We start from the raw sequence: 119,905 nt of genomic DNA on the forward strand, positions 1-119,905 counted from the left end.
TAAATGGCTGTGGAAACAGAAATAAACACAAATATATCCAGAAATATGGAGCAGAAAATAGTGATCTGGAGACATTTAGAGATGCCATTCAAGATAGAAGATGTTGGTGATAAAAAGTAAGACATGACTACAAACTGGTATACTTCAAAAAAACGAGACTTAAATTTATTGTTGGCCTGAAAACCTTACTGCTGCAGACCACCTCTGGACAATCTGCTTGTCTTTTCTCTCATCACAGCAAGCTCATGCTCATCATTCTCGCTTTCTCCACCCAGACCCTGGCCAGTGTGCTGACATGTTTAATCCTGCCTATTCAGGAACTCTAGAAGAACATGCACTTACAGACTCTCAGTGGCTCAGTGTTTCCCTATACTAACAGCTGCACACATTCAACACATCCTTTCTCCTGGAAGCATTGGTATTCTTTGAGTAAGTCGTTTAGACACAAGAAACAACCCCTTGCCCTAAATGTTTATGAACACACACTGTGATGGAACTCTATGAATTACTTAAAGAAACAGCTCAATAAATAAACACCTTGTAGCAAGAATATAGTTATATGTTATACAGTACACTTACATGTATAGTTTCCTATACCAATATCGTACAATAGCAATATAATGTACTATACTGTACAGTACAATTGTGTGTATAGTATACTATTACAATATAGTACAATAATTATAATAATAAGATTAATATGATGTACTATACAAAATGTACTAAATAAATAAACAAATAAATCACATTTAAATTGTACTTGTTCATATGTGGGTGAAAGATCAAACTTGAGCAGGATACTTGTAAAACAGGATAGTTTAGTGTAGTTACATGAGATATTACAGTAATGTTAATTACAATAAATAATCCACACAACTACAGTGGAGGTGATGCTTCACCACTTTGCAATTTATTCATGTAACTACAGACTGTGGGCAGAGACATCAATCGAAGGTAGCATTTAGCTTTTAAACAGGCTGCATAGGTGCCAAAGGAAATGTCTGGTGGGACTCACCTACACTTCCTGTGCAGGCTTGCCTCAACAGAAAACAACACAAACCCCAAACAGCTATCAAAATTTAGATATGCCTTCTTCTACACATCTCAGCACTAGAGGAAAAAAATCTTACATAAGAGAGTACCCCCCATTATGCATCAGAATCTACTCCATACTTTATGATTTTAGATGGAGTTGCTTGTTTGTCAAACAAAAAGAACTACCAAAAACAGTCATATTTAGAAACAGTCCTCTTAGGCATAACTCGTATTAATTATATAGTACTATACCATAAGGTAATGGCAATAAATTGCGACAATCTGCGATTAAGATTGTAAATTTCTGTAATGTGAAAAAAATCATGTCAGATATTTTTACACATTTATTGTGATATAGCACCAAATTTCATGTGAAAAACAAATAGGAATGTTTGTTTTATAAATAAATAGCTTGCAGAAAAAGTGTGGATATTATAATGAATATGTGACTGTGCTCAGATGTAACATTCAAGCACATGTTCACAAATAAACATCACACACCTGTCATCAATAACATTCTTATGCGTAATTCATAATAAAGACCGGCTGGATTTTCTTGACACCTTCTTGGTTTCATCTGACTGCAGAAGCCAAGTTCTGCAAAGATCTTACAAAACATATGGGATATCACTGTGGAAAGACATCAGACAAAACTGACTCAGAGAGAGATACAAAAGAATGTCCTAAATACTAGATAAAACATGGAATAAGGTATAAGGAATCGAATAAGGCCATCATCAACAAATGGAGAAAATGGGGCAACATAGTTCCATTAGATAAAACAGGACATCTATCCAAAATTGACAAAATGGCAAGATGAAAATATATGAGGAACTTACCATTGAGAGCTATGCCAACAGTAAAGGAGGTGGAGAAATATCTGGCAAGTACTAGTCACTTCTTAACAGTAATAACTCACACGTCTAAGCTACTGGGGTAGGGTGGGTAGACAGAAGCCCTTTCTTAACCTGATGAAAACATATTGGGCATAATAAAAAATAAAAATAAAGATTTTGTACAAAAAAACACACAGCCAAAGAACCCCCTAGTCACAGTAAAACACAATTCCAAGTCAATACAGAATTTTCTTGAAAAGATCATTTTGAACATTTTGAAATTACCCAGTCAGATCCAGGATATAAATCCTATTGAACATCTGTGGAATAACTTGAAGTGGAATGTGCACAGGAGCTTTGTTCACAGGAACTTGCTAAACTTGAAACATTTTGGCAAAAAAATAAATAAATAGGTCAAATTAAATGTAATAGGTGATTTAACAAAGTATCACATAAAAGGTATGCCACTCAAAGTCCCCCCCCACCTCTAATTATTTGTTTTTTGAACTTTTGTTGTTTGCTGTATAATATTAAAGATAGAAAAAGATTATGGAAATATTTTTATTCTTAGTTTTTATTTATTTTTTACCGTTACAAATATGTATCTAGACTTTTTATATATACAGTATTTTCAGAGAATTGCTTATGCATACTGATCGACTGTAGGACACTTACAGTAAAAAGAGCTTTCCACAGTCATTGTCTCCTTCATTGTCCCCTCTTAGCCTTAAATACAGAGTTTCCCAAAAGCCACACAGAACTCTAAATATGTATTTCTGCTGTTCTAATTAGAGACTGCCTCTCCCTGTTGGGCATCAGAGCTCAACAGCAGGAAGAGCTAAATATAAGAAAACAAAACAAATGAAAATTATGAAAAAGGGCCTATAACAGACAGGATAAAGCAAAGCAGAAGAAAAAAAAAAACAAGATTTAAAAAGACAGTGCTTAAAGCTTTTTTGTACCATATAAACGTATAAATCTTGAGATCAAATAAATGCTTTATTTGGACAAACTCATTTAACAGTACACTATTACAGAATAGTTCAAACGCCAAACAGATTTTATCATCACAGAGAAATTGTTCATAAATATTGTGATGGTTTGTGTATTTTCCTAGGATGAGTTACTCATAGAGCACCGATGTCTTTGGGAGGAAGGATATGTTGAAAATGTACAGCTGTTAGTGTAGAGAACTTCTGTGCCACTAAAAGACCACTGGTGCACGTTCCCCACATGTATCAATATGTATAACAGATGGGCTGCAACACAGCACAACCTAAATGAATATTCTTCATAGACATGAAGCTCCTACTGTGCCCATATGCCTGGGCTTGTCCTGGTCTTCAGTGTTTGTGAATGTGAGTCAGTACTCAAGGAAAGAAGCAAGCTCTTCACACCATTCCCTCAATGACCTCAAATGATTCATCCCTTCACACAGATTCCTTAGTACATCCTTCAGCACAACTGCAGCCAGGTTTTACAGAGGAGCTGCTCAAACGGGGCTTAAGTACTCAGTATAGAGTTTACAAAAAAATTAAAAATGTGAATGATACAAAGGTAGGTTGGGTGCACTAGCTCATGCATGGACTAAGCAAGGCTAAGAAAACACATCTGCTTGAGTGATAAATGCAAGAAATGTTATAGATTTATGCAGTATAAAAACCACAAACAATTGGTAATGACATAAAACACTCTCTAAAATAACTGGAGAGGCAAGGCCAATTTATTTGATTTTGCATACACTTGAGACGTTTGGGTTTAAAATAAAAAAAATTATGAATAGGAAACAAGAAATAAAAATTTTAACTTTCATTTTCTCACAGATATACACTGATCAGGCATACCTTCCCGTCCAGACATATGATCAGACATAACATTATGACCACCTGCCTAATATTGTGTTTATTCCGCTTTTGCTGCCAAAACCGCTCTGACCTGTCGAGCATTAACTGCAAAAACTTTTCCAGCATTTTGAGCTACAAAAGGTTGTTTGTTGGATTAGACCACACAGGTCAACCTTCAGACCCCACATGCATCAGTGAGCCTTGGCCGCCTATGACCCTGTCGCCGGTTCCTTCCTTGGACAAATTTTGATAGATACTGACCACTGCAGACCGGGAACATCCAACAAGAGCTGCAGTTTTGGAGATGCTCTGACCCAGTTGTCCATCACATCACAATTGGCCCGTACCCCTTTTTCCTGCTTCTAACACATCAACGTTGAGGACAAAATGTTTACTTTCTGCCTAATATATTCCACCCACTAACAGGTACCATGATGAAAAGATAATCAGTGTTATTCACTTCACCTGTCAGTGGTCATAATGTTATGCCTGATTGGTGTGTTACCCATCTAGATGTGAAAAAGGCACCTCTAGTTTAAACAAACTTATTTTCCAAGTGAACAAAAATATTGGAGTAGTTAACTGACAGACATTTTGTGACGCTTAAATGTGATGCCCTGTTCGATTGACTGATTAAATATTTAATAACTTTAAAGACTATTTGTTGTAAAAGCTGATAAATAAAAATAAGAAAGCTGCCTTTTAGAAAAGGAAAGCAATTTTAACATGTGAAATGAGGGAAAAATCTAACAGAGCCATTGCAGAAATATTTGGAATGTACTGTATGAGAAACCATTGCATCCTAAAAGAAAGAGTAAATGAGGTCAGCCAAAGAAAACAAATGCAGTTTGTTAGAGCTGCAAAGAACAAAAAAAAAGAAAAAACAGTCAACAACATCATTAACAATCTCCAAAAGGCAGGTGAAAGTAGCACAAAACAGTGTTTCAGAGTAGAAATATAGAGATCATATATATTCAGAGAAATATAGAAATAAGACACAATAGTCTCTTGCCTGATTCTAGCTTGTCATTGGAAGCCTAGAACTCTTACATGCTTAAGAGATACTTGCTTACATGGTTATATAATGGATGTACTTTTTTGGATGTATATTTAATCCTTGTCAGTCTTTTATCCTTTTAAAATTTTAAGTACTTGAAAAATGCAAAAAAAACATAGCAATAATGTCACAAATAATGTCACTCCTATATATATATATATATATATATATATATATATATATATATATATATATATATATATATATATATATATAGACCTCAAAAGCAATGTCTTCGTAGTTTAACGAAAACAAATGTCCTTGTCATTCCGAAACATTTGGAGGGGACTGTAAAAGATACTTTAGATTAATGCAGAGGTATCTGGGTGCACTTTTAACCTTTCGCTCGTCACACATCGTCTTCTGTCTGAATACCAGCTTTCTTTAATTAATTCAATACTTGACACATGTGATTCATTACTAAAGACTGCCTAAATAGCGAAAGATATAAGTCCATCATTCCATCACATGAGAGTCTTAAAAATGATCTGTAACTGAAATGTGTTACAGGTTTTCATAATTAATGCTACATTCACATGTGTGCATCAGAAAGATTTGCAAACAGCTTTTTAACATTTTTACTAATATGATCCATAATGTGATACCATTCCTTCTCTGAAAGTGTCTTGATCACAGTAAACTAAATGTCCTAAGATCTATTTTTAATTAATACTCCACGCCTTACATTTGAGAGGTGATGATCTAATTAAACTTTCATTTTTATTGTTTCACTGTAGCCAACTGCTACAGAAAGATGATGAAGCTCATGTGGACAACATAACCAGAATAAACTTCTTTCATCTCAGAAATATTGCAAAAATAAGAAATATGATGTTATATGATGCAGAAAAACTAGATGCTTTTGTAATATTTAGATTTTACCTTTTTAATGCCTTACTGTTTGGCTGTTATAGTAAACTCATAAGTATAAGCTTTAATTAGTCCACTCCTGTCTATTTCAATCTCTATTGGCTAGTCTATATTGGCTCGCAATTACAACTTTCATTGCATATAAAATACAACTGCTGATGTTTAAAGCACTGGATGGTCATACACCGCAGTATCTAAACAAACTTTTGTTCCATTATAAATGCTTACTTTTTTTGAAAGGTGCAGGATATTTGTTTGTACCTTAAACAATGAAGACTGCAGTGGAAAGCGCCATTGTTGAAAAAATAGCATGTGCAGAATCTGCAAAAATTTGCCAATCAACAGATACATTGGTCTAAATAGAAATAGCATTGTAATAGTAATATTGTTTTTTCAGGTCTAGTGGTCATTAACAATACCCATAAATATCAGAAATGCCCCTGAAAATATCAAAAATATATCAGGTAATTTCAACAAGACAACGACCCTAAACATACAAGTAAGCAAGCAACATTTTGGTTCCAGACAAAAAGGATTGAAGTAATGGAGTGGCTAACTCAATCCTCTGACCTCAACCCCATTGAAAACCTGCAGGGGAGACTTTCAGGGCTTTGGGTTCAGTACTGAACTCGTGTACTGAATGCAATCCTTTTTATGTGCAGAACAATCTGAGTTTCCTCAGGAACGTAATAAGTGATGGACCGCAGTTCATTTTTTAAAAATATTGTTAAACTTACACAAAAACATACACAACAATGCCAGGGGAATCTATGGATTATTTTTTTTATGTCCAGCTTCAAGAATTTCTCTTTAAAAGGAAAAATCCCAACAATTCTGCATATTGAGGGAGTAAATGAATGAAGGATGAAAGGAATGAAGACATATTGTTAAAGTATGCTGAAATAAGTAGAACATTTAAGTAGATCATATCTTTTTTAATGGTTAAATGTTAAACACACACACACACACACACACACACACACACACACACACACACACGCACACACTTACAAACACATCTGTATTACCTAAATGGGGTCTAACAAATATAAACTTAAGTTCTGTCGGTCTTTAAAACTTTAAAACTCAGCATTGTTGCGACTGTTGTCACGAACTGCATCTTGAATTGAAAACGCTGACCTTACAATCAAAAGTATTTACAATTCTAGTAAATCCAGAAGATTGGTACACATGACAGACTTTTTACTAGGTCCAAAAGCTACACCAAATGTTGTTTTTTTTTTTTTTAAATGAAAACACTAAAAACTGGTTAGCGTTTGTACTTTAAAAACATATTATAAAATATGCTATTTAAGACACAGCCAAAGTATGTATCAGGGAAATTTGTCTACATTTCTACATTTAGTGCAGAGTGCCAGTATAGAGAAAACGATGAAAAAAAAGCACTTGCTCTAGTGAGTTAATTGTGGTTTGATAAATGGAATAAAGATTTTAAAAACCCTAGCTTTAGAAACCATAGCCTAAGGCTTTCAGGCAGTACTGTATATTAAAGATAATGTACTAATAGAGGTGAAACAACATCGTCATTCATTGCTTTCCTCAAAATGCATGCGCTGTCTTGTTTTTTCCTCTTACATATCAGACTGCACAAAACTCTGAATATTCTGGGAAATGGAAAATGCCTTTGGGCATAGCTGCATGGCCAGTAGCCAGCATGCAAGAACTATAAGCATGACATGTCTTGTTTTCTATTAGCTAAATGGTGAAGTATTACATGAAATACTTCTTAAACTAAAGGTGGGAATTATTTTTGTTGCATAGACAATTATTAGGGCCATTGACCTCAGGTGGGACAGAGCTGCCCTCTCTCCAACAATATGGCATTTTTACATAAATATCTGTTCAGCTAAATCAGCTGGTCTGACAAGTATATTTAAAAATATTTTAATGAATGAGAAACCATTAGCTAGCATTGTTGCTTGTTTCACACAAATATCATAATTTGTATGTCATTCATCAAGCAGCAATTAAGAGTAAAGAAAAATCAGTTCACATATACTTTTGGTGAAATCTCCTAAACATAACATTGTGTAAATCCTGTGTTGTAAATTAATTATTACAAAATTCCATGTAGTAATTCATCTACTCCAACATGGGAAATCCAACATGCTAGGCAAAATCTATAGCTCAGAATCTGTTTTCTCATCCTCCTACCCAATTTTTAGATGAATAAATGTGTAAAATATTGGACTTCACATGAAATGTGAATGTCAACACACCACAGAAAATCAATTGAGAAAAAAATGTTTACCACATGAATGCCCTTGAAACAGACTTTAAGAAGAACAAGAATATAATTGCTCCAATTTAATCATGGTGGCAATTACCAGCATTCCAGCATTCAGCACGAGAATAAATGTGGCTGCACTAACATAGTTTGTACTTCACTGAAATCACACACATTCACTTTGTCAATACTTATATTATCAGAGGTGGCAAAAGTACACACATCCTTTAAGTATTACTACAGATACTCATGTTTTAAACTACTCGAGTAAAAGTATTGACTACTTTTTTACTCAAGTTTAAGTAAAGAAATTTGGCCTTTGACATGTACTTAAGTAAAAAGTAGTCATTAATACTACCTGTTTTAGTGTCACGCTGGCAACTGGACCTCACGTCATATTAATATTACGGCTGTCAATCGATTCAAATATTTCATCACAAATAATCGCATGATTTCATGAGTTAACTCACGATCAATCACAATTTAATCGTAACGAATGTACCTTAAATTAATACTTTCCAATTTTTTAATACTCCAATCAACATGGGCATGGACAAATATTGATGCTTTATGCAAATGTATGTTTATTATTCGTGGACCCAAACTCAACCTAGGGCATTAGGACAAAATATTCTTGTAAACGTTTTAAAGTAATAATGGTGTTTTAAATTGCGTAAATTATCAGGACACCAAACGGAACCTTTGCTATGTTTCCACACGCATGGTTAACGAGTTGATACCAGATAAACTGTACCTCATACCTTTCATACGGATTACATAATCAGAGAATATTTGTATTCAATGTGAATTGGTTTATTTAAAAGTTTTTGAGCTTTCTATACATATATTATTATGTCTTTGAGATCACTGAGATTCAGGTTGTTTTATTTATGTCTGTGAAGAGAGAAGACGAAGACGGCAGAGAGCACACACTGCCTGTTTGCTTTATTTTACAGAAGCACAGCGTTTTGTTGTTATTATGAGTGTATACAAATAAAAGTAGACCCTTTACCAGTGGCAGGCGGTCAGGGCCAGCAAAGCCTTCTCTGCTGGCCTAAACACTATCAGAAGCACTGACCTACATTTACAACCTAAATTCTAATATTTGTTCCATAAAATTGTATTAATTTATTCCCAACACTTTCTTCTTTTCATTTTGTAGTGTTTCTCTTGGCTGCACTGCTTCCAGTACGTGTTTGGATGTTAGATTTTTTTGTCCAATCAGATTTCAGCCTTTATGTGCTACCATGTCAATCTAATCTGCCCATGGCCTGAAAAGTCTGTTCTGCTGGCCTTTTTTAACCATAGTCTCCTTTATAAATAGCTCACTTTCTTTAATCAATCAGATTTCAAACTCGTCTTACAGGGCCAGCTAGCTGGCCCAGAATAACGCCAGCATTTTTCCATCCTCTGAATGGTTGGTCAGAGGGAAACTGTTAGAGCTGGCAAAACACGTGTGAACCGCTCTGCACACTTTAATACATCTAAGTTACTTGGTCACAGACATACTTAAAATTCAATTTTGAAGAAAAGCTAGACGGCTAGGAGAGGTCGGTCAACCCCGAAGCTATCTAGCTTGTCTCAGCCCAGGAAAGGGTTTGTTCGCCATTTCCAGACTAGTGAATACAAGCAGTACCACTGACTTACAGCCTCTGAGGGCGGTGCAAATTATGAGTATCTCTGGTAAGTAGGTTGTATTTTACTTACATTTTAATGTTTTTGTCATGTTATTAGACAAATATTGATTCTGAACTGCTCCAGATGATGTAGATGGCATAGTTGTGGTTGTAGTGTAGAGGTTTGGAGCTTATTGCTTTAGTAAAATGGTATTCACCCTCCATATGTGAAATGCCTCTCTTTCTGTAATGCCACGTGCTGTTATAATGTGTTTTGTATATATTTTGTATTGATGGTTTGTATAATCATGCAACGTGATAGCGGTGGTATTAAGAGGTGGATTAAGTCGGGTAAGTCCCCACTGAAGGCCCAGGTACCAAATGCACGGCCCACCACTGCCCTTTACAGATTTGGATCTGTGTTGCTCTCATCTGTACAATAAAAAATCAAGAGTAATTTAAGTTCACTTCATCAGTATGAGAAATAAATGCCACAAAACGATCCCAGAGAGTTAATTGTCGGATGTGTCCATCATGGCAGATTTTGGTGCTGCTTTGAGACGGATTAAAAACCAATGTTCAATTATTTCAAAAAGAATTTTGAGTTTATTTATTTTTTTATTTTTACTATCTGAGTAAAGAAAGGATGTTGTGAATAAACGTGTGTTGGGCTGAAGGTTTTTAGCGCAGGTCTTCTGCCATGCTCGTTGTTATCTTCGTAAACTAGTCTACATCTGTGGTGTGTGAGAGCCAGGAAATTATACACCAGTGGATTGAAAAAAGCTGTGCAACGACTGGAAATAGGTTGATGGGCTGAAAACGGCACGCAATGAGAAAAAAAAATTACTTCACCAAGTAGATCAAAGTAATGGGTCTGGTTTGAAAATGTAAGAAGTAGAAAGTACAGATATTTGTGTAAAAATGTAATAATTAGAGGTAAAAAGTTGTCTGAAAAATCTACTTAAGTACAGTAACAAAGTATTTGTACTTGGTTATTTTCCACCTCTGATTTTTATACAGCTTTTAACAGTAGACATAAGTAGACACAGTAGTCATAAAGCAGCTTCACAGACATCTGGATGTTGATTTCCAATGAGGAAGGCAGAAGTGAAAGTGGTAAGGAAAACCTCCCTGAGATGAGATGAAGATCTTTGAAAGGAACTAGACTCAACAAACAATTCCTCCTGTTCTGGTTGAAGTGCGTAGTGATCTTGTATAAATAATTACAGAATGAAATTCTAGATGACCATTATAAATGGCAAGGTAGTACACAGTGGGTAGAGTTGCACCCCCACAGCTCCAGGATCCATGGTTTAATCCTGGTCCTGAATAGACCTCTACTGGGTTACTTTATCCCTCTATCTGCTTCCAAAGTTTTTTTGGTTTCCTCCCATTTGCTGAAAAACTGACCCGAAGTGTGAATGCAAAAGTGTGTTCATGGTTGTCTGCAGTTCATCTGTTGATGCACTGGCTTCTTATCTAGGGTGTATATCTCATGGCTGGTGTTCCCAGAATACCCTGGCTCCACCATGATCCTGACCAGGATAAAGCATTTACAGAAACAGTACTTTTAAAACATTTCTCAAGTCAGCTTTTTTCATACCTTCTTAACTGAGGAATTATTGCTTACACATTTCTGGCATCAATAGCAGTTTTGCAATTTGCCTGCAAAACATGTCCTTTACACAGGTTCTGATGATATGACTTGCTGATTAAAGGCCTTTGACATACTTCCAAGCATCACAGAATCAAGACAAGTCAGTAAATTTGACATGAATATAAAAATGTTTTTGATTATTATTCTCTCCTCAGAGACAGTGATGCAGTTCTTCAACGTGAATGATTTCTCAAAGAAGGCTCCACCCAGAGGTCATGGTAAGGACTGAGAATTTACAGATAGGCAGATCCAAACGAATTTGAAATGTGCCAGGAGCACCAGCAGCTCCTGTGAATCCATCCTGTTTCTATTATCCGCTGAAGATTTATTAAAGGGTTTTCTAACAAAAAACTTTTATGGACAAGAGCAAAAGGAAGTTGATGTCACTGCAACAAATACAGCAAAAATAACAGTACAATAACACAAGTATAAAAGTAAAATGAAAAAAATGTATGGAGTCATGTACAAATCTGCAACCATGTATACAATATGTGTCCTAATCATATACAATATTGTTTAATGAGTGGGGGTATCCCAGAATGTTTTTTTCCACAAAAGAACATCTAACACTACAATAAATTCTTCTCATTACCTCCATTTACCTTCAAATAATCATCCACAATAAAACTAATCAAGCAATGTTTCAATTGGCACTGTTGCTGAATGTGGCATTTTGAGATGTTGAACAAATGAATAGTTCTGTACTGCTATCTCAAGCCCAGGACACCTCTGCTACCTCATCAGAGAAAAAGAGCCTTGCTTTCACTGTGGTCAGATCCTGCTTTCACTCCAACCAAAATGACAGGCACTATTTTATCTTTTCATTCTGTCCATAATTTGCGGTCAGACGCCTTTCTGGTGCTTTGATGAGGTTGCTAGACACTTGGTGATTAGTGGCATTGTCCAAGCAGTTTAACCTTTTCTGTTCTTTTTTGGGTGGTTTGTCTGTTTATTTCTTTCGGTGTTTGATGCCAAAGCCGCAACCTCCCACTGAAACAAACCCATTGCAGCTACATGATGTGCAGAATCATAAATTAGGTGACCACGGACGATACGATACGATGATCGACTTCAGTGCTATATATGATAAAAGTTGAGATTAAAATTTCCATAAGATCTTTCGTGAAGATGGATAACTGCATGCTGACTGGATAAGATTCTCATGTCAGTAAGACCTGACATGTTGCTCTGAGGGAAGGCCAGAGGCTACAACTGTGCACCTAATGCAATCAATTGCATCATTGGACACCAAATGCTGTCCATGGTGAAAAGCGTTATAGAAATAAACTAACTTGATCTTGATCTAAACCTTTGCATACCAGATTAGGGACCATGCATTTGCATTTCCACTGGGCATGTGATTTGTTTTTGTGTGCAATGACTGTGACCTATTTTTGCAAGAGATAGGAAAAATCACTTTGGGTGAATTGTTTGTTCAAGATGCTCCTTTTACCCCAAAAAAAATAAAAATAAACACAAAATAGACTAAAATAGTCCTACAGGGTGGACTACTTTTATTCTCTGTAGCATTTTAAAAAACATTTGTTCTCAAGATTGCAATAGAATTTGCTCAGACGTTCTCAAGGCTCATAATTTAAAAGCGTTTAATTGCTATCAGTGTCACATACCTCACCAAATCCTGCTAGAGAGACTCATACACCATCATGCCTTGCACCCTGTGTAGCACCAGGGTTCTGGAGGAACGTTGTCTCGCTTTTACTGTGTACTGTGTACCACTGTGTATAGTAGAAATGACAATAAAAGCCTTTTGAATTGACAGTAAGATATATGGCAAATAAACCATTTTACATCAAGATAAATCTCTTTCGTATATCTTTAATTTGTTTAGAAACCAAAGAAACCCAAATTCAAACAAAGTGTGACAGTCACTAAACATCATAATGTAATCATAATGTAACAGCAAAAAAAAAAAAAGAGACCCCAAATACAGTTCTTCATCCACCAAGTACAGTTCAAGAGCACACACTAATTATCTGCATTTTAGTGTTCATGAATATTGCTCAACACAGTTGACCAATAAAGTTCTACAGTTATTGTCCATGTTCATCCAACTTCATGAGTTGTCTGTTAGTCACCCAGGGTAGCAACCGCATCTGTGAGGAATTCATCATTTCCAGATTCTAGAGAGGAAAAGCATAAAAGGAACAGTTACATCAACATGTGTCTAATTCTGGAGAGGAGAAAAATGTGTTGATACAAGCAAAAAATATTAAATGCAATATTTAAGCAGTTGACTGCAGAAAACCAGTACCGAACACAATAAAATATACCCGGGAGTACATCAAGAAAGCGATTCAAACAATAAAATGAAAATCCTTCACATACTTAATTTCTACTTAGTCTTAATCAAATAAGATGGGTGAATTACATGACTTCTTCCTGCATCTTGGATTTTATGACCAGTACTCAAAATGACAAAGTGGATTAGACTAGTCTGAGGGAGACGTGAGCAGCGATCTTATTAATTTCAGTTAATTTTACTCATCAGGTTCTCCAAAACTAATGTGATGTACCATACGTGTGGTGATTTGTATTTACACCTTACCTAGTAGTTGATCATGCGTTTGATAGCCTCAAAACACTTCCATTTGTCCGGGATATAAAAGGGTTCAAAAATGTGAGGGAAAGGTGTATCATAGCCACACACCCTGGTGATTGGTGCCTCCAGGTTTAGGAAACATTCCTCCTGAAAACAGAACCATAAGACAATTGAATTACAACTACATGAAAAGTATGTTTGGGCAAGAAATAGGCCATATGATAATCTGAGGACAATGATTCTTTTTTCATGATGCGCAAGAAAAACAACCAAATACTGCAGCTAATTTTTATTTCTTATGTTCTTCATAAACTACTGGCAGAGACTTTAAAAACCCTGACCACTCTCGTGTCATTGTCTTATATCCCATCTGATATTGAGAGAGGATTCAGACAACACTCTCCATGGGAAAGGCAGAAAAACACAATAAAATGTGACAAAATTCCCACACTTTTATTTAATCTAAGCCACCCAGTAACTGCTATTCGGGACACCGCACAAAGCCCATATACAATAATGCAATCATTCTCATTTATCTTCTGATTTCAACTAGAGTGAGTCAGAAATAACTTGTAAGAGATGTAGGATGAGCAGGACATAATACACCATTTCAATAAGTCAAATGCAGGACACGTAAACGCTCATGTTTATCCTCCAATTTATAGTCATTCGAGTTCATTTGTCCCTATTGCACAACAGTTACCCCTGTGGTAAGATGAGAAAACTGCTCAGATATGCATGAATCCATCCAACTGCTTCTCACCAATGGATTAACTGTTCTTTTTTCATCAATACACATATTAACTCAAGGACAAAAGAAAGATGAAAAATGTTTTGGAAATATTATTTATATTAATTTTTTTAATAACCAATTAAATATATAGAAATCTGGTGATTGTTCAGACTCTTTATTTAGTACTGTAAATGTACTGTAAAAGCAGCAGCTTCTAGCCCATATGGGCAAGTCTCTACAAGCTTTGCACACCTGGATTTGGGCTGATTCTCCCATTCTTTCTTGCAGATCCTCTCAAGGGATTTCAGACTTGATGTGAATTGCAGATTTTACGTTTTTCCAGATATTCGATTGGCTTCAGGTCCAAACAATGTTGTCTTTACTATGTGCTTTGGGTCATCATCAAGACAATTTGTGAACCTTCACTCTAGTCTGAGGCGGTGTGCAATTTAAAGATCTTTCTGTATATGGCTGCATTTAGCCTACACTAAATTCTGTTGATATTCCTACACTGAATTATCTCTGCTATTGAACAATATCACCATAGCATGCTACCACAGGAATTGTCTTTTTATTTTTATTAATGGATCAAGCAATACTTGGTTTTACCAGGAGAACTTTTTTAAAGTTAATTCCAAAAAGCTTGAATATTGTCCTTTTTTCTCCTTAAATTGCCTGCCATGAGCATGGATTCAATGTGTGAACACAAGAAAAACATAAACTCCACACAAACAGTAAATTAGGATCCTACTAGGAACCCTGGAGCTGTTAGGCGCGAACGCCATCCATGGCACCACCAAAAAAAGCTCGTCTTTCATGATACGCTTGGCTCCAGAGAATAGTGTGCCCACTTAGACAATTAAAACATGAACATAAAAGTAGTGTGTGCAAAATCGCAAACTGCTTTTGACTTGAGCATGCAGTTCTTCTCTTCCAGGATATCAAACAGGGAACATACAGCCTCCTCCATCATCTCTTACTTAATAATGAGTGGTTAGGCCTGTATGAGTAGTTGTTTGTTTTCTTCGCAAGCGCATTTACCATTTCTTTTGATGCTTTGTTGATTACCCATTTCATGACTTCAGTTTTTCCACAAGACCTTGCAAACATTGTGTATTCCTCGATAAAGCCCCTTTTGAGCAAGAGCAATTAAGGAACATGTCAAGGCTTTAAATAAACATTCAGCTAAACCTAATCGTCGTCATTAGTCAAAAATGCTTTTGGTCAATTCATATGTCAGAGCAATTTGTGGGTTATTGAGGTTGTAATCCAAACAATTTTCACAGTGCACTTTCAATGTTTAAAACAAAAAATGATGTCTGTAGGAACAGATATAAAGCCAACAGCATAATCTAAATGATATCATTAGTGTTGAGAAACTATTGATAACAGCGTTTCTTAGTGCTGATGTTGGTGTGGAACTGTAAGGATGAGATGCACCCGGAGCAAAGCTTATCAACAATATAATAATTCCATAGGGAGCAACAATTCAATCAAATCCTCACATATTCATTTAAATGAATTGAGAGAATTTAAATTGTTATTCTTGATGAAGACAAATGGCAAATTATTAGCGCCCCCAAGGAATGTGTGAAATTAGAAAAAAACAAACAATAAAATAACAAATACGATTCTTGATCAAGATATTTAGTATTAACGGTCATGGTTTAGAGTTGTCATGTTTTATATATACACAAAAACTGTTAGTCACCACCTCCAAATAGTTTGTTTAACAAATGAAGTACTGAGAGAAAGCCATAATATGCATCAGCTAAACTTTCGTGGGTATCATTACAAATAGAATTGTTTATTATTGACAAATGAGACCGAATTTAATGTTTGAGAGTGCACCAATAGACAACCGCTAATGACACTGCAAAGTATGCTGTTTAATGAATGGTGCAAAGGTGCTGGTAAAGGCTGTTGGCATTACATTCATGTGCTGTACATGAATTAGGTATAAATAAGTACATTTCTGACATGAATATTAAAACAGCAATAAAAAAAAAAAAACCATTTGTAAGAACTCAAACAAGCCATTCTCCATCTCTCAGCTGAGAGCCTGCATTTCCACAATACCAGATATGTAGCTAGAGGCCATTCTCTTCACATTTGAAGGCAGATGTAATTTTATGTCATTTAGCCTCAGAGCAGATGAATCCACCTGCCAATCCAGTATATGTCTGGACAACAGCTTCTTTTCAGCACTGGTAATGACAAGAGCACTTTTTCTTGATTAAAATAAATTCTTCAAATACGATTACTGGAAGAGCACAGAAAAGTGTGCAGTCTGGTCACAAGCCTCCACATCTGGACAGTAAGTTTCAGCAGAGATGTAGTTTTACTAGAATCAGTGTTTATCTATGATCATTGCATGATTACATGCAATATACTTTAAATGTCAAAGTAAAAAATCATTGCATACGGACTCTAGAAAGTGTTTTGCTTTGGGGTGTTACTTAAAAATATATTTTAAAGCTCAAACACTGCAGTCATACATGTGGTCCAAACTTTAGCTTTAAAAAAAAAACAAAAAAAAAAACAACCCATTAGATTAAAGATTACATGTGGAAATGTCAACATTACTAAGCATACATTGCCAGAAAAAAGAATTAATAACTGCCTTTCAGTGGAATCCAAAGTCAGATGACAATAGCCACATTCTGGCTCCCACTGCGTTCCTGGTATTTCCTTATTCGTGAATGTCTATTCAATAACATTTCTTATTTTCTTATATAGCATTTAGTGACTCGATGCTTGTTGAGTGTAAAACACGCAATAAGATGTTTAGGCAGCAATATTTCATATTGATTTTGTGCTCATGTTGATAAATGCTGACTAAAGAATTAATACACAAAGGCCATGAAAATGTTTGAGAAATATAAATGCAGCATAAAATCTATAACTCATTTCACATGTGTATGTGCCTGATCAAACCAAAAATGGGATGAAATACGGACAATATTTGTATGTTTTTCCGATCGGACTTGTGCCATTTGCCACATGAATGTAATATTTGTAAATACATTTAGTTGGTCTTCATTTTCTTCCCCCCACAAAATATAATCACTAAACTAAATCATAAAAACTAAAATCCACATTCTGAGCACTAGAACTCAGACCAGGGACTAAATAAGGATGAAAAAAAATATACGTTTTTTATATTTATATAAATATTATATCTATGTAAGTCTTTCTCTGACGGCTTTCTTTTTGGTGTTTCAAGACCCAACTTAAGTCCCAATCGATTTCCCTGTGATCTGCTCAATCAATCTATCAATCTATCAATCTATCTATCTATCTATCTATCTATCTATCTATCTATCTATCTATCTATCTATCTATCTATCTATCCATCTATCCATCCATCTATCCATCTATCCATCCATCTATCCATCCTTTTATGCATTATTACACAACTGTATGTTCCAAACTAATGTAATCATTATTTGTTTGACGGCTAATCTTATAACCCGAAAACACTCCCAAATTGCTGAAATCAGTCGTGGCTTAGTGGTTAAGGCGCTGGACTTCTGATCGGAAAGTCACAACAATCATGAAATTCAAATCCAAGCACCATAAAGCTATGACCGCTGGGCCTTCAACTGCTCAGTTATATAAATGAGATAATTGAAAATGGCTCTGGATCACGGTGTCTGCTAAATGCCGTAATTGTAAATGAATAATTCAATCAGCTGACTGTGCTTTTTAACAGTCCACAAATAAAGAAGAAAAATAAATCAAATAACTTGATTAGAAGGCTATAGGTCCCTGAGAACATAAAACCCTTTTGTTTTGTGAGAACACTTCATTATCTAAAACAATTACAAAGCCAGGCACATCCAGAGTTAGTGTTAATGATCACCAACAACCAAAAACAACAAAGACATGTTAAATGTGGAGCATGCGATTTCTGAGAACACCATTGTTGGCTGTATTTGATTACTTCAATGTGCAAGATGCAAAACTCAAATGACCCGTTGCGTTGGCTGGGAATTCTCGACTCCGTAGGTCAGTTTCATAGATCTCTAACCAAACAATTGAGCACTTCTGAATATTTAAAATGATACGACTGTGATGCATTTTTACTTTTTAGATAACCCACTTCTGGCAGGAGTAAATGACTGATCAACACTTTCCAGCCACTAATCAAAACAAAAGAAAATGAATGGATAGTGCTATCAAACTAAATGCAATCTTAAATTTCACTGCTGTTTGCACAATGCTTTCTCTAATCTATCTAATGGAGACTTCATGACTCTGTAACTGATGGTTTTTTATCTTAATTATGTCCTAAAATGCACACAAAAAACCCTTTATGCAAGAAATGATCAGTACTGAAGAGAAGTGTGTCTTTCTTGGGAAGACATGTCCGTAATATTTCCATTAACAAAGTCTTCCAGTGCTAACGAATGCTAACTCTGCCAGTCATTCAATATCATCTTATTTTTAGTTTATAAACCTGTCGTCCTCTTCTACACACACACAGGTTGTGAGTAGGGTTACTCACTTTGATGTACTGCTCATCACCACAACTCGGGATTAAGTGCTTTCATAGTTTAAAGTTTAAGTCCTATTGATTCAAATTACAAGCCACTGGCATCAATTGAAGATGACTAGGTCAGGCAACTGGGCTCGTGTTAAATGTGGTAGGTCTTCTCTGAAGTCAGTGTGTAGTTATGTGTGCTTTTTAGGAGCAGCTGGTTATGGTAAAAAAATAAAATAAAAAAAAAATACTGCATGTGGTTCAAGTTTAATGCTTAACCCAAAGCTGGTGGAGCCGTTCTGAGAGGTAAAGATATCCATCCTGGCAAAAAGCATTCGCTCGGATATTTGGGAAGTTGACTGATATGAACATCCTTGAAAAAAAACGAGTAATAGCATTATATCCGATACTACATACCCGGGATGGTTTGCTGCTTTTTGAAGCTTGCATTCATCTGGCGCCATGGCTGCATTTTAAACCAATTTCACCGAATGTGTAAGAGCTTCCACAAAGGTCAATGCTAGTAAATGCATTTTTTGAATATTTAGAACAAATTTCTAGTACACACCTTTGTGATTAACAAATTCCAACAAAGCAGGCATGTAGTGTGTGCTAAACAAACAATGACTGAGACTCTGTAGAACAAGAAACAGATGAGTGACAAGAGCAGCCGGAGTCGAAAAGTGTTTAAGAAGAACTGTCAGAAAGACACTTTTCACCATCCCTCTCTGGCTACCCCAAAAGCCCATTCAGTCAAATCACGTGAGCCGAGCCTTTCAGTCTTCCTCATACACACGTGCACACACCTCATAATGCCAAACAATGACACATGACGCAGCTCCAGTCAGGACAGGATGCTTTTATCCCCTCGCACAATTCCAACTGCGTTCATGAGCAAAAGAGAGAAACAATAATCCAACAAATGAACTATTCCACTGAGGTGTCCAGGAACGGCTTGATCGACCTAAAAATCCCTTTGTTCCAGCCATGAATCCAGAAATAACAGGACACAGCACTCCTCTCCCATTCTCAGGGAGTCACTGTAAGACTTGCAAGTTACTGAATTGAAGTTCCTTTAATAGTCTTGCAAATCAGACAGTCTCGCACTTTTCTTTAATGAATGTGAACTGGGCAGAGATTCAGAGGCTAAGACTAGTTTTTTTGCATGTGGTGCTCAGGTGGGCAAATCAGAAGTTCAGGTGGCTCAGACAGCCAAACTATAATTCCACTGCATCACGTTTTTTCATTATCATTATTATTATTATTATTATTATTACTACGATTATTATTGCCTGCAATCTCACCCGCTTATAAATAATACATTCTAACTTAGAAGGAGGAAGATTTACCACAAGGGGGTGCTAACAGTAATTTAGTAGCTAGTAGCCTGATTTCAATTACAGCGACCACAATGGTGTTGCTCTGTGGCATATTGATTTGTTAAGAACTGCTCAAGATTACAAAGCATCAAGGAAAAAGCCCAAACAAAACAAAATCTACGGTAGCAAGACAGGGCACAGTTAAAGGCTGATTACCCTGCTTAGAATAAATCTGTGGAACCTTTTTTGAAATGACATTAAATAAACAAGTTTCAAAAGGTCAACATAATAAACAAATATAACATAAGATATTACCCTGGACTCAGTGGTTTTATATATTTTTAATTTATTTTTTATAAGAGATGGAACTCTACAGCGACAGGATCGAAACCAAGTTAAAGTGATCACAAGGTCAGTTTCCCAGACCACTTTGCTGTATGCTTCCTGTTCCTGTTGTATTTTGTGCTACATGTATCTTGCACCTTGTCATGACTTGGCTTGATAGATAGTATGTACACATCATGCTGCTACACAGGAATGAAGTATTTTATTCAAATTTCTATACAAAAAAGGCATCATTCTGAAATTGAAGACAGTGGCGCATCAGAATGTACATTGAGTAGTTGTCAAAGTCTGTAAAGCATTTTATTTTCAGTCGACTTATTTGCGACCAGATAGGTGTTTTTATATACATTCTTTAGCTGACCATTTTGTTTGCGTGGCCATGTCTAACTAGCCGGGAGCTACCAGTAAAACCATAACAACCGACCGTAAACTAAAGATAGCTAGAGATCAGCGTATGGTAATTTTAGTAACATAAAACCCAAAAAACAAGAAAAAAATATATGTAGCAGTAGCCTCTATATACAATAAAATGTTTTTTAGTTGTTCATACTCAATATGATTTTTACAGTTACCACTCTAATGCTGTTGAAGAAAGACCATGGATGTGTCCCTTTGGGGTGGGCAATGTAACAAAAATATGGTGCAACGATGCTCTACAATACACACAATCTATCACGATATACAAGTTTGCTAATAATTGATTTAAACGCAGTCTACTTTGTGATAAAGCGTAATGCGATTTTAAGTGCAAAAGATGAACTTTTAAGTGTAGTTTAAAAGTTTTATATAATCGCTGGCAACAGAAACTGATTCAAACAGCTTTTCAGAACATGAGCCATATTCACTGTGTTAGTTTGACTGGGTGGTGGCGCCTGTAATAAAATGTCTGCTCCGTGATAAAACTCACATCCGGACAGCATTAAATTAACGCAGCACAGGCACGTTCTACCGAGTTTCTTTTCCTACGAATTAGAATGTTTGTTTCATCCATGATTGCATTTCTGCATCGCACATTTATATATACAAATCTATAAGCATATTTGGGCATTTGTGATTATAAACTTAACATAACTACAAATACTTTATGGAAACATTTTGCATGGTTCATCATTGATCACGCTAGATTCTTGTTTTTGGTCCTCTTTGGTCCTTTTCAAAACAAAGTTACACCCATGTGACAGGCACTTTTTCTCCATTACTAATGTTGCTGCAAACACTTTGTTAGGGGTCAAGAACACCATAATCAAACTCCTTCTAGTATAACGTCTTATATAAACATCTTGTAGGCCAAAATACACCGGCATGACTTATTCCTGGAGACTTCAGCAGCTTTCAACATTATTCAGCAACAGACAATATATGGACAAAAGTATTGGAATCTCCTGCCTTTTCAAGCCATAAGGACTAAATACTGAATGGGATGTTCAAAAAGAACATTTGAATCATATGGTCAGGTGTCCACAAACTTTATGGATAAACACCTGACCATAACATTCATATGTGCTTTTTGAACATCTCATTCCACATCTACTCTCTGTTTGCTGTCATAATAACCTATAATAACCTTTTGGAGTGTGATTGTGGAGATTTGTGCTCATTCAGCTACAAGGACTTTAGAAAAGGCAGGTTCTGATGTAGGATGAGGAGGCCTGTGGTGCATTTCAAAAGTATTCACTAGGGTTAAGGTCAGAGCTCTTCAGCAGGCCACTCAAGATCTTCCAGTCCAACCCACTTAAACCATATCTTCATGCAGCTGACTTTGTACACAGGGGCATTCTTGTGCTGGGACTGGTTTGGGTCTTCTAGGTCAAGGAGGGGGAAAATGTAATGCTATCTTGTTGAAAGACCTCCTATACAATAGTGTGGTAACATCATTAGACATCCTCCAACATTGTGGAGGATGGGGTAGAACCATATATGGCTGGAAATGTAAGGTGTCCCAAATCCTTTGTTCATATAGTGTATTTTGTGGTAAGGTATATAGATTAAATATTTAGGTTAGCTCAATAATGATAATAAGAGTTATCATTCAACTGGCTCACAAAAAGGCTATACATTTCTTGATATTCTCAATGACACGCTGTTTTTTTCGATCAGGTAAAAGGACGGTAGTTTGATTAGGTCATTTTCCGATTCAATGCAACCAAGTCAAATGACATGTCGCTGTTTTTAGATGGGATTCAAACAACTACAGGTAAGTAAACTCTACCCAAGCCTGGATTGCTGATGAATTTATGGCAAACCTTTAAATAGTAAAAAAGATTGTGTACTAAATTTTTGGCATCATCCATGTAAAAGCCTTATTTTTAGTCCTCCCTAGTTTAGTTTCATTATATTGTATAAGTACACAAGGCAAATCCATCAGGCTGACTCATCACCTACCACCACACAAACAGCCCCTAACCCAGGTAGCAAATGCATTCACTATAAACATAATTACACACACTTTCATTCAGTCAGATTGGCTAAACATCTCATAAATGTTCAAGACCGACCTAAAGCTTGAGATTTACTTTATCAAAAGTTTATAACATACAAATCAATAAATACTCTGCATGTGGTACTGTGTATGGTTCTACACATGACAAATAAAATTGGAATTTAATAATACTAAAGGGCTCCTTGTTAAATCTCAGAGAAACAATGAGGTTATGGTGGTCGTGTAAAGTGCACATTTACGAGACTAATGTAACTGGGAAAAGTCTAGAGAGAGTTTTTGTTCAGAAAGGGTAAGATGATTTATAAATCCTCTAAAACACTCACCAAGAACCATAAAAAGGTAACAGAGAAAAAGAGAAAAAAGGGAAAAAAAAAAAGACTCAACACGACTACGCAGGCTAAAATAGCGTCAAAGAATTTAAAAGTTACACGTGAGTGAAAAGCGGATCTAAGTCTGTGTTTTGCAGGTCCCATAAATAAACTCTATGACCCAAAATCATCCTTATTACAGAAGTGGATATACAATGGCAGTGGGAACAGACAGAGGTTGCATTCTGTGAGCTATGATAGTAACCACAGCCTCGATGATACACCAGCACATGATCATTTACTAGCATATTTTAGTTAACTGGGTTCTTCTGTCGTGGGTATGGAAAAAGGCAGACATGCTGAATGTATTAATACATTCATTAATATCTAGCTACTTGATGTGCTTTTGTGAGACGATGATTACTCTGGAATAATTAACATGAAGCAATTTAAACAGTTAAGGCTGTTGCAAAAAAGAAAAAAGTGCTCTAGCTTCCTGAGGACACTGTGGAACAGTGGTGGACGAAGTGCACAAAGCAGAGTAAAAGTACTTTTACTTGAGTAAAGTACACATTAACGGTGATGGAGGTTAAGGGGCAAATTTGCCACTTAACGTCGGTTATGTCAGGAATCCCCCTGACACGCCCCCTTTGGAGGCGACATCCCCCGAAGCACCTTGCTTCTTCTCCCGAGCGGCCTAGCTCGTGCCAGTCATGCTGATCACACACACCTGACTCTCATTCACTCACTCATCCCATCTCCTATTTAAGCCCCTCACCTCCACACACTCGCGGTCCGTTATTGATTGTGCATGATCGTATGTGTTGGTTCATGGCGGTCTGTGTAATCGAGTATACGTATCCCGCTACGTACCCTCCTTCTCGGACTACGCATTCTCTCAACGGCCCCCCGGATTACCCCGATCCTGCTGTTTTTTATGTTCACGCTGTCTGCACCACGTTTATCCATTGCTGCCCAGCGCTGCGCTTTCCATAGCGCGGATCCGTGGATTCTCTACACAAACTGCTTTCACAGAACTTCGTGGACTGTGCTCCCGGAGCGCACCACTGGATATTACTGCTTCGCTACAAGTATTGGTGGATTATCTCCTGAGTATTCTCAATAAACTTTGTTTGCGTTTACTTTGGCTTCCGCCTCCTTATCCGCATTACAGGTTATCTCGAACCGCATGACCAATCAAATTGCGGCAACGCTGTTGTGTAAAAAAACCTCCAAAAACACGTCCATGCACATTCTCATTTAATAACGCACATCATGTACATAAAGAAATTTAAAGCACGTTAATATATTGCCGCCATATTGGTTTTCGTTTATCTCGATCATCGGTTATCTCGACGCTTTTTGCCGTCCCCTAGGCCTTTGACATAACCGGGTTCCACTGTACTATGATTTATTATGGCTATAATGTTCCTATTATTTTTTATCATAAAACTCTTTGCTTAATCAACTCTGTTATGTGAAAAGACTTTAATGTTACTCTTAACACACCAATCTTATAATAAAAAGATATTAATGAGTTACTGAGTAAATATCACCAAGCAGCAATGGCAGTTCTGGCTTGAATGAAGTCCTGGGTGAACCACGCTGTGACCCAAAGTCTCCCCCATTGATTAGTTTTAGCTTTGAAAAGCTCCTCTCTGCTTCAGCTACCATCACCGGATGTGTAACACATATTCTCAGAGCAGTCCACAAATTTGGAGATATTTTTCAGTACAATCACAGAAAATCTTTAAGACATCACCTCATTCAACCAAACCAATAACTGCTGTTTAACTACAATCCAACTAGACTAGTTAGGTTAAACTGTGTTTGTTGCTACACACATTATGATAAACTACATATTATAAATAATTATGTTATGCAGCTAAAAGAAATGTTGCTTTATGAGTAAAAGCATAGCAGGCAACACGGCATAACCGTAGGTGATAAACAGTTATTGGCCTATTTCAGTAATTGCATTAGTCTATACTATTATATATATGATCTATACTTATAATGATCTAAGTAATAGATCAGTGTTTAGTTGAGTAAAGTAACATATTTGACTTTAAAATGTAGTGAAGCTACATGGTAAGTCTCCCCAAATGGCCATACTTGAGTAAAGTAACGATATGGAAAAAAACTACTTGAGTACAGTAACGAATTGCATTTACTTCGTTACTGTCCACCACTGCGAACTATCAAGCAAATAAGACACTTAAGCTGCCAGTATGTATGGTTTTTACCTGCACTGTTGTTGAGATCTCGGCAGCGAAGCCTCCAGTCACTGGAGCCTCATGACTGATCAGCAGCCTCCCCGTCTTCACCACTGACTATAAAAGAACATATTAAGACATACAAGACATTACTGACTTATACCAATTAATGAGTCATGCTAATAAATAATCTGGTGAGTGTTCCTCACAATCCAACTTCTTGGATGCCCTGGTAAAATATATTAAAATCAGATAATATACATTTTGTTTAACATGCTTGAATTCAATTAATTAAAATAGTTTTTTGTATTTTTTGAATCAAATCAATATTATTTTAATCAGCTTGTCATCAGACTTATTTCCAATCTGTATTAAAGAACATTTTGTTTAATATTTAATTATATTTTTTCATCATTTAAATATCAATTAAATGTATAAGCGGAAATGTAACACTCCACCAAGACCTTACACACACAACTCATTGCCGTGCTGAGCTTTCTTGTTGTTTGATCTAGTTAGGTCTCGGACTCAAACAGTTACAAGCTTAGACCTGCAGGTTTCTATGGCAACTTCAGGCCCTGTGGAGGGCACCCACAATGCCTTATAATGACCATATGTTTCAGTGTTTAAATACAGATTACAAATACACTCAAACACACCAGGCTGCTCTTAGCCTGTTAAAAATAAACATGCAGCCGCAGCTCTGAGCCCTTGACAAAACAGCCACAGGATTAGTCAGAGCTGGAGATGTTGGAAACGGGTCACCCTGCCACCAGTGGAACACAGCATCTGTCGTTTTACACTCAGGAAAACAGGAGGTCAAACACACCTCTGCGAGCAGGTGCTGCCTTACCAGAAAGCCAAAATCATCAAAACAGGCAGGGCTTTTTGTTTGTTTTGTTTTTTTAATTGCATTAACTAAATTCAGAACGAAGGCCTTTTATTTGAAGGCTGGCAGGTGACTCACACTCCAGACAGAACACATCAGTGTGCACACAAACGGGGTGGAGGAAAAAAATAAATAAAATAGGTGGCACACCCCAAGTTTATTTGATAGGAAGCTAAGCTACTTCTGCATGTTGTGTCCACTAAGGATAATGATGTGATGGGAATGTAAAGTGAGGCCTGCATGCTGGTGTAGTCTGATGAACACAGTGATCAAGGACGGCAGGCATCTCATCTCACTTGACTGAAGCCCCACATTACTGCAGGAGGAAAAGGCTCCACCCGCAACATACCACAGTGCACAAGACTCTCCTGTCTCGCAGATACTTCAATGCCTTTCTTTTGACTCTCCACCTTCCTACCACCTATACTTATTCTTAATTTTCAATTAAATTTAATTTGTATAACACATTTAACAATGCCTATTATACAGTATGTACGCCAAAGTACTTTGATTCTAGGCAGGTCTCACACGATTGCTTAATTCTTAACTATATTAAACTGCCTAATGATTGTTTTGCATGAATTGCTGTCATTTAAAAGCTTGTGTTGATTTTCATTTTGGCTAAAGTATTGCTTTAGATTTAAGCTCTCCATTTCAATGGTGAAACATGGTGGTGGCAGCTTCCTGCTGAGGGGTTCTTCTTATTGGCATTAACAGGGACACTGGTAACTTGAGGGACATGTGAATGCAGACAAATAATGGATCCCTGAAGAAAACCTCTTTTAGAGCACACAAACTCAAACTGGAGCAACAGTTCACCAACATGAAAATGACCATGAAAGCAAGACTGGAGTAGCTTTAGGGCACATCTCTATGTTTTGAGTGGCCCAGCCAAAGCCCAGACTTAAACCAAATGAATCATACTGTATGTAGAAAGATCTAAAGAAGGCAGTTCATTTTTTTCTCACCATCCAATCTGATAGCTCTTGAGAGGATCTGCCATGAAGAATAGGATAACCTGTGCAAATCCAGATGTGTACAGTTTGTCGAGACATATCCAAGCAGATTTGTAGCTAAAAGTGCTACCAAAGGGGTTTCTATAAAGTATGGGGGGTCTTTTTCCCATACAATTTCAACATTAATGATTAAGTATATATGAAGTGTAGGAAATTTTGTTAAATTATGTAATTTAATGCCAATTACATTCATTCAAAATCAACTCCACAAAATAAAGAGTGCAGCAAATAAAGAAAACTATATTATAAATATTTAATTCTAAGAATCAGCTCCATGCTGCACTACAATGATTCTTAATATGATCTCTTAAGTGTGACTACAAAATGATGAGCCAATATGGATAATGAGAGCCGACATGCCATGTGTCTGCAGTGCCGTTACTGAGAGAACACACTGAGCAGCTGCGGTATGCAGTGGTTTCTCACGAAGGCTGGTTGTGAGCAGATGTGGAGAGAGCTACAGCACTGATCTGGGGCCAATCTTTAGCTATGCAACCTCTCCACTGCAGCAGTTAACCTCTTTTTGCGTTGCTTTAATTTGATCAGCCTTTCTATGTAAACAGTGTTTGGCATTTGTGGTATAAACAGTCCTTTGAATGAATTACAGACATGGTGAGAAAAAGTAACGTCTGGAAAAGTGGTGTAGACTATATACCCACAAGCTGCTAGCTAGAGCAGTTACTTAGTATGCAGCATCAATAATAATACTCATCCTCATCATTATCTTCACCATCTCATTACAATGATCTGATTTTATTTATATTTAATAACCTTATCCAGGTGTCAGTGCTGCAGTTAATCTGTGGTCTATCGTGCAAATATTGTGCTTCCGTTTCATCTTTTACTGTGTGAAACAAAACTACAACAGCACAGGCATCGATGTCTTTTTTTTTTTAAAAATTTTTATGCATCCTCAAAGCCAGATTGAAAATGTGAACAGTGGAATTTCCTCCCTATGCAGATACAGTCCTTGTACTTTTCATTTAATAAAAGACACCAAGTCAAGGTGTTGAGAAGTGATATCGTAAACCATGGGCAGTCACTATTTTTGATGCGTATTATTTCTAATTAAAATGTTTTGAATAATTCTCCAGAAAAGTCGCTAAGATTCAAATATGAAGCTTCTGTTCTGTTAGCTGTTCTATTTTTATTTTTTCCTTTGCTTTAAGATATTTTATGCAGGCTGCCTCTGGTGTGTAGAAATTTCTCCATCATATTAATGACCTGTGCAGATGGAGAAAGTCTAGGTGCTGGAAGCAGGGCCAATCCGTCCCCCACATGGTGCTCTACTATGAAGATGCTGGGCCAAGTCCATAGGCACATGGAGGCTAGGAACACAAAGCTCCCTGCAGGTTCTACCATTTGCAATCTGATATCATCGCCTACCACAGTCCACTCCTCTTTCCACACACTACTGTGCTACTGTCGAAATAAACCTCAAGGTTCAAGAGCTGCCAGGGTTTTCAAGACTGATCCTCAAGGCTCTGATGAGACAGTTTTATCGTGACGTAGCTACTGATAACTGGGTGTGTTAGTTCGATTAGGAGACTATACACTAATTAAAGTACAGCATCTCAGTGTAAAGAGAGGGGTTTGAGGCACAAAGTTTAAATAGTGGTCAAATGCAAGTTAATAATACAAACAAGATGTTATTAGTTATTATAAGATGATGACTTCCTATTTATATAACTAAGGAACTGCCAAATCAGTCAGTCACGAACAAAGAAATTGCCATGAAATACAATTATTTTAGCTATTTATGACCCATATATTTATACACTATATAGACAAAAGTACTGGGACACCTTTTCTGTAATATGTGGTTCTTCTCCAAGCTGTTACCACAAACCTGGAGGCACACAACTGTACAGGACATCTTTGGATGCGGTATAATAAAAGTTTGCATTCACTTGAACTTGGAAACCCAAACCTAAAGATGGCATTGAACCTGAACATGGCAAAAATGAAGATGTTGTTTACATGGATTGGAGATGAAGGGCTTAAGTGGCCTGCTAATGATCTCTGATCTCAATCCTACTGAACAGCTATGGGATAAATTGGAACACTGACTGCACCCCAGGCCTCAGCTCATCTGCATCAGTATCTGACTTTAATACCCTTGGGGCTGATAAACACAATTGTCCACAAGCACACTCCAAAATCTAGTGGAACTTTTTTCCAGAAGGGAATTATAAGAGCAAATAGGAACTTAATGTGGAATATGATGATCAGAAAGCACATACCATACTTATGATTAGGTGTCCACAATTATTTGGCAATACAGTGAATATACAGCAGATTCCTGATATAGGGGTGCAATAAATAATGGAGAAAAAAGACACAGTGGAAAATTTGCCATATTCAGTGCTTTGCAAATCCGTTGCGAGTTTTTGTCCCAAATGTTATTTCTTCAATAAATGGATCTCTGATCAAATTCTGATGCCCCTGAAAAACTTTACTACTATGCGCCACATTACTGTCTTCCTGCATGTGATGTAAATTCTACTGAGTTTGCGGTTAAAATTCTCCGGCAGAATTAAGAAGTCATCCTGCTGCTCCGACAGCAGACACATCATAAATAAAGGTACAGAAGACGGTTCCAGTAGCAGCTATCTTTGTTCATGCCACCACGATGATGAGGTGGTAAGCTTCAGATAATGATCAGTTCCTTGTTTTCTCCACATTTTCCTCTTTCCAGCTTTGTGGTACTGGCAAGTCTTCATCTCGTCGGCCCACGTGACTCTATAGCAAACTGTAACCTGACCTTTCTGTGCTTGAGGCTCACCAGAAGCTTCTATCTTGTGGTAAACCATCTTAGGTCATGCGGGTATATACTTGCTCTTTATAGCCCTGACACATACATGCCTATATTCTGGATACGGTTTTCACTCAGTTGAACCAGTTTCCCTTCACGAACCCATTTATCCATCATGCATAATTGTGGCTCTCTAAGGGAGTTTGTTTCTTCTATAGTCACTTCTGTTCCATGTCAATCAGTTGTTTTTGACACAGCAAATGCATCTCTAATTGGCCCATTATTATCTTTTAGCCTCATAGTCTGCACTACTCACATTGACACATGTAACTCATTTGGCATTTGAATTTACCGAGTTTCCTTATGGATTCCTTATCCACGTGTGTCACTGCTAAAGCATGAGCAGCTTTATGGGTAATCCTGACTGACAGCTATGTGTGGTGGGCCCCAGGATACTCTCAGCCCAAAGCAACCCAAACACATTCCCCAGATTCCTTCTGACATAAATATTCCAGGACCGTAATTGCAATATTGTGGGACAGAAATCAACCCTTGGTAGCCATCAACACTTGACTGGCAGAATCAGGTCAAGATCCAGCGGAAAGTTTTGTTTTGCTTTCTAATACTGGTGCTGTGATGTAGAAAACTGAGTTAAAAAAAAATAAAAAATACCATGGATCATGAACTGCATAGTTGGACTGCACACAAGGCACGATTCAGCCCATCTACCAAACGCTGTGCTGCTATTTTTGTCACTAAATATGCTTCTTAAACTTTTCATCGTTGGAATGTATTTTGCTGAGTAGTTGAAATTGAAAACTAAATAAATAAATAAATAACCACACGTTAAAGTTTTAATCTAAAACTGGACAGTATTAGTTTGCTGAAGAGTATATACATATACAAAAGTATATACGGAAACTAAACCCATTTAGTGCATTTAATTTCCAGATTACATCAAAATGCAATACTAATATATAAATAGTCATAAATAAAAAATATCAAAATCAATTTCAAATTACGCTAAAAAAGGTAATTGCACTGTACGGTGTTTTCTTTATGTCTTGGTTCGAAATGATTCTTTGGAAACTTTGTTGTGTTTTCTTTGGGCTGAATCTTCCCCTCACCCCTCGCTGTTTTCTCCAATTTCCGCCATTATTTCATTCTGCAGCGTCTTGTTACGTGTCCAAAGCCCTCCAGAGTTTAGCGGGTGGTGCATCAGTAATAATGGTCCGTGGGGAAACAATCCTTCATGTGTAGTTCAACACACGAAGAATTAAACAAAGGAAAAAAATTTGCCTCGATGTTTTTTTGTATTGGAATTACTTGAGGAATTGTTTCAGCTCAAGTTTGCTTTGACAGATGCACAAAAAAAAATCTTTATCAATGTCTTGCTAATAAATGTGTATAAGAAACGCATGTGTGTGGTTTGATATATGGTTTGAGGATAACGATTGTTTAATTAAAGCCATAACCAGCTGTAGGATCACATTGCAAGCGAGCCACACAACTGTCAACTCTGTTGCCTAGTTGGTTGAGTTATGCCTCATCTTCGAAAAGTCCTGCCAGAACCAGACAGCCCACAGCCTGAGATAAAAACTGGGAGGAATATATAGTCTTCACACTAAGGAACATTTTATTTAACTAGAGATCAGAAGTCTGAAAAGTATATCCTCTTCACTCTTCACTGAATTTACACTCAAATTGTGTTGTGAGTAATCACAGTCAGTGCTTCATTCAGACAATGAGTTTACAAAAACATGTGCTGAGCATTATGAGCAACATTTTTCTTTCTACTCCCCAACACTCCATATTTGCATCTGGTCTGTGTTCATACGCTTATGAAGAGTGCAGTGTTTATAGCAAGGGCACTGTCAGCAGCATGTGCTGGTAGCCAACAGCTTATTTACTTCTGGCCATTCGATACCACTGCTGTCCAGCTTTAGTTTGACCCGAGTAACTCTGGTGGATGAAGACAGACAGAAGGAGGGTTTTTTTTTTTTTTGGACTCCTGCTCATATACTTACTTTTCTCGATCACATACACAATTCTGGTTCCTATGGTTTTATAAAGAGATGTTAGCAGCAAGGAGTTCTAAACATATGAATTGTGGGCAGTTCTTTATATCTGTTGGTGCTGCAATGGGAATAGAGTTCTAAGAAGCAGGGATTAGGGTGTGGTTTAGTAGACTTTTTTATCCTCATATACACTCATGTGAAGTGGCCTCTCAAAGACTTGGGCACCACATCAAGATAAAGGGGTAAATTGACCAGACACTGTGAGACCGTCACCAGTACTAATCAATGAGAAGCATTGCACAGTAGCTATGCACACAGAGCTACTCAAAATAGACCAAAGCAGTTCCTGCACACATACATAAGAATGAAAAAAAACTACACTGTGTTCGCCTGCCACAAGCTGACAAAACATTAGTATAGTGTTTGTTTTTCAGCTAAGAAAATTTTATATACTCACTTTAATTTTTCCTATTCTCAAAAAAATGTTAGATACAGCAAATAATTAGAAAGCATAAACTTTTGAAATAATTAATAGACAACAGTTTACCCACCCTCAAAAAAAAAGGTGTCTAGAGGTTACTGTTGAACTCTGATTATAAACCATTTTTACCTCAGTAGGCTTGACAATGTTTTTTTAATGCATCTGTACTAAAACAGCAAAATAAAGTGCATTATATATCACTTTCTAATCACCATCATTATTGAGTTGCCACTGAGTTGAGATCTGTTTCAACTTTTTGTTTCCTGCGGCCAAACCCGGGTCTTTATCAGCCAGAAAAAACATTTTGGACTATTTTTTGGCAATTTTTTTTTTTTTTATTGGCATCCCTACTGAATATAGATAAACAATGCATACCTTAAGTTAAACTAAGTTACATTCCTTTCTTTATTCACACTGGTTTCAAGTAAGAAAATCACTTTCATAGAATCAGTTAAGATTCATGTCACAGGTACATGTCAACGGACACCTTCTCCTTTTTTAATTGGAGTGCTCTTTTTGCACATTTTAAAACTGTATCCTTTAAAGTATCTATGAAAAATGTTTAAACGCTGACAGATCCGCCCGTAAACAACAGATCACGTTTGTGAGCACCTCTTATACAGATGTCTTATGCAGATGTCTTATGTGTGTCCTGTGCAGAAGAATTTCAACAAGCAAATACAGGCTGAAAAGGTTTTAATCAGAGTATGAGGGGGGCACAGAGGAGAGGTCAGTTGAACTGAGAGATTTAGAGACAGGGAGGAAAGAAAATAGGGAGTGGCAAAAGGTCAGTGCAAGTGGTCAGAGGGGTTAATAAGGGGTTGATGTCCTCTGTGCCCTCTTCCACTGTGCCAGAGGCAGTGGTGGCTTCCCTTTACTGCTCACTGGGATACAGGGCTGTGATTAGACCAGGCCGCTTGCACAAGGGGAATGTCATGTTTACAGCCATTCCCACACACACCCAACATAATAAGAGTCACTCTCTGCCTACGCTTGCCACAGCACTATGCCAGGAGAGGCGGCAGACGCTCACTGGCTCAGTATGTGTACGTGTATACACACACACGCAAACACACACACACACACGCACGCGTGCACGCAATTTTACAAAAATGTAAAAAAAAAAAATACAAAAAAAATAAAAAAATAAACAGCCTGAACAACCAAAAATAGGACAGAACAGGGACAATGTTTTCTTCATTACTTAAATCAAAAATATTTCTGGTAAAGTTTGAAACGGAGCTCTGATCATATAATAGGGTTTATAATAAGCCTTTAAGCATGCTAGGGCAGGGCAGGGCAGTGCAGCATCGTCATCACCCTGACTTCAAGCATTGAACTTGACAGAGCTTCAGGGCCTTGTCCACAGTGTCTTTCATCAAATCCATGACAGGAAGTGAACACGGAAAAGTCCTGCCGCCTGGACGGAGTCGGCTTGGCCACAGAATATTGTCTATGAGCGGCCTGTGTGTCTTTAATTGCAAAGCCACCACAACGGCAAAATTCACATGGCACTATGTGATCTCCATGTCTTATGCAGCCCTTTCAAGTGGGCGGGTTTGCTTAGCGCAGAGACTGCGAGGGCGAGCAAATCAAAGCTGAGCATTCACAGGCTTGCGCTCACCCTCATGTACACACGCAAACACACTGAAACAGATGCACATTTCCAGCCCTGAGCCAATAGATGGGCCTTGATACTAAGAAGCCTGCTTGGCAGAAGAGATCTCTCACAGAAACAACTCCAAGTCTCCCAAAAGTCCCACTGAAGACTATTCAAGTTTAGATAAAGACTGATGTGTCCTACATCTAACATCATATCACAACCAATCAGATTAAAGACATGACAGAGAAAGGAAGCTTTAAACATGCACTGTAAACCTTTTTTTACTCATGGCAGGAGCAACAATGGGAAGTTTTCCTACTTGCCTTTATCCCCCTAGAGTGAATCCACAACGATATTCAAACACTACATCAAGTTGTGGTCATTTTTATGTCTGAAAACATTTTGAAATATTTGCCAAAATGTTCTTCACATTCTGGCAAATATCTGTTTAGAGGAAACACTTAGGTCTCAGTGGTACCCTAGGTTGTATAAATCGTACAGAATAAAAAGAAAATCTGGACAGGAAGATATCCGTTTCTTTATACATATTTTTTGTTTAACAAATAATCCCCACATCCTACACTAGTGCTCATGCATTCTAACTGAGGCAGGTGTTCTATTTGCGTGACTCCACAGCGAAGGCACAACAGCTAGTTTCAGTTATCCTCTAACTGCTTTCACTAAAAGAATTTAGCACCAAGCGTACCACAATGCATATGTGAATTTAACATATGCTAGGGCCTGCATAGACTAGTCAACTATTTTATTCATTAGTTGCTGCTGTAGGGAGTAGCCTGCTAGTTGGAGTAGTGGAAAAAGCAGCAGGGCAGACAGTACAGAGATTACGCTAATTCTACAGTCAGCAGCACAAGATTACACTAGGGAAAAAGTCTTATCTTTTTATCTACTTATTTCTTTGATTTGCTTTAATGGGCCATTAACACTGATATGTAGTGCAAAGGTGCACACGAGAGTGTTGCTTTTTAGAGCTTAACACAAATGAAAAATAAATAAATCCTTCTACCGGGGAGAAAGTCAATTCTGCCGTGACCAGCGTTGTGTGAATGCGCTGTGGCAACGTTTAACTAATCAATCCTGCTCAGCTAGTTAAGAGTTAGAGTCTGGATGCTAAAAGACCCTGATGCTGCTGCTGTAGCCTTCGGATCCTCTGGCAATCATTACCCTATAAAAAAAAAAGCTTTCTAAGCTGTGTGCTCTTCATTTTAGAATTAGCTGAGCTGATCACACAAGTGCATTTTATGAATTGGGACATTCTTAAATAGTGTAATATGATTCAAAGCTTTATTACACTGCACATTTATTAAACAGATTATTACTTTAATCGTTTATAATGTATCATACACAAAGTGAGAATTAACACATTCTTCAATTAACAAATAAAACACCATAACAGTAACAATGTCCAAACTGCTTAACTATAGAAAAGATGACGAGATAACTATAGAAAAGATGGTCGACTGATTTAAAATGAAAACTGATGTATTTACTGATATAAAAATCACCCTTATTATTAATCAGTTGTCCATGAGTGTACAGAGCATTGTACATTTAACAGGTTGAGACAAAGTCCGATATTCCTATTGTCAGTTGTTTTAATGTAAATTTCTATGGCATCTCTCACAGTGAGTGTACACTCAGTAGAAGATTTAATGGATAATTTATACCGACTACACAAATGTGCAGTTTCTGCCATTTTCTCAAAATGATTTACAGCTTTCTGGAAAACATCAGCCAACAACTGGATTTGCTTTGTCTCTCAAGGGCAAATGAGGGCAGAATAAGAGAAGCACAGAACACACACATGCTGTCTAAGTCAAAAAAGTTCGATCCTTGCTTTGCATATTTTTTTTAGATGCTACCTCCAGTGGGTTTGGATAGTGGCCATGAAGGATACTTTTAGCTCTGGGTTCTGATGTATGACCATGAGTACAGTTCATTCAGCCCATGATTACACCAGGGCACGTCCGAGACAGCAGGGCCGACAGAGGACACACATTATCTAGGGCTAACTTTTCCACTTTTCATCGGTCACCTCTAAATAATGAGGCAGAAACATGAGCTATGCAGAAAGCACATTATAGAACTTGGCATTAAGAAACAAAGCATGATGCACTAATGAATCACATCACCATACAAAATAATAAGACTCCAGGCTTTTTAGAAAGGACCCTGCTATCTGCCTCAACAGTGACCTCGATGATCTCATTCTGTCCAAGCCACTGTCCAAAAATCCAACTGCCATGAGTGGAAAACAGCAAAAGAAGCACTTCATTTACTTAATAGCCACACAATATTGTGTCCAGATTTTCATTCTCGTGAATGCAAGCACACGCATGCGTACGAACTTGAGATCAAGATTTCACGATTTATAAGGACATTGATTTATGTTGTTCTGCTCTTGTTGGCTCTGCTAACAGTTAATGGCTCAAGAAAAGACTGGCTTCCCATAAGTGGCTCGATCACCGTGCGTGTGTGTGCGCATTTCAATGTGCACATGTTGGAATCACCTAGAGCAATAAATCACACAACTGTGTAGTGCACAATAGGTGGGCAGAGAAGTCAGTGAGGCGTTGGAGGAAAAAGAAAAAAAAAAGAAAACAATGAAATCTGCAAAAATAAGTAACCACTTCTCTCTTTTATGAGTCTGTGCAAACCGCCTGCTGAGTTCCAAATGGTGACACGGAGACACAGAGAAAAATTCAAGAAATCTCACGAGTGCTGAACTGAGGAATGCGAGCACTGGCCGAAGCTGCGGGAGTGAATGGAAAAGCAGATCTGATGACAGGAATGAGGGAGAAAAAAAAACGTGCGGGAGAAAGCTAAAAGCATGTGAGTTTTCTTGCGAGAGTAAGTGCACAGAAGACCGGCAGAAGTGAGAAATGGCTAAATAAAGTATAGAGGAAAAGGATGAGAATGAGAATGCAAAAATAATTATGTAAATTCTATTAAAAAATATAATTTAAAATTAGATTTTAAAAACATGCCACCACATTCACCACTATCGGGCCATTTGAGAGGTGCAATTTAGTTCTTGAGAACAAATGTGAACAATATAAAATCTTAAAACAATTAAATCTGAATTTTTTTTTTTTTTTTACATAGTCTACTCTAGATCAAAGTAAGTAAATGCTGACTCCTCAGCAGACATTCCCAAATTAGGTGACAATTAAGTGATTTAAAAACTGGTGTAATGTGTTACCTTCGTTTGGTTTGTGGGAGGATTGCAGCAGTGTAAATTAGAAGGAGCACTAAGTCAGAAAAGAGCACATACTGACCATATTAAACTGTCACCAAAGGAAGAACTTTTATTTAATGTGAAGTGAAAAGTAAAGAGCGCCAATATGTATATTTATATTATTTATATTTATGTTTTATTATAATATGATATATATAATCATATTATATTACATTATATTATATATTAAATTATATTATTATTATTTTATATATTATTATTATATAATTCACACAAACACACATACAACCCTAATTCCAAAAAGTTTGGAACTGTGTAAAATGTATACATATAATATATACTATATGTTTAAAATGAGGAAATGTCCCATTTGAGGAAAAAAAAAAAGGTACTTTTAAATGCGATGGCTGCAACACATCTAAAAAAGTATTCGTAACAGGGACAACAAAAGGCTGGAAAAGTTAGTTACTAAATAAAAACAGCTGGGGGAACATTTTGCAACTAATTAGGTTCATTGGCAACAGGTCAGTAACATGAGTGAGTATAAAAAAAAGAGATCTTAAAGAGCCAGAGTCTCTCAGAACTAAAGATGGGCAGAGGTTCACAAATATGCTAAAAAACCTCTTATAAATTGTGCAATCATTTCAGAATAATATTCCACAACATAAAATTCCAAAGACTTTGAATATATCATAATTGTACATAATCTTTGTGCAAGGGACAAGGGCAAAAATCAATATTGGATGTTTGAGATCTTTGAGCCCTCATTTACAATTCAGTATTGGAAATCAGTGCATGGGTTTACATTTTTTGTTAAACCACATACTGCATCTATTTCAACAGCATGGCTTTGTTATAGATAAATAATTTGTACAACTGAAAACATTTGGCACATCATGGTACCAAAAATACAACAAAGAAGACCCAGGGCTTTTGGGCAGGTACAATCCTGTATCAGACACAAATAGGACAGCATTCCTCACCCAAAACCCCAGCAACTGGTCTGCTCAGTTCCCAGATGTATAGTGCTTTCAAAAAAAATATATAATTATCTTATTGTTTATTTTCTATCAATTTACAAAATGCAAAGTGAGTGAGAAGAAAAAAAAATCTAAATGAAATAGATATATGGTGTGACCACCCTTTTGGCTTCAAACCAGCATCAGTTCTTAAACCTGCAGATTCTGCACACTTGCAAAAAGTCAGGAATTTTCTAGGATCAGAGTCAGAGTCAGTATAATTAATGCATTATACTAAGCAGGTGCTAATGATCATCAATTTCCTACACAGTCATTAACTGAAACTGAAACAGCTGTGTTGGAGGCTTAAAACTGGGTGAGGAACAGCCAAACTCCACTAAGGTAAGGTTGTGGAAGATTGCAACAAGGCAGAATGTAGTTATACTGCATCAGAAGTCTCTCTCTCTGGCAAAGATTTTAAAGCAGACTGGGGTTTCAGTCTGTTCAAGCTATTTCGAAGTTGAGGACCATAGATTTATTGTTGCCCAAGGAAACATAATGCAGTGGATGAAAGTCTTACTTCCTTGACATCCAAGAATGTCCAGCAGTGCCATCAGCAAATAACTGGCAGAAACCAGTGGGACCCAGGTACACCTATCTACTGTCTGGAGAAGTCTTGAGAGATGTTTTTCATGGAGGAATTTCAGGTTAAAACCATACCTCTAAAATGGAAACAAGGCTAAGTGACTCAGTTATGCACAAAAACATAGAAATGGGGCTGCAGAAAAATAGCAGCAAGTGCTCTGGACTGAGGAGTTAAAATCTGAAATATTTGGCCATAGCAGGCAGTGGTTTTTCACCAAAGGGCTGGATAAGGTTACAGTTAGTTTGCAGGCAACAGTGAAGCATAAGTGGAAGTTCCTTCAAGTTAGGGGCTGCATTTCTGCAAATGGAGCTGGAGATTTGGTCAGAATTAATGTTGTCTTCAATGCTGAGACAAGCAGGTATCATGCAATCACATCAGGGCTACATCTGATGCCCAAAAATTCAATCTGCAGCAGGACAACAATCCCCCAAAATAAAGCAATGCCATTAAGAGCTATCTTCAATGTAGAAATGAACAAGGAGTCCTGGAACAAATAGTTTGGGTCCCCACAGAGCCCTAATCTTAACACCATTGAGTCTGTCTGGAAGTTCATGAAGAGAGAGAAGGATATGAGCCAGCCTACATACACGGAAGGTCTGTGGCAAGTTCTCCAAGATATTTAGAACAATCTACCTGCCAACTTCCTTCTAAAACTGTGTGCAAGTATAACTAGAACAACTGGTGGTGTTTTGCAGGCAAAGTGTGGTAATACTGAATATTGAATTTGTTGTGATTTCTCTTCTGCTAATTTACATTCCATGTTGTTATTGATATAAAAATAATATTAATACTATTTTTTAAAGCATTTTTACTTCACAGGTGTTTTTCCACACTTGCCTAAAACATTTGTACATTAATAAATATCTTAACTGGCAAAGCACCACATAGTGGTAAAGTCTTTCGAGATGTGTGGTTGCCATTAAATTTAAAATTACCTAATACACTATAACATTATAACATTATGACTAGTGAGTGACTAACACTGATTATTCATTCATCATGGCACCTGTTAGTGGGTGGGATACAGTGCATCCGGAAAGTACTCACAGGGCTTCGCTTTTTCCACATTGTGTTTTGTTACAGTTTTATTCCAAAATAGATTAAATTCATTGTTTTCCTCATAAATTCTACAAACAATACCCGATAATGACAATGTGAAAGAAGTTTGTTTGAAATTTTTGCAAATTTATAAAAAAATTAATAAATAAAATAAAAAATAAAGAAATTCACATGTACATTAGTATTCACAGCCTTTGCCATGACACTCAAAATTGAGTTTAGGTGCATCTTGCTTCCACTGATCATCCTTGAGATGATTCAGTTGATTGAATGAAATCAGATTATTGGACATGATTATGGAAGGCACACACCTTATATAAAAGGTCCCACAGTTAACAGTGCATGTCAGAGCACAAACCAAGCCATGAAGTCCAAGGAATAGTTTGTAGACCTTCAAGACAGGATTGTATTGAGGCACAGTTATGGGGAAGGGTACAGAAAAGTTTCTGCAGCATTGAAAGTCCCGATGACTGTGGCTTAAATCAACCGTAAATGGATGGAACCACCAAGACTCTTCCTAGAATGGGCCACCCTGCTAAACCAAACGATCAGGGGAAAAGGGCCTTGGTCAAGCAGTTGACCAAGAACCCAATGGTCACTCAAAGAGTTCCAGCATTTCTCTGTGGATAGAGCAGAACCATCCAGAACAACCATCTCTGCAGTGCTCCACCAATCAGGCCCTGTATGGTAGAGTCAAAAGACGGAAGCCACTTCTCAGTAAAAGGCACATGACAGCCTGTCTGGAGTTTGCCAAAAAGCACCTGAAGGACTCTTGGCCCATGAGAAAACAAATTCTCTGGTCTGATAGAAAAAAAAGATTAAATACTTAGGCCTTATTCTCAAGAGTCATGTCTGGAGGAAACCAGGCATTGCTCATTACCTGGCCAATACTACCCCTACAGTAAAGCATGGTGGTGGCAGCATCATGCTATGGGGATGCTTTTCAGTGTAAGGAACTGGGAGACTAGTCAGGATCGATGGAAAGATGAATGCAGCAATGTAGAAAGACATCCATGATAAAAACCTACTCGAGAGATCTCAACCCCAGACTGGGGTGACTGTTCATCTTCCAACAGCTCAACGACCCTAAACACACAGCCAAGATATCAAAGAAGTGGCTACAGGACAACTCGGTAAATGTCTTCAGTGACCCAGCCAGAGCCCAGACTTGAACCTGATTGAATATCTCTGGAGAAACATGAAAATAGCTGTGCACCGACGCTCCCCCATCCAACCTGATGTGGTGAACCGGTGAAAGGGTTATGGGCAGCCAAGACTCATTTTATTGCACGTTGGGGGCGAAGGCTGGCCTGTTTGTGGTCCGATCCAACAGACGAGCTACTGTAGCTCAAACTGCTGGACAAGTTAATGCTGTTAGTGCTTGACAGGTCAGGACTGTTTTAGCAGCAAAAGAGAACCAACACAATGTTAGGCAGGTGGTCATAATGTTTTGCCTGGTTGGTGTATTTCTTTAAAATTGTAACATTTCCTCAGTTTAAACATTTGATATGTTTTCTATGTTCTATTGTAAATAAAATTTGTTTGAGATTTGCACATCATTACATTGTTTATATTTACAGTTTACCCATTGTCTTATTTTATATTATATATATATATATATATATATATATATATATATATATATATATATATATATATATATATATATATATATATATATATATATAAAGTACTATTCAAATCAGTACTATTCAAATCATTGAACTAATAGATATCATGTGCACAATACAAATTTATAGAGCAACAACTTTACCTGCCAAACATATATTCAATAGACTTGTGTACAACCTGTCAAGTAAACTGAAAAATGTGACCGGTTAATATGGTTTTCTTGCATCAGCCCATGTGGTACAGCACTTTGCTTGTTTGGGAGCTTATGACTGACCTCTTGTGAAGTCAGACTGTCTGCTTTTTCACTTCTAGTGGCAAGACACCCTTTCAAAACAAACCACAAGGCTCTTAGGATTCACTAAGCAGGTCTTAGTTGGGATATAGAATTGTGTGTGAGAACCACATTTAACCACATAAAAAAAAAAAAAAACACACACTTATTGCAATATTTTCAGCCCAAGTGTCAGGTTACTTTTCAGCCCAAGAGGGGACACGATGCCTGGATTTACCACTAAAAAACAACCATGAGTAATTTTCCACTGAGATAACCAGGAAAACAATGCCACAAAATAACGCAAGTGTTATGAGAGTTTGACCAACAGGCATGTACCCCTAGTTCAGCACTCAGTCCACAGCATTAATAAAGTATTTATATGCATGAATTCATATATGAGAAGGAAAAAAAAAAAAAAATCAAGCTAAAATAAAACTTTTGCCATGTTCTTCTGAGGTTTTCAGCAACTTTAGGAAGCAACTGGCTGAAGACAACAAAGACTGTCTGTTGCAAATATAGACTTAATCCTAGCAGCTCTGTGTCTTCGTTACTACATAACTAAAAATGAACATGATGGATAATTAAGGGAAAATCTTACATTATAGTTGTAAAAAGAAAATCTGTGAGTCCCTTATAATGTTTGGATTTCTGTACTACCGATATATTGGTTGGCCAATATATAATTATGATGTATATGTAGGGCAGCTTTGTGGCAAATGTCTTACGATGTCCTTTTGTGGTATTATTTTTTAAACACTTAATTAAAACCTACTGCAAGACAGCATACAAAAGCAATGCTAACTCATCAAATTGAACATGATAACCATGTTAGCTGTTATAGGAAAGTCAGGGTTAAAGGAAAATCTTAATCATTGTTGCTACAGTTGTTAGTGTTCACAGAGGCAGGCACTAGACCAAACATCAGATCATATGTCATGGTACATTTATTAATATCACTTCCCAGTGCAAAAAATAAATAAAATTGCAGACTGTTCTCTTAAACTTTAGTCGGACATACGAAAGTGATTGAAAACAAATGGTCTTTCTGTGATGTTTAAAGCAGTTTAAAAAACAAAAAAGGTTTTAAAAAAAATTTAAAAAAAGAGGGGGGGGGGGACTTTTTTTTCCAATTTGGTAACATGTATTATCAACTCGGTTGCAATACACAACGTTTTTTCTGGATCAGGAAATCAGAGTGGACATTCCTAATATCTAATCACCATTTAAGCATTCCTTCATTTGAAAAATCCTCCAGAATACACCATGAGACAAATGAAAAGACCAGCATGGGTGGGCTATAAATAAGTATAATTCAAAAATCCTGAAATTGCTCAAGTTGGAGCCAGATTTGTTTACTTTGTTTGGAGAAAAATATATGTATCTAGACTCAGACTGATGACTCTTGTCTGGAAATGAAACGCTCGAATATTCCAGCTGCAAATGTTCACTGTTTTGCTGCAAACTAAGAAGGAAAAATAAAACTGTCTTCATACTGACATCATAAAATAAGGACTGACACAGAATACATAAACACAATTAAATAACATCCTCCAGAGTTTCAGCAGAGTTTTATCATCTTTGTGAGCCTCATATTAGAATGTGGCTAAACAACTTTTCAAAACTTTACACCCTATTTTGTTTTATTGCATTTTATGATGGACAAAAATTAGTACCCTATTATGTATTGGTGCATCATATGCAGTAATACACTTGACTGACTAATAATAAATAATTATTAAGACATCAGATTTGTATCTGCCCCCAATTTCTCCACCTACCTGCAGAAAATCATTTCAATTTATTCTGCAGTACATCTGTCTTGTCTCCTTTGTCATGTTTTGCTTTTTTTTTGCCATTTTTTTTTTCTTTTCAACAGAAACTAGCAAATTAATATTGATGTTAAACAACTACCCAAAAAACACAGAGCGCAAAAGTGAAGTTGACAAAGAGGACACAGATCTTCCATATAAACAAAAGGACACAACCTGGTTTAAAGCTGCTTCAACATGACCTTCCAGAGACCCAGACTGGCTGCAAAGCGTGTAATATATGTAGCAGAAACACAATTCAACTGAGAAACATGACCTATATTGTTAAGTCTGCGGTCAGGAAAACGAGCTTAGACTGAAACACACCAGGGGAGCCCAGGAGCTCGTCCATAGTACTTCTGAAAATTACGCTTTATCCTTCTATACAAGGTGGTGCAAAAGGACGCATGTTTTTGAAATGGGTAGTAGTTGGGAAGGGGGAGGTCGGCGACAGCCCCACAACGCCTGCGAGTAGTTTAGAGGGTTCAGTTTTAGTAGCCATGCTGCAGTGGAACGTGGAGCATCGGGGGTTTTGTCGTCGAGAAGTTTTCGTCGACGAGCGCTCACCAAATTTGTCTGTCTGCAATTTCTTACTTTGGGGTAACCTCGAATCGAAAGTCTAAGTTTAAAACCTAGTACAGTAGATGAGAAAGAGGCCATTCGCGAAGAAATTGCAGCTGTGCCAGAAGACATGCTGGTAAGTGTGATGCAGAACTGGTGGCTCTGGATGTGTGTACAGCAAAGAAGGACGTCAAGAATGTATAAATGTATGTTAAACAATATATGTCAAATATTCAACATATACCTATCAAAACTGCATTTATTACAGATTGTTTTGGTGTTAATAAGTTTTTATATTGAAAATCAACAAAATTACCCTTTTTTTTTTTTAAAACATGCGTTCTTTTTTTAACTACCCTGTATGATACAGATCCATCTAAGAAAATAAGAAAATTTACTTACATCTTACGGATACCAAACCTGGTGTCCGTTACCTGACAAAATCTTTTCTCTTATATAACCCCTGAAAACACACACACTAGCTAGTCAACTAGTCAAGTCACAACAACCACCTTCTGCATACATTCATATTAGTCCCTTTACTGTTAGACTGTTTACATATGAAAACTGCTGAAAATGAAATCTGCTTTTACCAAAAGATGTCTTCACATCTTTATTATTATGAGGCAGGTAAAATAAAAAAAAAAACTTAAAAAATACTGAATACATAAAAAAAAAAAATACCCTTGACCTTTGCATTAGCAGTGCTTTGTACTTATTTGTTCTTCCATAAGCATATCTGGTTTGATTATGCTGATATGTGCTTTGCAGATATGGAGACGTTACATAAGCACACAGTTATAACATAAAAAATAAAAAATAAAATAAAAACACTTGGGACTGTTGCAGTGCGGTGTGGCGACTGTCTACTGCGTAATAGGGGAACCTTGGAGAACAATTGGTTTCCATTCTGTCCAGCCAGTGCAGAGCTTATATAAAGTGTGAAGCACTTCTAATACCAATGGAAAGGATCAAAAGGCGCTTCCCTTCAAATTATATAACAGATGGTCTTGTGTGAATTGTCACTATCCGAGTGAAAAAGGACTTCTATTTAATTTGGGTTTTTACTCGCTCCCCCATGCAAGAACTCCAAGCCTGTCATTAAAGTATTGCCCTGCCTTTTAATATGGTTTCATATTACTGCCACCTGGCTTCCTGTCAAATAAACAGGTCTGAACTCAGAGCTCTTTTAAATAAGATGTGCATCACAGTGCATGGACATTTAGTAAATGAGGCAGAGAGATTGATAAGGCAAGCTTTGTGTAAACGGAGCGAAGAAGCCTAAGTGGACCTGGCACATGTTCAGCTGCCTCTATTCCTAGAATCACAACTCCAGGGGACATAAACACACACAGATACATACCATTCATCCCTTCTCTTCCCAGTATTCCACTCTTGTCTTCAATGCATCCATCATACTGGAGATGGAGAAGCCACAAATCACACACGCATACCACAGCATTTTCCAAAGTGAGGTTTTAAAATCATGCGTCTCTTCTTTATCTGACACACCCAGCCGAATATATTGCAGCAATGCATTCAATAAGCTCAGATGTCCTCCTCTCACACACTCTAATAAGAACTATCAAATATTTTAAATTCTATATTTAAACAAACATACAAAAACAACTTTCTTGTTTCAGAAATAGTAATCCATTGCAAAAAAAAAAAAAAGTTAAATTCACAGAAAGGATGTTGTAGATCAACAATTAGAAAGAACCAGAACAGAAATAAAGTCCAAGTTTCGGCAGAGATTCAGCAGCGATTTGTTGCAACTTTTTAACATTCAACAGAAAAGCAAAGCTTTCATCATCTTGATCAGGTTCACCAGGCAAAGAAGGTAATGGAAGAGCTACTTTATTGGTGTGACTAACAAAAAAAAAGGAAAAAAAAAAAAAAATGAGAGCAGCCTAAAGATGGAATCCAGACTCCCTCTGTAGCAAGACCAGAGCTCTTCCAAGTCTGACTGCCAGCTGGCCTTTATACTGTACAGGAAACGTCACCCCCCAACAAAACTAATAGACAGACAGTAATAACAGATCAAATAACTGCATAGAAGATTTCACCACACAGAAACACTTTCAATGGATAGAATAATGAATAGATAGACAGATAAAAGGCCAGAGAGACATAAATATAGATAGACAGACGGACCGCTTATTGCATAATACGGTTTCTTTAAAAAGCAGTTTGGGATCTACCAGACATGCAAATAGGAGTTTGGGTAAAGTTAGGCAGAATATGTGCAGTATAAATAAATAAAACCCCAAGGCTATAGGTGATGAATACATTAACTTATTAACAGATACTATAAATCATATTACATTAAGTTATAAAATGAAAAAAAAAAATAATTGCTTAACTAACAAAGGTCACCCAGTGTATTACTATGCACATGTTCATATTATAACTGAGGAGGTCCCTATTGCTGCTAATGCAGACCTCCAAAGAAGAGCATAAGGGAGCAGCAGTTTTTGAATGTGGATACTGGTATCAGGTTAAGTAGAAGCCATTTGATTATAGGCTCCACGTTTGACAGTACCCTTCAGGGAAATAAAAAGAAACTGCATGAAAACACATCTATTAAACATAATGCTTCAATCACAAATCAAGCCTGGCTGCCTCAGACAGTCAATTTACGGTATTGTCATGTGCACTAAAAAAAAATTTTACTTCTATGTAAGGACTATACACAACAATGACATACTCACAGCCCAAAGACAATACAACACAGAGCCAAGTTCAACCACAAGAGACATCACATTTCCATACTGTATCCACAGAAGACATACTACATTGAAAGGAGGTTAACACTTGGTCATACGTGGATATTTCAACAAGATAATAACAACAATCGAACATCTAAATAAGCACTAAGATGGTTGTGGGAACACAAAATCAAGGTTTTATAATGACAGTCTGAGCCTCTAGATTTGAACCCCTTAAAACCTGTGGTGGAATTGAAGAGTGCAGTCCACATGTGCAAAACTAAGAATAAAAAGAAGCTGGAAATGCTTTGCAGGGAAGGCAGTCCAATATCTTTACAATTTCTGTCTAACATTACAGGAAGAGGCACAGTGCTGTTATTCTTTCCAGAGAAGACTTCACCGAATATTAATTGTAAAGGCGCCAATAATTTTGCAGCACACAACTGCACTAATATTTTCAAAGGTTTTTAGATTTTAAAATAAAAGCTTTAAAATTGCACAGATGAAAAATATCACTCCCTGCATGACGTCTTTGGCCTATGTTTGAAATTAGTTAAGCGGAAAGCCGCTAAGCAATGTACTTAAGCAATGTACTTAAGCAAAATTCTTGCACCATTTTTCTTGCCCTCAACTTAAGCAAGGAAACTTTAAACATAAGCATGGAGCAGCATTAAGTTCATCCCCACTGTGAAAATGTATTTTAGCCTAAACATGCAAATGCAAAAAATTTGTCTAAGGCATACAAAGAGTAAAATTTATTCTTTAAATCTGAAGTGAATGAGCAAGTCACTACAATTCAAGTACTATAAGAAGTCTTCAACTTTACATGACTATATGAACTACAGGATTTTGATACATGACACTCCATAACCCCAAATTAACTTTCTCAATGCTCAGTACCTCAGTGCTTTGGAATTGTAAAAAAAAAAATTAGAAAAAAAAAACTCTTGAATAAAAAAAAGGAGGACGTCTACTGCCTCTTTGCTGGCTGCTGGTTCCTTGTGTCCTTCAACACGCTAGCTATTATGTTTCAGTCAGTGGTTCGTTCATTCATTCATCTTCAATAAGCGCATTATCCTGGTCAGGTCCAGGTGTATCCAGAGCCAATGCCAGTAAGACAGGAAAGAAATCTACCCAGATGGAACACCAGTCTATCACAGTACACTATGGACACTTGATCATACCGAGAGGCAATTTAACTTGTTGAGCATGGGAGGAAAGTTGGAGAACCAAGCGGAAACACTTGCAGTAACCCAATTTCAGGACTAAACCCAGGACCCTGGTGCTGTGAAGCACCAAAGCTACCCACTGCAGCCTGCTGTCCGTAGTGAATAAAAAAATAACTAAGAAAGAAAAATTAAATAAAATTTCCACTTCATGCCATCTAGACTGCCGGTCTGGCAGGAAAAAACTGGCCATTTTGTTTATCCCGTAAATGAATGACTATTATATTTACAGTGCAGTTCCAGACACCAGAAAGGCGGAAAAAGTTTTTTTTCAGTTTTTTTTTTAGTTTGTTTTACTGCAATTTCAGCTGATTCCTTTTGTCAATAAATGACGTGTATGCAAAGATTACAAACTTAGTGAATACCAGTCCTGTACATCATCCAGGGAAAGCAACAGGAAACCAGAAACAACATGTTCCAATGCACTCATGCTTTAATAAGTGGGATGCTGCTGCATAGACGAAACCCACGCCTCCATACATGCAGAGGACACCAAACAGAACGTATGAGCAGCGGCTGAATCATTCTGAGCTTGCAGTCAGTTGGACCCAATTCTGTTCTAACATCTGCAACTAGTTCTTAAAATGGTACAACTAATGAACTCTAGCCAGGTCGTTTGGTTCAACCGTCTGCACAGAATTGCAAACTGGCCAACTAACATATTTAGAAGTGACCGTTGATTTTGATGCTTGAAATTGCCCAGATCCCGAAACTCGTACAAAAGAAAAAAAATGTAAAAGATAATGAGTCTCACCACAGCCTTTTCTCAGCATAGTTCACACATGGAAATTCCAATATATACAGTAATATCTTCAGCAAAAAATGGCCATGAGCCATGTCTGTTTATACAAAGAGCATTGCGAGAATGAATCTTTGTATCTCCATCCTTCAGCCAATAACATTTATAGATAAAGCCAGTTTCTGAAAGTGTTCGCACGCTCCCGTTTTTTCCCCCCTAACACCATTACCTTAACGCACATCTGGATACAAAATGCATGTGTGGGCTAAGAAAAAAAGAAATGGTTCTCTTGTTTTCTCACAAGTTCATTCTTACCAATGTTCTCCTTACAGACAATTAAAGTTTCTTCCTGTTAGCTCCTAATAACAGAAGATCTGTCTGAACCAATTAAAAAAAAAGTTATACCGCATTGCCCAGTCCCCATCCTGTATTTATATTAACATATAACAGGCAAAGAAATTGAGAAAAACAAAACACTGACAAAGACATAAAGAGAAATCATTGTATAAACCCTGCATAACTGTTAGTTAAGAATAAATCTGGCAATAATATTGAGTTTCAAAAACAAGTCATGTCTCCAAATGTTCATGATAAAATGACCAATTTTTAAATAAAAACAGGGTTTGACTGACATTTTCCATAGTGCTTGGATTGAACTGAAAACAAGAAAGAAAGTATTGGAGGCAACCTCACATCCACCCGGGCCTTTAAAATGCAAAATGAAGTTGGACACGGCTGTAGCTGTGATATGCTTGTGCATATAAATACAGTAATGCAGAGGGGGAAATCATAAATTGGTGTGTGATGGTACATGATCTGTGAGTATGCTTTTTACTCTGTGCATTAACTCAAACCTTCACAAAGATTATGAACGTTTTATTTTGTGGACTACAGCTGAAGAGTGAGGAAAACAGATGTGGTCATGCTTAGGAGAATCCAAAGAAAATCTTGAGATTTGATCTTAAAACAAAGCTATATATTATGTATCTTTTATATGTTTGTTATGACAGCATCGGTCATTTCATATTAAGTTAAATGCAAGCTGGAAATTCTTGTATTAAATTGTACTTGTTTTCATATGGGGAGAGCATGTAAGCATGTACTTGTGTGTGTGTGTGTGTGTGTGTGTGTGTGTGTGTGTGTGTGTGTGGTTGTGTTCATCCATCTGTCTGGCCTACCTTGCATACAGTCTCTATGTCCCATGGCAAAATTGTCTGCAGGTCAATGAGCTCACAAGACAAACCGAGCTTATCCTGTGCCATGTTAGCCACTTCCTTCAATACATGAACCTGTAAAACAGAAAAAACGGTATCAGTCGGTCAGTAAATCTTAGACCTGAATTTCCAATCCAGTGTTATAAAGAACACGTTTAATGTGCAAATCATACTATGCCAAAACAACAAATGGTAGTAACTATAGGAACCATTGACGATTAACCTATTGCATAGGGGAGCAATCTAAGTTCTGCAACAAGCCCTGATTTTCACAATGTCAAAAGCATGTTTAAAATCAAAGGACTGGACTGAACCAAGACAGTTTCCCCAAATCAATTCTGGCCCCTGACAGCGCTGTGCTTTTTTTAGCATGAGAAAAACTATCCAGCACACTGAATAAAGCCACTGAACAGTTTTGGATCCCCACAGAGGTTTTAAAAAAATAGTCCAATCCTTTTCTGCCAATAGGAGAGATAAGAGGAAGAACAATCAAATGTTCGCCAGCAAAGCTGCAGTAGTGTATTTACACAGAAGCAGGAGGTCAGTGCACCTTGCAAGCCAGCTAAGCTTTATGACAGAAATCGGCGTTTTGTTTGTAAATGTCACGAAACACACTGGATAAATTAGAATCTATTCAGACTGCTGCACCTCACCACATGTGTCAGTTGTGGCCAAGTCTATGAATGTGCACAATTTTGCCTTTCTGTGACCTACCTGTGTTCCCCAGGCAACCATGGTGAGGTCACTTCCCTCCTGCACTATATCAGCCTGAGAGAGGGGGAGATGGTATGCTTCTGTCGGTACTTGCTCCACTGGACAAAAGAAAAAAAAAAAGCTTAAGATACAGAAAGAAAACACCAGCTATCCTGCTCACATATCCCATTATCAGAATCACCTTGTAGTCTGTTTTTACTGAGGTTAAAATAAATAATAATTAAATAAATTAATAAATGGGTCCCAAAATTTCTCTTTAAATGACAGATTACAAGACAGCTGGAAACTGTGTGTGTGTGTGTGTGTGTGTGTGTGTGTGTGTGTGTGTGTGCGTGTGCGTGTGTGTGTGGCCAATACACTACCACTCCAAATTGTCTGGACAATTAATCACACATTGTCTAGAGTCTTCATCAGTCATTGAGAGTGTAGAAATGTCCTTGATCCTGTTATTAAGCTTTGCCACAATGTCTCTAACCAGAGGTGGCAGGAAATATAGAGAGAGAAATGTATTGACTAAAAGAAGGACTAAACCAGAAATTCATCCTTTTTGAAAACAAATGAACGCCTTTATTTTTGTATAATGTTCAAGAAATAAAAAGCCAACAAAAATATTTCTTTGAACTGTTTGTTTTTCCCAGTTCTTATTATTTTTTATTTTTTTAAGAAAATTGTCCCATTTTGCTACCTCATAATAAAAAATGAAAATCTAAACCAGCCACCTTTCCAGAAAAATGAAGCCTAAAAAATTACTATCAATATTTCAATCCCTTTTTTAAATTAGTTTTTTTTTCCCCCCATTACTTCACTCAGCGAATTGCAGATCTGCAGGAATCAAGTAATGATGTGGTTGGCTACTGGAGTAATAGTATGACCTCTAGTCTCCATGGTTAGCCAACTGATGCCTCAATTTCCTTTCTTGAAGCAGCAAATACTATGCCAAAAGCAAGTTTCAACATTTCCAATGATGCATGACAACGGACACCTTTAAATGTCTTCAAAAAAGGGATTAGATTTTGGCTGCTGCGATACTAAATCAATTTATGAGCTGACAAGCCTGGCTCGACAAATCTGTTTCCCACCACCAGATGTTATGCTTTGTGACGTTCAAAACAATGAGCCCAAGTGTGTTTGCGAAACATGAATTCAAAAGGTTTGGCATTGTGTACCAAAATGACAGCTGTCCAAAATGTTCTAATAAATAAAAATTAATATTAAAGAACAAACTCGTGAATTAATATCTACACACACACACTGCATGAATACGAAATACAGACGCTCCCCGCCCTCCGAACGAGTTACGATCCGAACGACCGTTCGTACCATGAATTTGTTCGTGAGTTGTTACTGTTCTTTATTGACTACGCATATCTCCTAATGATGTAAGAGCTACAAATTCTATTAAATAAACAAAACATACTGTATACAATATTTTGTATTAAGTAATACAAATTAATCGAAAACAATTCTCTCGTTACGTCTCCTCCGTTTTGAATTTTTTGCGACTCCGAAAAAAATTTCACTTTGAGGACAGGTTCGTTCGTATCCGCGAAAGTTCGCGAAGTGAAAGTTCGTAAAAGTGGGGAGCGTCTGTATAACGCCTGGCACCCGTTTCTAAAAACACAAGTCTTTGCAGACAATGTGTCATTTCTCTCCATTTGCGAACCATGTTATTTGTTTAAATCCGTATTGCCACAACAGCCCGGGAGACTGTGAAGTAGGAAAGTAGATCAAATGAGCCAATAAGTTGAAATGACGCCTTAACAAAAAGAATGGGGGAAAAAGGTCTGTAATTACACATCATTTAACTGTGAAGATAATTCACCATCAGAGATCAAGTACAAAATCCTAAATGGCACATGATAGCTGTGATTAAGAAAATTGAAGGTGGAAAGGTAAGAGTTGTAGCGTACAGTCGACTTTGTGAACGGGGAGGAGAAGGTCTACTTTTTTTGAAGTGTGATTCACGTACACAATAGAAACAGTGTCTTGCGGACCTAAATGTCTGGATAAACCAGAACAAAGGCACTCTTCTACTCGCTTGGTATTTTACATAATGCAATCGTTGCGGCTTTTACGGTATTGCAGGTAAAAAATACGTTAAAAGCAGTTATTCAGGGTCTGTATTTCACTTCATTAAATTAAATGTGCTAATGGAGGGAAAATTGGCCACTTCTCATCTCTGACCAACAGATCGTAACGTAAGCATTTAAGCATAAATTTAGCGCACTTTATTCATATTTAATTGCACTCAATTAGTCAGAGAGTGATGCATTTTGGGTGTCATGGGAGTTCCAGCCATGAATGAACGATGCCGACCGAATTCTATAAGACTGATCAGAAGAGATCACTCCCACATCAACAACCCCTTCTCGAAGGTCCTCAAAGGGGACTGTGATGCATAACCAGAAACGATTTTTTGTAGCTATCCAGATTGAATTAGTCACTTTAACTGTGCGACAAGGGGCTAAATAATTTCAAATTGAATTAAACCTTGTTTTCATATTCATAAAAGTATTATTAGTTTTCCAGTTAATCACTAGCTTTTCAACATGCACAAGTCCTGATGTTTTGTTTTTTAGGAAAAGTAAGGTGCTGAATATCTATAAGCAAATAGGACACAGTTTCTTGTTGCTAGGACAGCAGGTACAGCAGATATCGTTTACATACTTTGTATCCCTCAAACTTGTATAGCCGGCTTGGATCACAACAAAAAAGTCAATTTCCACTATAAAAAGAACAGATTGTGTTGTTTTTTAGCTATTAAACAACAAAAAAAACCTTTTTTACATTAGAATGTGCTTTCAGACTCAGTGGTACAAAACATTCTTCAGGCTGCTGATTACTAATTATAGACCATCTAAAAGAATTTCATGCATGAATTTCCAACCTATTTCTTCATAGCTTCAAAGCGAAAAATGTGCATGGCTTTAAGGAGAGAACATAAGGTTTTAATGCTCTGAATGTATATGAGCGTTTCCACCATTTCTCCTGAACACAAAATATTCCAAGCTTAAACCTCAATAGATTTAATATGTAGACGGAGTAGCTAATATCCAAAGATGTCTGTCATTACTTTTATCCTTTTCCAGGCACACAAGCAGATTACTGTAATGAGGCATCGTGTTGTACTTTATGTACCAATAATCATGCCAAGTACTGCCATCTAGTCAACCTGCCAACAGTGGAAAACAAATTGACGAGCACACTGGGGACTGCCACAATCACTGGCATGCTTACACACAGTAATTCGTTCTTAAACCCAAACAATCTGTTCAAACTCTTAGCCAATATAGTTTTGCCATACTGCAAGTAGTAATGCACAGGGCAATTGGAGCCAAGTGTCTTGGTTTTAGTAAAACATTTACAATTCTGATTTAAAAAAACCTTAAACCATTATGATTTACTGATGACTATATCTTACTGACACAACAGAAGCTTAGAAAACTTTCAGGTTGAAAATAATACCACATTTTTAGTGGTTTATTGCATTTCCATTTCCTCCTGGAAACTGGTGACATAAATACATGCTTCACACTGCTCATTAGCAACTTTCCATGCTGAATTTAAGACATACGTTTGCAACAAGGGCAATAAATCGAATACTAAAAATTTATTCAGGGGTTCTGAAAGTGGTGACATTCAGTTTGTCTTTTCCTTCCACGGCATAAATCCGCTGCATTGTTCCCATTCTAACATGATCAAGTGTTAAATCGTCAAAATGATGACACAAAACATTTTCCAGGCTCCCTGTTAACAAATATCAACAAACACAATGTCACCCTGTTTACTTTGTTTACATTCCAGACCACTGTGTAACATGAAAATTAACCCCCAAATGCATTATTTTTTCCACACCAGCCTGGGGTGTTATTCAGCTTTTACCACAGCAAAAATGTTTGATTTATTAATGAATGGCAAATCAAATCTTACAGTTTAATGCTTCGTGGTTATATTTAACGTTGTGGGGTGTCCAAGAGACAAGTTTGTTCCTGCATCATACATGCACCTACATTATAGCTGTAACAAACAGTTCATCAGTCCCTTATCAGTCTCTCTCATGCATGCGAATTGGGCACTTTATCTGTCACCTTCATCATTAAAACAAAGTTTAACTAAACCCTCAGGTGCTGACAATCCATTCGTGCTACTTAAAAAATAGCACTATTTAAAATCATATTATTAGCTTGAGATTATGTCACACGGATCTCGGTATATGAGGGGCTACAATACAAACAAAACCTTGTAAAAAAAAATGAGCTAATTAATTTTAGCCTATTGTTTATTTTATTATCAGAACTACTTAGCTAGCTCAGCTGCTCGAAGGGGGAAAAAAAAATACACATTGTCTGACCAATCAGATTCAAGCATACAAATATTAAGGCTGAATTTTCTTTTGTAGATTTAGTATTGCTCATTAATAAAGAAAAAGTACTTCTTATCCGATTACTCGATGGAATACTTGATTACTAAAATAATCGAAAGCTGCAGCCCTAATAAGTAAAAAATAATGCATGTTCGAAAGGTAACAGATTTAAGATGAAAACTTCTGAGAAGTGAGATGCATGACATTGATGAGAACTGACCTGCTGCTCTGTAAAGGATCTTGGGCTCAAAGAAAATGCAGGGGTTCTTATCAGCAATGCAGGACAGGAGCAGCCCTTTAGCTTGGACTGGGCCTCTTGGCACCACCACCTAAAAAAAAACAATTATATGTAAAAAAAAAAATAATAATAATAAAAATAAATCAAATAAGACAAATCTAAAAGCTATGAGTCATCTGTGACAGCCTCATTATGATTTGGAGTAATCCTTTTCAACCACCTTTTCAGACCACAGAATGACAAAACATGTTTACCACACTGTCTGTGGTATAAGAACAGGACGGAGCTGGAGACGTCAGGCCATTATACTGTGTACAGTGAGTAGTGGAACATCGGTCTGATTTTGTGGACACTTCTGAACTGTAAAGGAGAGTAATTAAATTCCAAGGTAATCACTTCAACTGATGATGAACGGTAACTGAAGGTTACTTTGAAATACATGACGCACATATTTGAGACCACTGATGCATTATTAACGTTCACAAGACAAATTTTAATTATGGATATTGGTGAGGCAGCCCAGCAAAACCCCTTTGGATGTGACTAAATCTGAGGGGGGAGGGGGTAAAATTATGGGCATCAAAATCTTAAACATATTTTACCACAATGTTGTGGATTTTTTTTTTCTGATCTTGTCTTGGCTTTTTGAGTGCACAAATAACATGAGTCAGCAACAGTCTGTTTAGATGTCTGAAACATGGCTAGATTTAGTGTTCTTTCTACAGGATTTGATCAAGTTGTAAGATAAGTACATGCCATACCAAAATAGCCACATGCCTAATCATTTCAGTTTGTAATCAGAAACCAGCAGCCTATGCTCTTGGACAGTGACTGCAATCGCTTACCCACACTGTACAAAGAGCTGACAAAAGGGTCAAAAACATTTAACTGAAAAATAAAATTGTCAATACAAAGAAAAAAAAGCCATGACTGAATTTTACCTCAGGTGACTGAGGTAAACGTGGAGACTGACGTGGATGAGGCTGATAATCAAAGTGACAGCTCATTTCCAATTACACACTTTCAGATTTTCTCCCTTTTCACTATTGGGTGTAAATAGCCTTTAAAATGCTACAACTTTTCTTCTGGTTGAGGCACATCAGGAAAACCTTTAGCTTTTAGAACTATTGCACAGTAAAAAAATAATATTCCAAATTTTACCATGTGAAATCAGTGTGAAGACAAAAAACAAACCGAAACAAAAGAAAAATTGTAAACTAGCCCTCATGCACTGGTATTGGACAGGAATGGTTTAAAAACCTTGAGTATGAAACCAGAAATCCTTTTCAGATTAAAAATTAAAGCCAGATTTCTTACAGACTGACTGTTCAGATCAAATCTATTGCTGTATATACAGACAATATTTTACACTATTGCCATTCATTGAAAGCAGTCAATTAATTGTATGTTACAGTATTTAACTACTAAAGCCCATGTTTTATTGTGACTCCTCCTGCTTATCGTATGCTTTTCTGAGCCACTGTACTAATCTTTCCATCATGTCATATACGTTTTACCAGGATTATATGTAAAAGCTCACCTTAAGGCCAGGGCTGTGGGCAAAGAAGGCCTCAGGACTCTGGGAATGGTAGATGGAGCCATGACCCACGCAGCCCCACGGTGCTCGGATGGTCAGGGTCCCACAGTCGTAATGGTTTCCTGAACGGTACCGGTACTTGGCAGCTTCGTTCACAATCTTTAAGCGGTATACACGGTATACAGGGTTACGATTAGGAAATAAATTGAGTTCATATGTGAAAACAAGAAACGTTGCACTTTAGAAGACAAAACTGTAAAGCCGAAGCCTAAAAATAATTTTCTCTTTAATGTCATTAAACACATATGTATGGTGGTGACTATACCTCTCAAACTGCTTCAAGCACATTTAACATGTTAATAAATGGAAATTAATAACATGCTAGTACTGAACTTAGAAAAATGATGGAGTGCAGAGAGGAGAAATGACTCCGAGGCGGGCTCCGTTTTCTCCACAGAAGCAGATTTCACTGTATTAAAATACCGCCCCCTGTCCTGCCCCCTCCCCCAAACCCCCATTATAACATTAGATATCCGGTTGCCTTGACAAAGACGAAAAACTCATCCATCTTCGGCAAAGTGAGGACATGCAGGACCGAAACATCAAGCGAACAAAATCTGCATGTTGCTCTCGGCCAGCTAATGCTTCATTCATCTTGGCAAGGTGAATCACTAATGCCATGTGCAAGGCTCTAAAAAGCGGTCACCAAAAACACGCCTGAGCTGCATCCTGTGCAGCATTTCCATAAGTTTTATATCACAGAAAGCTGAAATCTTCCAACTTGTAACGAGTGAGTCAGATGTGTTCATGAGTACAGCATGTTCACAATGCATGGCACATAAAAGAATAATCAAACCTAGCAGAACTCAAAAGTGAAAGATTCTCAGTATAAGAGAGTTAAAAGAATAACGACGATGATTTTTTTCTTTGGCATTGTATATTTATAAGGGAGAAACTGAATCTGTTTTTTGGAAGAACAGTCGTGGTTTTCGCAAACATCTCAACTGTAACTGTGTCAGGTTTTGTGTTGATAGTACAAAGGAAACCAAAGTTACAACATCTGGAACCATGATGTCCGTTTTTAAGTGTCCAAAAACCTCTCCAAACAGGTAAATTTATGTTTATTTTTGCTTTATTGAGCAAAAAAAGAACTTGTTTATCTATTCCAAGTCTCGAGTTAAAAATAGAAATATAAAATGGTCAAAAACAGCATTGATTTTTCTGTGCTTAACTTTCAGTGCTCTCACAGCAGTCTTCTGCTTCGGTGCAATTCATGGTGCCCTGCGCTGCCTCGAAGCCCAGATACGATCCACTAATTCCACCTATAAAAGTATGAATATCAGCTCCCCGACCCTTGAAAGCATTGATGATGCTGACCTTTAGATGCTGTGTAATGCACAATTATTTTATAAGCTTGAATTGGTTTGCATTTGCTAACTCAAGGGCCTGAAGTGTTAGACTGCAAGCTAAGCTTTTCAAGCTTTTAAAATTTCCACCATTTTTTAGCTTTTCATTTGTAGAAAAAATTATTGTCATTATAATCTGATATTTGTTTAATATATTGTTTAATATATTCTGACAGTTTTCAGGTTTCATAAATAATCTGGTGGCCCTTTAAATGTATTGGTGCTTTTTAAACAACTTTAATATTAATGCACAAAGTAAAAAATAAATAAAAATAAAGAAATAAATAAAGAGATTAGAAAACCCACCTGATCAAAAGCAGGAAAGATGTAATCAGCAAACTGAATTTCTGCAATGGCTGTAGCCCCTGCAGTAGCTGCTCCTATGCCAAATCCCACAATGCCCTGCTCACACAGAGGTGTGTTGAAAACACGGTCTTTGCCTAACAAGGAGAAAGAAGAAGAACACACACACACACACACACACACACACACACACACACACACACACACACACACACACACACACACACAAATACACTCATGAGTAACCTCTGATAGAGCTTTAGAAAGGCAGCTTTAATAACAAACTGTAAGACAGAGGATAAAACTCCACAGAACATATGCAAATGAAAACCATCTTTCCTGGCCATGTTATCAATTGAAAGAAGGTCAATGTAAACCTCAATGAAAGACTCGTCCATGACCACAAAAACATCGTGTGTTTTACTTCGTCTATCCCATAATCCAATGATAATCCACACAAATTAGACTGGAGATATGGTCAGGGATTGTCTATTTTTATTCCTTCCAAAGTGGTCTTTTGCTTTTCGATTCTATTTGCCTGTTAGTTTCGGCCCACATACTTAAATGATCACACACTAATTTGGGGGTGGAAAAAAATAAGGTTACATAATACTGCCCATATATTACATGGTCATTTTAAGGCACACAGAAAAGACAGTTTAAAGAGACCAGCACATAAGGACATTTATGAAAAAGCATAAATTCCATTACAAAGATTAATAAATCTGTCATACAGGTATGGAAATGAGGGAGTGCTGAGCAGAAGGTAGGTTTCGTTTAGGAAAATGATGCCTGATTTGATAACGTTTCCTGGCTGGCGTGTGCAATCGATTTTACAGAGAGGGATTTTGAAGTGGAAAGGCGGAAGTACAAATCACAGCTCAAAATGTGGAATCCAGGTTGACAGCGTAAGCGTGAGTAACATTCAGAAGTGTGTGTGTGTGCGTGTGCGCGTGTGCGCATCCCGTCTAACAAGCTGACACGGAAAATAATGATCCCTCGCAATAGGTCAACACATCTGACGTCAATGAAAACAAAAGAGAGTGAGCGAGAGAGGACGGGAGAGGAGATCGAGCGAGGGGACGCAACTTGTGTTTATTTTAACGGCAAGTTGCTAAGCAATCCATGAATCACCTCGTGTTTGTCCGGCAACGTGAATAAAATCATGGTCATGCAGGAAATATCAAATCGCCATTAACGTCGGAGCCGATACGGTTATAAATGAAGGATCAATGATTGAAATAAGGATTAATTTAATAGGGAATAAAAATGTAAAAATATGGACAGGTGCGTATGGGTGTAAACAAGTCTGCTAACGTGAATAGTGCATAAGCACACAAATAATCCGAAGTACACTTCTACATTAGGGAAAACATTTTCATTTCTATTCACATCATCATGAATAAGGTATGCACCAGGTTTTGCATTACTATAGATGGATCACTGGATCCATAAATATCAAAGACGTATAAAAGATTAAGCACACAAATCTTGACTTATACAACCTAAAACTTCGGTCAGGGATGTCTCTAAATAATGCCATTTTATGTATATGAATAAAAACGTTATAACATGTCAGGTCAGGTATAATGCTGCTTCACTCTCCTAACTGAATAAGTAAATAATGGACATGAATGAATATAAGGTTGATAAGAAAATGTTTGTGGCAAACAAATGGCAAAAAAAAAAAAAAAACAGACCGATAAGAGTACAACAAAACGGGCTGCATTGATATTAAAATATCCAAAACAGACACAAGGCACACAAATGTTAAACATATGCCTTTGACTATATTACAGTTGGGTCCTCTTTTGTGATGAGGGGCTCGTCGTGGTCTTTCATCTGGACTATTGTAACAAAATTAACAAATAAAATTCATAGTATCTCTAGCCATAGATAGATAGAATTCATAGTATCTCTAGCCATAGATAGATAGATAGATAGATAGATAGATAGATAGATAGATAGATAGATAGATAGATAGATAACGTCTCTATTATAAAGCGTTATGACTCTATAACTAAATATTTAATATTTATATATATTATATATAACTAGATATATAATATCTAGTTATGATGTTTCATTACATAATCCTAAAGACAATTGTTATTTAAAAAATATCATGTGTGTGGGTAAAGATTTTAATTTGCATAATTAATTGTTAGGAACTTTGAAAAAACGATCAAACGCTCAGATTTAGAAATGACTGTTTATATAAACGGTCTAATGCCTCTCAAAAGCAAGAATGTGCTGCCATCTTGTGGTAAAACATGATACACCAAAATCACAAATAAAAAAAGTACTCACCATATTTGTCCCTCAGGCCAACTGTGCACCGAAACACCCCACCGAAGGCCACATCCTCCCCAAAAATGACTTAAACACACAGAGAAATCACTTATAAGATAATTCACATTTGACAACATGTCATCATTAAAACACACAAGCACTAGACAGAAAAAAAAAGTATTGGGACAACTGATTTTTCAAGCCACATGTCGTTTTTCCCCAAACTTATACCACAAAGTTACAGAGTACAGGATGTCTTGTAGCATTCAATTTTCCTTCACTTGAACTAGGAGACCCAAACTTGCTCCAGCATGACAATGCCCCTATAAATTAGGCAAGCTCCATGAAGATATGTTTTACATGGATTACAGTGGAGGATCTTGAGTGGCCTGCTGTAGATCTCTGACTTCAAATTAACTGAACACCTACAGGATGAATGTAAATGCTGACTGCACCCCAGGCCTCCTCACTTACATCAGTACCTGACTTTACTAACACCCTTAAGACTTATTGAGCACACTTGCACACTCCAAATCTAGCAGTATATCTTCAGAAAACAGTGGAGGTTATTATAACAGCAAATTAAAACTAAATATGGAATACGATGTTCAAAAAGCAGATGTCACAAACCTTCTTCAACATATTGTGTACATAATGAGCACATGTCGTGTTTGTATTAGCACTGCTACACTAGCTTGTTTTTAAGGATGAAAAAGATTTCTATTCATATTATACTTCCTCTAGTCATTTCAATACAAATGTAATTAATTTAAATAAACAACAAAACAAATCCAAAACAACAATGTATTGAACAACAAATCTAAAGAGAATTGAACCTCAGGAGTACACAGTCATTTAGTGTTTTCAGCAAACATGTAAAAGTAAAAAGAAACTTAGAGAGGTGTTAATACCTGCTGTGGGATCACTGGCCAAGGTGTGGTCCAAGGCACTGGTTACAGACTGGAACAGGTTCATCTTCGTGGTAGGACCTGGAGCACATATACAAACACATATTCTCTGCTTCATATCTATAATTACTGCATTATCAGAACTGTCAGTCATCACATCATACGTATATGTTACACACACTATGGCTGCTGTTTATTGTCCAAAAGTTCTAAAGTAACTCTTTATCATACCTGATGCACAATACTGTTATATGCACTACCATGCACTCTCACACTTTATATACATCACTGATCTGTCATATAATCTGTATCCTTCTTTAATACTCATACTGTCTATATTGTCTCACATTGTCTTTACTGTATTGTCTGTTTTGTCTTGTCTGGTTTGTCTTGTAAAGTCCAAGCTAAATGTATAGTTTTATTTATGTCTGTACTTTGAAAGTCACTAACAGCTGAAACCAAATTCCTTGTGTGTGTCAACACACGTGGCCAATAAACCTGATTCTGATCATCATCAAAGGAAACATAGTGTCAGTGGTAAAGGCAGTGATAGAGAAACACTGAACTTCAAGTCATGCAACGAAATGACCAAGTGCCGTGTTGTTAATTAAACTAAATATTTAATAAATTTGACTTCTCAAGAAATAAAACTGTAATATCAGCATACCGTCTTCAAGTTATTGTTGAGTTATTTTAACTTCATAAGTAATCACAACTAATCCAATCACGGGGAGACTAATTTGTTGAACAAAAGCTTCGAATTCTTAACCTTTATGACGCTTCCCAAAGCTACACACTGCTTAAATGGAATTCAGTAGGCAGAGAGTCACTGAAAGTGGAAAGTTGAAGATGAACTTTACCGTGTCTGTTTCCAGATCCTGTGCAATGTAGACTCAGATTCCTGTCAAATGTATGAAATTGTACAAGTGGCCAGATGATAATTTCCACTGCTTGAATTTGGCAGGACTTATCCAACATAAACAACCACACCATTACACCGACCTTTCTTATTATGAGAAAATATGTCAAGTCCAGTTTATTTCTATAGCGCTTTCAACAACAGACATCGTCCCAAAGCAGCTTTACAGAATTTATCAGATAAGGTGAACGGTGTGTATTTATCCCTGATGAGCAGCCATGGTTACTGTGCCAAGGAAAAACTCCCTTAGATGTTATGAGGAAGAAACCTTGAGAGGAACCAGACTCATAAGGGAAACCCATCCTCATTTGGGTGACATCAAGAGTGTGATTATAGTCTTTAGACAATACAGAACACGGGCAGCTGATACAGAATAATCAGTAGCCACACGAAACCTACACATAAAACATGCAAAGCTCCACCATGCCCCCCATTCGATAAGCTAATATAATTAACAAATACTGACATAGTAAATCTTTAAATGAGGTGAAATCTAATCCAAATAATGAGATAAAGTCACAATATATAGAAATAACATAGCAGTTCAAGCCCCAGCATCACACTTTTGGGCTCTTGGGCCCCTTAGTTTCCAATAATCCAGGGGGTTCTGTATCATGGCCGATCCTACATTCTGACATCACTGGGATATGCAAAGATTTTGCGACTCTCCTTTGCTGCACAACCTGCAGTTCAAGGCTTTAGTGTCATCTCCAGGCCAAGATCTCCAAATAATACTTAATGACTCTCTGCTCTCCCCTTCAGCCACTGCTCTTAACCTTGGGGTAACTATGGACAATCAACTGTCCTTCTTCCCACATGTCGCTAACGTGGCTCCTTCTTGTCGATTTCTTCTCTACAACATCTGAAGGATTCTACCAATTCTGTCCACACAGGCTGCCCAGGTGCTTGTTCAGTCTCTTATCATTTCAAGACTGGACTACTGCAACTCTCTTCTGGCAGGTCTTCCTCTGAACGCTATTCGTCCACTGCAAAAGATCCAAAACGCAGCTGCACGGCTGCCTAAGTTCTCCCACACCACCCCACTGCTGCGCTCCCTTCACTGGCTTCCAGTAGCTGCACGTATCAGATTCAAAACACTGATGCTTGCCTACAAGGTCAAAAATGGACCAGCGCCATCTTACCTCAGTGACCTCATCACACCTCGCACTGCACCACGCTGCCTGAGATCCTCCAGCACTGCTCGACTGGTACCACCTTCTCTCAGAATGAGAGGTAAGTACACTTCAAGGCTCTTCTCTGTTCTGGTGGAATGAACTTCCCCTAGACGTCCATACAGCAGAGTCCCTGACTATCTTCAAGCGACGACTGAAGACCTACCTCTTCCTGAAACACTTAAATTAGCACTTTCCAAGTTTGTAGAATTTAAGAGTTATATTTATATTAAGTTTGTAATCTAGTGTACCAGTGTAGATTTATTCATTGCTAGAGACTCAAAGCACTTTTGTACGTCGCTCTGGATAAGGGCGTCTGCCAAATGCCGCAAATGTAAATGTAGTGTAGTCAAACAGGAGAAATTTACTCTCTCCCTGAGGAGCAAGTATGAAACAGAAAATATGGAGTAAAGAAAGTCTGTTGGCAAAACAGAGCTCACACTGTGCTGTAACTTACATCTGATACAGAGACCTGCTTGGCAAAAGACAACAGTGATCATGGAGTGAAGATTGTGAAGAACAGAAAGGTTTTCATAATCAATATATTTTTATAATTTGCCCGTTGTAGTGACGCAGCCTTGAACCATTACATCAATACTCATTCATACAAATGGCTACTTATTATATAAGGGAAGTGTGCAAACATGTAACCATGCAGTAAGTTCTTGAAAGCAACAAAGTTGCCAATGACATGACGAACAGGAATTAACCAGCCAGCAATAAAACCTAAACTAGTGTTTAATCCCAAAAGGCATCAAATCAGCATATACACTCAAAAGCATAGAGGACGACACCTCGATCAGGTGTGGTGTTTTAACCCCTGCAGGAGTTTGTGATCACTCCACACACACACCAAGGCCATTGAAACCTACCGTACTTGGTGGAGACGGGGTCAGAGTAGAAGGTGAAGTGTGCCGCATGACGTGTTTGTGTCTTCAGCCGGAGCGAGCAGCTGGGCGAGAGTCTGATCAGTGATGTCCCTGCAGTGGGAGCACGCACACGTCCGCACACAGCGCTCACAGAGGAGTTAAAAGCCGCACTTTTCACCAACAAGCGCGCCGCCGCCGCCATTGCAGAACACCGCGACCAGGAAGACGAATTCTGACGTCACCCTGGAGCGCTGAGCTGATTGGCCGGAAATGTGGGCCGCACTCAAATTACAGCCTGGGATTGGTCTGGGTCGGAGAAAAGAGTGCGTTTCAGTGAAGACGTACCGCCTACAAAGGATACTGCGCATGCGCATAATTGATGGTCGACCCTAACTGAATACGTCATACATTTCAATTAGAAAAATGAATGAACCGAAATCATAACACATGCCTTCAGTTCTCAAGCATCGTCCTGGAATGAGTCAGAGACCATTTGAAAGAGGAGTTATCTACATGTTTAATGGCTGCCACAGGGGCGATGTAGTCGTGTCATTCTTCAGAAAAAATGTTCAGTTGTTATATTGCATAATGAAATCGGTTCATTCTTTTTTGAATAACCCTGTATATTAGGCTAACATTCTTTTTAAAGTATGTAAGACTGCAGCTGAATTGTAATGTCTTACTGAGTGTTAGGAAGTTTTTCCTATCCGGCTTGATAGACCGAATGTTAGGAAGTTTTCCTCTCTAGCTCGAAGGACCATATAAGGATTCTCACTATCTGGTATGCGCTGATCAGGGGATTGTACTCGCCCCAGCGCGTCAGTAAAAACACGATACAGGATTCAGAACACTCTACTTTACTGGGTATATAATTGATTGTATATGAGGTGATTCTTGCTGTCGTCTGCTAGCTGCTGTTCAGTGGGCTCCGTGTTCTGGCCTTTTATACTCTTGGTGGAGGACGGTGTACTGTGATGTCACAGGTTGGAGGTACACAACTATATAAATCTTCCCCTGCATTTAAACTATGACCCAAACCTGTTCCAGCAGGATAATGCACCTGTACACAAAGCAAGTGTCATGAAGATATGGTTTATATGGGTTTCAGTGGAAGATCTTGAGTGGCCTGAAGTAGAGCTCTGACCTCCACCCTACTGAACTCTTTAGGGATGAGCTGAAGTGCTGACTGCACCTCAGGACTTCTCACCCTACATCAGTACCTGACCTTACTAATATCCTTTTGGCTGAATCAGCAGAAATTTACACAGTAACACTTCAAAATCAAGTGGAACATTGTTGTTGATGAGATGTGTCTTCAGTCTGCAAGTGACTCGGTTATTCAGGCAGCTAGAAGTTGGCAGATGAGTACTAAGACAAACATGAGTCTAGATTATTATTATTATTAATATTTATATTTTCATTTGCAGCATTTAGCGGACGCCCTTGTCCAGAGCGATGTACAAACGTACTTTGAGTCTTTAGCAATGATTAAATGTATACTGGTATGCTAGATAACAAACTTAAGATAAATCAGCCTACAACTCTGTTAAGGGTTGGGTTTTTTTGTTGTTAAACAAAACAAACTTGGAAAGTGTTAGTTTCAGTGTTTCAGGAAGAGGAAGGTCTTCACATTTCGCTTATAGAAGATTAAAGATTTGCAGTACAGTGCAGACGATCAGACTGCTTTTTTTTGTCCACTAATATTGTGTATGTATTAGAAAAACAAATATTGTATCTTGTATAAATTACCAAATACCACTGCTGTGCTAATTTACCTTTTTACCATTTGTGCTTGTAAGGATAAGGCCACTAGAAATTAAAATTTTTCATTTTGACCTCAGTGATTAAAAGACTTAACCTGCCATGCATCTTAATTTACCCTAGCACTGAATCCCAGTAAATATTGCACTGTGGTGAGACAGAAAATCAGAAAATGAAACTGAGATACATTCTAGCTTTATTTTAATTCTCAGTCAATCAAAGGTTATGAAAAATGTTTAAATTGTTCTTTAAAATGCCATTATATTTGTCTAGTTTGTATAGTGCAGAGGTGCTCAAACTATTTCCTATGAAGGGCCAAAAGTCAAACATGATTGAGTGCTATGGGCTGAAAGTAAATGATGCATAAAACTAAATGTTGTCACCATCATACAGTAGGGGTTTCTAACAAAGAAATGAATGAACTGTCCAAAGATTTTATGGTAGGTTTATTTGAACAGAAAGAGACAGAATATAAAAAAATCCTGTAAAAAATAATTTTATTATATATAAATGATTTTGTATTTGATCGAGTGAAATAAGTATTTGATCCCCTACCAACCAGCAAGAATCCTGACCACCACACATCTAAATTAGTCCTGTCAGAAAGAACTCCTAATACCAACTCCTTATGTGTATAAAAGACACCAGTAAGAGAATCAACCACTCCACCACCATGGGCAAGACCAAAGAGCTGTCAAAGGGCATCATGGACAAGATTGTAGACCTGCACAAGCCTGGAATGGGCTACAAGACCATGAGCAAGAAGCTTGGTGAGAAAGAAACCACGGTTGGCACGATAATTTTCCAAATAGAAGAAATGCAGTTTAAATCTCACCTCATGGGGTAAGGATGATTCTGAGAAATATGAGGGATCAGCCCAGATTTACAAAGGAGCAGCTTGTTAATGATCTCAAGGGAGCTGAGACCACAGTCACCAAAAAAACCATTGGTATCACACCAAAGTCTCGCTGCTCAAGACTGCACATGAACAGGCTTGTCTGAAGTTTGCCACCTGAATGATTCAGAGAAGGCTTGGGAGAATGTGATGTGCTCAGATGAGACCAAAATTAAGCTCTTTGACATCAACTCGACTCGCCGTGTTTGAAGGCAGAGAAATGCAGAATATGACCCCAAGAACACCATCCCCACTGTCATACATAGAGGAGGAAACATTCTGCTTTGGGGCTGTTTCTCAACTAAGTGTACAGGAAGACTTCACCACATGCACTAAATAATCTTGGATGAGAACCTTCTGGCCTCAACCAGAACATTGAAGATGGGTCATGGAAGGATCTTCCAAGCATGGCATTGACCAAAACATTCGGCCAAGACAACAATTCCAGCCTTGTGCAGGTCTACAAACCTGTCCCTAGCATCCCTTTATCAGCTCTTTGGTCTTTTCCATGGTGGTGATTGAATGGAAGAAATTGATTCTGTGACTGATGTCTTTTATACACAAGTTGATATTAAAAGTACTTTCCTAAAGCTACAGGATAGATTTGGGTCTGTGGGAGTCAGAGCTCTTGCTAATTTGATACAGGATCAAATATTTATTTCACTCAATCAAATACAAATTAATTTATAAACTTTCTTTAATGGATTTTTTACATTTCTTTCTCTCTGTTAAAACAAATCTACCGTAAAGGGGTAAACTCACAAAATTAGCAGGGGATCAAATAATTATTTCACCCACTGTATTCAATAAAGCTGAACAAATGTTCTGTTTCATAATGACAACAAATATTGTATTTTTTCAAAACAGCAGACAAATTCTCTCGTCTGTGTGCCACTGCCTTGATGTCTCTATAATGAGCTGTTTAATTGATTGTCACAAAACATGCTGTACCTGCACCCTGAAATACACATTTACAATAAAAAGTCCAAGCAATTTATATTCTCTACATTTATTTTTTATTGATTTTTTTGCAATCTAAAAACAAAAAAATATAAATGTTAAATTAGAAATGAAGATCTGTTTCAGTGGCATTTTTTCCCCACTTCTCATATATGGAGGGTGAAATCAAAGGTCAGTTTGGACCAATCAAAGGTTAGTTTGGACCAGTTTGGACCTAGCATCTCTGAGTGCATTTAATAGACATGGTCAGAAACATAGGCTTCAATAATTACACATCAACAGATTTGACTGCATTAATTATTTACTCTCATTGACCATTAAAAGCGGTAAAGCAGAACCATGTTTAATTAGGTGCCTGATTGTTTTACTTCATCTACTATTAAGATATGTGACTGAAAAGAAGGGAAAAAAAGTGAGCGAAATTAGGCAAAAACACCACTGTTGTCATGCAAATATACCTTTGTGAAATAAACACTGTTTACTGGCTTTCTATGCATCCACTGAACTTATTTAGTTTTCTTCTATTTTTCTACTGCTTCCCCATTGGTATTCAGTCAAAAAAAAAAAAATGTTATGTACAGATAAACCATGAAAAGATGAAATATCAAAACTCCCTTCAAACACACACACACACATACATATATATATATATATATATATATATATATATATATATATATATATATATATATATATATATATATATATAGTACCACAGAAATATACCTTACAGGGTAAGTTTATTTGTAAGAATCTTACACATACAGAAAGAGATCATGGGAAATGTTGCAATTAAAAAGGGGTTTGAATTTAATAGAAACTGACCTCTATAAGAGATAGAGGATATAAAGGGTTTTTAAGCAATGAAAACAAGTCACGAGTTCTTTTTCCTCAGTTCAAAATAAGACCTAAAAATGAAAGAAAAGTAAGTCCTGTTGAAGAAATCCAATGAATGTGTTGTTTTGTGAAACTATTATTAGAAACTATTTATGACTATATATTTTAACCACATCCGAATATTCACTTCCAAGAAGACTGACTAGAGCTCCTGACACACTCGGAAACATCCAGTTTCTTCCCACTGTTGCACATTTTTGCCAGGTTCTGTAAACATTGGACAGAAATATGCACTTGTGAATGAGAGATACAACAGAATAAAACTTTGTAAAACACTATTACAGATGAATTTCAGTGAACAAATACTCACACTAGCAGCTCTTGCAATGCTGTTTGGAGACTGTAAGGCAGCCAACTCATTCAGAATTCTCTTTAGATCATTGTTGGAACACGGTTCCACTAAAGACAAGGAAATAAAAAATAATAATAAATAAATTATATAAATTATATATACGCAAAATACGGTAGTGAGATGGTGACGTGGCAAAAGCCGGCGATTGGTCATGCGGATCGAGATAACCGACGTTAAGTGTCAAATTTGCCCCCTTGTGCTCAAGATATTAGGGTTCGTGGACATAAAAAAATTGATATAACCGATTCAAAAATGCTAAGAAAAAGCGAGAATTTGGCGGTTTCACTTCAAAAACGTCGACTTAATAGGGTTGGCGAGTTAACCGAGGTCGAGATAAGTGGGTTCGACTGTGTGTATTATATATATATATATATATATATATATATATATATATAAATAAAAAGCATATTGATTAGTGCTCCCTCAGCAGCATACTGTGCACTACATACACTACTGTGTTTCACCTACATATGGCAATTTTAAGTATCTACTTGTGTGTAAAGCACAAATAGGTACCTCGTTCAGGAGGTTGTTGGGGCTGCAGCTGTAAGTATGGATGATCGAGCAGTTCTGCAATCGAGATTCGCTCTTTGGGATTCCGCACCAGGCACCGCTAAGTAAAAGAAAATGTTATTATTTTTTAAATTGTTTTAAACAATCTGTTATATAGTTATGTAATGTTTTCAGCCATGTAATTATTTAACACAACATAACAAAAACAAAAAAACAAAACCATACCTTCAGTACATCTAAAAGATCCTTCTCAGGAATGTCAGGGAAGTCAATCTCATGGGATGGATCAATAATAGCATGAAGCTTAGTGATCTGGTTGGTGATGGTCTGGAACGGGGTTTTCCCATAGGTCATACAATACAGTATGCATCCAAGTGACCAGACGTCTCCCTTTGGACTGATCTGTGAACAGCGGCAACACACATTAGAACCTGTAACCTTGGGTTTTCAATGACAAAAAAAAAACCCCGTTCAGTCCAGTCTCATTTGGAACCCGAACAGCAAGTTGCGGATTATCTTAAAAACTGCGGGAATCCATAGCGGGACTGAATGTTCAGGAACGTTAGAAATAACATTTTAAACTCTGCTTTCACTAACATATTTTATTAAATACTAAAAAAAAAAAAAAAAACTATTGTATTAAAATGTCTAGATGAATTCACTAAGGGTACCAAAGGGGCTACGGGGGTGCATCCAAAATCGACTCGTGTGGGGTCTTTCGGTGGGAAAGATTTTGTCGCTAGACTGTAATAGAGATTAGTTTAGAATTAATATTTAACCTCACCTTTGACCTTGGCTTTCCACCTTTGGATGACGTGTCTTTAATAGCCTCTGGTGGCATGTAGTTTAGTGTCCCCACCTGAAGCACAACATCAGAATGATCAATCCACCAAAGACAATGCACAACCAATACTCAAAGTCAACATCCTGGACCAACCTGTGAGTCCTTCATAACACTTGTCATGTCTGGCTGAATGTGGTTTGCAATGCCAAAGTCAATTAACTTCAGTGAGGCATTTACAATGACAAAATTAGCTGGCTTTAAGTCACTATGGACAATTCCTGGAAAAGATTTAGGATTGATTAATGAACATATCTGCAGTGCTTTTGTTTTTAATATTGTAGGATTCGTGTAGTCACCATGCTTGTGGATAGTCTGCACAGCCTCCAGCATGTTCCTCCAGTAAAACTTCCTTTCCAGTGAGTTGACAGTCTTGCGGTTGCGAAGCCATGTGTTGAGATCCAGGTTGCCACACTCCATTAACATATAGATGTAACTGTCTGTGATCTCACTGAAATGTGTAAGAATGATTAAATTATATCTAAAGCACAATTGAAAACGAGAATGCTTACTTGTAGATGTAAATAAACGTGCAAAAAAAAAATTATAGTAGAGGTTTGTGTTCACTTTTCTTAGCTCTGAGTCTGGATGAGAAAAATAAGCACTCACTAGTCATACAGTTTAATGATCTGGTCACTGTACTGCTGGAGATGGTTCAGGTGCTCAATCTCATTCTTGTAACTTTCAACTGTCTGGGCATCTGCTTCCTCCAAGTTCACATATTTTACAGCATACAGTTGTTTCTTCTGATCCAGAACCTGGTAAACCTAAAGTTGAAATCCAGGTATATTTTCAATTACTCCTCATTACCCCAAAATGTGACGTGTGCATAAATACAAGGTTTTATCACGAAATCCACACGTTACCTTACTGGAACCACCTCTGCCGATCATCTTTAAAATGAAGAATTGTTTGCCTTTGATGGTGATCGATTCATTAGAGAGGGTACTGACAGAACCCTACAATTGAAGAGATAATTTATGGCAATGATCCACTTATTTTCTTTTCAAACAATTTGGCAACCACAAGAGCAAAGCACAAAAGCGCAAAGGACTCTCACTACATTATTAACTACACATACTGAATATAATCACAATGTATACATTCAACATACAGTAACTCTTAATGAATTTCTTTGAATGTTTCTTCAGGCCATATAACATTTATTATATTAATTCTGTTATGGCTGTTTAAAAAAAAAAACAGCAACCAAACACGGATATAAAAAAATGTGTTTAGGGATTTAGACTTAAGCTAAAGAGCTCAGTAGTGGAGGACAGCCATTCAAAAGTTTTCCATCCCTACAATGTTTTTTTTATATATTATATAATAATGCACAGCACTATAATTTAATATCATACTACCTTTTTTTCCTCAGCACAATAGGTTGTAATGGCCAATAAAAAAATGTGTAACTTTTATTTTAGCCTAATCATGCAGAGTCATCAATCAAATGCTGGAGTCAGAACTTTTAACAATTTACAAATTTGATGTTTGGTAATAAAGTCCTTTAAGAGCCGTTTTCATGAAAATTACATGAAATTTACGAATGAAAATCAAGGCACCACTGTTATATTCAAGCAATAAACATAGAAACTTCTGAACAGAATTTAACAATAAGATGTCGAAATTGGCAACCTTTTTAAAACGTATGTAATTCATATAAAACTAAACCAAGTGAAGTAATAAACTCATGCATACTTAGCTCTCTTCAATTATTGGATTTAGCTCTTTGCAATTATTTATTAAACAAAAATAACTAATTAATAGGAAATATGTCTGTCCATAGGGACACAGTGATGACGGCTTAAATCTGAAACATTTGTCCTTATTCGTGTTGAAGTAAATAAATAAACAGATCCAAATATGTACAGATGTCATTCACATGGTCACTAGTACGTACACCTTTAGAACTGAATCCAAACAATAGAATTTTTGGTGGAGGAATTGACATTTACCTGTGGTGTCTGCTGCACATAAGACACCTGACTCTGTGGGGTACAGGGCAATTGAGCATGACCAACCCTCTGAGACGGAACGGACACAACAGTTGGTCTCTGTTTCACAACAGGTGTAACAAAACTAAAGAGATAAAAAAGATTGGTCAGTTTTAAACCCCAAGTGGATCAAATATCTATTTGAATCCATAAAATCCTGTGATGTGTCCTGACCTGTTTGCATGGAAGTCTTTGTAGTTGGGTGTCTGGCAGCTAATGACTGGGTTTATCCTGGAAGGAACTGAAACAGCTGAGGCAGAGGGAGTTCTAAGCAACTGAAGAGGCCGTGGAGTGGGAACGGGATCGATAGCACGCTTCTGTTCCTACAATAAAAATGTTATATTGCAAAAGAAAGGAAAAATCCATATTATATTAAATATACACATAAAAATGAAAGACTCAAAATTAAAGTTGTTATATTAGCATAAATACACTGACAAGAGTGCGCACTACTACACAAAATACTTGAAATGACAAGCTAGCGATAGTCACACCTCTGGAGACGCTTGTCTGTTGACACTTGCCGGAATCTTCCATTCAGGCAAGCTTTCCACAGGGTATGATTTAGGCTGCGTTTTATTTGTAGAAATTCTCAACGGGTTCTCTTCCTCCTTACTTCCTCCATTACTGAAAACTCCTGCTGAGACTGTAATACAAGAAGGTAGTTGTGTGTAATTATGAGCACATTGACACACGGTTGTGCCTTTAGAATAGTCGACAGCACTGCCACCATCAACTCTAGGAACACAAAAAAAACCAAAAGCGCTTGTTGACACTTATTTGTGTTTAAATCAATCGAATTTAAAAGCATTGTCTTATTATATCAGATAAGATTCGACTTTATTGTCATTGTGCAAGGTACATGTACAGAGCCAATGAAACGCAGTAAGGTGATGCAATATGCTTGTATGCTGCAACCAAATTGCCTTCGGAAAACAAATAAAGATGAACTGAGCTGAATAAAGTACACAAGTTCATCAACAACTGTAGCCCTCTGCTGATTTAATGCTTAGTGTGGAGGCTGGGGGCATAGCGGAGTGAGCGTTTGTGAATGGAGAGTTGAGCTGCGTGAGTGGCGAGAACCTACTCATGTGAGGGATGTTGTTCTGTCTTTCTGCAAGCAGCAAGAATGATAGAAGTGGAAGAGGCGAGAGCTGAGAGCGAAGAGAGCATAAGGAAGGAAGAGGTGGACTGCACTGAATAGATTTGCGTGTATGTGACGCCTTTTTTAGAATCAAAAACTGCCCCTTTTTGAATTGTCTTAAACCTGTGCCCCAGCACTTCATTTCCAACAAAACCAATCAAAGTGTCACAATAATTCTTAGTACTCTGATTATTATCTACATATTATTTATCTTCACTATACAGCAACAACATAGTGGACTCATGACCCTCACACTTATGCAGTATAATGTAGTTCATATAATACAGTGGAACCCGGTTATGTCGATGTCCTAGGGGTTGCCAAAAAGCATCGAGGTAACCGATGATCGATTTAAACAAAAATCGAAATGGCGGCAATATATTAACGTGCTTGAAATTTCTTTATGTACATGATGTGCGTTAATAAATGAGAATGTGCATGCACGTGTTTTTGAAGGGTTTTTTTACACAACAGCGTTGCCGCGATTTGTTTGATGAAGGCATGCTATAAAAATACATACAGTACATGTTTATCTGTCATGAATCCACCTGCCACGCCCCTTTCGGCTCCCATCGGCATGTCAGGTGTTTTCTCAGCCGCTTTCTCTGAAGCTCTCGGCTTCAATCGCGCAGATATGGTGCTTGTTTATCATCATCACCAGCTCCTATTTAAACTTCCACACTCTCACCATCCGTTATTGTTGGTATATGTTGGTTCACGGCGGTCGTTGTTATCGCTCATGCGTTTCCCGGTACGTGCCTTCCCACCGGCACTCTCTCAACGGCTGCGCTTTTCTTCCCAAATCCGCGCCGCGCCCTACTAACACTACGAACACTAGCACTAACTAACAGCAGAGATTTACCAGTTTACAATACAACACCTGTAGCAGCTGTAAGACTTGATTATTCCGCCACTTCCGCGGGTTCTTCTGCGGCTGCACCGAGATAACCGACGTTAAATGGCAAATTTTTCCCCCCTTGTGCTCGAGATATTAGGGTTCGGCAACAAAAAAAAAGTCGACATAACCGATAAAAAAAGCTTAGAAAAAGCGAGAATTTGGCGGTTCCACTTCAAAAACGTCGACTTAATAGGGTTGTTGAGGTAACCGAGGGCGAGATAACCGGGTTCCACTGTATATAACGTAGTACATAATAATAATGTAGTATATGTAGTTCTTCCCCAAACTGTTGCCAGAATTGTTGCAGAAAAACTCAAATAGTGTGCAAATCGTCCTGCCCTCAACCTCAATCAACACATTTGAGATGAACTGGAACACTCACTGCATCCCAGACCTCCTCACCTGACATTTCTGCCTTCTCAGTAATACTCTTATTGATGAATGAGCAAAAATATCAATCATGCTTTAAAATCTAGCAGAAAGCCTTCACCAAAAAAGTGAGAGGGTTAATATAACAGCAAAGGGGTAACTAAATCTGGAATGGGATGTTTGGAGGAAAAAAAACAAACACCAGAGAAGGATGATCACATGTCCACTGACAATCTGATGGTACTTTTCCTTGTATTATTTGACAGTGAAAGTAAAATTACTGACCTGCAACATTCTCTTTACTTTCCACAGGGAGAAGTTGGGTTTTTCCAGACTTTAAATTCCTTATTGCCATATGAAGAAGTTCAACTGGTTTTGCATTTGATGTCACAGCCTTTTGCAGAATGGAAGCACTTTTCTTACCATTACCTGTAGGAAGAAAAGATTTTTTTTTTTTTTAAATAAAATCGAAATGTGCACATCAGACACATATGAATAAACACATGCATATGCAAACCAACACACCAACCTCGTGAGAGCTCAAATTGAGCATGGGCAATGTGGACAAAGGCAAAGGCTTTGCTGTTTGCTCGGGCAATGATGAAATTATCTTCTGCTTCATCAGGATCTTCAATTCTAGAGAAGTGTGTATTAACAATGTATTAGAACAGCTGGAAAGGCAAACTGACTTTTGGATATCATTTACCTTGTTTGGTATTAAGCAATTAATATCAGAAGCCTTGCCCAAGAAAACACTGGGCACAAGTAAGGACTTTGAATAGGCCATTGCAAAGCACCATGTAAATACACTTTCACACAAAATCACTGCTGGTGGCAATTTAAATAAAATAAAATTAATTTGAAAAAGTCTGATCAAATTAAATTCAATAATACTTTCTATCCCTGAGTAAAACTGCAAATACATTTACTAAGTAATATATAATCAGACAAAGAGCATTAAGTGAATCGTGAGAAAATAATACTTTATCAAGAGTTATAGCAAATGCATATGCTTTGTAGGTTGACACATCAGGGTTTTTTTTTTTTATCAAGAGAGGTTATGATGCAAATAATGGGCATTGCAAGTAAATATTAATATGAGACGGGGAAAAAAAGCAAAGCAGCTGGAAACAACACTGAAAGAAAACACTTTTTATCTAAACAGAGCATAGAACAATACTGGAGCTAATAAGTGACAATGATTCCAAAAAGTAAACGTGGGAAAACATAACCAGTTCCTGAAGGATTTCTTAACTAAGTGGACATGAATGTATAAATATTCACAACTCAGTCAGAACTCCAGCTGTCAGCTGACACCCTGCATGTGTTTCCCATTAAATTTATTTTCACTATTTTGGAGTAATAAATAAAGCGCTCATGGAACAGAACTGAGTTACAGAGCTCTCTCCTGCGAACTGTCATATGGCACAGTGCAAGCTAACGTCATGAAATAATGCTGGATAAATCATTCACATTACTCACACTTTTAATTCGGCGTATCTGACCAGCATCCGTGCATAGCTTTCAAGCTTGCTATACTGTGCCAGAGGAAATCTGGTGAACACTTTAGAGTAGCAACCCAACAGCCTGGAGAGAAAAGCAGCGTCTGTGCGAGGGTCATTGGTCTTCTCCAGGTCAGTGAGGTACGTGTAGCAGGCCTCAGGAGAGTTTGAACCCATTATCTGGCTATTGAAATCGGTAATGTCTGGGGGGGGAGCAAAACAACGGAATCTTTCAAATGAGTACCATGGCAATACTGTTACATAAAAACAAGTAACTTAAGAAGTGCTCTGAATCTCAGTGTAGTGCTGAGTCCTCCCAATGAGAACAATGCCAATTTGTTCAACAGTACCTCTCCTTTCTGGTCTGTGCAGAAGTGCTGTGGTGGAGTCCACATCAACAATGTCCTCCCCAGGATGTGGCTCTGGACTAATAACAAGCGGCTGCAAAACAATATAGACTGTTACAGATAATATTTTTTTATACAACCAAACCATTCAAGTTTTTATACGTAAAACAGTAAAGTGAAAAGTTGAAACACCGCACCTTGAGATTTAACAGGTTGTAGTTATAAGAATCACCATCTCCAGAACTCTTCTTCGAAGAGGAAAGTGCAAATGCATTTGGGCGATATGTTGACCTACAAACAAAACATCATTTTAGATTTGACCGATATCACCAGCATTATGCAGACATGAGAAGATACTCACCTAGACAAACTGCTGCCATAGCTGGGAGCCTCGGGCTTATAAACACTGTCAATGTTTTCATTTTCAGGAATAGACAGAGGGACCATTGGAATCCTCCCAGGCTACAGAGAAAATGCTTAATGGTTAGCGTCACCTGCATAATCAAGCTCTAATTTAAAAACATGAGCAATTTTAAATCTACCATTGCAATCGTTCTTTTGCGTTGTGATCCGGACCTCCAGGTTGGCATGGGGTCATCGGGGGGGCTGTTCTTCTGATCTGATCTATAATTTCAAAGATTACATGCAACAGTAATAGCATTACATTTACACATAGTATATGTTATATTAGTATACATTAATTTAACATCTTGCATTTTTGTGTACGTTAATAAATAATGTGAATTGGTCTCCTACCCCAGAGAAAAACCTCTGGCCAGCTGAAAGTCACCTGATACATCAGATTGCCTGGAATCAACTTTTGACAATAAGTTGCTCTTTATGGGTTCTTGTAGATCTTCAGTCACTGAACATAAAATAACATTGTCATTACTCATAATATTTTGGGTCAATATTTAAAACTATTTCAAAAACATGCACAAACACAGAGCAAAGAAAAATAAACAACTTGAAAACCAACCTGCAAAATTCTCTTTATCTTCTTGGGAAAGAAGCAGACATTTACCCAGTTTTAAATTTTGCACTGCAGCTTCCAGAGATTCCCATGGTTTAGCTCCCATTTCAATAGCCTGCTGAAGAATCAAGGCACTTTTCTTTCCATCACCTGTTGGTTATGAGAAGGAAAAAAGATGTTACATGTATATAGATAATAGAATAAATCTACTAAATTAGATTAAAACAATTTTAAAGCATGCAATGGCTGATGTGTTTATATATCAGCCATTGCATGCTTTAAAATTGTTTTAAAAGCATGCAATGGCTGATGTTTTTATATAGCAAAGAAAAATAATTTGCCCTCAGATTTAAAATGCGCAGACCACAGCTAACATCATTGTTGTTATTGTCTTTACATTAATAGTTTTCAAAATATTCAGAAATGCAAGTTGTTTCATTTATTTCACATATATTTATCTACAGTTTGAGGGGTACTGCTAAGTAGGAATGATCTAATCCTCAGTAGAAAAAAAATCCAGGCCAGCAATCTTTATCTCCTTACCTTGCAAAAGCTCAAACTGAGCATATGCGATATGGACAAAGGCAAAATCCTTACAGTGGGATCTTGCTATGTCAAAACTATCCCGTGCATCATTGACATCCTGGATACTGTTGAAAAAAGAAGAAATGTGTATTCAGATGATAGCTGTACATGTGTTCATCTATATAAACAAAGCAAAAACATCATGTTGTAAAACTTACGCTTTAAGTTCTGCAAATCTGACCAGCATCTTTGCATAGCTTAAATTCTGGCTGTGTTTTCCTAGTGGCATGCTCGAGAAAACTCGAGTGTAGCAGTCCATTAATTTGGACAAGAGCGTAGGATCGGACTGAGGATTGCCTTTCTTTTCAAGATTAGTCAAAAAGGTACGGCATGTGTCAGGGGAATTGGAACTGATGATCTGGTTAATGTTGTCAGTGTCATCTGGAAGAAAGGAAACAAGTCAGTGTCAAACTAGATGTTACAGAGAAAACAAAATGGTCTAACAAGCAGACATCATGTTTGGAAATTCATTTTACCATCGTTATAATATCTCTTGATCTTCTCCAGCTTCTGACACAGCATGGCAATCTGCAACTTCCGGTCAGTGTTCTCCTCTTCATCCATCCCTAAAAACAGACCCCCAAACCACAGACAGCTTTCACTACAGCTATATAAAGTCCAGCACTGACACCAAGAACATAATAATCATCAAACTTCCTGTTCCGTACCAAGGACTCTAATTTATATGTATACATCATTTGGCTCTAAATAAAGAGGGCGTATGTGCACTGTGGAAAGTACCCAGCTAGTCACGCTTTGCTTTTTTTTTTAACTACACAACTTACACTATTATCTTAGTACTCAATCCTATACATACTCAGTCACACAGTATTTTCTGTATTTGGTCCAGGAATAAAAAATTTATAATGGAACAAAGCTGTAACAATCAATCTTAGTGAAAACAGAGAGCAGGCTAGCGGCACAGTGACACGACAACTCCAGCTAGCATGGAAGCTAAGCTAGCTAGCAGGCAATAACGTTAAAAACTAGCATTAGCGAACACAGACAAAACAACAATAATAGCGATAAACACTGGTCTATATAACTTACCGTCGATTATACCGGAGACCTTCACCAAAAACTGTATTTATATCGTCTACACAATATTAAGTCTTATCATTTAGTCCATGGACAAAAACAGAAGTGTTTTGTCCGAGTTTCAAAATCGCCACCCTGCCCAGCTCTGCGTCCTGATTGGTCAGTTTGTATTCAGAAGCTCCGCCTACAAGCAATTATTTGCTGCCATCTAGAGTCCTGTAAAATAGGTGCAAGAGTCAATAGGAATATGCAAACGTGTAGTCTTTATTTATTTATTTATTTTATTCTTATTCTTATGTATTTATTTTTTTGCAATATGAGATGGCCTGCTGCTCCTAATGTTTAGAGCTGATTCAAGATTGCAGATCTGACACGATTGCAAATGATCAGAGGTGGCAAAAGTATACACATCCTTCACTTAAGTAGAAGTACAGATACTCATGATTTAAAAGACTGGTAAAAAGATAAAAAACAGACTATACTTTTGACTCAAGTTAAAGCAAAGAAGTTTGACATGTATTTAAGTCAAAAGTAGCCATTACATGTTTTAGTGTCATGTTGGTAACTGGACCTCACATCATTTTTAAAATGAGATTCCCTGTTAACCCCAGACTTCTTGTTGTCTTCTGCCCTGCTTGTTGTTAACTTCCTAGACTAGTTTTTAAGAGCCAGGAAATGATACACCAGTGGTATATTGGAAAAGTCACGCAATGACAAGAAACAGGTTGATGGGCTGAAAATGGTGCTCAACGAGAAGAAAAGATATTCACCAAATAAATCAAAACTAAAGTAACGAGACTGGTTTTAAAATGTAAGAAGTAGAAAGTACAGATATTTGTGTAAAAATGTAATGAGTAAGAGTTAAAAGTGAAGTACTGATACCAGAAAAATCTACTTAAGTACAGTTACGAAGTATTTGTACTTCATTACTTCCCACTTCTGCAAATGACCCTACAGTCTCAGAAATAAAGCTACCAGAGTGCAATCTTTTACAAATAGTTTGAAACTTTCGAAATTTTTTTATTTATTGACGTTTTGATTTTCATCCTGAATGACACCTATAGGCACAGAAGACACAGAAATATCACCACATTCATTACACCACACTGAGCTGTTTTTGCTGTATATTACATTAATCAATCTTACATTAGATTCATTACAAAAGCACAAACACTTGGATAATGGGCAAGTTTAGTCAATATTTAGAAGTGTAAATTGTTTATGGGCTGGAAAAAAATTATATATATATATATATATATATATATATATATATATATATATATATATATATATATATATATATATACACACATACACACACATACACACACACGTTTATAAAACCCTTATCAGCAAGATAATCAATTTAAGCCAGACTTCTGTACAGTAAATTGTTTATTGCACAGAAACCTAAGGAAACCTGATGAATGGATGGATGCAAACTTTGATCCTTTTTTCTGCCAAAAAAATCATTAAAAAAATCTAAATAAGCATCTTCAGTCCAGCAGCATTGCCACTGCAAAAGATCCTAAAAGACAAATTATAACTGTTATTCAGCATGTTTACCCATTTAATCCATGTGGATCCATAAATATTCATTCATGCTATATGTTTCTTGTAATGCTTTATTGTGAACACACTGGACCACACAGCTTTTTACTTTTTAGGAGACTTGGCTCAGTACGGTTTTATAATTAAAGTAAAGTTAAATAAGAAATAAATTCATTGTAGTGACAAACAACACGGTGTATTCATGCAACACAAACAGCCCAAATTTCAGTAGGTTGTTGCTCCAAATGCATATGTTAATAAGAAGTATTTGGAAGAAGCTGACCGAGCTAGTGTCAGATAGCTAGAGTATATTTTGAAATCCAAAATATATATTTTGTACTGCACAACATTATCATTTGAACAAGTGAATTATTAGCATAATAGTCTAATAAAGCAACTGTAATCACATGAGAAGAAAAGCAGCAGAAATACTTAAAGTTTTCTTCATATGCGTCCAATAAAAATTGAAATAAAGAAACTCTCTCTTTCTGGAGGTTGCCACGAACATACATATCAGATAAAAGGAGTTTCTCCATACAAGGACATTTGACTCATATAAAGATGTGAAAAAAATCTTTCACACAACTTTTAACACCAGATATTTAATCATACCTATACAGCATTTCATATTAGCCGTTTGGGGTAATTTATTAAAACACACAAGTTGTAAATAATAAATAAGACTCTACACAACACACAAGGGTATAATATTTATTCTTTGTTACTTAAGCTAATAATGAAGAGTAAATCACTGACTAAATGTTCTGAGTGCCATTTATTTTTGAAAACTATATGGAACAGTGGCAAAGTCACCATAAGCTTGTAGGAAACATATTTACAACAAAACATGGAAGAAAAAAAAAAAGATGATTAATTTATGTTCAGAAATGAAGTATTATTTCACTAATCCGTTATCTGGACTTGTTTGGGTGCTTCCAGCTTCTTCAGGTTTTCATCCCACTGGGTAAATTGTTTAGACAACAGAAACATCTGGGCATGTGTTAAGGAAGTGTCTACACATTCAGGCTTAATATCTCCAGCATCATAAACGAGTAGTTTAAATCTAAGGCACACTGATCACATGAGTACTGTATGAGGACAGTGAACCAAACACAATGAAAGCTCCTTTTCACATTTAGACCATGTGTTATTAACAACCGTAACATTAACACAGAGATCCTTTTTGTAATAAAGGATACCATTTTGTTGTATTCTTCAAACAGCCTTTTCACATCTGCAGACAGATCTTCACTTTGGTCCTATAAAGTACAATCACAATTAATGTAAAAACATTCATGTTTCCAATAACAATAAAGGAATATATTACTGTATGCTGTTTTTTTCTATTTTTAATAGGAGGCTAACGATGACCAAGAAATTTATAGGACATTATATTGTACTATAAAATAATAAAATCAGCGGTGTAAAAAGTATAGCGTGTTTATTCAGGTTAAAAAAAATGGTTTAAGGTCTCTCTAAAAATGGCTATGGACATGTTGTGTGCAATTAACAATAACAAAATACAAAATGGAGTGTCCCCTAGTCTCACAAGCCAGTGCTCTAGTGAGTCTGGTACTTTCATGGATAGTGTCTGTTTGATTGATAGTGCAAACAGCCAACCACGATTACTCATCAACAGCCAGTTTCAAAGCTCTAAAGTGTTCACCCTATAGTCTGGGGATCGCAAGTAAAGAAAGGGGTGGCACACTCCTATCAATCATCATACTAGTCAATCATGTTTACCTGTAAAGTCATGCATGCATTTCCCTAAAGAAAGACGTGATTGGTTTACTTGATCAGATTTATTAGCTTTTGTACGATAGGGATGGAGGTGCACATACATATAAGTGCAGACAAACAATCAGATCAACAGCATTCAAGACTTCGTTGCTTGCTGTCCAGACAAAATGTAAAAACAACCCATGATTTACCTGCTGGCTGATGTGAATTTGAGAAAGTCGTTGGACTTTGGTAGAAAGCTCTGGAACAGCTGTGTGGTTGTCACACATCAGAGAGAGATTTCAAAATTAACATCATGTAAAATTATATAATTATAAATATGATTTTGTAAATAGTAATAAATACATTGTATGAAAAATTATACAATAATAGGGCAGCTTTAGATCTATACCCTATCCATAGCTTTGAATAGAGCCAATCTATAGCTTTGAATAGAGCCTATCTATAGCTTTAAATAGAGCCTATCTATAGCTTTAAATAGAGCCTATCTATAGCTTTAAATAGAGCCTATCTATAGCTTTAAATAGAGCCTATCTATAGCTTTAAATAGAGCCTATCTATAGCTTTAAATATAGCCTATCTATAGCTTTAAATATAGCCTATCTATAGCTTTAAATATAGCCAATCTATAGCTTTAAATGCATTAGTACAAAAGTACCATTTTAGAAATAAATCATGTGATATAAACTGGGCTCAGCATACGATGCCCAGCAAATCCAGAGAAATTAAAATATAAATAGGATGATAGTGTTATTCTCCTCATTTTCAGTGCATAAAGGCAACTGAGCAGAACATTTATTTATTTTTATTTTTTATATTTATTCAAAATCCAAGTTAATGGCACATAACATATGCTTTATTACTAATTTTCAGTTCCATTACCAAGCCCAAAAGACAGTAAAACTCCTCATACCTTTAATATGTGGACTATCCAGTAGAGGCTGTAGGCTGTTCATTTGCTCCAGCAAGGCAGCCTGGGAGCGCAGGAAGTCCTCCTCTATAATAAAAGTAAAAGAAGGCATGACTATGCAATAATGCAGTTCTTGAAGGAGAATTACATAAAATCTCCAAATTGATATTTAAAATATGCACAGTAGGTCAAGTGGCCTGAGGGCAAAGTCAATCATCTTTATAACCTACGAAAGAAGTCCAGATGATATATAGGTAATTACAGCTGGCAACAAACTATCAACTGGAATGAGTTATTTGTTCATTATTTAATAACGATGATGATGGTGGTATAAATGACAGCAGCAGTCTGAGTTTGTACGAGAACAAATTAACCCAACGGCTTGGATGTGCCACTACAACAATAACGCAACACAAATCAATATAAATTTGTCAAAATTAAAGAGATCACTGACCTGCTAAAATAATCTCCAGTTTCATTGCATCTGGCACTGCAATGTAGTCTGTGAATTGTGGATCTATATACTTCAGTAGATCTTCAACTGGGGAAAAACAGAGAACGGAAAACAGGCAAATGTGTTTCAGTAGATGTATTTTTAGGATGTATGAATGTCAAAAAAATGGTCGTTGCTTACTTTTCTTGTGAAGAATCTTCACTCGTTCTCTCTTGTTTGCTGTGTTTGCTAGAGCAGAGTTTATCCTTGCCAAAGATTCAACACACTGAACAAGTGGAAAAAATACAAAAGAAATAAAAGATAATAGTAATGGCCAAGTTCACCAGATACACAGATGTGATCTTTGGGAGGTGGTAGCTCAGTGGTAAAGGCTCTGAGTTACAGAGCGGAAAATTGGGGGTTCAAGCCTCAGTACTGTCAAGCTGCCACACTCGTTGCCCTTAAACAATGGCCCATTACCCTTTGTGCTCCAGGGGCTCAGTATCATGTCTGACTCTACGCTCTGAACCCAGTGTCCTAACATTGCTGGGATATGCAAAGCAATAATTTCACCGTGATTTAATGTACATGTGACAAGAATGAAGCACCTTTCTTTCTTTTTCCTTTTAGACTCTGATCATTACACCTCATTCCACTTTGCTGCACAACCCACTGTCACTTTTAAAAGAGTGAAGAGAAATTATTGTACATGTTCATAAACTTGCTTTACACTATAAACTAGTTTATTATATATTTTAGTGTCTATATTGCTATCTTCAATAATCTGCCACTGTATCACATCCTCTTGTCTCATCATGATGCTGTGGGGTACTGGGATTGGATGAATGACAGTAAAGACTTCTTGACTGGAAAAAAGAAGCAGCATAGTATTGCTATATAGTACTGTATGCAATTTACTTCAAATCTAAACAAATGTTATAAATGTATGTTATGATCATATGGAGCTCAACATGCAGCACTTTAACCCTCCTGTACATTTATGTTCAGAAATGCAGCTGTGCCACGCCCGTACTAAGAGCAGGACGGCCCTGTGAATCTCATCCATTTAATCCGGTTGGAATCAGTGACTTATTTGTGGGAAAAATATAATGTTGCTGAAAAGACAGTGTTAAACAGCATGTCCATTTCCCCCAGCTGTTCCTAACATCCCACCCGGTTCACTAGGACTAGACATGTCCATCTTAACGGCTAGCGGCGGCCATGCAGCTAGCCAGTGAGTGCTAACCACAAAACATGTCTTCCATCAAATTTGTCCATTTTCTTCATTCTGCAAAACCACATTACCTTAACTGGTTTACTGCTCGGTCCACAGTCACCGTACACACGCTTCTCCAGCGCCTGGAGCCGAGCATCCAACTCATCAACACTGTTTCCTTCCATTTTGCCTTCTGTTGTTTCTTCAACCCGGAAATGACGTCATTGTTGCTTCCCGGGTTGCCAGGTCTAATGGCCGTAAAAAATACTCAATTCGACAATGTGCCCACCAGAATTGCTATAAAATTAATTTTGATACCAAAAGCACAAAGAATACAAAATAACACATTTATACAGTAAGGCCTGTAGACTGGGGGTGTGACGCATCTCCACCAGGTTTCCTGCAAGTCTTGGACCATCAGCTGAAGCAGGGCCCTTAACCACAGGCACCAGGCCGAGGTTAATTTGATACCAAGGCCACACAGAAACAATAAAAACTTTATTTATAACAATAATTATTATTATATATTCGTTATTGATTTTCACATATTTTAAATTATTATTATTTCCACCTATACTAATTTCCCCACACTTGTTTCAATTGCAGTTTTTCCTATCTATCGATAAATAGTGCTTTCAGTTACATTTCATTCTTCATGTAATAATAAAATAAATTATGAAATCATATATTTATAACAATACTATAATATGCATATTATTGCACATTACATAAAAGTAGAGAATCTTGTTCCACACATTGTGAGAGTCCTTCAGCTTCCATGGCTTTTGCACCAAGTAGAGGCTTCCATTAAGCCACAATAAGCCCAGGTCATTGGATGGAGATTACATCTAGACACTCTAAAACCAGATCTGGGATTAGAGTGGCTAGATGAAGGCCTCTACTTGGCACAAAACCCATGGAAGTATGTATGTTACATTGATTGCACTCTGCCCCAGTAATTGGGGTGAAAGGTGGTGTGAGAGGTGGAGGGATCTGAATGTGGACTGGTGACACCTGCTGATGTACATCTACACCTCCAGCTATCTGTCCACCTGGAGTTTTACAAGCTCATCCAACCTGTTCTTCTGTTCTTCTGTTTATAGTTACATAGTGTCACTTTTATACACTTACAACATAGACTTCCATTAAGCCACTCTAAGCCCAGGTCAGTGGATGGAGATTACATCTAGACACTCTAAAACCAGATCTAGGATTAGAGTGGCTAGATGAAGGCCTCTACTTGGTGCAAAACCCATGGAAGCCAGCTGGTTGTCCTTGATTGTCCTTCTGGAGCTTAGTAACATCACCACACACAATCTCTAGAGCTCAGTCAGAAGGACCATTGAGTTCTTGGTCACCTCTCTAACTAAGGCTCTTCTCACCTGATTGCAGTTTGGCTGAGTAACCAGCTTCTTGAAGAGTCCTGGTTTTGCAAAATCTTGTTCCATTTTAAAGCATTTTTTATAGCCCTCCTCTGATCTGTGCTTTGCAACATACTGTCTCTGAGTTTTGCAGGCACTTACTTTGACCTCATGGCTTGTTTTTTTTAATCTAAATTGTCAGCTGTGAGATCTTCCAAAGAGAATTATGTGCCTCTCCAAAATCATGTCCAATTAAAAAAACCTCCAGTGAATGTGTAGAAACATCTCAGGAATGATCAAGATATTTATGAACTATGAATTATGTACAAAGAATTACACATTTCTAGAATTTTGTTTTTACTTTGTCATTACGGGTTACTGAGTTTAGATTAATGATTGGAGATTTAAAAATCCATTTGAACAATTGTAGTATCAGGCTGCAACATAACGTAATGAAAAAAGTGAAGGGTCTGAATACTTTCTGATTGCACTGTATGTAAAGTATGTATCTTACATTGATTGCACTCTGCCCCAGTAATTGGGGTGAAAGGTGGTGTGAGAGGTGGAGGGATCTGAATGTGGACTGGTGACACCTGCTAATGTACATCTACACCTCCGGCCATCTGTCCACCAGGAGTTTTATAAGCTCATCCAAACCGTTCTTCTGTTCTTCTGTTTATAGTTACATAGTGTCACTTTCATACCCTTACAATATAGACTACACTGTTTTCTACAGCCTGAGCTACCGGCGTGTTCGATGTTGATAACTGATCACTGCTTCATTCTTACAATAACTGGGCTTGTGATCTGAGAAGCTGAAGCTGATCTCGGATCAGACCGAGTGAACCTCAAGCTCCTCGAATTCGCCGTGGCGCATGCGCAGTTCTACTCTACACTAACCAGGAGCGTCGGGAGAAGAGCAGCAGCCACAAACGCGCTGGTGTAAATGTCCATGTAGGATGCTCTGTACATACACCCAGGTTTGCTGCTGATCTTCTTAATTTTTTTTTTTGTATGAGTATTTTCACTTTTTCTTGTTTTATCACTATTGGATCCTTGGCAGCAAAACGCATTTGTGTCGCATGACCTTGCGCTGAATGTCAATAGGAGCGATTATATAGCCAGTACGGTAAGAATAATATCCGATAATTATTGCACATTTATGGTCTGTTTAAATAGCCAACAATAGTTCATGCATTTGCTAGTTATAATGCAGTATACTCACTACCCGGTTTAGTTACACAGTAATAACCGAGCCAGGGGAAACGACAAATTTAGGCTGTATCAGTTTACGGTTTCGCCCAGTCAGAGTGTTTATTATAACTCTAGGGTGTGTGCATATGTGAAATACGGCCTTTGTATTAGTGCTGATCCTCATCCTGATCCTGATCCTGTGCATGGGCAGGTGCTTCATCGCCATTTGGTGCCTCTGCTCTAGACTGGTGCTGCTTTGCGCATGGTCCTCATCTGGATCAAACTGGAAAAAGAGACATGTCGGGGAATTATATATACAAATAACTACATAAGGAATTGCATAAATGTTTATTGCATTATTATTTTCTTTGCCGTTTATTGGGATACAGTGAAAGATAATGGGATTTGGGGAAGATCACGTGTCCCCAGATTACAAAATGGCTATTTTTTCAGTTTTGGCCTCAATTTGCGGCAAACCGCATCCTGCTGCATAAATATATATCCTTACAAATACACATGTCAAATCATTCATATGCTGCCTGGAATATTTAATCTATAAAGTATTAATATTTTATATATTGAGTAAGGTGGAGTTCTGATATGGTGCAGGCTGATGCTTTTGTGCCCAAAACCCAATCAGTGGAGAAATGTCTAAATAGAAAAGAGATTATAGCTAGACTGTGAGATCATATATTTTAGATTAATACATGTTTTTTTTTAACAGTTCGATATAATTAATTCATTACCTAAATATGTAAATAAACAGCAAATAAATGTCACTGGGGATCTAAGGTATTTCTGTATGTATATATCTTATTTTTATTTGGTTGTTTGCATTTTATAGAATTGTGTTCTCCTCATTTATTTATGTTCCTGACCACAAATTCACTAACCGTATGTGTGTTTTTAAGTGTCCATATGTTAAAGAGCAGTTGTCAGTCAAATATACTGTATCTTAGTATTCAGTGGTTGCTGACACATTCTGTTGATGGACTAGAAATGAATGCACTGGGTTTCTAATGGCGGCATTTAGGCAACATATAGCCAGGGATCTGACACTCACTTCAGAAAAAAACATATTGGATTGTTTAGTCTCCAATGCATAGGTTTGTGCTGACATCTGTTCCAGTTTGCTGGAAACTCCAAAAGCAATGTTTTCTAAGAAATATTAGTATATGTTATTCAACTGACAAATCAAAACACAAATCCAATGAAATTATTGAAATTTTTACTTTCAGCATCGCACACAAAAGGGTGGGATCCTTTATTATGCCTGACAAGTTCCATAATTGCCTTTGAATGCTTGCCTCTAGCATGTTGCCTCAGATTTGCTCTGGATATCGCTAATCCTGCTATGCGAGAATAACTTTGTTGTTTTGAATTAATTGGGTGTTTTTTAAAACGAAGCCCGAAGAACCTGGGTTTTACTGCAAGAAAGAATTGACTAAAAGAAAGAAAGAAAGTTTGGCTGCAAAAATGGATTTACATTATTTGTAGAACTAAAATCTTTTCCAAATCTATTAACTCCAGATAGTTTTAACATGAGAGCACATATCTGAATGATTGTAATCTGATTTTCTTGTACAGTGTGAGTGATGGAGAACATGTTATTCACCGACATACACCACTCAATAAACGAGTGCAGTTTAGACTAGCTATGTTACTCCTATATATTTGTATTTATTCACATTTTTACAATGTTCCGATTTATTCACTGAAGGACTACTAGGACCTATCCTGCAAAGATGGATATTGTAACACATTTTGTCAACGACACTATCGAATTCTACAAATGGAGCCTTACCATTGCAGGTAGGTACATTTTCCCCGATATTCTTCTTAACGCCATATGGTGCATTGCCTGTGATACATTATATCCTTGGGAGCATGGATATCGGATAAAACTACAACTAATATCAACATTTCGTCACAACCAAAATGCCAGTCAAAAATGCTACAAGATATCAATATATATTAAACATTAATGTCAGATAATAGTCAGTCCGTAGTGTTTTATTAACTATTATTATTGGTTAAATGCTTTTGTTCAAAATGTATGAGTGTAAAACAGTGCAGTCTGTGACAGTGAAGCTTTTTGTCTGAACCTCGCTGAATAAAAATTCCTTACTGAAAGCAGGAACTATTTTTACTGTCACTGTCCCATCACTTGATGACTGACAGCACTTTAATCATTATGGCTAGATGTTCTTGCTTGGGGAATAGTATTGCATCACATTTTAAATACTTGCTTATCCTCAAATTGTACCAGACAAGCGTGTGGAGAAATGGCCTCTAATGGACTCGCCTCTTCCCACGCTGGCCATCAGCTCTTCATACCTTCTCTTTCTCTGGCTGGGGCCTAAGTTCATGCGGAACAGAGAGGCCTTCCAGCTTAGGAAGACTCTTATTGTGTATAACTTCAGCATGGTCATCCTAAACTTTTTCATCTTCAAAGAGGTGCGTCAGAAATTATTAATAATGAACCCTAAATTTAGACGTGACATATGAATTCTTGTCTTTTCAGCTGTCATTCATCCCCATATTTAATCGAAGGCATCTATATAATAGCTGTTATTTGTTGTTCGATTTCAGCTCTTCCTTGCAGCAAGGGCAGCGAATTACAGCTACCTCTGCCAGCCGGTGGACTACTCTGATGACCCTAATGAAGTCAGGGTGAGTGTGTTCCTCGAGAGGGGCTCAGATATGATTAACTGCAGTGTTCCTAAGACCAAGACCATGACTGTACCAGCCCATAGAAAATGAACACGATGTAGACACTCAGCAACCTGATCCTTCCCTTTTATCTAGCCAAGGACTCAAAGTGGGTTTGTAAGAGAGTGAGCTCAATTTCAATGCCAGCACCAAGATTACCCTGCTTGCATATGCCAAAGGTCATGGTATTGGCTTATGTATGTTTGTCTTAACCTATTTTAATCTTGACAGGAAACATATATTATGTTTAAATTATTAAAAAATACAAGTTATTTCAGGGTTCTACACATAATTTAATTATTAGAGTTTTATTAAAAAGTAAAAAAAAACATAATAAATTTCATGCAATTGATGAAATTACTCCGATAACAAAAATAACACAATTAAATAAAACAAATGGCAATAAAGTGCTCACTACATTGTACCATATTCTCTTTTACTCAATGTTGTATCCTATACAGGTAGCAGCTGCTCTGTGGTGGTACTTTGTGTCAAAGGGAGTTGAATACCTGGACACAGTTTTTTTCATCCTTCGTAAGAAGTTCAACCACGTCACCTTTTTGCATGTTTATCACCACTGCACCATGTTCACTCTGTGGTGGATTGGCATCAAGTGGGTTGCTGGTGGACAGTGTAAGTATTTCATAAAATCATGACAGTTAAGAACTGCTATTATAAAACATGGCTCGGCGTGCCGGACAACAATGACGGAGTAGTGTGATGTCATTTTCCTATAACAGCATGTCACCTCAGCAATTTATCAAAATTAGAATATACATATTTATTGATGATAAACACATTTTGTTCCATTAAAACACGAATAGTTACTGTTAATTTAATGTTGTGAAAATACATGAACCAACTTAGTTACAGTGAGGAAAATAAGTATTTGAACACCCTGCTATTTTGCAAGTTCTCCCACTTAGAAATCATGGAGGGGTCTGAAATTGTCATCGTAAGTGCATGTCCACTGTGAGAGACATAATCTTAAAAAAAATCCAGATCCAGAAATCACAATGTATGATTTTTTAACTATTTATTTGTATGATACAGCTGCAAATAAGTATTTGAACACCTGAGAAAGTCAATGTTAATATTTGGTACAGTAGCCTTTGTTTGCAATTACAGAGGTCAAACGTTTCCTGCAGTTTTTCACCAGGTTTGCACACACTGCAGGAGGGATTTTGGCCCACTCCTCCACACAGATCTTCTCTAGATCAGTCAGGTTTCTGGCCTGTCGCTGAGAAACACAGAGTTTGAGCTCCTCCAAAGATTCTCTATTGGGTTTAGGTCTGAGACTGGCTAGGCCACGCAGAACCTTGATATGCTTTTACAGAGCCACTCCTTGGTTATCCTGGCTGTGTGCTTCGGGTCATTGTCATGTTGGAAGACCCAGCCTCGACCCATCTTCAATGCTCTAACTGAGGGAAGGAGGTTGTTCCCCAAAATCTCGCAATACATGTCCCCGGTTATCCTCTCCTTAATACAGTGCAGTCTCCCTGTCCCATGTGCAGAAAAACACCCCCAAAGCATGATGCTACCACCCCATGCTTCACAGTAGGGATGGTGTTCTTGGATGGTACTCATCATTCTTCTTCCTCCAAACACGTTTAGTGGAATTATGACCCAAAAGTTCTATTTTGGTCTCATCTGACCACATGACTTTCTCCCATGACTCCTCTGGATCATCCAAATGGTCATTGGCAAACTTAAGACGTGCCTGGACATGTGCTGGTTTAAGCAGGGGAACCTTCCGTGCCATGCATGATTTCAAACCATGACGTCTTAGTGTATTACCAACAGTAACCTTGGAAACGGTGGTCCCAGCTCTTTTCAGGTCATTGACCAGCTCCTCCCGTGTAGTTCTGGGCTGATTTCTCACCTTCCTTAGGATCATTGAGACCCCACGAGGTGAGATCTAGCATGGAGCCCCAGTCCGAGGGAGATTGACAGTCATGTTTAGCTTCTTCCTTTTTTTTAATGATTGCTCCAACAGTGGACCTTTTTTCACCAAGCTGCTTGGTAATTTCCCTGTAGCCCTTTCCAGCCTTGTGGAGGTGTACAATTTTGTCTCTAGTGTCTTTGGACAGCTCTTTGGTCTTGGCCATGTTAGTAGTTGGATTCTTACTGATTGTATGGGTTGGACAGGTGCATCTAATTTAGGATAATAAATGTAGTGGAGGTGGACATTTTAAAGGCAGACTAACAGGTCTTTGAGGGTCAGAATTCTAGCTGATAGACAGGTGTTCAAATACTCATTTGCAGCTGTATCATACAAATAAATAGTTTAAAAATCATACATTGTGATTTGTGGATTTTTTTTTTTAGATTCTCACAGTGGACATGCACCTACAATGATAATTTCAGACCCCTCCATGATTTCTAAGTGGGAGAACTTGCAAAATAGCAGGGTGTTCAAATACTTATTTTCCTCACTGTACATTATACAACACTATAACAGATAGTCTTTAGTTTTTGTTGTTGTTTTTATTACCAAGACAACATACAGCTTGTATGAATGAGAACTGAAAAGCACTCTGTCCTGAAGACTGTCCCCATTGAGAAAAAAAGTGACTGTTATAAAGACTAATATTGTAGACACCGTACATACACATTAAATGAACATCTCTTAACAGAAAACCTCACCATAGTGACAATTATATTTTTCTTAATTTTTTTGTCCTAAATAACAGACAATTTCGAAATAGTCTGAGCATTTGCTCTACTTTATTGTTACGTGAACGAGTACTAATTTAAATAGTGCATTCCTAAAAAAACATTGAAACAGTTTGGTTTGACAAAGCTTTGCCTTCAGCCAAACTGAAGGCAAATGTTTAATGCAACAATAAATATAAAGATCAAGTCTGTGCTGCATGTGATGAACATCAGTATGAATAAAAATGGTTTGTTTTTCCTCTCTTACAGCCTTCTTTGGTGCTCATATGAATGCTGCAATCCATGTCCTGATGTATCTTTATTATGGGCTGGCTGCCTGTGGGCCAAAAATCCAGAAATACTTGTGGTGGAAGAAGTACCTGACAATTATCCAAATGGTATTCTCATTTTTATATGATTGTGCTGTGATTATTTTACAGTCTCTTTACACTTTTTTTCCTCACGTCCTCAGATCCAGTTTCACGTCACGATTGGTCACACTGCTCTTTCGCTCTACACTGACTGCCCCTTCCCTAAATGGATGCACTGGTGTCTGATTGGTTATGCCATCACCTTCATTGTCCTCTTTGGGAACTTCTACTACCAGACGTATCGTGGCCAGCCACGTCGTGAAGGTCAGCTCAAGTCAGCCAAGGCACTGTCTAATGGAGCTCCTAATGGAATGGCAGTCAGTAATGGAGTGAGTGGCAAGATGATGGAAAAGCCTGTGGTGGCAGAAAATGGGAGGAGAAAGAGGAAAGGCAGGGCAAAGCGTGACTAGAGCAGATGAAGTGAAGAAAATCAAAAACAGGCAGATATGAGAAAGGATGGAAGAGATGGGACAATTGTTAGGAGCCAGTACTTTTTGTGGGATGCCTGAGATGAGGATATGCCTGTTTGAAGGAAGCTTAAAGGTTTACTGAACTTTCTGGGGTTTGCCACCATCAGTCAGGGTGGTTGTGATTTGAATAATTTGCCCAGAACAAAATTTTGGTCCTTCTTTTTACAGATGTGTTTTTTTGCTGATTTGATGCATAAGACACACTGTAATGAGAACAGAATATTCATGATCAAGAAAGCCTGATATCTGAATCGAAGCATATTATTATTATTTAAATGATTTTTAATAATCAGTATCTTCCTCTGTGTGTCTGCGTTTAATGTCCTTATACCTCCTATTGTCATGCGTTAGATTTTGGGACTGGATTTCAGCACGTTTACATGCCACTCACTACATTCTTGAGTAAAAAAAAAAGGCCATCTCTGCTTTTTACTTTGGATCATAACTAATGCCTTGAAAATATCCGGACTGAGCTTTTTTTTTTTTTAAACACTTCCGCTCAATTTAGCTTTCTCTGTTCTCTAATACAGCTCCGGCTTCATTCTATACAGGCTTTTAGATATTATTTATGAATGAAAGTCATCATGATCAGGGATAAACCCTGCTTTATATAGCTAACAGTTTTAACATCAACCAATGCTTTTCACGTTTTCTGTATTTTTATATTCATTTATTTTAAAAAGTATTACTTTGCTATCAAAAGTGTCATCTTTTTTCCCCCTCAAACGGACCTTAACAGCAGCTACAGTGTGTGATGCCTAGCTCCTGTAAAATTGCCTTTTCCATAAAAGTGTAAAAGGAAAAAACGTTTTTGACTTTAAACTATAAGCAGACTTTGTCCATAAATACAACACATGTCAATGAAAATACTCTCTGAAGTCTACCATTGCCATCAGGGTTAGGGGTTAATATTCAGCTGTACCTCAACAAGGTCTTATAAAGCAGCGTCTCATCATTTTAAGTAATTATCCCAAAAAATGCAATGCTGTTGTGTTTTGTCTTCTTAAATAATTGTTTTTATGTTGTATATGCTGTGCAGTTTTGTACATTGTGCTTTTAAAAATAAAATGGCTATCATGAAGGTACTCCTCTGTTTAAAAGTCTTATACTTCCTTTTAAATACTAGCATTAGGAAGCATTTTATAATGAATACATTCATATAGGTTGAAAAAGTATTAAAATGTGATTACAGACAGAGTGAATGACAAAAAATATATTTTTGTATCCTTTGTCACTCATTACTTCTTTTCAAATTGCCAGGCCATCTCATGCAATATGCATGCCCCGAAACTAACAACTTTGCAGCACAAGAACATTTACATGGCCATTGCATTTATGATTTGTTGCAGCTCCAAACATATAATAATTGATAGTTTTTATTGTTCTCCACAGCTCAGTTCCTTTTAGGAAGTTATGCCATCATGTGGAACCTCATTATACCTGAGAATATTTTCTTTTATATCATCAGAAGTGTCAAAACCGTCATATTCCAGTCTTCATAAAATATTTTCCCTGGTGTACATTTACCTACATTGTTTTATTACATAGTGCATATAATTACCCCACGCTGCTTATCATGCTTCACAAGATCCTTCCTCATTCATTTTTGACCCTTTATGAACTGCCAGAAGGTAACTGCAGACCAACACACCAGCTGCTCATTGGGGTCCCACCCGCTCCTTTTCTCTCCATCAATCACAGATGATGAGGGTCCCTAAAGACCAAGCAGAGCCCAGCCTCTCTTCCTCCTCCTCCTGGTCAGAACAGTAATAGATTTCTATGGCAACGGTACACAGTTTCTCTCCTCCCCCTTCTGCTCAGGCAAACAATCATTTGGGGCGCCTCCATGCTGCTCTGCCACCCAAGTGCTACTTTTTAATGAAGCTAGAAAAAGCATGTTAGTTTGAGATATGATAGTAGAAGATATGAGTTTGGTGTCAAATTATTAACAAGCATTACTGATGATATTTCATATATTATAGTAGTACTAATTATGACTATAATATAAAAGAGTTTTGCATGGCTTTATACAGAAATAAACATTCACATCCGAATTGATTATTGAGCGTCACACATCTGATTCACAATTCACTGTGGGGTCTACTTTACAAGAAACAGGTAAAAAATCTGCTGTTTTCCTTAAAATATTGTAGAAGATTTTTCATAAAAGTAATGCATTTATAAATTTTCTATTGCAAGGACATTGGATAAAAGTATTCTTTAAGAGAAATGGGTTACAGACAGCACAGAGATAACTAACAGGAATTGTGTAAACATACAGTATATAGATTCCTGACCATCGCACCCATGTGTTTTTTTTTCCCTACCCAAAATAAAAGCTCACAATTGTATATATTTCATTATAATTTCAGTTCATTTGAACTATGTGGTCTAAACATAATCCATCTTGACACTTCCACTGTGCACAAAGCAAGATCTATGAAAAAAAAATGGTTCGCCAAGGTTGTTGCAGCAGAATTCTGGCCTGACCTCAGAGTCCGGACCTCAACCCCACTGAACACCTTTGGGATGATCTGTGCCTGAACTAATCTTCCTGTAGCTGAGTGAGCACAAAATCGCCACACTAAAATCTAGTGGAATACAGAAGATTAGTATTATAAGAAGAGCAAATGAAGGTTGGTGTGATTGTGGTGTTCATAAACTTTTGGCCATATCTTGCAGTTTTTCATCCTTTTTAGGATTATGTAATCTATGCCAAGCATCTAAGCAAATATTTTTTTGAAGATCTGACATCACTGTTGCTAGGCAGAAGCAGAAAGTGATCTTTTCTCCACTACTTCACTCAATTTGCTGCTCATGCCTGGTTATACATCCACTACCCAGCTGATAAGTCCAGTCAGATGCTGTTTCATTCTTTTATTTCCCCTTTACATCCAATATATTGCATCAGGAAGCTCTTATATATCGCACAAAGTGTTTACATTACAATAAAGCTACACTGAACGTGAATGAAGACGGGAAAATGCAACTCGGCTCTCGGATAAGACCCCGCCCTGTGGTGACATCACTGTCCATCTTTTTCCGGTCTATGTTCACTGGTGGTCCTGCATCTCAGGACGGTGTGCATCTCTCCTCTACACCGTGCATCACTACTGGACAACACATGATGCTGAAACGGTAAGGGGGTTTCTTCTGAAACTATTTGCAAAGATGGAGAAGGAAAGGGGGCAATTCCGTTTACAAAATCTTTAACAGGTAAAGCTGATCATATCTATTGATCTTTATTGTTCGTTTAATAAAGAGTCACCTTGTAAAGGTTATAAACAAAGCCAGACACTTTACAAAGGCCTAACCGGTTTGTAGAATAGCATGAAACCATTTGAATGCAAAATCACTGGTCTGTTTAACAAAACCACTCGACAATAAGCTCGTTCACGTTAGAGTATAATATAGCATGTATTATCCAAAATAATGCTAAGTAGTTCTAAAGAAAAACAGATATAATGTATGTCAGGCCAGGCTATTTATAATTCATTATTCAACCTGAATCTTATTTCCTGAATGGGGGTGGGGGGTGGGTTTGACCAAGATGCTACAGTTGCCTGCTGAACAGTCTATTGTTTATGAAACCTAATGAAGATATGTTTGTAACCAAATAAGACAAGTTACTTCATGTCATTAAGTCCATGCACAAAAAATAGTCTGTGATTCTCTAATAACTAGCTGTCGACTTAAACGACAAGGTTCGACATGAGTGCGGTCATCAGCGTGTTTTTTTTTTCTCTCCTTAGAATATGCTTGTTATTTGCCGGAATTGTCATTGAGAGTCGTTGTAGTGTTTGTTCTTATGGCTTAATAAGGTTTATGCTACATTAGTGAGCTTTATATGGGCGACACAGGGGGGCTCAGTGCACACGGCGGCGTATCAGTCGCGGTGAATATTACAGATCGTTACAGATGGTTTTTTTTCGTTTATTTCCCCGGGCAGTTAACGGTAATGGACGATGGGCGACGTCTGATCCCTAGCACACGACGCCATGAATTCCGCCGCTGGCGGCGCTGCCGATCCGCGCCAGGCAGACAATAGTACCGTGAAGCAGCAGCAACAGCAGCAGCAGCGCGCGCCCTCGCCGGCTAGATTTAAAGACGCTTCAGCGAAAACGCCCTCGAAAAGCGCTTCAGCCAAACCCGCTTCAGCCAAACAAGGCGGTAAGAACAGCCGGAGCAGTTCCCCTGTGGCCTCCAGCGCGGGGAAAGACAGACCGGCGACGAAAGGAGCGGCCGCTGTCCACCCAAGCGGTGCTGAAAGTCCCACCATCAGACGTTCGGAGAAGGCCAAGAAGATCGAGGAGCGCCATAGCTCTACGGAAGACGCGGACGACTCTCCTATAAAGGGTGACCGTGTAGTGTCCGATCAGCCGAGCTCTTCGAAATCGTCCCAGAGCAAAGCAAAGAATCAGAAAGCCAAAGACGGGACCGGGAGCTACTCCAAACAAGGAGCTAACAACACAGTGGGATGCGGGCCTGGTTTCTGGAGAGAAGGGTGCCTACAGTCTGAGTTAATACAGTTCCACATGAACAAGAGCTTGAAGAAAGAAGGGGCCTTGCACGCCAAGGCGGCCAGCTCGCCGGGCAACGGCATGGAGCTCTCACCGGAGGCGCCCCTTAGGCCTAGCGACTCTCATGTCGAACGAGATTTACGAGATGAAATCGAGAGACTGAATGATGAGAACGATAATCTAAAGGTAGGTCTGGATGATCGCCACCAACCAGTAATGATGGCACACGGATAAAGATATAGCGTTGCTTTGGATGCAGGGGGGCTGTGATTGCTTGTGTTGTGTTTGTTGTGCTAAAGCATGAAATCGAAGAAATGCGGGCGGAAATGGAGGAGATGAGAGACACGTTTTACGAGGAAGACGCGTGCCAGTTGCAGGACATGCGGCGCGAGCTCGTGCGGGCCAATAAGAACTGCAGGATCCTCCAGTACCGCGTGCGGAAGGCGGAACGGAAGCGTTTGCGCTACGCAGAGACCGGGGAGATCGACGGGGAGTTAGTGCGGAGTCTAGAACAAGATTTAAAGGTACAGTGGTGATGACAGAGAGAATTAAACATAGGATTGAATGATTATTAAAAAATTATACATTTGATTTTTTATTGTGAGCTGTTCTAGATGAGTATATCTTTAGATTTTTTATCTAAAATTAATGCAAGTTAATCTAATCACAAATTAATCTAACCAGTTTCACCATTTCTTGTTTATATTTTATTAGAATATAAGCAATTATCATTTGTGTTAAGTATTGAGTGTTAAAATAATCAATAAATCAGTTCAATGTGTGAGATGTGTTAGTCAGACTATTGGCAATGGGCATAAATTGAAAAATGTATAGATATAAAACAATAAATGAAATAAAACATGGTAGGGGATAATCCATAGTATATTAATGCAGTGTGGGGAATGGCATTCCACTGTATATACCAAAAAACTAACCCAATATCAGAACTATTACATGTCATGTTTTTATTTTACTATGTCTAATGGCACATATATATATATATATATATATATATATATATATATATATATATATATATATATATATATAAAACTTGAAATACATAAAAATATCTGTCTGGACATCTAAATGTCTCATCCATATAATTTCATCCATTGAGACACTTAACTCCAACCCTTATTTTCCTGTATCCAGGTGGCAAAGGATGTGTCAGTGAGACTGCATAATGAACTCGAAAATGTCGAAGAGAAAAGGGCAAAAACAGAGGAGGAGAATGAACGACTGAGGCAGAAGCTTATTGAAGTGGAGGTGACTAAGCAAGCTTTACAGCTTGAGCTAGAGAAAGCTAAAGAGGTGAGGAAATTAGCAACCCAAACTCAAAATAATAAAAATGTACAGTTAAGTCAAAGCACCTAAATGTTTTAAGTATATACATTAATTAGCACAGAATTAAGGTTTATCTCTCAAATGTTTAATCAATACTTTTATCAGGCATCTCTGAAACGAAGAGGCAAGGATGGACAGAAATCAGAAAGGAAGACTCCACAGACACCGACAGAGGTACAAACAAGGAAAATGTATTGTAATGTTGAATGTAATAAGAACATGCAGATCATTTACTATAATTGGATCATTTTTAAAGAACATTTTATAATAAATATTATTCAGGAAGCATTTTGGTTTGGGCAAAGATTTGCTTTTTATTTTGGTCTTGAGTTCTATGATTATATGGCAAACTCGGGTGCTATTTATTACTTTATTACTTTATTGCATCCCTTTTAAATTGTTATCCTTTTGCTGTTAACAAGGTTTACAGAAAACGCTTTTCCACAAATTTCAGTTTCAGTTCCAGTTTGAGTTTGAGTTTCAGTGAGGTTGAGTTTAGGGCTTCTACACCAACCTTGGCAAATCATGTTTTCCTGGAGCTTGCTTTGTGCACAAAGACATTGCATGCTGGAACATGTCTGGACCTCTTAGTTCCACTGAAGAGAAATTTGAATGCTATAGGCATATCATGTCATCCTGTACAATCATGAGCCTCAAACTCTTTTGGCAAAGGTTTAAGGATTAACCTATTGGTGTAATCATCTAGTGGTAAAAAAAAACCAGATGTTAATTACAGAATAAGATTGGAGAAGCTGAGCTCTAATTTTAATGTTCAATGTGACTTTATGAAGTGAATAATTGAAAAAAGGAAATATTGTCATATGCAGAGAATTTGTTTCTTTCAAAATGGTCTTTATAGGAGGAAAATGATGACCTAAAATGCCAGTTGTCCCTCATAAAAGAAGAAGCTGTGCTGATGAGGAAGAAGATGGCAAAGATTGACAAAGAGAAGGACCGATTGGAGCAGGAGCTACAAAAGTACCGTTCCTTCTATGGTGATGTTGACAGCCCCCTACCTAAGGGTGAGGCTGGTGGGCCTCCTACCACACGTGAGTCTGAGCTGAAGCTGCGTCTCCGCCTGGTTGAAGAGGAGGCCAACATCTTAGGCCGCAAAATTGTGGAGCTGGAGGTAGAGAACCGTGGATTGAAGGCAGAGCTTGATGACCTGCGAGGAGACGAGCTGGGAGGAGGCACAGCAGATCCCTCAACAAGGGAACAAAGTGAGGTGATATCCGAGATGCGTCAGCAACTGCAGCTGGTAGAGGATGAGGCTGAGTTTCTGCGCCGCAACCTGGCTGACATGGAAGAGCAAAACAAGAAGGTGACAGTGGAACTAAACAAGCTCAAGTATAAGGCAGGCTCACATGAGGGATCTCGTCATGGTGGTGCTGGAGTGGACGGGTCCAAAGCTGAGGCTCTGCAGGAAGAGCTAAAAGCTGCTAGGCTACAGATTAATGAGCTGAGTGGAAAAGTGATGCAGCTGCAGTATGAAAATCGTATACTGCTGTCCAACATGCAGCGCTATGACCTGGCTTCACACTTAGGCATCCGGCCCAGCCCTCGAGACAGCGATGCTGAAAGCGATGGAGGCCGCAGAGAGAGTGATGATGACTCTTCGCGTCTCCCGCCGCATCGCAAACGCGAGGGCCCTGTTGGAGGAGAGAGTGACTCTGAGGAAGTACGCAATATTAGATGCCTCACTCCCACTCGCTCTCTGTATTCTCCAGATAGCCGTTTTTTATCCCGAAGTCTCAAGGACCGGCAGCAGATGATTGATATACGCATGGAGGCCGAACGTCTGAGCCGGACCATCGACAGACTGATCGCTGATACAAGCACCATAATCGCAGAAGCACGAGTCTATGTGACAAACGGTGAGCTGTTCGGCCGAATGGATGAGGATGATGATGGAAGCCGGATACGTGAGCATGAGCTTCTGTATCGCATTAATGCGCAGATGAAAACCTTCAGGAAGGATCTCCAAAGTTTTATTGATCGTTTAGATGTTCCAAAACCCGAAGATCGTGAAACCGAAGAGCCTCTCTCGGTAAGTCTACACAAACACATTGTTTTAGAATAGCTTGTGTTTAACAATCACTATTACTTTATATTTCAGTGTAGCTTTTCTTGCACTTTTACCATTCATGCAATAAGTACGAGTAGATTTTAAAATTATGATAATGATGATGATTATGCAGAATTTTAACATGCTGTTTTCTCATATCTTATGACCTGATTCACACAAATACAATATGACGATTAATGTTCGGTGTTTTTTCTCACATTTGCTCTGTCTGTGCCTAATTTCATTGACCTCTTTGCTTTTCATTTCTTTTCCTGTCATCCAGATGTTTCAGCCCATCATTTTGCTTATCCTCATTCTTGTTTTATTCTCATCTCTGTCATATGCCACTATATTCAAATTGGTTTTTCTTTTCACCCTTTTCTTTGTTTTGTAAACCCGCCCTTCTTTTTATTAGCAGCCATACTGTTTTTGTTTGTTTGTTTGTTTGTTTTGTTGCAGTTTTCAATTGATTTCGGCATTGTCATTAAGGTTATACAAGGTACAGGAGATTTTCCACCATTTTACTCATGGGTTACAGTTTCTCAGCCAAATTCAACACAGTTTCAACCTGCAGTGACACCAGCTTTGCATCTTTACTTCAATCTATTCAGGTGGTAAGTGAAAAAATGTTCTACAAATTATCATTGTCAACAAATAGCATTGAGACAATAAGTAATATTACTTTTTTCTTACTTTAATTGACGTTAAATACATTAAATATAGGAAATCCAGTGAGAAATATGATGAAACCTTTTCACTTTACAGCCACCTCTGTTAGTAAGTGGTTAGAATGAATTACATGAGGCTAATAACAATATACATTATACATCATACCCTCTTATCTGGAGTAACTTATAATGATCTTGTTATACAAATGAACAGTAGATGGTAAGGTCCTTTCTCATAGGCTCAGCAGTAGTGACTTAGTGGAGCTGGGATTTGAACTCAACATTCTAATCAGATGTCCACTATTTTAATCAGTAAGTTACCACTTCCCCAAAAAATATTTTATTATAGATCATTAAGTACAGTTACCAAATATTTGTATTTCATTACTTCCATCTCTGTTGTACAATATTACAGTATGAACTATATCCTTTCAAAGAATGTAACAGATGAAAAGTTCCACGATCACAGTGAAGAACTGTGGAAGACAAAGACAAAGTGTCTTTGTCGGGAGACACAGAAAATTGCACAATTTAACTAACGCTTGAGCTCTTTGGAATGGTCACGCACGAACATGATTCCTGAGCGCAACCCACAGACTGCTCCAGTCGAGACTACAATTGCAAATGTATGTTGAGGTCAGATAAGATGAAAATCTACCACTTTGGTCTTGCACACCAGCTGCAGGTTTGGCACAGAAAAGGGGCTTGCATATAAGGAAAGGCATCCAGAACCACAGTAAAATATGGTGTTAGATTATCGATGCTATGTGTCTGTTTTGCGGTTGGTGGTCTGTTATGGAGATTGATGGCATCGGGAGCTGTTAAAACCCACGATCCCAGGAAATGAACACTTTTGTGTTGAAGAATATAAAAACAAAAAATGAGCTGATTTCAAAAAGCTCAGTCATCATGTGCAAACCCAAGAATATGACAGAACTTTAAAATATTCTTCATGAAAACCAGGTGAAGATTAAATAGAAATTTTGGAGCTGATTTAAACTGCAGGGGAAAAAACACTATTTATCTAAATAGTAAAAAAAAAAAAAATGTTTTGAAAAAAATACTTTTTGGGGGTGGGGTTATAGTAAGTTACAATGGAGACGTATTTTGAAGGAGGAGTGTGTGTGTGTTTCGAGACTGCCTCTGAAAACTGGCGTCATGGGCCCTTATTAGCAGCTGTGTGGGAAAGAGATGCGCACAAACTCGCCAACTATTCATAGCGGAAAAATACGCTTTCCACAGATGCATCTGTTATGATCATTCAGCAGCGATCTCCAGCCTTTAAACCAGTGAGAATGCCTTAAGGTAAGAAGACATCTTCATGCTTTGTTTTCGAGAACTAAAGCTGTGCAGCCGTAAACAAAAAGTGACGACTGTAAAGAAAAAAAGAAAATAAATCAAGGAAACAAACATGCATGTGTGGAATTACAATATTACAGTCTTTTCTGGTATTTAACAAAAGATCTATATATATATTTATATATTTACTCTAATGATATTTACTCGTTTGGGTAAGGGAGGTGACTTGGGTAGCTACCGGGAGTAAATATAAACCCCAGACTCTTACATCAGAGTATGTTGTGCTTCTTCTAATCGGCATGCTAGAAGGAGAAGGGTGAAAACTAACACCAGAAGGTGGGCTAAGTAAAGGCAGTGGGAAATGCGCGCTAGTAAAAAGATGGATGTGGGTGTGTCGGTAGACTATGACAGCTTGACCCTGTCGCTCGCGCTGACATGGAAAGAGCAAATGCGCCCGGAGCGCGCGCGCACAGGAACATGGCAGGTTTCGGTTCATCTCACACGATCAAATGATTGACTGCAGAGGCAGTCTTTCTCTTCTCCAAAAGTCTCGTGTGCGGGATTAAAGTGGTTGAGAGAGATGTGGAATGCGCTCGGAAGCGGCTCAGGGTTTTACAGTGCAGCCGGAGGCGGTAGCTACATGTGTAAGGCGCACGGCTGGGAATTTGTGCCATGCTCCATGCTGGAGAGGGAAGCGAACAGGAAACGCAGCCGGAGTCCACCACGTGGAGTGACCTCTACTGCTTCTGTAGAACAGTTTACCGAGCAGTCCGGCTTTGGAGATCTGCAGAGCCAACACTTGCGACTCAGAAAGCGATTTGAGGAACTCAGGAAGCGACACGGTCAGGACAAAGACGCCTGGATGAAGGAGAAGGAAATACTTTTGAGAGAAGTGGCAGACGTGCAAGTAATTCGGGAATCGGTCGCAGTAGAGCAGCACGCTGTCTGATCTGCTGAATGCTTGTTTTTAACTGTGTTGCTGTTTGCAGGGCGGAGAGAACAGACGGATATTGCTGGATCTGAAGACGTTGTTGGAGGAAGTGCAGTCTGAAGTGAAAAAGGAAGAGAGTAAACGCAACGAACTTCAGTTGCAGTACACCAAGGACCAGGGCGCATGGGAGCTGGAAAGGGCAGAGCTGAAATGCAGAATTGCACAGGTTAGTGTTTGTGGGTTACATGTAAATCTGTAACGATTTTGTGGCTGAGAAGTCACAATCACTCCCTCAAGCATTCACCCCAGACTAAGCTCTGCCAAAACCCACCAGCATGCCAACAGTGGAGAGTTTATTATTTGACAGCAGCTCGGAATTTCAATATATCCCAGCATGATTTCCTGGGATTTATGCCCAATTATTATAATTTAATATGGTGGTAATGCAGACGATGATCTTATAGGGGATTGCATAGCCTAGCATAGATTGTATGGCACACACTACCCCAAACAAACACAAATATAATAAAAAAATAACACTAGGATCACAAATCATCACACATTTATTATGAGTAGACACTTAAATTATTGTCTACCTGGCTAGTCCACTCATTATGAGTGACTTTTTCGATGCAAGATCTTGAGATGTGTGTTCACACTTGGGGAAAAAAAACAACATTTTGAACTTAGCCTGGATTTATACTAAATGAAAGATGCAGGCAGTGATGCAATTTAAAATAAATACACTGTCTCTTCGTCTATGACACTGCATTTATTAAATCATCATCCCATATTGAACAGCTCCTTTCTCACAGAACTCTCCCTTTTGTTTCTGACACCCTTATAAAGACACAGTCCAGACGTGTATTTATCATCTGGAGTCAGAGCAGTTATAATCCCTTCTGGTGGTTTATGCATTACCCCTCGAGTGAGTCATTGCTATGTTCTCCTAATACAGTAGTGCAGAGTTCTCTTTAGGGTAGAGAAGATGGAGAGGAGTAACACTGTGGAATTCTGGAGGGGTGGATACACCTTAGCTAGGATGTCCTGGCATATCATTTGCATATTACTCTGAGTAGTCATACTGAGCTTGATTTGGAACGGTTTTGCAAACCTGCAGCCAAAATTCTTTAAAAGCTTATCTAAAAGCTTAGCTTTGTCATTTGTGGGAATAAAATATGCCAAATGTTGGTGTGATTCCTAACTTGAGTGTTATATGCAGCATCCAACAAACTGTGTTTAAAGCAGGAGGGGGGGAGGGGGGGGGGTATTTAATATGATTAAATACTGTTCAGAAACCACCTGATTAGCTAAGAACTGGTCAGCTGAAATTCCATAGCTTGATTGACTCATAGCTCTTTCTAATTCCCTCTACAATATTTAGACAAATAGATGGAATTAAGACTATATTCACTATATAAAAAGTTTTAAAAAATTAAGTTTGAGCAAACTTAACCATAATCCACTTCATATAAAAATACCAGACATTCTACATGTCTGGTATTCTACATTCTATAGTGCAAGCGGTCCTTCAAATAGGACAATTTATTCCAAGCATATAAAGAATGCATCTTTATTAAAACAGTTTTTAGGGTCTAAACAGGGTTTATCATTTCACCAGCCAATCATTTCATTTTCAATACCACTGTTACACTTGCTGTCCCTAAAAAAATGCGAAAAACAGCAATTTGATTTCATGCACTAAAGTATTGTTGGCATTGAGAATAGATTTTCAGGGCGGGGTCAAATGAAAGTATAAATGCTGTTTTCGCCGTCTCCCACATCCTACCACAGCTTAGACTGTGGCCACTGAGGACGCCCCAGGTTTACCAAGCATTCGTGGTTATGTTTTTGTCAGTATATTTATTTGCATATTTTTTTTAAATGGAGGTGGTGAACTCTGTGTGTCCCTGCAGCCCCACCCTTAGGAATGTGAGATGCTAAAGCATTGGTCTAGATGCCTATTTATAGAGGACTGCCTTGGTGACACTCCTACCCAGAGACAGAGCTTTAGTCACATAGCCACAGCAATAATTATACTTTATACTGAACTTTAAAGGAGCCGACCATTTCCTTCAAGGCTGATCACATGGTAGAAGATGATCAGTGCAGTGTTTCACATGCTCTTGGTTTGTAAATACTCAGACCCAATCCACCTAGGGGAATGTACGCAACTGCGCTGTCCATATTTTTTAAACTTAGGGTTTGTTGTTTATACAGGCCATGGTTGAATTTGGTTTTGTTGTTATGCAACGCTGTGCTATTTTTAGGCATTGTTTGTGTTTGGGGCCAATGGTGGATTTACCAGGCAACTTTAAAAAAAATAAATGGATCCAAATGAAAAAAGTGGAAAAAGGAAATAATGAGTAATGGTACTGTATACTGATGAAGTCTTTTTTCTGTCACAAAGCATGAACTACTGAGATGCAATAAAGTCAAATTACCGTTTATTAAAAGCTATTTGTTTAATGATGCTTAGGAAATTCCTCACTGCAATAATAATAATAAAAAAAAACTTCAACAATCACCAGCTTTTATAAAGAACAAGTATTGCATAACTTTCAGGATTTCTGGGTGAACAAAGTGTTGGAAAGAGAGAGACAGGATTCCTCAACAGAATGAAGGGTTTCCATTTTAGGAGCAGGTCAAATGTATATATAAAGCACGTCATAGAACCAGGCCCCTTTAAACATCTGCCATGGACACATGCTTAGGATAAATAGTACTAAAAGAGACACAGCCACATATTTCTATGGTATTTGTGTAAGTTTAGAATTAAATTCGAAATAGCCCATTTGTGACAACAGTGTAGGTTTTGTACATTTATAAACAATCTTGTTTCAGCCTTTATGCCGTGAATATTATAATATCCAATAAATGCATATTTGTAACTATTTACTAGGCTGGGTTTATCTGTTGATATACAATGATCTATGCATATATAATGAAAAGCTGTAGAAAATGATTAAAAGCGAATATTTCTGTGTGTAAAGAACAATAGGCTCAAAATTGCAGCAATGTCTTTAAACAGTTTATATCTGTTTACTGAAAAAGGCCTTTATGGTATAGCCCTTTTTTACTAGATCCAATTTTGGCCTGATTACAATGAGCAATTTTATTAAATGATGTACATTTTACCATTATGACCTGAAAGGCCCTTAATACAGGTCCTTTTTAATTAAAAGCAGATTAAAATTTATCAGTGCTTTCCATCAAATCACAGAAATCTTCATGAAGGACTTAAAATACATCAAGGACAGACCACAATTCTTCCGTGCCACCCTGGTGCTGTGCCACTATTTATTTTTATTGCCAGCTCAAGGACAAAGAACTGGGTGTAAATTTACGCCTGTCTTTCCTCCTAGCATGTGGAATGTGTTCTGGTATTAACAATAGTGTTGGAGTGAAATGGAAATGGCTGCTTGGTATTCAAACACATTTATGGGTTTTGTAAATGTGGTAAAAAAAAAAAAGGAAGGCACACCAAAAATGTTATATCAAAAGTCACTATCCAAAGTCAGCTGAACTGCCAAACATTCACTCCAGATCATAGCACCTCACAACCACTGGGAAAGGAAACATGAGACTTCAAAAGGCCACAGCATTTTTCTTTAAATGCATTTAGTTGGAGAAAATTGTGCAAGCTGTAAACCGAATCTTTGCAGGTACCCTATGTCCTGGGTGTACACATTACTTTTGAAATGGAAGTAAATGTCATGTCATAAACAGATCATAAGTGCTATTATGGCCTGGTGGCCTTTTCATGGCATATGGAATCTTTCAGCACCTATACACTTGTGTATTCCAAAGTTTAATGATAGGTCTTTAGTGGGGTGGGTGTAAGGACATATTTTACAGTATTATATCCAATGGGCATGTCAGCTAGCCACCCAGACTCTTCCTGTTCTCCTAAACCCCCTCTACTTCCTCTGTCCTTCATTCTTTTTTTTTGTAAAAATCCTCTGCATGCCATTAATTTCCTGTGGCCCTCATCATGTCTCTCTCTCTCTCTCTCTCTCTCTCTCTCTCTCTCTCTCTCTCTAGTTGGAGGCCAAAAGAACAGTGAGTAGTGAGACTGGGGACACAGTAAGGAGGGAAAGAGAGGAAGAGTGGAGGCTTTTGGCAGACACCCATACTGCAGCAATGGACCTGCGCTGCCGGCTGGAGCACAGCGAGAGGGACTGGGTGAGGGAGAAATCCGAGCTTTTGGAGCGATTTGACTTGGAGAGGAAGGAGTGGGAGAGTCAGCTCAGGGACATGCAGCACAAGATTGAGGAGGTGAGTCTTCAGATGAAAACCAAGCCAAGGAGACAAGTTACCATGTCCCAAAGGTCTTCAAAATAATACAGATCGTGATCAGTTCCTACTTATTTTCCTAGGCTAGTAATTACAGACCTTATTGCAGAGCTTAAAACAGGATGCTTAAAGTGAAAGTAGTATATCCAAGGATTTTGTGCACCAGTGCTTTTGTCAAATGATAAAAAATGCAATCAAGTGTTCCGTTAGAGAGAACATGAAATTGTAGCCTTTGAGCAAACAAGTTATAGATACATAAAACATAAGAAACGCTAGTTATTACCAGGAGGCTGTTTCGCAACTTATTTTTATCTTTGTTATTTCTCAGACTTATCATACTTAGTAAACAAGCTCTGCTGCAGTCAGGATCTTTTAGTGGGTGGTAATAATAATGGGGAGGGTGTTAAATTACAGAACCACAGGGGGGATCTAAGGAATGCATTTACATTTGATACACTTTGAAGAAGAGATTATTCATTTTAATGAAATAAAAGAGCTGGGTTGGGAGCTAAACCAGCAGAAAAATCTGCTTTGGATAAAATGGAAGTCTTTTGGCCTGTCAAATACAAAATTAAAGCCAACAAAGGAACGAATGAATAGTAAAACAGTAATTTAATATTGTTTATTGAAGTGGCAATCCTGAGGTATTGTTAAGACTTGAAGTGAATTTACTGCATGTCATTTCAGCTGTACAAAGAAGTGAAGGCTCATCGACAGGAAGGTGCTTTTGGACCAAACAGCGGTGCACAAACCACTGCCATAAGGTTTAGTACACATTCTGGCAGCACTCTATCCACTCTGACTGGCTCCTCAGAGGTCCACAGCAGCAGTTACTCTGAGCCTCTTAACCAGCGCAGGCATAACAGCACTGACTCCAGTCATAATGGCAATGAACCCAATGGCCAGCACTACATCGTTCAAAGCGAGCGATCAAAGCAGAGCGGCTCCAGGAAGTATGAGAATGTTGAACTCGAGGCCATTAACACCACAGACATAGAAGATATGCTTCATAGGTGTCTTGTGAACAAGCCTTCTTCTGATGAAGGAACGGAGCGAGGGTTTCAGAATAACTTCAACTGTGCAAATGATAAAAAGAAGAGCACAATGGCTCTTAATGCTGTGAGTTTTCTTGAATTAAAAATGGGTAATAATTAGATTATTTGGTTGAAATTCTATAAGAAATTATCTATATTTTATTCCTTCTCACCCGGATAAAATATATATTATTTGCCATAGGCTCTTAAAGAAATAGCCAGGGTTAGTGAGGAGCTTTGCAGCTACCAGGATGAAATCAGGAAGAAGTCTGCTGTCAAAAGGTAATAAGCACTAGTAATTCTACACACTTTAGAAATGTTCCAGACACATTCCTGGTTAATGATATGTATTTTCTGTGTTTATTACTACAGAAGCCAGACTGAGTCAATGTTCTTTGCAGGAGATGTTGAGATGTTGGAACCAGATGACACAGACTTGAATGAGTGGTGCAAAGATCTTCATTCCCTGGACAAGCAGAAAGAGATTAACTGGGACGACATTAAAAATAATTCAACCAAGGCTGAAAGTGACACTGAACTACCTGTGAAGAGAAGAGATGTCCCTCCTATTCCATTTAGAAGCACATCTTGGTACATTAAGAGTCCCTCGGCTACAGACACACCGTCTAGTGCCCCAGAGCCACCGATGCGCAAAACATGTCGAAGTCCTTGTATTCACAGGAAATGCAACAGCCCCTCTATCGTGCGAAGATTTGAGGCAATGCTACAAGAAAATGAGGGAAAGATTCTGACAGACTCTGGGATTGTGCCTGGCCCAATGCCTCAAGATTCCAAGTGCAATATCATCTGCTGCCAGAGCCGGTGGTCCTGTGATGGAAGCAGGTTTGGCAGCAGCAAGTCATCCACATATGTGCCTATCCAAAAATGTCTTTCAGAAGTTAACATAATATCTGCTGAGGCTGAGTGCAGCCAGAACCAGATAGATGCAGACAGTAAACAAAACTTGAAGGAAGGACTTCATCTCATGCACTCAACACTCAAAGGTGTGGCTGCTGACTTCCTGACGCCTACAGACATAACCTCTCCTTCCATCAACACCACTGTCCCACAGAGAAATGAAATGCTAGAACGGAAAACAGCTGAGTTTAACCGCATCCTTTTTCAGGCAGGCATGGGTTTTCAGTGTGATCTGGACAATATCTCCAAAGATGTGCACTATACATGTGACAGTACCACTAAGGACAATCTCGCAAACGTGCCACCGGATCTTACTATACAGTATTCCATGAACAAGTATGAACATATTGCTCCTCAAGTATTGACAAAGGATTCTGGTTCTGGCCCCTCAACTACACAACAGGATGTTAAAGTTAAAAAGGTAACATCTGGTCTATCAGAGAATTTAACAGTGAAACACAAGGACTCCAACTTTACAGGCCTGCTATCGCATACAGAAGACAACCGACCGTCTGTCTCTCAGTTTAATAAAAGCTTAAGAACCATTAAATCGGATTTAGATTTGAGCCCATCAGAGCTAAAACACCCAACTGAAAAGTTAAATGAAGTGAATTCTCTCACTTTAAGTCAGCATCCAGTTCAAACAAAATCTAAAAAGCCTGAACGTACAAAACAGGACATGCCTAATACAAGGTCCAGAGTTTTAGATGAAAATCCTTGGAAACCTTCAACTCTGGCTGCCTACCCTCGACCACTGGAGTCCCGGTCCAATTACGGGGCAATAGAACGAATTTTGAGGAGTTATGAAAATATGGGCCATTCCCAGCAAGACAAGCCATTTCAGTCTAATCCAGAAAGGGATGTGGACCTAACAGAGCTCTTGAATTTGCTCGAGATCCAGCACCAGTCTAGATCCAGTGAAAGAGTCATGCACACTCCTCACCATCAATCTGTAGCTCACAAAGAAGCACGTGCAACAGCGAAGGTCAGTATGCAACCTTAAAGACAAAAACATGACAAACACTGTTCACTGGAATCTGTTCAGAAAGGACATCCAAGTGCAATTAGATCATTTGATGAAAAAGGTACACGAGTGACAAAATGAAGGAAAATACAACAAACAGTCTTAGGCCCCTGTGAGCCACCAAAACTAGATTAAATAAGCCTCTGAAACTATAGCGTAATAATGCACACTATTCTTTCAAAAGACATTCTCCCAGGTGGTGTCTTGATGATAGAGTTGGAGAGTACTAAATCAGTAGTCCAAAATTCCCCATAGCGTAGGTGTTTATTTGGGTTGGGTCTGGTGAGCTTGAAGGCCATAGCAGATGATTTCCATCATTTTTATACTCATCAAACTGCTGACTAGGACATCCTGGAATAAAAATGTCCTAATTCTTTCCTGATTTTCATCTAGTAGGATAAAGATAATCGGTCAGAAAACCTTTAAGAATAACAAGGGAAGCCACACCACTCAAGCAAAATGAAAGCTTTAAAAAGAATTTCAAAAAGAACTCATCTGTATGAGACACGAGCATAGTAGCTGTGAACCTTCATGTATACTTAATCAAACGTGTCCTTTGCTCACCGAATTATTTTCCTGGAAACAAATAAAAAGAAATAAAGGCATTTTTATTATGACAGTACTCTATTTTTCATTCTGCTATGTGAGGATTATGCATGTGGAAAAATTTAGAAACGTGCCAGAAAAGAAAACATTCTGTTTCCTCAAATCCTTAAAACAAAATAAAAAACAATTGAAATTCTTGATGCTGAGGTCCATTAGAAAATATTTCCAGATTGTATAATGCAAAAGCACAGAGCTATTAATTTCTGGTCTGTTCAGATGAGTACACAGCACTTTGCTACAAAGATAAGGTATGTTAAGCCTTTAAAATCTAAAGACTAGTAGCACAACATTTGGCTCAACTGTTAAGTTTTAAATCCAAACCTTTAATCTTTGTCCCAGTTGGAAACTGTCTTTAGACAGAAGGAAAGGCTTGTGGTGCAATTACTAAACTATCTACATGTGGCCACCAGAGCTCTCTGCACATATGTCTGTTGAAGATTACTTTACAAACTAATGGAAAATAAACCATTATAAAGAGACTAGGATTAAATTTGTTGTTTATCTTGGCTTATCTTTGTAATCGGGTTATGGTCAGGAATGCCGGAACATCAGGCTCCTGGAGGTTGATAAAGGCATAAAGACATTGATATTGCTTACTGTTTGAGCTTTGTTAAAACAAAGTGATATTTTAAAATGTTTGTCTCTACAGCAAAGCAAAGAATCAACAGTCACCGCCAAGAAGAGTTTCTCTCGACCATCTTGTCCTGCTAAAAGACGTCTGCCCTCACGATGGGCTAATCGCTCTTCGTCCACCTCATCGACATCCTCAACGTCTCCCTCACCAACAATGCAGCCCACCGTCTCCAGCTCACAGCATACGTTCACCTACTCTGCATTTCACACAGAGACAGTCATCATGTAAAAAACATGCAACCAAACGTGTAGAATCGAAGTTAAACACATGCTGAGACGACATCTTCACAGTTTCTGTGTTTCTTCCTGATTACCTTTGTATATACCAATTCTTAATCCAATCCAAGCTTTTTTAATACAGCCCTACCTATTGTTCCATTGTATTAATCATGTTCTGTATTCTCTGCATAGATCATACATTATATAGCCAAATGTTTTTCCTGACCATCACACCCATATTCTTCCTGTTGCCACACAAGGTGGAAGTATGCAGTTGTACCGAATGTCTTTGTATGCTGTAGCATTACAGTTTCTCTTCACTGGATTTAAGAGGCACAAACGTGGTTCGGCCTGACAGTAATCCTGTTCATAAAGCCATGAAGACATGGTTTGGCAAGGATTGTGTGGCCTGCACAAGGCTTTGGCCTCAACCACTTTGAACGCCTATGGGATGAATAGATGTGTGGGATGTACCCCAGACCTCCCTGCCTTACGCTGCTCCCTGAGCTCATCAGTGCTAGTTTGGCTGACCAGTTACAAATTCCCAGCCATGTTTTAAAATCAAATGAGATGAAAATGAGATGTAAATCTGAAATGGGATGTTTAACAAGCATATTTAGGTGTGATGGTCAGGTGGTGACAAAATTTTTGGACATACAATGTATATGCATATTTGTCTCACTGGTTGAGTTCTTAATTCATATCAAGGCTGCGTTAAGAATCCAACAGATCGATTTCTGTGTAACTGCCATGATATTCCTCCCTATGCGTTTAGGTGCCTCCGATTTTTGACCATGTTTTAAAATGCTGATTATTTCAAAAGAATCATTTGTTACATTTTCTTTGGCTCTCGTTAAAATGGTTGACTTGTATGAATGAGACATGTATTATAAATTCACTCTATCTACTTACCTGACGTGAAACATATCATTAAACTATAACCTTTACAACTTCTCTGTCAGAGTAATTATTTTAAATGAAATTAGTTTTTTTTTTAAGGCAAGACAACTCAACATCTTTCTTTTGTTGTTCTTGGACATTTTAGTATGAGTGTTACGGCTGATAGAACCATGTTTACACTTCTCACTCCACAGTGAGGCTTGTAATTAACACCCAGAAGACAACTTTAGTATATCGTCAGTCTGTCTGGAGATTAATGGCCAAGAGTGAATGAGTTCCAAGCACAAGCTAACAGACACCTTACCCTGGGCAGTAATGTGGTCCCCTCTGACAAAAATAGCAGGTGTGACACTGTTTTGGTGCCCGAAATCCTATCCCAATGGAGATATAAATAATTTGTCCCTTTCCTGTAGTGGAGACATACACTATTTCCTCTTTCCGCATGACACTTTGGAGGATCCCATGCCAAGTCAGAATTAATACTGACATACCAGAGAGAATCTTGAAAATATCAGTAATCCAGTAAAAACCTGTACATAAGTTAATTGACTTATAACATAAAGAATAAATATTGACCCTCTATACCAGATATTCCTAAAGTAGAGTCTGTGAAGCACTTTTTTTTTTTTACATTAAAAGAAATCACAGTTTAAAATCCAAACTGTTATATTTATTATCAACAACTTAGATTTATCAGCTGGTATTACTGGTCAGTTGAAATGAATGGTTTTAAAAGCAAACTTCATTGAGTCAAAAACAAGTAGTCTTATCAATAATGTTCACTTGGACCTAATGTGTGCTGATGGCAGAAAGCTCTGGAATAAAAATCTCTAGGGCTCTAATAAACAGCCTGAATACACATTGACTTGGCTGATGTTCCATTTGGTAATTTCAAGTTTATTAGAGTGACAGCGCATGTAGGACGTTTTGGAGATAAGGTGAGGGAGGTGAGATTGAGATGTTTTGGACATGTGCAGAGGAGGGACATTGGGTATATCGGTAGGAGAATGCTGAGGATGGAGCCACCAGGAAGGAGGAAAAGAGGAAGACCAAGGAGATCTTTATTTTATTCATTTATTTTACTATTACTATTACAAATAACTGTCTATGCCTAATGAAATAATGAAAAAATGAATGAATGAATTACTTTCTTTGGTATATTTTTTTGTGGCAAAACACAACTAGAAATTTACCAAAACATCTTCTCCCCTGCAGTAATTGAAACATCCTTTAAACATCAGGCTTGAACAAAACTTCTCCTCACATGCTCCTTTCCATTTCTTCTTGCTCCTGATCCTAAACTAGTTTAAAAAAATCAGCCATGAGAGGCAGGTGAGTCAGTGAATATGCCTCCCCTGTTATAATGCAATTTAAAATATATGTAATGAAATGTGAAATTATACAGTACAGACCAAAAGTTTGGACACACCTTCTCATTCAAAGAGTTTTTTTATTTTCATGACTATGAAAATTGTAGATTCACACTGAAGGCATCAAAACTATGAATTAACACATGTGGAATTATATATGGAATTATATACATAACAAAAAAGTGTGAAACAACTGAAAAATGTCATATTCTAGGTTCTTCAAAGTAGCCACCTTTTGCTTTGATTACTGCTTTGCACACTCTTGGCATTCTCTTGATGAGCTTCAAGAGGTAGTCACCTGAAATGGTCTTCCAACAGTCTTGAAGGAGTTCCCCGAGAGATGCTTGGCACTTGTTGGCCCCTTTGCCTTCACTCTGCGGTCCAGCTCACCCCTAAACCATCTCGATTGGGTTCAGGTCCGGTGACTGTGGAGGCCAGGTCATCTGGCGCAGCACCCCATCACTCTCCTTCTTGGTCAAATAGCCCTTGATGCCTTCAGTGTGAATCTACAATTTTCATAGTCATGAAAATAAAGAAAACTCTTTGAATGAGAAGGTGTGTCCAAACTTTTGGTCTGTACTGTATATTTATTATAAAATTAGTTTCCTAATAATAACCAGTAAGTGGTACTGTATGTGTAAATCTGATTCTGTCTGCCCAGGGCCTCACCTGATCGTGGCCTCACTGCAACCCAAAGTTGAAATTATGCAAAATAAAAAATAAAAATTAACTGAACTGCCAGGTAAAATGGCCTGTCTGGTCTAGGTGTTCTGGACTAGTCAGGAAAAAGCAGGGACTTGGTCATCTTGTAACTATCTCCTGTTACAGCATAAACAACAACAAAATACCCCAACCTTGGTTAATTTACCAACAAAGTAGACTGTGTGGTGTTAGTTACCTTTATTCACCATGTCTGCATAATATTTCCTGCCACGCATTTTAAAAACCTCAATTACAAATTTTATTACTCTAAAAATACAATAACGACTATGTAATTGACTGACTTTAAAAAAGGAACTACATGTCGGCACTCAGGTTCCGAGGGGTTGCTTTAGAAGTGACACCTCAGCTGGAGTACCGCTGCAGGTTCGTGAACCAACAACAACTTGTCTTTTAGCGACATTTGTGTAAACGATTTTAAGGATCTGTTTCTAATGCTGACGTTTTAATTGTACATTAAATTCAGTTGATTTTAATATTTAGAAAGATTGCGAAGTGTGTTTTTTCCCCCCACTAAGTGTAACTTGAAACATAACCTTGCACTTTACCTACTTTTGATAATAGGATGTACAGGAAATTGGCTAAATCTTCACATCAGAAAGTGTCTTGAATTAAATTAAAGATGAGAAAAACATCCCCTGTTTTTGTCGTGTGGTCTCAGGTGTATTGTAAAGAATGTACAACACTATATTGTCTCAGCCGAATGAGTCGTGATCATTCACTGTCTTGCACATATTTCGATTTTTACCAAATTATTATTCCTTACACATCCACATCCTTACAGCTCATTATGTCTTTCATAAGGTTGGGTACATTTGGGTTAAGATAAAAAAAAAATGTACAAGATCTTTAGATGTCCAGGACTAGAGTAGAGAAACCCTGCTGTAGATGTTCTCTGTGATGGTCCTGAGAAACAATCTATAAAGTGATTATTATAATTAATGTCTTTTTAATTAAAACATGTATTTATAATGATTAGTAAAGTCAGACTACATTCTGTAGCCCATGGCTGTCACTGAAATACCTGTACAGAAGAACAACTGTTTCCTGTGGCAACTCAAGCTCTTTAAACTAGATTAACAAAATAAATATACACATGATGATACACATGCTCCTTCTCTCGCTTCAGTGTACGATATGCAAAAGTAATATGTTGTACACTTATTTTATTATGCAATCATTTAATGTAAATATCCACAGCTTATACATGTTGCATTGCAGCCTCTTATATTTTTCAGTTAAATTGTGTACGTGACTTTGGTTTCCATCTACCTGCAGAAAGAGTAAAATGGCTTTGTGCGGTGTTGGTCGTCCTTTACTCCAGAAAACACACCGTGCTTTGGGATGTTTTTCTAAGAAGAAGCAGACATTCAGCTATAAAGCCAATGGCTTTCAGGAGGAGGATATTCGAAAGAAGCTTCAACTGTTTCCAGGGGGATCCATAGAGCTTCAGAAACAAGAATCAGGCATTGCAGTGATGACGGTCAATAATCCAGCACGGATGAATGCCTTCTCAGGTGCATAATGTGGCATGACTTCAAAAAGTGGCCTTTTCATTAAAATGATTTAATGTTTAGACGTGCTGTCTGTTTGTTCAGGCAGCATGATGGTTGAACTGGAAGAACGTGTGTGTGAGCTGGAGTCTTGGACAGAAGGGAAAGGTCTCATTGTGCAAGGGGCTGCTGGAACGTTCTGCTCTGGATCCGACCTGAATGCAGTCAGAGCAATATCAAACCCACAGGTCTTTGTTATTCAATATCTAAAAATCATCATTTACAGAATCCCATGGTAGATTGTTAAGCCGTTCCATGATATTAAAGTATTTGGTTGATAATGTTTATTTGGAGCATTGATATTTTTATTACTGCTAAAACTTCACTTTAAAAATTCACTTATCCAAGGTTTCAATTTCCCCAGTGTAGAAGTTCCACATTTACAGATGTAGAATTTTAGATTTTTGACATTGTTGCAGATAATGGATTTCGTTTTCTCTGCCAAAGCAGTCTTTAGACCAAAAACTTGGTTTATGAATCAATACTAAATAAAAGAAATGTTCCTTTTTTTTTGTTTTTCACTCCCAGGATGGCATGAAGATGTGTATGTTCATGCAGACAACTCTTACACGACTCCTCAGGTTGGCTTGTTTTACTTTTCAGGTACTATTTATTGTGATATATCTTAACTTGAATGTAATATATCTAAGCTTCCATGTATCCGTTAGTATAGATTGCCCCTCATCTCTGTAGCTCTGGTTGAAGGAAAGGCGCTGGGTGGAGGTGCAGAACTCACTACTGCCTGCGACTTCAGGTAAATTGATTACAGTGTGCCAGTCAGCACTTTACCTTAGAGATGATATTTGTTTAAAAACCTGTGCTTCTGCTAACAGGCTGATGACATCTGATGCTGTGATCCAGTTTGTCCATAAACACATGGGATTGGTGCCTGGATGGGGTGGAGCTGCAAGGCTGGTCCGAATCATTGGCAGTCAAAATGCCTTAAAATTGCTGGCTGGTGCGAAGAAAGTCGATCCGAACATTGGAAAGCAGATTGGACTTGTTGATGACGTGTTGACTG

General features: G+C 37.7%; 6 protein-coding genes across 13 annotated transcripts in view; 3 read left to right on the plus strand and 3 right to left on the minus strand.

Moving 5' to 3' along the window:
* Positions 1–12,983: 12,983 nt before the first annotated feature.
* On the minus strand, positions 12,984–65,356 carry bckdhb (branched chain keto acid dehydrogenase E1 subunit beta). Its single transcript, XM_046848265.1, has 11 exons — positions 65,100–65,356; positions 62,140–62,217; positions 61,247–61,315; positions 58,940–59,073; positions 57,231–57,386; positions 55,673–55,781; positions 51,090–51,187; positions 50,340–50,450; positions 25,601–25,687; positions 13,730–13,870; positions 12,984–13,304 (listed from the first exon to the last, which is right to left on the minus strand). Exons 1-10 carry the CDS (start codon positions 65,296–65,298, stop codon positions 13,730–13,732), a joined length of 1,182 nt encoding a protein of 393 aa, XP_046704221.1. The 5' UTR covers positions 65,299–65,356; the 3' UTR covers positions 12,984–13,304.
* Positions 65,357–69,435: 4,079 nt separating this feature from the next.
* Positions 69,436–80,329, minus strand: ttk (ttk protein kinase). The gene is made up of 25 exons (XM_046848645.1): positions 80,181–80,329; positions 79,607–79,696; positions 79,289–79,511; positions 79,089–79,195; positions 78,552–78,695; positions 78,329–78,437; positions 78,115–78,196; positions 77,934–78,034; positions 77,770–77,863; positions 77,576–77,666; positions 77,206–77,428; positions 76,253–76,359; positions 76,009–76,152; positions 73,807–73,958; positions 73,487–73,635; positions 73,274–73,397; positions 72,182–72,274; positions 71,925–72,082; positions 71,615–71,766; positions 71,412–71,536; positions 71,259–71,333; positions 70,700–70,876; positions 70,478–70,574; positions 69,920–70,008; positions 69,436–69,816 (listed from the first exon to the last, which is right to left on the minus strand). The coding sequence occupies exons 2-25, from the start codon at positions 79,692–79,694 to the stop codon at positions 69,733–69,735; spliced, it is 2,988 nt and encodes a 995-aa protein (XP_046704601.1). The 5' UTR covers positions 79,695–79,696; positions 80,181–80,329; the 3' UTR covers positions 69,436–69,732.
* Positions 80,330–82,416: 2,087 nt separating this feature from the next.
* Positions 82,417–86,262, minus strand: dctn3 (dynactin 3 (p22)). Its single transcript, XM_046846051.1, has 7 exons — positions 86,108–86,262; positions 85,004–85,088; positions 84,824–84,910; positions 84,373–84,456; positions 83,651–83,709; positions 82,919–82,978; positions 82,417–82,709 (listed from the first exon to the last, which is right to left on the minus strand). The coding sequence occupies exons 1-7, from the start codon at positions 86,201–86,203 to the stop codon at positions 82,623–82,625; spliced, it is 558 nt and encodes a 185-aa protein (XP_046702007.1). The 5' UTR covers positions 86,204–86,262; the 3' UTR covers positions 82,417–82,622.
* A 1,978-nt stretch (positions 86,263–88,240) lies between these two features.
* On the plus strand, positions 88,241–95,866 carry elovl4a (ELOVL fatty acid elongase 4a). 2 transcript variants are annotated; one of them, XM_046846955.1, is made up of 7 exons: positions 88,241–88,359; positions 90,294–90,385; positions 90,843–91,030; positions 91,166–91,246; positions 91,747–91,918; positions 94,211–94,338; positions 94,413–95,866. In XM_046846955.1, the coding sequence occupies exons 2-7, from the start codon at positions 90,319–90,321 to the stop codon at positions 94,719–94,721; spliced, it is 945 nt and encodes a 314-aa protein (XP_046702911.1). In that variant the 5' UTR covers positions 88,241–88,359; positions 90,294–90,318; the 3' UTR covers positions 94,722–95,866. The 2 variants fall into 2 exon arrangements, with proteins under 2 accessions (XP_046702911.1, XP_046702910.1); XM_046846954.1 differs by having other exon boundaries at positions 88,261–88,508.
* Positions 95,867–97,662: 1,796 nt separating this feature from the next.
* LOC124384253 (protein SOGA3-like) lies at positions 97,663–115,291 on the plus strand. Of its 7 annotated transcripts, XR_006925364.1 has the most exons (9): positions 97,663–97,919; positions 98,731–99,487; positions 99,601–99,825; positions 100,457–100,615; positions 100,754–100,822; positions 101,508–102,695; positions 103,173–103,327; positions 104,624–104,686; positions 105,670–105,805. XR_006925364.1 is itself a non-coding variant. In XM_046846952.1 (8 exons), the coding sequence occupies exons 2-8, from the start codon at positions 98,780–98,782 to the stop codon at positions 105,701–105,703; spliced, it is 2,538 nt and encodes an 845-aa protein (XP_046702908.1). In that variant the 5' UTR covers positions 97,664–97,997; positions 98,731–98,779; the 3' UTR covers positions 105,704–105,831. The 7 variants fall into 7 exon arrangements, 6 of the variants coding, with proteins under 6 accessions (XP_046702908.1, XP_046702907.1, XP_046702909.1 ...); XM_046846952.1 differs by lacking the exon at positions 104,624–104,686 and having other exon boundaries at positions 97,664–97,997; positions 105,670–105,831; XM_046846951.1 differs by lacking the exon at positions 104,624–104,686 and having other exon boundaries at positions 97,664–97,919; positions 105,670–105,831.
* A 2,371-nt stretch (positions 115,292–117,662) lies between these two features.
* Positions 117,663–119,905, plus strand: part of echdc1 (enoyl CoA hydratase domain containing 1) — a 3,148-nt gene continuing 905 nt past the window's right edge. Inside the window, exons 1-6 of the mRNA XM_046847459.1 lie at positions 117,663–117,697; positions 118,610–118,848; positions 118,930–119,072; positions 119,413–119,465; positions 119,558–119,638; positions 119,718–119,905. The exon at positions 119,718–119,905 is cut by the window's right edge and continues 905 nt beyond it. Of these exons, the coding sequence (XP_046703415.1) occupies positions 118,620–118,848; positions 118,930–119,072; positions 119,413–119,465; positions 119,558–119,638; positions 119,718–119,905 (694 nt within the window). The 5' untranslated portion in view covers positions 117,663–117,697; positions 118,610–118,619. The remainder of the gene's footprint in view (positions 117,698–118,609; positions 118,849–118,929; positions 119,073–119,412; positions 119,466–119,557; positions 119,639–119,717) is intronic.

The sequence above is a fragment of the Silurus meridionalis genome, chromosome 4 (assembly GCF_014805685.1).
Source record: "Silurus meridionalis isolate SWU-2019-XX chromosome 4, ASM1480568v1, whole genome shotgun sequence".
In the NCBI taxonomy this organism is placed as follows: domain Eukaryota; kingdom Metazoa; phylum Chordata; class Actinopteri; order Siluriformes; family Siluridae; genus Silurus; species Silurus meridionalis.

Coding starts and splice junctions, on each gene's coding strand:
- LOC124384253 (XM_046846947.1), top strand. CDS start 105,261: ATGTGGAATGCGCTCGGAAGCGGCTCAGGGTTTTACAGTGCAGCCGGA. Junction 105,588..105,669: donor GAGAAGTGGCAGACGTGCAA/GTAATTCGGGAA, acceptor TGCTGTTTGCAG/GGCGGAGAGAACAGACGGAT. Junction 105,838..109,655: donor TGAAATGCAGAATTGCACAG/GTTAGTGTTTGT, acceptor CTCTCTCTCTAG/TTGGAGGCCAAAAGAACAGT.
- elovl4a (XM_046846955.1), top strand. CDS start 90,319: ATGGATATTGTAACACATTTTGTCAACGACACTATCGAATTCTACAAA. Junction 91,247..91,746: donor ATGACCCTAATGAAGTCAGG/GTGAGTGTGTTC, acceptor TATCCTATACAG/GTAGCAGCTGCTCTGTGGTG. Junction 91,919..94,210: donor GTGGGTTGCTGGTGGACAGT/GTAAGTATTTCA, acceptor CCTCTCTTACAG/CCTTCTTTGGTGCTCATATG.
- bckdhb (XM_046848265.1), bottom strand. CDS start 65,298: ATGGCGGCGGCGGCGCGCTTGTTGGTGAAAAGTGCGGCTTTTAACTCC. Junction 50,451..51,089: donor TGGTTGCCTGGGGAACACAG/GTAGGTCACAGA, acceptor TCTGTTTTACAG/GTTCATGTATTGAAGGAAGT. Junction 25,688..50,339: donor ACATAGAGACTGTATGCAAG/GTAGGCCAGACA, acceptor GTTCTTTTATAG/TCAGTGGTGAAGACGGGGAG.
- dctn3 (XM_046846051.1), bottom strand. CDS start 86,203: ATGGAAGGAAACAGTGTTGATGAGTTGGATGCTCGGCTCCAGGCGCTG. Junction 84,457..84,823: donor ACTGGAGATTATTTTAGCAG/GTCAGTGATCTC, acceptor CTTTTATTATAG/AGGAGGACTTCCTGCGCTCC. Junction 82,710..82,918: donor TTGAAGAATACAACAAAATG/GTATCCTTTATT, acceptor ACACATGCCCAG/ATGTTTCTGTTGTCTAAACA.
- ttk (XM_046848645.1), bottom strand. CDS start 79,694: ATGGATGAAGAGGAGAACACTGACCGGAAGTTGCAGATTGCCATGCTG. Junction 78,696..79,088: donor TCAGTTTGAGCTTTTGCAAG/GTAAGGAGATAA, acceptor CATAACCAACAG/GTGATGGAAAGAAAAGTGCC. Junction 76,360..77,205: donor AGATACGCCGAATTAAAAGT/GTGAGTAATGTG, acceptor ACACTTCTCTAG/AATTGAAGATCCTGATGAAG.